Here is a 122841-nt window from a genome sequence, read left to right as displayed (position 1 = left end):
TATATCGTAAAATGTTAAATTACAAAATGGTAAATAAAATCTATTTTAAAGATCACCTCTTGTCAAGTCTTTTTGTGGATGTTGATTGTCTAGGAGGAAGAGGGGGAGGAGGTGGAGTAGGGTTTGGGTGTTAAGTAAGTTACTTATAAGTCACATCAATTATGCTGTAGGAAGGGCAGAATTCTGAGAAACAGATCAGAACTTTTCATCGCATTTTATCAGAGAATCCTTTTTATTTTTTTATTTTGACAGTTGAATTTGACAAATGAAGCTCTAAGCGCAAGTTCAATCAGGAAGACTCTGCTCTTCATCATCGTCATTCACCAATCATCTCTCTTTCCGCCTCCCTGATCTCTCCCTCTTCACCCTTCTCTCTCTCTTTCTCTCTCACTCCCTCGCTCTCCCTCTCTTTAACCTCCCACTCTGGCCAGGTGACTTATAGAGAGCTCCTCCCTCGCCAATCAGCTGTCGGTCCGTCCCTCACCTACCCAATCACCACTTAGCAGAAAATTTAAAAGTCTTTCATCTCTCCTCTAGCGGCCCTTGAGATCGAGACTCTGGCAACCCTCCTCCTCCCTAGGGACCCCCAGATTAACACCAGTTCAAGGTCTCCTCTCTCCAGCCTTCTCAGTTTAGTCCCAGTATTCTGAGAAAAATAGTCAAGATCAATCTGCATTAGTTTAGGCTAATACTGGCTCAACCAGCACATGTATGTTCAAAATAAAACATGACCACAAACACATACTTTATACTTCTAGTTAAAATGATCTTCATCTTTTTCAGATTAAGATTAAGAATTACTTTATTCATTCCTGTGGGGAGTTGTGGTGTAGGATTTATAGAGGAGGGTTTTACAGTAAGAGATAACAAGTTTATCTAAATTTTGGAATTATGTTTGATTGTGTGCAGTAAAGTCAAAGGTATTTTAAAAACAAAACACAAGACTGTGGCTTAGGTGATAGGTCGGTGGTTCAATCCCCTGCCCTGGCTGCAGGACAATGTGTCCTTGGGCAAGACACTTAACCCTAACTTCAGTGTGTGTGGGTGGCAAATGTGAACTGGTGTGAAGCGCTTTGAGTACCTGAGTATAGAAAAGTGCTATATATGTAGAAGACCATTTACAATTTACCATCTCTGAAAAGTGGCTTTGACTGCACAGTACTACATGGAGTCAGAAGAGGGCAGCATGGCTGTAAGTATGAAACCTCCTCTTAAATAAGCTGTATGAAGACTGTTCCAAGCCTCTGACATGGTTGCAAGCAAGCAGCCAAATGCTGTGTCACAATTATGTCTCTTTGTTTGGTTTTCAATGGATTATTACATTACAACTATTACATTACAATTATCTAGCTGTAATTACATTACAATTATCTAGCTGTCTGTAGAGTTACTGAAAAATACAAAGAACAAGACTAAGCCAGTGCAGTGTTGAACCCTATGATACAAAAGTTTTTTTTCTTTAAAACTTAAGCTTGGGTGATGTTTTTCCCCCAACTATCCAATTATCCAGTTATAAATATGCATATTCAAATGTCTGGAAACAACAGTCTCAGAATTACATCCATTACATCACATTAAGTCATTATTGTGGATGACTTTAACATTGATATGGACGTCAACTCTGACTGCCTTTAATTCACTCTTAGATTCAATAGGTTGCATACAGATAGTAAATAAGCCCACACACTGCCACAGTCACACCCTCCATATGGTTCCCACCTATGGCCTGATTCACACCTAGACACCTGCTAGTGTGGTCTCGAAATCCTGTCCCTTCAGACCACTCATTAATAACTTTTGATTTCACTCTTCTAGATCTACCAGCATCTGAGGAACAGGTCTATTACAGCAGAAGTCTGAACATGCCATGTCACAGTTTAGTACAGCAATCCCACCACTACTCCATACAGTCCCATGTATAAGTTTTAAAGGGGGGTACCAACTTAAATTGACTGTTTTGTCAACAACACTGCAGACACATTACACTCAGTTTTAGACAGGTTAGAACTGTCAGTTCTAACAGAACTGATGCAGACACCTTGCTTCAATTGTCTCAACTCTCGGTAGTGAAGACTTCATGAGTTTCTTCACTGATAAAATCACTAATATTTGAGAAGAAATCAATCATGATCCGCCAAGTATACACTGCCACTCCTAGAAACAGATCCTAATCTAACTCACACTGCTTCATGCCCATAGACCACCCCGAGCTAAAGTCTGTTACACAAGACTGCATAATATTCACAGTCTTACATGCAAAGATATTGATAAGACAATGTTAGTAATCCAAAGTAGGCTATTTAAATATTTGTGTGTAATTGATTGTGACCGTTCCCCTCAAAATGAATAAGCAGCATGACTGTTGCTCTAAGGACCAGCAGAGGGTCACAGATATCACACTGGTACCATTTAATCATTGACCTGTAACATCCATCATAGGTGCCACCAGGCAGGTTACAGCAGTCTGCTTTCTGTTTATCAGATCTCATCTCTAATTCTGTCAGACGGGAAACAACATGACGCATAAAATGGCCTCAGAACAGATTAGCAGCTGAATAATAAGAACTGCTTCAGGCAGTAACAGGTGCGAAGGTGAAACTGTAAACTCACCACTTTGTCCTCAGAACAAGTGTAGTACAATGCTACACAGTGTGAGCTGAAGGACATTTCACTTTTTTTCCTTTTGAACAGAAAGTAATTTTCCTGCTTGCGGTATTATTGTTACATTGCATTTTAGGGAAGAATCCAGTTCTAGGAACCCAACCGTTCTCCTGAAAAACAGCTAGTACTCCGGGTCATAGCGAGCAAGCTGTGAGACCTCTGCTTTTCTGGACTACAGCCATGACACCTTTACTGTAAGGCTGAAGTGAAAGTAGCCGTTACTCAAGTGTTAACCTGTCATTTTAAACACAACACAACCATGTTTGTTGAGACTTGGCTAATTTAAACATGATGAAGACATTCAACAAATAGACTTCAAGTCAAGATATAAATCAGGTTCCACCCTGATTGATTGATTGTACACACAGAGAAGATTAAAGCAAGGCATCTGGACTTGTAGAGTTTTCTTGAAGAAGCCCAGACGCCTTGCTTCAATCTTCTCTACGTATTATGACCTGGATAACTGAGAATCATCAACAGATTGTACACACATTTTTCCACACAAGAACAGCACATAACTATAAACACCTGTCCAATAAAATGATAAAATAGATCACAGTCAGCAGGCCTGTGTGTGTATATAATATGCAGAAATGTCACAGTATATTATCAGAAATAATATTATAGATTTTAATATAATATTAATTTCCCCACGGGGGTCAAGATTAATCTTAAATATCATATTAAAATTATCAATAATATTGTCAGGGTTCATCAGGAGGAGGACACAAATGCAGAGGCACACAGTGGTTAAAGTTAACAAAAGCTCCTTTATTCAAAGCCAGGAGAGCAAAACAATACAAAAACCAAAAATCTCACTCAGCATGGTCAAAAGTAAAAGTACAAAATAACGAACTAAAAATCACACTTTGTGTGGCAAAACTAGATTAAGGAAAACAGGCACATGCCGTAAAAAGGCAGGAACAAAAAACATAGCATGAACAAGGCTACTACCTGGAGCACCCTGAGGTCAGGCAGAAGTAGATGGCATGGTAGGCGAGGAACAAGGCATGGCATGGACAAGACATAGACAGAAACAAACCCTGCATCAGACGAGACGAACTAGCAATGACAGAGGGGAAGACACAGACTATATACAAAGGGACCAGGGAAGACAGCGAGACACAGGTGGCACACATTAGGGCAGGGCAGGTGATCACACAAGGAGGGAAAACACAGGAAGTAAAACACAAGACAATGCACAAGGAGGACAAGGCTATCAAAATAAAACAGGAAGCACAAGACAACATCACAAAAACAGAAACCCAGGGGACAGAACAACAACCTAACAAAGATAACAGGACACAGGATAAACAGAAAACCCAAAACAAGGAAACAAAACCAGAACTAAACACCAGGTCATGACAAATATAATATTGTTAAGCTACTGTAACATATACTTTGTAATTTTAAAAGAAACATTTTACTTAGGTTTTGGTATGTGAGATTTTGTGTGATTAAGATTTAGAAAGTTTATACCACTACACATACATTTAAATCAAATGTAATAAGTTAACACCTCAGGCCACATTAGTTTTGTTGACATTGTTAAGTCCCGATTGCAAATCGATTGACCTGAAATTGATTTGAAAGTTCAACCATTACACTTCACTTAACAAATCTATATGGATCAAAATAAAAGGAAAGGTTTACACAACTGCCAATTTAAATTAGGTTGAAATAGGTTGAAATACTCATGAGTTATATCACATTTGAATCACAGTCCCCGCCTACATAGTTTGCGTTCACAAAGGACCTCAACAAAACAAAGGAGAATTTAAACGTGTCATGGTTAAAGGTAGCAACAGCACTACATCCCAGGTTCAAGGACCTAAGGTGGGTGTCCTGAGCAAAAGGGGGGAGAGGTGTGACACAGGCTGCATGAGGACAGAGAACCTGTTCCTCAGACAGAGCCACTAAAGAAAAAGAAAAAGATGTCTCTCTCGCTTACTGGTGGGATCAGAGTCAGAGTCTAATGATGACGAATTGTCCACAGCTAGAGCCACAAAATAGACAGGTAAGAGGCAGAGCCCTGGGTCAGCATAGACACATGTACACTACCATTGTGGTTGACACACTCATAGTGCACAGTAGGCTGAGCCATATTGCAAAAAGGTACTTGGCCACATCAGCCACAACAGTCCCCTGTGACAGACTGTTTTCTTTAGCAGGCCACATTGTGCAGAAAAACAGGTCAGCTCTGTCTTCTGAAAATGTCAACAAGCTAGTCTGCCTCCGCAACTGGTTAGAAGAGTAGGCTGATAATTACACCTTTTGAAGCAATCATTAAAGTATGGATACAGCCTGTTCACTCTGTCTACTGAAAGATTCACTTCCTATAACAGCCCTGTTATACATCTGAATCACTGGTATTGTTCAAACAATTTACAAAGAAACCTCCAGCATTTGTGACTTTGAGGCAGGTGTTACATTATTGTTGCTAATTCTGTCTGTACCTCATATGTTCATCAAATTTTGGGCAATTCTAGATGTTCCCTCTGAGACTTTTGTTCTCTGAATTTAACAGAACAACGTAGTCTGTTTCATCTAACCATGCAGTCATGCATTTCTTTATTCTAACACTTCACCCATGTAATTTGTGATTAAAAAAGAGGCCTACTTGATTACATTGTTTAATCTATTGACAGCACTAATTATATTATTTGTCTAACATATAACTGAAGGTGAATTTAAAAAAAGACATAAGGGCATTTTTAAGGTGTTTCTGAATCCGTGGCTACACTATTTAAATACATTACATTATTTTACAGTGCATATTTCTGCAGTAGCACAGAACGCTCAAAATTCAACTAAACAACTTCATTTGCCAGGCTCATGATTTTAAAATGAGTCTCAAATTACCTCTGAGACATGATAGATAAAAATTCATTACTTGTTCCAGGACTGAGAATGACGGTCCTGGACTGATCTGACTGCTGAGGTAAAGGACAGAATGCATTAGGCAGGAGACATCCACATGGCCACAGGTTATCCAGGCTTCTGCGGTCACTCACTCTCCCTCACCTGGGTGTCATGCTGTCATGGCCAACCTGACTGACTCAGATCAGTGGTTCCTGAGAATTTGTCTTGACTGCAGAGGGTTGGGGAAACGGACCGTTCATCACCTTAATGGAAGAGTATTGATTGTGGTGCAGGAGCACGATACCCGTCTGCAATAGCAATCGACTTCCTGAAATCACAGATGAAAAGGCATCAGGGTACATCCGGCATGAAGGCAGACACTGCTCCTCTGATTATTAGCACCTTGTTATCCATTTGGAGATGTGCGTGCCAGGGAGCACCTTCTTATCAACCTGAGTCCAGACAGATAAACCTGTTGAAGGATAAGGTCACCATTCACCTCTGAGATTTAATACTAATATAATGGAAGAGGAATGTTATTATCATATAGGCGATATAGGCTAACAAGTAACAATTAATTACCCATTTATACATCCCAAAGAACAACATTCACAATTATGTCCAACTGTCCCCCTTTAAAACAATTTGTTAGGTAATTGTATTATTTACATCTGGTGATTACTCACAGAGCACAGTGTAACACAGGTGTCATTTTTCACGTGTGGAAGATTGACTGGGACTGGGTAGAAGATAGGGAATGTAGCAAGGTCGAGTTTCATATAGACTGCCCCTGACCATGACCTGTCCTGTCCTTAACCATGATTTATATGCTATATCCACAAGCATGTGGCTAAATATCTATAAACTGGTGTAAGTGATCCTGAACAATGACCCAGGACAGAATAATGTGGACAGCGTTTGGTTCCTGGTCACTGTTATGTTTCAGTTGCCATTTAATTAGGTTTTAGGGTCAGGGTTGCCATGGTGATGTGGACTTTACATTGGCATTGGCTTGTTCACATGAACACAAAAGGTCATAATCTGGATTGATACTGTTTATTGCTCGTCAGAACAGATGATAACAATCTTTCTGGTCTACTAGTAGATAGCCATAGCTATAGCACTGATAACAACTCATATAATGATCACCTCTTTGTTTAACCTTCAATGCAATGTATTGGTTTTGAAAATTAAACATACTCTTTCGGCATAAAACTTGTTTCTCCTGCCCTCAGGTGGCCAAAAAATACATAATCTAGTCATAATCAGTTGCCAAAGATAGATATTGTAGAACACAGGATTTTATAAATACTGATGGGAAATATATGGTTTTTTTTTGTAATTTAAATAAAGCCTAAACCTTTAATCTGCAAGCTTGTACAGCTCCCTGTTGTTTACACCCTCTAAAATATCTCGGGGGAAACCATGCCTTTTCTCTACAGATCAGTGTAATCCCTTTTATTGTGTGATCTCACAATTCAAAATCACTGACAGCTGTCAAGGTGTAAGGGCCAAGAAAAAGGGATGATGGACACCATATTCATCCACCAGTGTGTGTGTGTTTGCCTATAGTGGAGTCACAGCAGGGCATAATAACATAAGACTCTCTTAGCCCCCATTCGGCCGTATCTGACAATCCCCTCAGTGATTAGTGAAACAAATGTCTGCCTGTCGCATTACAGCTGTTGTTTTGCCGGCCATTTGTAAGGCTTTCATGTCCTGCACGCTTTTCATTGGGAGATCATCTCATTACACGGTGTGTGTGTGTGTGTGTGTGTGCATGTTGGTCTTAAACTGTTGTTATCTCCCCTGCATCTGTCTGTGCATGTTATTGATTCTAACCCATGTAGACCATCACAAACACAAAAAAAGGCAATTTCCTCACCTGGATATTTTTTTTTCCTGCATTTATATGGAAATTGTGCTCATTTATATTGCTCCGTAAAAATATGTAAATGTGAATTATACTGCCCTGTTGGTAGTTTGGTTTTTCTCTGCATCACTCCGTCTCCATCTGTCTGTCTGACAGTGAATCAAGCTGTCAAAGTTTATCTCTGCCTGCCATTTTAAAAATTGCTCAAACCTGTCAGTGTTAGTGACAAAGAGATGAATGATTCAGTCCCAATTATATTCCTCACAATGACAAAGAGATTGTGTCTACTTCTGTGTCAGTTTGTGTCTCTTCATTTAAGCTTCTTTCACATGCTGTGATTCAAGAAAAAAAAATCATTTTCTCTTGCTTGTACTTGAAGTTTCTGCACTATGAGAAAACCAAACAACAACAAAGACGTGTCATTTCGAGATCAGAGGTGGGAAGGCCTCTGTAGCAGGGGGCTGGGTCCAATGTGCTCTCTCTTTGATATAGAGGTGTTTTCATTTACACGGCAAGTTGAGAAAGAGAACATTTCTAATTACAGCCAATCCCTACGGGAGTGTAGCTGCAAAGGGATGAAGGGTTTTTATTCTAACACACACACACCTGGAAAAAACCCAGAGAACCTCCGTTTGCTAAGGTTGGCCTCAGAGCAGCACTAATGGAACAGTGACTTGTTCAAGAGCACTCAGACACTCGGGCAGTGTAGTGAGTGGGTGCTGAAGAGTGATTTCTAAGCAAATTTGGAGAATCAAACTGGCAACTATGACATTAGCCAAACAGTGTAACTTTAAGGCTGTTTAATAAGGTGCTTTTGTTTTTTTTATAGCTGCAAAACACAACTTGTTAGCAAAGTTTATGGACCAATTTATGTGCAAATAAAATGTGGATAAGGAATCTGCATGCATACAAATAGCCCATGCATTGTAATTTAACATTTGTTGCTTTGCGGTGTGTCAAAACAGAGCAGCAGTATATGAGGAAAGATGCTGAAAGGAGAGCCCTGTGCTCTTACACAAATTTGAGTGTGATGTTAATTATTCTGATGTGGGTCGAAATAGGCTCGTGTTGGGCCCAGAGGGGGTAGGAGGAGATCATTAAAATCTGAGCTCAAATACACACACTGCGGCTTGCTTTGAATCACACTGACACACAGTCACAGACACACTATACAACACGAGTGTACCTGTTCAGGGATGGCAACCCTGTTCACATGTAGCTACACACCCGGGCACATTTACACGCATTGGTGTAGATGCTCAAGCACACATACATGCGTGCACATTGCATAATCAAGCGAAGCTAAATGTGGGTCAGCGTGGTTTTAACTACTGTGGTGTGCGATTAGTGTGTGATCAAATCATCAAAGGGAGCATGCACGCACTCATGCACATGATTCTGTGAAACCAGGTTCATACAGGTGGTCTAAAGTAGTAATGAGTAGGCCAGAGGGATAAAGTTGCTGGTAGTTATTTGGATAAGTTTGACTAAAAGAATCCCCAAACTCTAATGTCTGAATGCCAGGTCTGTGTGTCAAAAGAGGGCTTAGCCAAAAAGGTAACCATTTTTATTACCACTCTCTCTTAAAGAGTTTTGTCAAGCTACATGTATCTAAGTTACATTTGCATGACCTGCATAGACTTGCTGTATTTTCTTTTGCTAACAGTCTATTTACACAGTGTTTATTAGCTTGATCAAGATTTCCTAAATCTTCAGTTGCCACATATTGAAAGAGTGCTACTAATGCCATGTTCGAGGCAACTCGTCATCAAAATTCTCCAACCTTAGAAAAGTGCTGCGAAGCATCACTCAAAGTCAGGGCCGCTACTTGTCCATAACTGTGTCCCAATTAAGAGGCTGTATCCTTCAAAAGACGTGGTCTACCATGGCAAAGACGTGACACCACAAAGGGTCTAGACCGTCACATTTAACAACCATTATTTGTAGGTGGAAGCCTTTTATAACACACTGCCCCTGATGCCTAAAATCCTGCAGTTGTTATTACTGTAGCTCACTTAACAGTCTACAAGGTATATAGAACTGGACCAGTACCTAGATTCCTCAGGATGTAGAGATATAGAAGTAAATTTGACATGGATGATGTGTTAACTTAAAACACTGTGTATTAAAATCATCTAAACAAAAGAAGTTTTGTCTTTTAACAGAAGAATAATGCAGCACATTTCCACACTGAAACGGTAGAATGTCTCTGAAAGTCCTTCAGTGTCTTTATGTCTCCTACATAGTCAGTGTAAAACTGTCAAGTCAGCAAGTCATCAAAGGTGTTGCTCTCGCAGTCCTACCACACTTGTACACTGAGGTGATGGGCTGTAGGAAATGGGAAGCAGGGTGTCTTGTCCTCAGCAACGGATAATATTAGGCTGGCCCCTTACAATAAAGAGATAATGGACTTCAGTGGCAGCTCGCCATCTTGCTCCTGAGGGATATTTCCAAATCCAAAATCAAAAGATATCCAAGGAATGTTACGAAACCTAGCCTGTACAACAAAAAAGAGCTATCATGAGATTGCCTTTTCGTGTTAGTGTCAGGTTTTATTTTGTAAAGTGGACTCATACAATGCAGGACAAGGATTAGTAGAGAAAAACAAAGGTTCTTTTAAAGGTAGGGTAGGAGATTTCATTCTGATGCACTTTTTGTTAAATTAGTGTAACTTCTCTTTTCTCTTTAGGCAGTATTAATTTAGCCCATGTTCTTTCAATGTGTACTCCCCATCAGTCTGTGCTACCTTACAGTACTGCACTTGCACACACTAGGGTAGGAGATTTTGAAAACTCAGTGAGAGTCAGCCAGATTTCGAAAGTAAACACATGCCCCTTTCTCTCGGAGCTCACCCCGAAGCCACGCCTCCAATCACATGGACGTGCATTACCTGAAGACGAGCTGCGGTCTGTGACTTCGGCCATCATGCACTTACCTCTCTGGTGTGCGCAGAGCAGGAAGAGAGTGGCAGAATTGCACTGCAATACATGGTTAAATGAAAAAGTGTATGTGTATCTTATGTTAATTCTGTTATACGACAACATTAAGCAATCATTTAGCATTATATATTTATATATTTGCAAAAATCCAATATTGTGCATCCCTGTTTGTGGAGATAAAGAACTAAACAGGCCAATGGATATGGTTAAAAACTTAATTTGGAACAGTGTGTTGTGTGATATGGGTCTTTTATGTGCATCTAGCCAGACTGCTGTGCCACATAGGATCTCCCCACAGGAAATCGACCCGCTGCTCAAACCAACAGAGCAATTCGATGTTACAAAATCACAACAATCAACAACCAGGAGGGCGGGGGGCAAAAAAAGGGCCAGAAAATAGAATGTAACCTCTGCTCAAATTCATCCTCTCTCCCACCAGCAGTAATGAACTGTGGCCACCCGCTATGACTGAGCAGCAATGTGTTTCTGCAGGATATTGAAAGGCCGTTCAGCTTGAATTCACTCGCCCTTGGCCTGACAAAAGTGGGACTTTTTTCCCCCAACTTCCACGGTGTTCCATTCTTATTCCTGTCGTCTATACAGCCGGAAAAAACCTATAAGAGTCCCTCTTTCAGCTGCACAGCATGGAGGATCAAATCGTACACGGTCGTAACCTTTCATAATAAAAGACAAGGCCGCTGTCCGTGGTGCTGAAATCACTCTGCTTCACTATTTCACAGGGAAGTGTCGCTGCTCAGCGTCCTGCCTTCAGACCACCAAATGACTCAAAGTTAACTGTAAGAGACCACACAGTTAATGTTCTGAAAGTAAATAAATGGGAATAAAGACCACCCACCCCCTTCTCTCTCTCACTTATCCACATAGAGAGAGAGAGAGAGAGAGAGAGAGAGAGAGAGAGAGAGAGAGAGAGGGAGAGAGAGAGAGGGAGAGAAAGGGGGAGGGAGTCCATTCAAGCATGGGTAATTAGAGGAGTGGGTCACTATTGGAAGACAGCATCCGACGAAGAAGGGAAAACGAATCAAAGCGGCATAACAATTTCAGAGGAGGAAGACAAGAGTCTAAACTGGCCATCATCATCATCATCATCATCCGCGCTGACGTCCAGCCCTGGCAAATACGAGCGGTTTCCTCCGACTCTCAGCGTCCAATTACAATGGACGAGCTCAGCCTGTGTGGACTGTAAAGCGCTGCCCAGTCAGAGAGAGGAGGAGAGAGAGAGAGGGCAGGGGGAGGGAAGCAATGTTCCGGCGCATCTCCCTGCAGTGATTTGAAGAGGGATTCATCTTTTATTTTTTTTATCATCACAGTTTGTTTTTTTTTTGTGAGGAGTGAGGACACTGCTGCTGCCGAGATCAAGCCACGCCAGGGAAACGGGTAGGTCGCTGTTTTGTTTGTTTGTGCGTGCGTGCGTGTGTATGTGTGTTCGGGAAAGGGGGACAGCGTGCGCCTTGGATAGTGACAGCGAAGGGTCCTCAAATGGTGTTTTTTTTTTTTTTTTGTGAGCGACCCCGTTTGGCTCTTAATCTCCCGAAACAAATAGTTGTGTTGTGCTGGTGTCTGTGAAGTAGTGTGAAACTGCCTGCAGTGTAGCCCACTTTAGGAGATAGAGACAGTGTGGGAGACAAAACAAAAGAGGTGAATTTTGTTTTTGTAAGTGGAACAAATGAAGTGGATAAGAAATAATGTACCTTTGGTGTTATAATTTAACTTTAATTTGAATGTTTTTTAATGTGTAATCTAAGCTCACTGTGACTAAATTGGGTTGAAACACCTTTCAATGTGATATAATAGAATTTAACACCACAAAACACAGTTAGATTACACAATATTGACAATTTGCAGATAGTAAATTGAGATTGACAGTGTGTCATTGTTACATGTTTAGTTACATGTGTGTGTGTGTATATATATAAGTCAGTTCTCTGTGCGATTTGTCTGTATATTTGTGTTAATATAATTGCTTACTTCCTAATATTATGTCCAACTTTCTGTGACAGTGTCAAATTTAGCACAAAAACTTCCAAAGTCCAGCAGCACCTTCAGTACTTAACCTTGTATTTCCATTTCCATTGCAGCTGCTGAAGCTGTTTTGTTTGTCGAACTGTATGAAACCGTGCAGGTGTGCCTAATAAATGGGGCTAGCGAATGCTTTTTAAATAAATAAATAATGAGCCATACAGCTCAACCACCAACCATCAGAAAAACAACCGCCTCCACCAAGCTGAATCAACACCTGTGCATTAAGCGGCTTTGTTTGATCCACTGTTCTGTATCAGACCGCAGAGAGTTTTTCTGGCAAAGTTTACCGTATGAAGAGTGGTGACATGCTGTCAAATGTTCTTCCTGTTTTCTCTTATTAGCGCATATTAATTAGTCAAGAAAGAAAAAAAGTCACAGCTGTGATTCTGTTTGCTGTCACCTGGCAGTGGAACTGCTAAACTGATCTTAGAATGCACTTAAAGAGGCACAATCTCACAGCAGAACCTCCTGTGTGTACAAACCACATGGGACTATTAAAGTGATACTGTTGGTGATGGAAGAAATGAAGCGCAATAAGACCACTGCTGAGCACAGCACGCGCCCCATATAGCTATCTGACAGAAGTATTACAGTGAAACTATAGGTGCAGCCCAGAGCAATATGCTCTGTTATACTTTAAAATCATTATTAAATGCATGCACAGGAAGAACAAATGTGCTTTTTAATTCTGAGTTTTCACTCTTTTTTTTCCACCCCTTGAGTTGTAATGCATGTCCATCTGGTTAATTGCTATTCCACACATGAATCCGTGCAGAGCCAAACAGCGGGCCCCCAGATAGGACCTCGTTTGTTTAACTCCAAGGGTGGGGAATCTGTCTTGTGTGGATGGATCAGTGCGGATGAGTTGACTTCTTACGCCTGCAGAGATCTTTAATTTTTCATTGGCTACTGTCTGCCAGACAATGATGACTGAAATCTTTTTTGGCTGTAATTGTATAGCACCCTCAATTCTGGCCTGGACATGAGAAAAGATACAGGCAGATGGTAAACGATCGGCTGAAATAAGAAATGACAAGGAAGGGGGGAAAAAAGTAAGTTTCCTTATTTCACAGCTGTACAGATAACCACTGTGTAGGCTACATCCTAGAATGTAATTTGACATACGTATGACATCCATCACTTGGAGTCAGCAGATGGTGTCACCTCCATGGCAACAAAGAAACATAATTTATGAGGATTCAGTGACTGCAGACATCACTGCACACTCAATATTACAGGAATGCAATATAGTGGGATGATAAGCAATCATTATCGAAGCATCGTTTTCATTTCAGTTTTGGACACACACACACACACACACACACACACACACACACACACACACACACTTTCCCATGCACTTATTGCTGCTTGAGTAATACCTGCGCTTTCAATTGAACTGCCATAAAAAGGAAAGATATTTACAATTCAGATTCATCCATCTGGAACGTCAAGGGGGAAAACACAGTAATGCAACAGTTTAAAAGAAAACAGGATCAAATAAGAATCCATCCATGTGCACACTTCTATCAAATATTGGGTAGAAACATTAAAATGGAAGGCATTGTTCTGCTTCTCAAAAGAAGAGGATGTGACTCCCCTTCATCCATCTTCCAACCCGTCTGATCTCATCCGTCCCTTCCAATGTGAAACAAACCTTTACTGAGCGACTGTCAAAAGGGATTGGTGTGTATGTGTGTGTGTGTGTGTCTGCAAAGAAAAAGAGTTCCGTGGAAACTAGAGAAGAAAAGAAATATAAAAAAAAAAAATCAAACAGCTCATTCAGGCCCAGTATAATGCACAGCCCGATGAATTCTACAGCCCGTCAGGTGGGGTTACTGTGAATGAAATTGCTCTGATCGATTGCATCAACCAACCTGGAATATTAGAACGGACAGGGTGGTTATGGGGTTAGAGCAAACTGGCACCTGAAAAGTGTAGAGGAGACACAGCAGACAGTGTCAGACAGATGCTTAGAAATAATGTTGAAATAATGACATACGTCAAGATGTACATTAAAAAAAAATTGGAGTTCTTCGAACTTCTGAGAAGATTGACAGCATTCCTGTGCTATTAATGCAAAGCGAGAGCGATAGTAATGTTAGCTTAGCATGTGCTGCAGCTAATCTATTTTCCATCACCCAAAGTTCATTCCACTAAAAATAATCATTTGACAGTTGATGACAATTTCAGATTCAACAGACATTGATAAACAGCCAAGGAAGCAGCTTCCTGTTTCATTTACATATGCTGAGCTTGATGCTAACTGGTATCAGTCTTATCTAATGCTCAAGAAAATGAAAGTATTTATCAAAATTTGAAAATTTTTCTTCAAAGTACTTAGGTGATTACAGTACATGCAGTATTATTAACAGCGTAGGGAAGTTAGCCTGAGCACAATGGTCTAATAAAAAACAAAAACAAACAGTTTAACCAATAACCAAGTGCTTAGAAATCCATTCATCAAAAAGTGATGGGTTGCCAGGATGTGAAAATATTCATCTGAACTGACTTCTTCGTTATTTATTTATTTATTTATTTTACAGTAGATGACAACCAGTGTAAAGGTGCAATTGCACCCCCCACTGTGTTAGAGATACACTGGTGTTACATTATTAATTATGTTTTTCAGTCTGCAGCTTTTCTTGTGAATAACAGGTATAATAGTGCTAAATTGAACTGAGACAACCAGGGTTGTTGGCAGCTTTGTGTCTTTCTGTAGTTCTGTGCATATAAAAAGACCTTTTTTGGGATGCCAAGAAAAAATAGTGGAGAAGCTTGTTGCAATTGGTTTGTCAATTTGAATCCAAAGCACTTTGTTTTGCCTGAACCTAACCGAACCGAACCTCAAGAGAAAATGAAAGTAAACAAACTCTAACTCAGTGGATTTGCACCAGTCTCCTAGACTATGTCAGTCCTTACCTAACCCCAACCCCATCATGTGTTTCTCTTCTCAAACAATGAGAATCTCAGACTTATTAGTTAGAATTATTACAGAACTGAAAAAGATGAACATGTCTTAAATAGTGTATTTTTGCTACTTTGCTATTCATTATATTCAGTAAGATGGTCGGCAATAGTTTCATAAACTGTGATCTTTTATTAAAGGTGCCTTGTTAGAAAAAAAAGAGTCTCCTTTATACTTAAATTCATCTGGATAAACACTTTCAACCCCCGAAAGCAATATAATTTTCATACATAGTGCTTTAGTTGATGTGAAGTCATACATTTTTTACACGCTTTCTGTTTGATCATGCAGATAAAGACCTGGATTTAGCAGCAAGGAAAACACAGAGTACCGGGAAAAAAGTCACAGGGCTAAAAGAGGTTTAAAATCTCCTTCTAAGCTCTGAGCAATCATAATATGATGTTTCAATCACCCTTCCTGAACAGCATGGGGCATAAAAGTAAATGCTGTGTGTGGAAAGCGGATATTGATTATGCGGCCATACAGTTGCTATTGTGTTGCTATAGTTTTCAATTATAAATCAAATCAGTGACATACCAGAATTCTAACACAAAACCTGGAGGCAGATGATGTATGTTGTTATGTTTTTGTGAATCATTTCACTTGTGGATGGAGCAGCAGCTGCTATAGCACACCTACAGCCTGAAAAAGCCCCAAACCAAATCAGAGTTTCTGGGCTTATTTGAGCCTTCCTGCAGTTCATACCAATACCTTCAGAGCTTTTCTGCTGGCCAGCTTACATTAACATGAGTAGTGTCTACATCTCACACAGACATGTCACAGCAGTCCTAAAAAGAGAAAAGAAATATATTTCAACTTTGTCTAAATACAGGGAGACAGAGTGAGGGTTTTAAACTAAATGCTCCGCTGGGAGCACTGACAGAGTGCTGCTGTTGCTGCTGCTGCTGCTGTGGCTCAGAGGGTGATTCTGCTTGAGGCATCCTGACAGTGAGCTAAACACACACGTGTAAGTGTGCCAGCAATAAGCAACGTGCACTCATTTACTCTGTTCCTCCTCAACACAGACATTCAGAAATGCCAGCCACCACTCCCTTCTGCTTTCACGGTGAAAAAAATCAATGTCTGCAGAGCCCAACCGGACTGAGTAGTGGTGGAAAAATAAAGAAATCAATGCAGACTTATTAACTGAGCAGAGCTTCCTTTACTGCTGACACAAAAATATGTGTGAGCGTTTGTATCTCTGTTTGGGAATGATGATGGCTTCTGCTGGTTGTAGGATGGATGTACAAGTGCATATAAGCATCTGTGCGTGTTCCTGTGTGTGTGTCCCTGAATGTTGGTGGCTGCTGCTTGTGTACAAGTGCTACATCGTAGGCGTGCTCCGCATGTTTATGAGTGCCTATATGTGTTAGTTTTTTAGTTTTTTTATTTTGTGTACACACGGGAGACTATCTCTCAAAGTCGTTGTGTTACTGTTGGTTTCGTGCCACAGTGCCTTGGCCTCAGTCTATTTGTGGACAAAGGGATGCTTTGAGGCAAATGATTTAGCACCTGTCAGTCAGAGCAGAAGGACAAGAGATGAGAGAAGAGGGAGGTCAGAGACTTGGAAAGGGAAAATGATGGAAGCCTTTAGAGGAACTGAGATGGAAGCAGGGGAAGTAAAAGAAGAGAATGAGAGCAAAAAAAGTTGAAGCTGGAGAAAGGGGAGGAAAGAGTTGGCCTAAAAGAGAATTTACGATGTAGCTCTGGGTCATCACATAGCTCAAGTGCCTGTGAGCAATTTTCCACAGGAAATGACAGCTTCTATTTCTGCAGAGTTGTTTGCCTAACACCAGCTCGCAGGAACTGTGGCTGGCCTTCGCAGCCCCACGAAGCAGACCTTCCTACTATCACAAGAGTTACCATAACAACGGAGGAGGCCGACCTGCACCAGTGGCAGCGCAGGGATGTGAACTTTGCTGCTGCCTCCAGCACTCTGGGCTGTCTGCTGTACCTCTGACACGTCAACTCCAACCCTCCTTGGGTAAAAAATAAGAGAAAAATGATATCAGTGCCATGCGGCACGTTGTCTGTTGCTGTGAATATTTAGCCTGTCAAACTGTGATTGTTCAGCAGAGGATGATTTGTTTGTCTGGGTGCTGAATCAAAGCCCAATGTCAAGAATGAAAGAGACAATAGTAATTTCACAGACGCCCAAATAAACAAAGCTATTCTGGAATCCAGTACAAAGTAATGTTTGCAGAGACGTGTGTATGCAGTAGGTGGATGCTGATAGTGAATGCTGAACAGGCTTTTTTTTATGCGACGCTGGGCTTCATTAGATTTCCTCTGCCATTTGTTGACTGACATCTGCCCTGGCCAGCCTTTGAAGTCGCTCGCCTTTGACACTCTGATTTATGTACACGATATTAAGGTCTAATCGTCCTATTTACTCTTATTCTCAGTCAATAAAGATATATTGCTGACCTTGTTTTTTCAATGCCAAAAATAAAAATGAAAATGTCGATGAGAGTGTTGAGAGTGGTTTAGCTAACAAGCATCTGATTGTGCAGATTATGCATGTTCCGCAGAGGATTACTGAGACTCAAAATGAACAAATTGACCTCTTACCACTGAAATCCCACACCAGCATGACAAAAGATGGGAGCTGAATGTGAAACAGCAGAGAGCTATACTGTAAAATGGAACGGAAGTGCCAGGAGCACTATTTAAAGAATATTCTTTGCCTGTTGTTTTTTATATTTCTGGAACCGTCTCCTTTCAGTTTGCAAATATAGTATCTAAAAAAAAAAAACACCGATAACTCCAGAGGTTATCTTCGTCATGCTGTCCTTACTCACTAACAAAAAAATAAATAATAAATACAGTGAGCAAGCAAAGGAATGCATAAGCTATTTTCTCTACGAGGCAGGGTGTCATTTGCATTGATGTTGGGCTCACATTCAAACAACAAATATCAGTGTGCATCCTGCTTTCTGTGTGTGTGTGTGTGTGTGTGTGTGTATTCTTAGCCGAGGGCAGGCGACTGACTTCCTCTCTGGATCTCTTCTGACACTTTTCAAGCTATTTAGGAGTCATCACACTGTGAGAAGTAACAAAAGCTCAATGACAGACCAAGGCCTTGTTCAAAATTCAATTTCTGCGCTCTCTCTCTCTCCAACAATAGAAACACATCATTTCTTTCCATGCTTGTTTAGAGAGCTCTAGAGAGGAAATGGCATGCTTTTGTTAATAAGTGTCTCTCTGTTTCTTTTTTCTTTTTTTATGGGGGGTAGAAGATGATTGAACAGCTTATGTAGGTCACATTGTATTAATCTAGCTGCCTATCCTTGTAAATGTGCTCTAAATCAAACATTCAATATTAAAACCCAGCTCGTTACTCATTTGCTTAATAATGCAGTGTGGCTGAGAATTACTTCTCAGCCACTGAAGTCTAATGCATTAACACGTTACGCGTTAATTTACGACACAAGATTATGGCTGGAAAAGCTTGATACGAGCAAGCTAAATATTTATCTGTCGTAGTTTACGTCAGGCAATGAACCTTTCCATCATTTAATTACAGCTGTGTGTGTTCTAATAATTAAAAAATAAAACTAGATGATCTTCACGTCATTTATTATCTGCAGTGTTAAGCAAACTGGAAGTCAGACAAGCTTAATGGCACAGGCAGAGACAAGCACATGAATGTTTTATAACAATGGGAGACTTTAGATTGGATCAATGAGACGTCTGCTTCTCTACTGGAAGGAGCTGCACCAGGACAGAGACAGGCGGCACGCTAAATCCACCTGCTGTCAGACTGACAGGCTCAGTGTGACATTTCAGCATGCATTATATCTCCAAGTCTGCACTATCTTCATGTGATCTGCTGCAGATGAACTTATTGCGAACGCTGGCGGGCTACATGGTGGTGGACGGCTGTAGTCTGAGGCCTATTTGATTTGAACTGTCAAGCGGAACAATAATTTCATGTAGGGCTGTATAGAAATACAAAAAAAAAAAGTGCACGGATGAGCTGCTCAGGCATGAGTTCATATCAAAGGAAGATATTGCTGTAAGGTACAGAAAGCAGCCAGCGCTGATGGTCTTGATCTGATGATGATTAGAGTCGGTTACCACTCGTGATTTTCTCTGAGGAGGTAAAAAATGTGGTTTCTGAGATTACAGAGTTCAAAACAGGCTCTGCTTCTTTGTTGCAAATTTGTACGTGTATGTGTGCGTGTGTGTGTGTGTCTGTGTTTTCATAAGACAAAGAGAGAGACAGAAGTAGAGAGAGAGAGAGAGAGACAGAGAGAGAGAGTGTGAATGTGTTTGCGCATGCATTAAACAGACAAGAGAGAGGTCCTTGCGGCAACCTGCACATCTTTTATCACATCTTTAATTAATTGAAGCCCATAATAGAAGCTGCTGCAATTCCACTCAATAGACAGAGCTGGATGGAAAACAGCTGAGGGTAAAGAGATACGCTCATGTTCCCATGCTTTTCTGTCAATCCTCCCAATGCCATTTTACAGCCATCCATTTATACAACATATCTCCATACTCTCAGCCTCTGCCTTTGAGAATTACCGTGAAGAAAACAGAGGTTTTTGTTGGTAATTGAGGTGCTTACTTTCCTCTCTACTCAGGTTTTTTATCTCTGAGGACTAGCTGTGAAACCATCATGGGACTCCTCTGGTTCTCCGGGCTCACGCTGATCATCCTAACCCTCATCCCTCAACCGTGCCTGGGTTGTCCCTCTGGTTGTCGCTGCTACAGCCTCACAGTGGAATGCGGGTCCCTCGGGATCAAAGAAATCCCACAGGGCGTCCCTCCTGTCACTGAGGTCAGTTGTCCAATTGACAATAAGTTAGGACACTAACTGCCCGTGCATTGCAGCTGACCCCGAAGCATCAGTGCTTTCAGTTGACTTCCTCTCTGATCCATTCTTATTACCCTGAAATGATTGTGGTTAATCAATTCTCCGTGACCCTCTTTGATGTAAGCCTAAGGGAGGGGCCGTGCTGTTGGCTGTGTAATTATTCATTCTTGCTCTGAAAGTGACTCTCGCACACCCTCTGATCATCTGTTGAGAAGATGTTTAACATTACACCGTCTTTTCCTCTTAGGTTCAGGCCCCCCAACATTACTGCAGCTCATGAATATTAATGAAAAGCATGTCCCGCATAAATTGTTCCATTAACCTCAATCAGCAGGTCTATCTCGTCGATCATACTCTACCTCTTGGCCCTGTGTTTTCCTCTCTGGAAACATCTAAGATGAATGCACATTTCCAATCTAGCAGACAGCCATGCATTGTGGATCAAACGTAGAAAGCACTTCTCATATAGCTTCAATCAATCAAACACATTGTGTACGGACAAGGTCTGTGATTTCTGCAGAGTTTGGCAGAAACAGGGAAACAGTAAAACTGCAGCACATTGTCTTATTATCATGATCCAGAGCTCGCTCATTCCCCATTGTTTGTTTTGCCTTTACATTTACATACTTCCGAAGCTCTGCACAGCCCAGTGAGAAAGCTTTCGAGGTGGCCCTGTTGCTAATTTAATCTCTCCTTATGGTTAATACATTTCAAGCTCACAGCACAGCTCTCTCTCACTTTCCTCTATGAAACAAATGCCAACTCTAACATCACATCCCATCTTCTGTTTCCCTAATTCATTTACCTTGTTTTCTGTTAGACCATCTTCCTCCAGGACAATGCCATTGTCCAGATCCGCCTCCAAGACTTGACTCGTCTGGGCAGCCTCCATTACCTGTACCTTCAGAACAACAGCATCTCGGCCCTGGAGCCCGGGGCCTTCCTCAGCCAGGGGCAGCTGTTGGAGCTTGCGCTCAACGGTAACCTCATCCACCTGGTCACCCCAGACATGTTCCGGGGCCTGGAGCACCTCCGGATCCTCTACCTCGCCAGCAACCAGATCACTCGGGTACAGGACCACACCTTCAGGGGACTGCAGGTACAGTATTTGGAATAGAAATGGTTAATGAGAAGCAGAATTTTAATGGATTATAAAACCAATTCCCCATACTAATCTCTAAAATAAAGTAATACAGTGACAGATCCTGCTGCAACTGAGTCATCTTTATATGACATTTCCATCCCTCCTGTAACTTGCACTTTTCACACTCATCTCCCTCTGCTTTATGCTGTCTGCAGCGTCTGCAGGAACTCCACCTGCAGGAAAACAGCATAGAGCTGCTGGCAGAGCAGGCTCTGTCTGGTTTGTCATCTCTTGCCCTGCTGGACCTGAGCCGGAATCACCTCCGCACCCTGGGCGCCTCGTCGCTCAAACCGCTTGTCAGCCTGCAGGTGCTCCGTGTCACGGGTAGGCAGAATTACTTTACTACCTTTTATGTGTAACTGCTATAGGATAAAAAATCCTCCAGAATTCTATTAAGAAAAGTTAAGTGCCTAGAAACAAGTTTTGCATATCAAAGATTTCCCCCCAACCAAACCCAACCTTTAATAAGAACAAAAAAGACACAATTTTAAATGCTGTATTGAAGGAACAGCCAATTAAAGAGACCTCATGCAGAGGACAATTAGGAAGCCAGTGTTCCAATCAGAATTGGCACATAGACACCGAACTTTCTTCACCATCATTAACAGTTTTCTCTCTGCATGGAGGTGTCATAGAAGCTTAAAAGTTGAGTAAAAAGTACAGCATTTGCTTTATCTCACGTTTCTTGGTCTGCTTCCTCCAGAGAACCCATGGCGCTGTGATTGTGCTCTTGGCTGGCTGAGAACTTGGATCAGCAAAGATGGACAGCGGCTGTTGAGTTCTGCAGAGCAGCGTCGGCTGATGTGCTCAGAGCCCCCCCGCCTTTCCCACCTCAGCCTGGTGGAGGTGGCCCCAAACAGCCTGGTGTGCATCCCGCCTGTGGTGCAGCTCGAGCCAAGCCACCTGACTGTGCGACTAGGAGAGAGCCTCCGTGTCTCCTGCCAGGCATCAGGATACCCTCAGCCTCAGGTGACATGGAAGAAAGCCTCCCATGGTAAGGCCCAGTTATCACCTCGAGGCCTGGTTCAAGAGCTAGGGCCCAATGGGGAGTTGTTCAGGCCTGGGGCCGGAGGAGTGGTGACAGCCCTGCCAAGTGGTGGAGGGATCAAAGTTGGAAGTGTTCATGGACTTGTGCGCGGGACTGAGGAGGGTGGAGAGAGGGACAGCTTTGACCCTGACATGGGCAGTGGCATGCTGTTCCTCAGCAACGTCACTGTAGCACATGCTGGCCGATACGAGTGTGAGGCCTGGAACCCTGGCGGTGTGGCGAGGGTTACTTTTCACCTGGCTGTCAACATGTCCTCGTCCTCATATGCGACCCAGTTCTGGCCTCGTTTGAACACACACTCCTATGTCTCCTCTTCATCCAACTCCCTCTACCAGCCAGAAGTTCTGGATGTTAGCCAGGAGCCACTGTATGAGCAGGACAGCATGGACTTTAACGCCCTGGGCCCTGCAACACAGACTGCTATCGCTGTTGGTATCTCCTTGTTGGCACTCACTGCTGTTCTCCTTTTGATTATGATCTACACCCGTCACCAACAGTACCAGAAAGAGGACAGCGGCTCCTACTGCACCAGCAAAGAAGAGAGCATCCTCTACGTAAATGACTACTCTGATGGACCCACTACTTTTGCACAGCTGGAGGAATACCGTGATGACCACGGTCATGAGATGTACGTGCTCAACCGAGCCAAGCCCGTCATGGGATCCGCTTCATCCAGGTGTCCCATGATGAGTGGGTTCGTTCAAACGAAGGGTATGAAGGAGGCTCTCCTGGAACATGAAATGGTGCAGACACTGACAAGATCGGGGGGAATGGGGCTTCGCAGGAACCCAGCAGACGGAGGGGAGGGACCCCTAACGACAGACCCGGAGGAGCTCATCCTCAGTCAGAGTCTCCTCTTTGGAACACAGGTTGCCTATGAGATCCACTGCTAAGGAGTCGTTGTTGTGCTCTGACATGAAATGAAGCGTTGATGGACTTAATTACAGACAGAAAGTGAGCATCAGATTATTATTTGTGAATGTCACTTGGTGGTTGCTGGGATAAACCTGGATCCCAGATCCTTCTCTGATTGATTGTTCTACATTAAAAGGGGCCGAGGGGATGAACTATGATAATTAAAAAAGAAAATAACAAATGAAGCATACCTTCCTGTCTCCACATCAACCCTTTAAAGATCAGACGTGACTAACCTCGTCAGAAATGGTTAGCCCGACGGTAAATCCAAAAGAGGCTAAAGCTGTGCGGCACATAGTGGCTCGTTGTGATTCACACTTTGTACAGATTTCCTTTCTGAGGTTTCATTTTTTTCTGTGTTTTGTCTGTATTTTGTGTAAATATAATGATGCTGATTTTCACTGTGAAGTATGGATATTGTGTGAACCCTGTTGCGGATTCCATTAGAATTAGACCAAAAGAAATCCATTTTACTGGAACTGCATTATCATTACCCATATGTGTAGGTGGGTGGATTGTTTTTAAAAACGGTTCGCTCTGAATGCATCATCAGTCTTTTCACTCACTTTTTTTTTTTAATTTTTATTATTTGTACTGAACCGCAACATTGTGTTCCTTGATGTTAACATGTTTCTACCTGTGCAAGGTATTAACATTCAACTCATCACATTACCGTCAGTCTGTAGCGACCTTTATGATGTGAAACTTTGGTTTCTACATAATAAAATGTATTTTAAAAGAGATGGTGCGGTGTGTGTTTTATTTTTTAAAGGTCATACAGTCCCTTTAGCACGCCTCATATTGAAGTATCTATAGTACCGCTTTATAGTAAAAGGTTCTAGTTTTTCTCTTTTGTCTTTAAGATGGAGCAGATGAGTGTGTTTTTTAGAGAGACCGCGGCTTTCAGTCACCACACAGAGGTCTGCCTGGGAGATTTCCATGGTTTATAAACGTTTTATTTTTCTTTCTTTGCTGTCATATAAGCTTTCAGGGCTACTGGTGGACTAACACAGAGGACTGCAGTCATAAAAACCAAAAACCAAATAATGTCTGCTTTATATCAAGACTGAGGGCTGAATGGATTTACGTCAATATTCTTTTAAAGTAGCTCCTTTTTTCAGTATTTTAAATCAGTTTTTGTAACCTCCATATTAAATAACATTATTATTATAGAAAAGAGCTGAAGGGCATTTTACTTGTAAAATACAAGCTGCCATAAACCATCAGCAGGGCTTACATATGCGAGATCATAACCGGTGGATTCATCAACATAAAATTGACATTTTTTAGTCGATTTTAATGTATTTGTAAAACACCTAATGTCTTAAAACTGAAGAAATTTTGGACAAGGTCACAGAAAAATAACCTTTGTGCCACTTATATCTGCAGGCCAGATTTTAAAGAGGAACAAAATGTTTGCACCACATCCAAAAAAAAGCCAATGTTTGTTCTGTACAAAACACAGGAGACTATATAGTTTCATTACTCATCCGTTAATATCCGTGAGTATTGAGTCCTTTGACACTGACAACAAAGACAAAACTCGTCTTTTTTGTTTATAGCTTTGCTCGAGGGGCGGATGACAGAAGTGACTAAGACATTGTATGTACAGATGGACTAACAGCAGCCTAACCACAGGCAGCAGAGCTTATACATGCAGCAAAAGCACAACCCTTCCCAAACACTGACAAAGAAAGACATGACTGTCTGACCGGAGCCCATCACAACACCTCCTTATCGCAGATGAAGATGCATTATGCAGCTCATCTCACACAATGAAATGTGAAATATTCTTATTCCAGTTGTCCCATGAAGCAAATGGATTTTCTTTGTGCCTACTGTAATACAATTCTCAGGCTGTGTCATTACGTGTCCAACAAAAAACCCTGCTCACAATGGTTGTCATGGACACAATGGATTTACTACATATAAGTAAGCAGACTAATGTTTCTGTCACCAGCTGAGTCTTGCTGTCTCTGTCTGGCTCTGTCCAAAGAAAAAAGAAGAAGCAGCAAGCAGGCAGAACAATAATCCCACGGTGAGAATACAAATGTGACAATGGTTGCTTGTCACTTTTGGAAGTGTGTCTGTTTGTATTTCCTAAGATTCACAGAACACACGTTGGAAACATTGCAAACTATTGTTTAATTTATTTATTTTTATTTTTTATATAACATAAATGTATTTTCTATTCACACTAAATGATGTTCAAAGACCCCCACTAGTGTACCTGCAGGCATGTGCTGTTGATTAGAGAGCTCCATAATTGATTTAACAGCCAGAAAATTATGCAAATATAATACTAATGATAGCAAAAATATGGAAATCCATGTTTTAATATACTGCCTCTATTAAGAGCAACCAATAAGTAGCATAGTGCATTTTTTGTTCTTTTTAAATAGGGGTGTTTTGAATAAAATATTGCATGCAAGATATGTGTGGGTGGATTAATTAGCACGTTTTAAATCATGGTGAGTAAATTCCTTCAAATGGCTACATTTTTGGTAAGAAAAGTTGTGTATATTTTTCATGTATTGTAAATCAGGTTAAAAAAGTCATTAATTTATCATCACACTATAGTAACACCCTAGTGATACACACTATTTTTGTTGGATATTCTTTAAAACACATACATTAACTATTAGATGTATTTACTCTTTTTTTGGCCTATGTATGTATTTACTGATTTTTCATTTATTTGCCACATCTAGCCAGCATTCATGATGTATATATAGAAAAACACTGAAATATGGGTGTTAATGGGCTGATATACACAAGTCTTGGGGAAAATAAGGCAAAAAAGTAAATACACATAAGATTAGGATTAAGATTAAGATTATTTATTCTTTAGAGAGCATATAGAGACTGCACTGCACAATTGAGCACATGTATAAGTGTGCTTAATTTTAAAAGTAGAGTCTGTCTGTCATCTTTTTAAAATTACATTATTTTTAGCCTTAATCAGGCATAATGTAGTGTTTGGGTTTAACAGCTAGTTGAACTCTAGCTCTAATGCACTGTGATCTAAACAGATAAATATCATAGCATCAGCAATAAGCAGCCATGAACACAGAACCTGTTGGGACTCCAAACAGTCAGAGGTTGCTGCACCACTGTGATTTCTTAAGGATTTCATTGCATTAATAGCCATTTTTTTCCACATACGTCCAAACAAGTTTCTTCCACTGTGACCAATTACTGTGATGTTTGTGTACTCAGGTCCATTAGTTGAGAAGACACACATTTGCTTTCCACATGGCTTTGCTGGCCCTGGAGGCTTTATGTGGGGAAAGAAAAAAAGAGAAAGGTGTTTCATAGATTTTTACATCTGTGCTCTGCATGACATACCAAGTGTTGCTTTAAAGAAAAACATGTTTTGATATGAATTGATTTTTCAGCTTTCGGTCATTTCATTCTGGGTAAAATATCACAGGCAGTTCCTTCATGGCCATGCATAAAATTCTACATTCAAGCAAAACTGCACTTTGTACTGCAAATTGTAATCAAACAAACTCATTATTATTGCAGGACTAGAATCAACACACGGGGGGTTGATTGTCTTTTCTACTCTTTCCCTGCAGGTGAATACAGAGCCTGCTTGAATATACTTTGCAATAATAATACAGTTAAATATGAATAGAGCACACTGACCTCGCAGTGCCACACATGATTTAAACATCATTCAACACTGCATCAAAATGGTATTAATCCAAAACAAAGATGCAGAGAGAATATCTGCACAAAGTTAGTGACACTGAATGATACAAAGAACTTTGTAAAAACTCTCCTTCTGGGAAAAAAAAAACATTGTAGAAGCTGGGCAGGAATGCATCAATAATTCAGTCCCAGATATCTCATATTTGACCTCATACAAAAACTCATTCCCTTGTGGTGAACCAAGTTTGAAGAGAGATGAGAACGGATACTTGAAAGAAGGTGGGAAAGAAAAAGGCATCAGTATGGAAACCGTGAGTTCTCGCTCTGCTCTGCTGTATCCTCACTACACGATTTGATTGATGGGATCACTGCCAACCTTTGACATAAAAAGGGAAACTCAAATCTAACTGGTCGAACATTCCCACTACAAATACTTAGATCTGCAGTCTATATTATGATGCCAGAGCTCGGTTTGTACTAGATCTCCTTCTTGCTTTTTTAATAATACTACACTACATACAATGCTGGTTGTTCTTTTATAAAATATAATTATTTACACTCCACCAGTGCAGTAACTAAGTGGTTGTGTCATGAGGTTTTGTTTTCCTGGTTATTTTAGTATATTATTCTTATTTTTCCTGGTTTATTTTGCCCTGTTTGGTTGTTTCCTGTTTGAAAGTCTGGTTTCCTTGTGTACCTGTGGGTGTTTTTACCTCCTCTTGTGTTTCCCGCCTTCTGGATTGCCTGCCTAGCCGTCATTGTTCTCACCTGTGTCTTGTTATCCTTTGTGTTTAAGTCTTGCGCTCCCCTTTGTGTTTGCCAGTTCTTACTGTGTGTGTTACTGTGTCCTGTGTGCCACCTGTTGTCTCCAGTGTTTTTTCCCAGGTCTTCATTTTTGTTTTTTTGTTTTTTCAGTCAAGTTTTGGATCTACTGTTTGAACTTAGTTTCAGTGCTTGTTTTTGGATTTTTGTAAAGGGTTTTTCTGCTGGCTATATTTATTAAAGTTCCCGATTCGTTGGATATTTTGACTTTTTGTTGGTCTGCATTTGGGTCCTTCCTGAACTGTATTCATAACACATTGTGAGTTGATGTAAACACAGCTGCTAACCACAGCAAACTTTATTGCACACAGCTGTATTGCTGCCATGGCACACAAACACACTGCTTAAGCTGTGGACTGATTGGCTCTGGTTGATTTGGCTGAGCATTATAGCCTATAGCCTCAGGCACCATGGAAGAATGAAAGTCTGCTCACATACAGGTTGGTTGTTGGATGATTTCTAGAGAAAAACACTAGCAAATCTTGTACTACTTCCTCCTCCCTGGCTCTTCTAGTTTGGCATATAGTTTGTTTTGTTAAGTTTCCTTTTAGTGACAACAAAGCAAGTTTTTTTTTATTCAGTTTTAGCAACTAGGATAATCAGTAACTAGGAGTTTATGCGTAATATGACACAGTCAACAATGAAGAAGTTACCTGCAGGGACACAAAACCGCTCTTCAGAAACATACAGGTGACGTGACATATGCCTCCATCTAGGTTGTAGCATGATTTAAACACTCTGCTGCTTTAAACAGCTGCCGAAACTTTGAGTTTGTTGTACATGCTGAAGCAGTCAGGCATACCAGAGTTATGAGGGCTTATAGAACAGCGCAGCATAACCCGAGTATCTCCTAAAAAAAATCTGATAATGTAAATGTAACATAAACACTCCAGATAATGCAGAAAGTTATGAATAAAAGTTGAAATAGTTCAAAATAAGGGGAAGTAAATAAATGGTTAAAATGGTTACTAAATTAGAGAATAAGCAATCAGTCAGCATGTCGTTAGCAAAAACAGATAAACAGCAGATGTTAAATGGTTTAAATAGTTAGATAATAACTATAATAAACATTTAGCCAAGAATAACACTGTGAAACTTTGATAAAATCAAACTCAACCTGTGGTTGTCATAGTGACAGTAAAGTAGATGATACTCAAGCACCAGAGTGTGTCCTTCATCCCTTGTTGCCACGGTGGCTGCTCACTTCCCATCATGCATGGCAGTTGAATGTCATGTAGTGAAGGTTGTAAACCTCAGCAGCACTTCTGACAGCTGCGACACATGAAGCCGCCAAATACTGAGCATCCCCTCTGCCATTCAGTATTGCTAACACAAATGGGCCATAGTCAAGAACATGCCCCCGATGTTTAGTGAGGTTAACAAGAAAGTCAATTGCTTTTATCGCTGGAAGCTTGGTGCACTTATACATGTAAGCATGCTGCTATTGTTAGAGAGACAGTTTTTAATAGATGATCCTATTGCAGGTTATTTGATGAACCATTCATTTAGATTGAAATGATCTCATTGTTATTGTAATTCATTTGTAAAGGTGCCATTCCACAAAGAGCAGAATATTATCATATTGCAGAAGAATATGTTAGCCTTCTAGCAGCATTAGCATTAAAATAGCTACTTGGGAGCTGTCAGAGTAAATGTTTGTTATTATCAGCATCATTGAATTGAACTACCAACTCAGTCTTGGTGAATAGGGTTGGACTGGTCAATATAGCAGGGTCCAGATTACCCTAAGTGTTGGTGGAGATTAGCCATTACAATGTCTCCTTGGGTGCCATGTTTAGCCAATAGGTGCCAATACCATGTACGAGAGAGTCAGGGTAGATGCTGATTGTTGTGAGTCTTTTCCACTTAGTGTGAAAGAAAGTTCTAAATCAATTTTCACATGCAATGCTAGAGTTTTAAAAAAAATCCCAAATCATCCATAGGAGAGCATTGATAGGAGCCCACAACCTGTAATCTGCTCCTGATTGCTGGTGAACGAAGACTTCAAAACCAGCCACGCTAAAACACCACCTGACAAAGTACCACAAAGCACACATGATTGAAGATATATATAAAGACCTTTTTCTGAGGACACAGAAAGCACACGGTTAACATTGCAACAGTTTCTTCCGAACAAGCCCAGAAGTCTAGGTCTGTCAAAGTGAAGCAAGGGTACAGAACGTGCTCCGTCCCAGAAAACCTCAGACCCCCCCGCTGAGCCCGAGCTGCACTGAAAATCACTCTGACTGTAAGGTAAAACCCACGGGCCTCATCGTCCCCTAAATGACCAAAGTTACCTTAAATCCCCCCTTTGGACTCCGAGCTGGTCAAAATGGAGCTGTTGCACTAATAAATTGTACTGTGCCAATGGTACTATGGAAGCATGAAATAGATATTGATCCCTGTGTGGGCTTCTGATTTTTCTTTCTTCTATATCATCTCTCTAGCAGGGGAAGATAATTATCCCACAAGACTGCATTGATAATTAGTTTCACTTTATGACAACGGCTTATAGGAAAAAGTAAACTTTAAATTTAATTAAAGAAATACTATAAAAAGCTAAAGACTGCACTGCAGTAAAGCTCACAGAGATGTTTACTATATGACCAAATTCACATAATATTTCATAGAACACTGAAATTATAAAATATACTGTCAATTGTGAATGTTCCGTTTCATTTTCTTGCTTCTTCTGAAAAGTAGAGATAATCAGTGTCATATGCACTGCGGGCTTCTTCCTACCCTCTGTGTCCATTGTTATCACTGTGCATTTTCCGCCAGATGATGAGAACACAATGCTTCTTGACCCAGTTGGACCACATAGCGGGGATGCGGCTCCATGCTGGCAGTGACATTTAAAATCACAATCCTCATTGTTAAAGGAGCTGAACCCTGACATTATGTATAGCCCCATCACTAAATGGGCAAAACAGTCTCTGCGTCTTCTGGCATTTTCCATGTCTGTTTCAGAAGCTATTAAAAGAGCTCGGAAAGAAAAAATTAAATAAATGTTGCAATGGGCTCATAAAAACCACTAAAAAGTTTGCAACATCCCCATAAGAGTGGACGTAAAGGCATCCATCAGCAAGGATATGTAATTAATTGTGCAGTTTTACTGTGTTGGTGTAAGCTGGACATGACCTCAGATAACTCTACATAGAGTAGATACATAAAGAATCTCCTGTGGTACACATTGTCATGGTTACAAAATGTCTAATGTCACAGTTAATTGGAATACTCGCTAGTGTTGTTTTTCGTTAGACCCTTAGACATAATGTAATACAAACATTTGGAAAACAAAAATTCAACAGTAAAGTAAAAAAAATACAACTAATAAATTCAATGTAACTCCAAGTCAGTCACACTTCTGTGAAATCAGCCTGTCCAGTTAGGATCAACACTGATTGTGAATCAGTTTCAGCTACTGTTGTGCAAATGGAACAGACAACAGGTGGAAATGAGGCAGTTATCAAGACAGCCCTATAAAGGAGAGGTTCTGCAGGTGCTGACCACAGACCATTTCTCTGCTCTCATCCTTTCTGCCTGATGTTTGATCACTTTTGCATTTTGTCAGTGCTCTCACCCCTAGAGGTAGCATGAGGCGGTGTCTACAACCCACACAAGCTGCTCAGGTAGTGCAGCTCATCCAGGATGGATCAATGAGAGCTGTGGCAAGACCACTAATATGCATGTTTCTGCTCAGACTGTCAGAAACAGACTCCATGAGAGTGGTATGAGGGCCCGACGTCCACAGGTGGAGCTTGTGCTTACAGCCCAACACCGTGCAGGGTGATTGGCATTTGCCAGAGAACACCAAGACTGGCAGATTCACCATTGGCGCCCTGCTCTTCACAGACAGAGGAGGAGAGCAGTTTTTGATAGGCTAAACCCTCTAGAAAACATTAAAAAAGTATAATGAAAGTGTAATCATTTTTTCCTGAATGTCTTGTTAAGACAGTCCATTATGGTAAAGCATCAAGGTGTTCCTCAAGGGTCAATTGAAGTTCCTCTTTATGATATATTTGTTATTATCTGCTATTATTAGTCTGCAGAGGTAAACAATAGTTTTGTCATTCTTGGTCATGCCGTCCTTTATAATGCAGCTCATGCCTGTCTCCTGGTGCCTCTTTTTACAGCCCCGGATAATACACTATATTGAGCTTCTAGACAAAACCAAAGGCACATTGTACATTGGGACCTTGAAGCAAAAACAAATTAATAATAATAAATATAACTAGAATACATGTCTTCCACAAATCGACGTTCTCGTAAACAATCAGTTGAAATGCTGATGGCCTCTCTAACAGAGATGCACTCAGGGGGATTCATATCTGCAGCACCAGAGCAGGACCCAGCGTGCGCCCTTCATTTCCAGCCTCTCAGTGAACGAGAGGCACTCTGTGCTAAGTCACAGAAGATCTCATGGCTGAAGAGGATCCGATAACTAGGTACCATGTTTTATTCTATTGATTTACCATTACTATAGAAAAACTACATTTTTTGTACAATGTACTGAAAATATACAAACAGCAGTGAGGGCTTTAATCAGTTTTTGAGCAGCAGAATACCTCAAGCTTTCATGTGTCTTATAATCATTAAGTTATTTTTATCCTCATTAAGAAGCATCCTAATCCTCCTGTTCATTTGGGCCTGCATGAAAAGGAGCAGTGCAGCACTTAATGGGGACCCCACGATGCCTGGCCTTCATACCAATTGTCACAGAGCATTGAAGAGTCTTATCTTCCAGCCTGGCCCTCCATGAATGCTTCCTGCTGATGCCTTATTATATCTGCAGCAGCTGCGCACAAGGTGAGCACAAACGTATTGATCGTGGATTCACCTCAAATGTTAAGGCTCTATCTCTAATTTCTGATGCACGTAGGCATCAATAAGAATGTTTTCATTTTGAAAGATACACGCATACAAATGACATTTTATGTTAAAATGTTGAAAGCCCGGATTTTTATTTTCTATAGAGCTGAGTATAGAGACTAGCAGCAGCCTTGTGCTTTTCTTCTCTGTGTGTGGTGTTTGGTCAGGAAAACAAAGGGGCAGTTCTTTTTGTTTTGTGCTTCAACAGTCTCACACACACACACACACACACACACACATATACCAGCAATACATAATGGAAAGAACATATTTCATACAGGGTTGACCTCCATCTAGTGGCAGAACTGATTCTGCTTGAAACGCATTAAGATTAATGACGGAGTCTCTGTAATGTAGAGAAGACAAGTCGGTGGAGAAACTCGACTGAGAAGAGAGTAAATTACAATAGCGTAATGGAATTCAATACTTTCAACCATGAAATAGAACATATACAATACTCTGATAAACAGTGGGTACATTTGAAAGCTTTGTGATCAAATGTATACATACATCAAAAACTCCCAAACAATTATTAAAACTAAAGAAGTATGGGAGAATATTCCCATCTATAACTGAAATAGTGCTTTCTTTTTTATCCACTTGCTCCTATATTAACTTCATTTCACGGTTATTTAATGAGGTTGAAAACCTAAGCAGATCTGGCAAATAATGCACAAGGCTAAAGTAAGCTAAGGGCAGAGAGAAAAGCAAAGGAGTCTTTATATCTGAATTATACGTGACACACATTGATAAACAGCATGTGTTAGGATCTGAGAAATCTGTATCTAACAATACATAAGAAAAGAGACTGGCTGCCACAAAACACAGCTCCCTCTCATGTGATTCAGTCACCTTTCCACTAGTGCTTTCTGTCAGTATAAACAGCACCATTGGCCGTATGTGACCTTTGCACCTTTCGCCACTGATTACAAAGTCTGCATCTCTAACATTGCTTTGTTGTTGTTGTTGTTGTTGTTGTTGGCCCTGTCATCATAGCCTCTGTGCAAATATTGACCTGCTAACCTGAGGCTTTCACTGAAATACTAAGCATGACTATTATTACCAGTAATAAATCACAAACACAATTTACAACCAAAAGAAAAAGTATTACAGCAACCTGAGACACACAGGTGGGCGAAGGACCAGGAGTACATGACACCACGAAGGAACATGGTCAAGTTGAATTTTGATTTTTCTTTTTGCCACAGATGAGAGTGAACAAAACATTAATATTAACATTTTCTACTTGACTCTTGGCTCTGCAGCTGTTTTGGCTGTCTCATTAGCCCGTTCAATTTACAATTCTAACATGTCGTCCTCTGTTCGGAGTGAGAACAGAGTCTTCAAGCATGAAATGTAGAGCGGTTTCCTTCAGAGTTCATTTGTGAACTTCCTCTAATGTATTCTGTCTTAATTTGTTTCTTAAAATAAAAACGCTTCATAGCCGCGTTCACATTATCTGCATTTTATTCCAACACGTTTTCTGTAGTCATGTGTAAATGTGATTATCCGTAATTTAATTATGACTCTGCACTGTAGCTTTACTTATAATTAAGCTCAAAACATTCTCCACCAAGATAGTCCCATAGGTTTCACATACGGACATTTTAGTCTGGACATAAAGCAGCATGAAGCAGACCATTATATGTCTATATAGGCTCAATGTTATCCACAAGTATCACACCAACAACAGTCATCAGGATATTTTACTTGTTGTGTTAGTAAATAACTTTTTTTTTTGGATTGCCAGTCTTTCATTCCACTAGATGCAGAGAACATGAAGCATTTCCTGTAGTGAAATTACCATATTAAATTAGAATGCAGCATGGCGCTGCACAGCTGTCAATACAAATAACAATTCTTCATAAAAAAATCTCCACATTGCAGACATGGCTGTCCCGGTGTTTAACAACATAATCAGGTCATTTTTTTTAGGGATGCGCTGAGGACACAGTGGTAATTAGTCAGTGTCAACTACTGCCAATAACTCTGCCTCATTGGCTGTTGCCAGTATTTCATTTTAAGGCTGATAACTGCAGAGTGAATTCCTCTGTGAAAACAACAAACGCTAATGGATGTATTAAAAGACAACTGGCATCAAACATGGCACCTGATGACTGAAAATTGGTAGCTTTGTGTATGAGCCAAAAAAAATACACCTCCATAGATTGAAAATACTATGTAATAACAAGAGTAGCTGTATAGTTGAAGGTGTCCAGTATAAAGTTGTGACATATTTCTTACATTTTTGTTGCTATATTGAGTGACGGTGCAGTGGGAAACATTTGCAGCATGGCTGAGTGGCAGCTAATGACCCACCCAGATCTGTTAGCACATGCATGATTTCACAATATTCTCAGGTCCAAAGAGACAGCAAAACAAACATAAAAACACAAAGCTCCAAATTCCAACTTCCAATGGAAGAAGAAGTCTTACTTCAACTAAGTCATATGCAAACATATGCATGGTCACTGTCACATAGGAAAACAAAGGAAGGACAGCAAGAACAGATGGAATATTAAGATCAAGATTAAGATTAAGATTAAGAAAACCTTCATTTGTCCCACAATGAGTACATTGCATTTTTGCAACAGCACAATCTTAATCTTTCTTAATCTTATATCTTTTAGATATTTTTTTCAACAAAATATCAATGGGAACTATCAGTATCAATTGTTTTGTTATATCACTTATCCATATTGAATAAAAGTGAACTGATGTCCCAAAATCCTCCTGTTGTGAGATGTGCAAACTAATACTAGTTACATATAGAAAGCAGCAAGCCAAATTCATTAAGATACAAACATAAGTGAGCGATGTGCAGTCACACAAAAGTTACATTCAGTCACACAGAGCAGCAATAAATGCTGCACAGACTCAGTAAATATGTGCGTCCTGTGACTCCTTGTTAAGGAAAACAACTGTGGCATTTTGAAGGTCACATGGATCCCCTGAATACTCCTGCGGAAAGCAGAAAGAACAGTGAGCACGATGATCACTAAAGCATATCCAAGATAATGGTGTTTTTAACAGAGTCTGATGGGAAAATGACAGATGTTGTAATAGGGGGGTGCTTACATTAAACCTTACATTCATCTCTTTAGCTTGTCTTAGCAATGGATCCCGTTCTAGAAACAGAGAGTGAGGAAATGTAGTCATACAATGATGGAAAAAAATAGAGAGAGGTAATGTTTGAAATCTGAATGGAAGACAAAAACAAGCCGCCTTACTTTGCATTTTCCATAGCTTTCTTGCCAATAAAGCCAAGGCCACAAGGAGAAAGAGAGACAAGCACACCACCATAGACTCCAACATGTGACTGAAACATACACAGCGCAGCCTGAGCAGGCAGTACACCTCCATTTAATCTGAAATCATAAAGAAGCTCTTCATTCTTATTCTTACTTGTGGCTGTTCCCGGACTCCTTAGTGATGGGTTTGGGTGGAGGGAGGTGTGCAACAGATGGGCTCGGTGTAGATGACGACGTTATAGACACTGCTGCTGAGGATAAAGGTGTAATAAAGTGATATACTCTGATAAGCTAGAGTGTAGCACTGCACGCAGGGTTTGATATTCTTGTGAGGTGACTTGTAATAATCGATACGTTGTGCAGCTGGAGACCTGAGAGCCCATGCCATCTGTCACAAACACATATTGATCTATAAATCTGCTTCCTCTCAACCCCAGCAGCTGCAAAGCCACACAGTCACACAGAATCTAGACTTATTTTTACAGTTCACATAGATGTCTGTGACATCTATTAACCAAGTTAATTAATCAAAGTTAATTTGTTGTTTAATAGTAGTGATGAGGTCATATTTTCACATCACATCAGTTCAGAGGTTTTTAGCACCTTCCAGCCCGTTGTTTTGGTTTGATGGGACTTGATTTGTCCAGGACTTTATAAGTAACAAACATTAACATAGGATGAATGATTAAAGAGAGAAAGACTCGACCTACTAGTAGTGGGCCGTGGAGTGACCAGCACGTGCACGGACATCTTCTGCTGCCCTGCAGAACACCAGTACCAGCCAGTGTCCCTCATCTCCAGATTCTTTAGGGTTACAGTGAAAGCCCCAGTTCTGTCATCACTGATGGCAACTGAAGCGTCTTCGTATCTCTCTCCAGAAGCTGTCAGCAGACAAGTTCTCCAGTCTCCACTGCGACACCACTTCTTCTCACTTTCTCTGTTGGCAGACAGTCACAGGGGAGTGAGTAAGTGCTGCCAGCTGAATCGTGTTTTTAAGATTTACTGGTGTGGGATTATTGCTGTTTATATGATACAAAAATATTCATATTGTCTTAATGGTAACAAAATGGAACAATAATATAATCAAACACCTGTATCTCTCACTGTAGAGGCATTCAACTGTGACAGTGCCTCCCTCCTCACTGCTCACTCTGCTGTTCACGACGGACATGCCTGCAGAATTCATAATAATACTGCATTTTAATTGCTTTTATAAGAGGATTATCAGTTCAAAATCCCCCTGCATTACTCACCATGGACGACCCTGATGTTAGTAAAAGCGGCATCATCTGCGTTCCACACACCACCTATTTCTACTCCACACATGTACCAGCCCGAGTCCCCCTCCTTCAGGTCATTCATGGTCACCGTGAACACCTGCTGAACAGGGTCGTCAAAAATGCTCACCTTGTCCTCATCCGGGTTGATCAAACGGGGATCATCAGTTCTAGCCAAGCTGGTGCAGAACTCCCTGGTCCTCCCCTGACACCAGTATTTTACATAGCTGGAATACTGAGGCTCGTAATGACACGGGACTGTGACCGATCGACCCTCCAGGAGTGTAAACTCTTCTAAAGTAGTTACTCTACAGAGGAAGGCTGATAGAAAGTGGACATGATTGAACATTAAACATAAGATTGAATTTATGCTTTTAACACTTTCTCACAGTGGACAATTCTTATCTTTGTCAGAGGAACAGGGTAGTGGCCTTGAGCGGTACTTGTACCACATTCATGATTTAAGTTTCTGTTATCATGAAAAGAAACTTTTCCTGTTTTAACTTCCCTCGCCATACTTCTTATTCCAAATTTGGAATATCCTTCTATAATACACAGACTTTTGAAGGCTTGAGAAAATAAACATCAAACATACTGTTGCCAAAGGGCAAACAGAAGGGAAGCTTAGAAGATTTATGTAAACACAAAAGGCCTCTCTGGCTCCCGCAGAAGAAGGCAGTATTAACAACCATTCAAGTCTGCCTTTAACTAATGATTAATACTGAAAAAAATAAAATGGTCAAAAGAAAGGAAGCACAAAGAGCATGTTAAATTATAGCTGCAATAGTTGTCAGAAGCGTGAAGGGGAGGCGTCAAAGGCATACATTGTTTTTTCATGCATTATCTGCAGAGAAAAGTGTTTCCCAACGGCTTTTTGTACAATTTGTGTAATCGGCTGACCTCGGTAGTTAGAGTTATTACCTGGGATCCATGGCAACAGGCTGAGGGTGAGTAGGAAGAGATACGGCATGTTTTTGGGTTTGAGGTTTAGCGAGTGAGTACTTCGTCCTCCACATTCACAGAGGCCAGATTCCGGAATGTCAAATTCCCCCGGTCATGTGACTACAAGTTGGATCCAGATGTTCCAGATGTTAACCATGTAGTTGCCAAATAGATTTTAAGGGTGCATCAACAAACTGAATTTAACAGCACCTGCTGTCCATGACTTTCTGTAAAAGAATTAGAGTTCTTCAGCAGAGTATTTCAGAGGAATTGTTCAAGAAATCAGAACATTAAAAGAGTTTGACGTGCATAAAATTAAAATGAATGTATGAGTATAATGAATGATTTGTGCAAAGATTAAGTAGTGCACTGCACTACCGTCGCTTGAAGCGAGGCATCTGGACTTGAAGGTTTCTTGAAGATGTTTCGCTGCTTCAGTTCAGTTCTTTCAAGTCTTCAAGAAACCTGTACAAGTCCAGATGCTTCGCTTCAAGCTTCTGAATGAGAATGACCTGGATGACCGAGAACCTTCATCGACATCATACTTAGCCTTAACCACGTTTTTAATAGCATATTCTACCAAGTCCTTTCATGGCTGCAGAAAGCTCAGTTGGCAGGGAACAGTCAAGTTATTTGATTTTGATGCCTGTAAACTTTGGATTGAGTCCAGTCATCATTTGTCGGATTAAGCTTCTACACACAACCCCCTCAGCTACTGAATTAACAAACAATTACTGCAGTCCTCTAAATTTGCTCTGTGGAGGATGCCTCTGAAGTTCATAGCTTTTTTTTGTTGTTGTTGTTGTTGCTACAAAGACTTTCATGGTCCTCCATCTCTTGGGAAGTAGTTTAGGCAGAAGAATCATATCTTTTTTTCTTTGAAAGTTGGAACAAATTGGAGAACTGAAACTAAAGCCCATCTGGTCGAATTCCTCCATATATATATTGATATTCTTAGACTCCTTTCACAAAAGTGTGAAAAAGTGGATTCTACATCTGTCTTTGTTCCAAGAAATTTGGAACTTTTTATTTTAACTTCCCTGTTTTAACAAAACGATAGGTGTTTCTATGTAACCACCTGAAAACTCTGACTCTGAATATCTGTTAATAATCAGCACTGCTCCCACCTAATGCTAGGTGATATATTTAGCAAGACTATTTAATATTTAGTAGTAGTGAATAGTATGAGTAACAGTTAAATTTAATTCTTTGGAATAGCCCTGTGCCTCCTATTTACCAGTACAGAAGATATTATGTTATATTTCAACACATGAAATAACAAACTTCAGTTCAGCTTATTTTCATGTAGGCATCCACAGTAGATTCACTTTCCGTTCATACAGGCCTGCCCAATCTCACCCCAGCTAAAGTGTAGCCTCCGGTCATCCCATCCAGTGACGAGAGTATTGGCTCAGTGCTGTTTAAAGCGATTTTAAAGGGAACAGTGTTTGGCTCTGTCACTTCTTCCACAACAAGTAATAGAAGCAAACTCTCTCTTTGCTCCTGGGACATCATGATCTTGCTTTGCCCTCTCTTAGCTGCTGTTGGCAGGAGGGAAACACAAGTTCAAGTTGTAGATTGGAACTTGGAAAAAAAAACGTATGGACAGTGGACGGAAATATATTGTTTATACGTCAAAACATTGCAATGACGTAGATATAGACAGGCAGCAAAAAGTGGAATTGTGGAACTAATTTAAATACTTTATGTGCTATATAATGTTAATATCCAAAACAACCTGAGCTGCTTGATAAATATAGAAAAGTAAATCATAATGTGGAATAAAATGGTAAAATATACTTATGCTATTTTCAGGCTCAGTGCTTCAGCACATTTAACCTGAAATAAAGGAGCCAAGTCTCAGTTTTAATTTCAGTAGTCTTACATCATTTCTGAAAAAACTGTGTGGGTAATAGAACTCTTTTAATATGTAGTTTTCAAATTGTGAGACTTCAGGTCTCTGCTGATAAGATTAAAGTCAGACAGATCAACAAGTCAGAGCTGAAGATTCTGCGGTGAAGGTGTGAGGAGCTTCTGCAGTCACTATATATATATATATATATATATATATATATACACTTACTTGGCACTTCAATGCAATATTCATTTAGAATGAAATATAGGCATAGGAATCTTCATAAGCCTAAAGGGGTTTAATACGCTATGACTGGATTTCTTCACCTCATCCTTCTTATTGCACCGTTATATACGAATGAATAAGTCAATAATTTCACTCCAAAAGATTGATTTAAAAAAAAGAAATGTACCAAAACTACATGCATTCCTCCTCAGTGACCTCATGCAGTCTGTTACACAGAGCAACAGCTGTTCTTCCAAAATAACTAAACAGACTCAAATATTCAACACAGCTATGTATATTAAAACAGATTGAAGAGCAAAAAATACCCTCGGCTGGTAGATTTTAAAAATGCAGAGAATTGTACAGCACTTTATATAAAGCAATAAAAAGATTTTTTTTTGCCCACATCGTTTGCATCTAATGTGCAGACACAACTGGACACAAAATGTTTAGGCCACCCTATGAACATGTCTTATACTTCAAATAATACCCATGTTCTGTTAAATAAAGCAAAGTTTAGCCATAGTACAATCACAGTTATGCAATGATGTCTATACTTTACTATATATATACTATACTTTAGTAACCCTGTAAGCATTTGAGTTGCACTTAAAAATGAGGATTGGCATTTTACAGAATACAGACCGTATAACCAGAAATGTTTTGCTGAGGACAACTTTATCAAAGCACTTAGACCAGTTTCAGAAATTGGTGTAAGAGGTTTTATCAGGAAGAGAGTCAAAGTGCAGAACAAGACGGGCAGAGGTAGGAAGCCAAAATGTTTGGAAAGCTCTGGAAAGAAACCTAGTGAGAGATATGTCTAAAGAGTCTCCGAAGACACTAGTGAAGGATATATCCAAGTCTGGATCTGAAGTGTCAAAGACAGTCACTAGAGTCCTACAAAGGAATGGACTGCCAGGTTACAGACCAAGAAAAACTTCTCAAAAGACACCTCTAAGTCAGTGTTTATGAAACTAGGAATCTTGTCAGGGTGAAAGGAATCATAAAAAAGAAGACTTAATCTCAATGTCTTGAAAGAAATCCTAAAGCAGATGGCAGCAAAACTGTCTTTGCCGTCATTTACTATGACAAGTGACTCCCTTGGGCTAATCATTTTATTTTTAACCATTTATGCAACCATCAAGTCATTTTTGGTATTGATAATTATGGACCAAGTAATATCAGGAAGGCAAAAGACTGCATCAGTATTCACAAGGCCGCTGTTACAGCTGTTTTTATTAACGTGTCAGTGCAAAAATGGAATGCTTTACAAATTTCAGCATAAAAATAAAAAACAAGATTTTATCAGAAAGAAAATTTATACTGCATCGTATGTTTTATAGGATGCATAACTGTTGGAGACAGGGTGGGACTTTTCGAATCAGCATCATGTCTTTTCGGGGAGTTTTGATAACATCTCTTGTCGTGATCTGTGGAAGATACAACAACGGTTTGTTTAGTGACACTGAGGTTATGGAAAAAACAAGAGAGAAACAACACAATGCAGTGTGTCCTTTCCAGCCCCTGGCAATGTCCACAAATTCAATATTTTCTAGCAAGGCAAAAGCAATATGTGGCATCATACTGACCTCCCCAGAGAAGCAGCTTATCTCATGTATTATCTGAGGCTGTTCCACAGAGAATGAAGTGATGAACTGGAAACTGTTGTTAATGTGACTGAGAGGACCCGAAGGACAAGAGAGCATTTCCTATATATCTGTTTAGTCTTCACTTTATATCCACAGAAACATATTGAATATATGTGATAGATATCTCTACAGTTTCTCTTTTTTTAAAGACAGCTAATGCACTTAAAGGATTCCACTGACTGGTGTTCATACTCATCACTTCAGTCTGGTGTATAAACATTTCAAGTGATCTTTTATATAGAAACCTGTGCATCAAATCACATGAGATCCATGTATTATTAGGTGTGTGATCACTGACTAATAACTGGTCGTCTACGATTGCAAGCTTCTGCTTCAGAAAGAATTGATGGTGGAGATAGAAAAAAATGGCACAAGTGAAAGATGCACTGAAAAACGGCCAAATACTGTGTTCCCACCCAGGTGGCATGTTGATGTGTTACTGCCAGTCAGAGCTGGAGCCAAAAACTACCTGTGACAGCTGCAGGGTCGACACGGAAATGTTTATTGGCTCTTTTTTCCACCTTCTTTCTTTGTGAATAGGGCATGTACCAGACACCCATGAGACCATATGAGGTGTGAAGCACATATCTGAAATAGAAACTAACTACAGAAGATAATAATACTAACGAGAACTGGAAAGTTCTCAGAAAGTACTCAAAATGTGATTTATGCACTGATCTACACTGCTGCTATTGCAGATGAACCAAAGTGACAACAATCCCTCTCAGTCTGCGAAAAGCATGTGTAAAGCGTTTCACCTTCTGAGACTGGGCGGCGATGTGTGTTTGATGAACATCTGCTTCAGCCAATGAAATTCATCACAACAAGATGGAGGACAGTGTGAGCAAACAGGAAGTCAGCAAAGGCTCTCTCTGGGGAGATGGACAGGAAGTCTCCTTTGTTCTGTGGGTTGATCTGGATACGAAGACACACTGAAAAAGGAAACAAGGGTTTTAGTTTTAGTTGTTTTTAGTTACATAATATTACTACTGGTACACATGATGTTTAATAACATCATCATTTCAATAGTTGACAACATTTATTAGTGTTACTTAAGCACTTAACATTAGCATTATGGACTTATCTACATTAGCACATATGCAGGCAAAGTTGGTTTTTGAAACTAAATCACTACTGCCGTTAAAGAGTATGTTTAGTCTGCATGTTTAAAAGACAGATGTAAGTGTACACTGCACAAATCACGATGGCTGCGTCCAATGTCCATATTACTACTTTTAATATGTACTAAGAGAGTCTTGGCATACAAAATAGGCCATTATGGATATTTAAACAGCCAAAGAGAGTCTAAGCTGACCCACTTCTATACGTGGGCCTGAAGTAGATGCAGGGCTTTTGCAGCGCTACATAACATAAGAAAATAAGACATATAAGCATTATCTTTGCAGTGCAAACACAGCTTTGCACTGACTAGTTTCTTCCAATGTGAGCTTTGTGGTCTATTTGTGATTTAAACCTAAAAAAATTGGGGAACAACACTTGTGGTGGCACTTAATTCATTCTCTCAGGGCTAGGTTGTACCTCAACAATACGTTACTGTGACTGTCTACCCACACAATTAGAACATTTTAAAGTACATGGCTTGAATATTAATTAATCTGACACTCAAGTGCTGCACGGGTACGATGATTTGTCAGTGAGGGACTAATTGAAATCGAACTACCAGCATTGTCTAAAGACATTCTGGAACTGGACATTCTGTTACGGTTCAGTTTAATAAATAACATAATGAATTTCATCCAAATTACAATGCATATCCCACACACCTTAAACAAACATTCATTTTGATATGGCTGTGTATATGAAGCTGTAGTTTGTGACTGTAGGTGTCCCTTAATCGCCTGAATAAAAAAAGTAAAAGTACTTTAAAAAAAAAAAACACACACATTTATTGTAACTAGTGTGCGTTAGATTGTGAGTGTAACTGTAATTTAGTTAGTGAATGGGTGAGCACACAAGATATCTTTTATTTTTACTTTGCTTTAGCATGGTTAGCTTACCTGCAGACCTATTTACACAAGGTTCACACAACTGACCGAACAACTTACAACTGACGCATTGAAAAATTCACATTCACAACACTTAACATATTTAACTGAACAAATATTTACCTGCGAGGATGAAAGAGCCCACACATGAGATAAAGCCAGACAGAAAACTATTGAATGGGAAGGTGCCGACGAGGAGACAGTAGAGGAACTGCAGCGCTCCTGTCAACAAGATGTAGAGCAAATATGCGTCCACGACTTTCAGCTTGTTGGGCGTCGTGGTGGTGTACTCCTCCAGAAACCGAGAAATGACCGATATGACTGAGTTCGACATGATTTTTGCCGTTTATTGGACACAAAGCAGATCCAAAGCGCGAGTTTTGCACGGGTCCTTTTCAGCCGAATGAGTGACGTGTCCTGACAAACCGGAAGCTGCCGCGGTGTTGCAAAGAATGTGGTCCGAGTATACCCGGAATGAGTAGCAAACAGCCCGTTGTTGCACAAAGATGCACAACAAACACAGATGATTCACTCTGTCAACATTTGTAGATTTAAATTTGTTAATTGGCCGATATTTTTCCTGTTTACGTTTTAGACACATATATAATAATTACACGGTTTATTTCTTTCCTCCATGCACGAATTTCAGACAAATAAAGAAACACACAAAGACGAAGTGTGTAGGCTAAATCAGCTAAAACGATCGATTTACTCGAATATACAGTGACGCTGTTGCCATAACCCAAATAAAAAAATTAACTCTAAACAACGTAATCGTCTTGAGATACCTTTTGAGTTTTAAAGTCCTCAATTTGTATCGTTTTTGTTTGACGAGTGACACTTTTTATTGTGTACAGTTGATCCTTTTAAGAGACGATCTTTGTATTCGGTCAGCTGACGCAGGAATGAGCGAGTTACAAAACATTACAACTAGCATACTGGCAAGAGTTGAATTTCGAGACAGGCACAGAAAGACGTGTTACTAACAATTATTTAACTGAATGTAATAACCGGATTATGTCAACCAATGGATCCTGCTACAACCGCAGCACCTTTGACGAACGACTGTGATACAGAGTAAGTCATTTAAATACAGGTGAATAGCCGAGTTTCCACAACACACTGCTGCTGGTCCTTTTAAACAGTAGCCTAACATTGTAATATAAAATTAAGCTAGTGCTATGACGTTGTTACCAAAGCAGTTTAACGTAAAAGGCTGTCTTCATACAATGTTGTCTGTATTATTGTGGAAATAATATTACAATGGGAGACCTTGTTATTTAGTATTTGTGGTAGGCACCTAATTTTATGACTGGTTGAGTTGGTATTTTTTTAAATAACTTAGACAAGGGAGTCACTGAGAGTGACTTGATTCGGACAGACGGATCATTTTAATATCAATGACTGAGGACAAGAGGGCCAGGGACACTTGTGACTCAGCAAATCTCCTGCCATGTTGAACAGGTGAAAGGTCTAGCAGTACACCTGGTGTGTTGAAGCAGTCAAGCAGGAAGTGTGTGTGAGCCCCCCTCCAGCTCACTGTACCTGCTCTTTCTCTTTCAGGGTAAAAACTAATAAAACTGGGTAAGATGATTGTCATATTGTTGTGTAATGATTATTGATAGTACTACTCAGCAGTGCTGTGGGTCTCAGCCCTAATTGTTACTGACAGTGTGATGGTTATGAAATGTGACTCCTGGCTGTGTTGCCCTCCATGCAAATAATGATAACACTGAATGCGCTGGCTTTCACCTTGGATTTGTTTGTTGTTGTGTTTGTTGTATAGTGCATTAGAATATATTCCCTTTACTATCTCTTCCTTCTTTAAGTGTCTTTCTTTCTGTTTTTTTTTAGGCCACGTTCATTCTGGAGTTGGTGGCCTTCCTGGCGTCCAACCTCCATGTCCCTTTTGAAGACTACAGAATCCAGGATTCTTGCTTGTAAGAATGTGTTGATTCATGCTATCCAATAGCATAACAATCAGGAAGCAATATAAAGATGGCCTTATTGTTACTTTTCTTTTTCTTCTTCTTCTTTGGTTACACCAGGTATTCAGAATGACCTGTGGGCCAGATTTGTGACCCTACAAAACCACAACAGAATATGGACTCTGACCGTCACCAACAAAGGGGTTCGCAAACCTGATGAACAAGGTACTTGGTCTCTACCACCTGCTTCCCAGTCTTCCTTTGTTTAAAGGGCGGGTGCAGAAATGTATGCATTACTATACAGTTGCCTGTGCCTGTGCTTTTCTTCCAGCACATAAGACTCCTCTGGTGATGGTCCACGGCTTTGGAGGAGGGGTAGGACTTTGGATCAGGAACCTGGATGCGCTTAGCCATTCACGTCCTGTCTATGCCTTCGATCTCCTTGGATTTGGCCGGAGCTCCAGGCCACCCTTCCCCTCAGATGCTGCCAAAGCAGAGGAGCAGTTTGTCAACTCCATTGAACAGTGGAGGCAGTCTGTAGGCCTGGAGAACATGATACTGCTGGGACACAGCCTGGGGGGTTACCTGGCTACCTCCTACGCCATCCAGTACCCTTCAAGGTATATATACATTGATATATTTTGTTGATGTGTTTACAGATTGTTCGTTGAATAAGCACAGAAAAAATAAGTGCTTTAAATGACTTTAAGTTGTACTAATATTTTTAGATGTTAGAGGTAAGCAGGATACAGGTATAGCATTGTCTTCCGTGTTTTACAGAGTGTCACACCTCATTCTGGTAGACCCCTGGGGTTTCCCGGAGCGACCGAAGCCCCAGATCCAGGAGGGTCAGAGGTCAGAGGTGGTAAAGAGGCCATCCCCGCCCCGCTGGGTGAAAGCTATCGCAGCAATTGTTTCCCTCTTCAACCCACTGGCTGTCATCAGAGCAGCAGGCCCATGGGGTAAGATATCAGTCTATTGTCACAGAGTAGCTCATGTAGTGCTGGTCCTTCATCTCACAGCGGATTATTGATACAGGGCCGGGCTTGGTGAACAGATTCCGTCCCGATTTCAAAAGGAAATTTGAAGACCTGTTCGATGACAACACTATGACACAGTACATCTACCACTGTAACGCACAAACGCCAAGGTACGTCCACAGAATCATATGTGTAACTAGAATGTGTAAATTCCAGAAGAAATTGCAGTGTGATTGCTGAAAGTTGCTGCTGCTGCTCACACAGATTTTGAAGATGCCTTGGAGTGAGTCACTAACCTCAGGCTTTTAAAACATTTGCTCTACCAACTGAGCCACAGCAGGTCAACATTGTTATCATATGTTAATATACTCTCCCTCTCCCAGTGGTGAGGTGGGTTTCCGGGCCATGTCGGAATCCCTGGGTTGGGCGAAGAGGCCTATGCTGCAGCGGGTTCACCTGCTGCCCCCATCCATGCCCCTCACCATGCTGTACGGAGAACAGTCCTGGGTGGACAGCTCGTCTGGAGACAAAGTGGTCCAGATTAGGAGCCCAGCACACACCAGAGTGCTGGTGAGTGAAAATACAGACATTTAAGTATAATCCAAGTAGGAGTCTAACGTGAGTCATTTTAGTAATATTTCACTTACTGATGACTTAATTTCCTTTTCTGTTCCAGCTGATAAATGCAGCCTCTCATCACGTGTATGCTGATCAACCAGGAGAGTTCAACAAAGTAGTAGAAAACATTTGTAAATCTGTGAAGTGACCACCTGTGTGTCAGTGTGTTTGTGTGCGTCGGCCTGGCTGTATAAGGACTGAGTGTATTTGACATTGTGGTGGTTTTAGCACTGCGACACTTGTGCATGTGAAGCTCTTATGGTTTTGCTTTGGGACAAATCTCGAACCTAATGTTATTTTACTACATATTTGTTATACATTCTTTTGCTGATATTTGTTACCCATACATTTAGTATTATTGCTGCATTTATTTATAACATATTGGTTAAACCAGTGCTCCGTTGTATCATTCATAATCATATGTTTTTTAACACTAAGCGAAAAGACGCACACTTGCATTGACATTATTTATTACTGAGCATTAGCCACATGGCTACTCAATCATAAACATGTGCCTCACATTATTTTATTTTTTTGATTTCTTATGTCTTAACACTGTTTCAAACAGCTGTCTGTATTTTATACCTTGAGAACAATAAAAAGCCTATTTGATGCTATCCATGCTAACATTATCACAGAGATAAAAGCAGTCCTCTCCGACATGAAGAGGGAATACTTCGAAACCATTGGAGTACTGAAGAAGGAGCTAACGGATTTTAGAGAGGATATCAACCGGAAACTAAGTGCTATCGGCAAAGACCTGCAAGAAATAACAGAAAGAGTTGGAGAGATGGAACAACGAGTGGCAGATATGGAAGAACAAAGTGTTGACATTAGCGAGCTGCTAATTTTCTCACACCCTGGAAGTCCAGCAAAGCATTCAAACCCAGGTTAAGGACCTTGAAGCTCGATCCCGGAGGAACAACATACATATTCATGGGATTCCTGAGGGGTCTGAATGTGAGAATATACAGGACGTTGTTCATTAACTTGAAGTTGGCTCTGCCCGGGATACAGCGCTGTCACCGATCCCTTGGACCGTGGCTACCACAGGGGTCCAGCCAAGGTCTGTGATAATCTACTTTCAGGAATATAAAATGAAAGAAATGGTTCTCCGATCTGCCTGGAAGAAGAGGGAGTTACGTTTTGAGGGGAAAAGAGTATTGTTTGAACAAGACTATCCAACCGAGATATTAAAAAAGAGGAGAGCCTATGCCGACATCAGAAAGGTAAAAAGCACGTGGAAGACCGCGCCACGACCGCCAGAGACAAATCCAAGAGAAGTTAAAAACGTTTCAGCGGGACATGAATGCTACAGGGCTGTCAGGTAGTAAATAGGGGAACTATGTTACCTGCAAGAGATTGGTAAGAGAAACATTTTAATAACATCGTGGGCTGAAAGGCGCCAAAAAGCAGAACATGGACATTCAGAGACAAAGCGATTTATCCTATCATAATCTTGAAACATCTCAACTGGCCGCGGAGTGGGGGAACTATGTGTAACTGCTCTGAAATTAGACAACACTATTCAGAGATATCAGCATGCACAGGATGTGGCCCCTTCATTGTTAAGGGTTTCCCCACCAAATCTTGAAGTTGACTTCATACTTCATAAATGGAAGTCAATTGAGTGTAAAATGTGTAGTTACATGTTCAGTTTTGTCTTGGTTCATAAGACAGAAGTTGGTTTGTTCAGGTCATCTTGTCAGGTTGAATACTCAGGTGAATATATGTTTTCTCCCTTTGTTAGTTGAAATGAGTTATCAAGCCTACAAAGTTATCACTTTGAATGTAAATGGGTTACACAACCCTATAAAGAGAAGTTAAACGATTGCTAAAATGAAAAAAGAGAAACAGGATATAATTTTCGAACACATCTCTCAAAAACCGAACATGATAAGTTGAGGAAAATAGGTTTTAAAAACACATATTATTCATCATTTGAAAGAGGGAATAAAAGAGGAGTTGCAATTTTCATTGCAAACAGAATACATTTGATGTTTTCTCTCTAAATTAATGATAAGGAGGGACGTTATGTACTAGTTAAGGGTTTTATTGACCATAAAGAAGTCACCCTACTAAATGTTTATAGGCCACCGGGAACTAATAAACAGTTGATTGAGAAGGTCTTTAATTTAATATGGGCAGAAACCTCGGGGGTGTTAATATGTGGAGGAGATTTGAATATTCATCTGTGCCCAACCATGGATTCTTCAAATAAGATAAAACAGATGAGATCTGAGGCAATATATGTTAAAAGACTGCTTAAAGAATTTGGCATGATCGACATATGGAGAGATCTACACCCTCATGAGTATTTTACTTTCTTTTCTCATCCCCATTCAGTGTACTCAAGAATTGATTATTTTTTATGTTCTTGGATAGACACAGAATAATAAACTGTTATATAGGAACGAGGGACATTTCTGATCACGCAGGGGTTTACTTGGTATTACACTTAGACAACAAACCTAAAGAAACTTTGTGGAGACTTAATACAAATCTTTTGAATGACCCTCATTGTCAGAAATATATAGAGAAAGAAATAAAACATTATATTACTTTATACAATAATGGAGCTGTATCTCCAAGTACACTTTGGGATGCTGCTAAAGCAGTTCTTAGAGGTAAACTTATAGGATGGTCTGCTCAGAAGAAAAAGGAAAACGATAAACAAATTAAAGAACTGGCTGAAAAGTTAAAATCCTTAGAGAGTAAACATATGGAAAGCAATGACTGCGGTCCTACAACAGATTCTACATACAAAACAAGCACTAAATAATATTTATGAAAGTCAGATAGCAGGAAGGGCTAAGTTAATTAAACAGAATTTCTATGAGAATGGTCCCAAATCTAAAAGACTTCTAGCATGGAGGATACGTAAACAACAGGCAGAGAGATTTATACACAAAGTGAAAGATCCCCTGACTAATGAAACGTTCTAAATTAGAGGATGTACAAAAATCATTTGAGACATATTATGCAATTTATATGCACAGCCAGAAGCAGCTGGCATAAGAGATGTGTCCGAATTCCTGACTAGCTTTGACCTACCATCTATAGTAATGGAACAGAACAAAATAATAACTCGAGAGATAACAGACGAAGAAATAAATAAAGCTAAATCAAGACTGAAATCAAATAAAATGCCAGGTGCTGATGGCTACCCATCTGAATGGTATAAAAAGTTTAGGGAAATAATAATACCGATGCTAAAAGGAAGTTTCAATTATGTACTAAAGGGGGGAGTTCCCCCTATGTCATGGAGACAAGCGGTAATTTCAATAATCCCCAAGCAGGGTAGAGACAAGACAAACTGTAGTTCCTATAGACCTATATCTGTTTTAAATATTGATTATAGATTATTTGCATCAATATTAGCTAAACGATTGGAAGATATAATCCCAGACCTCATAGACACAGACCAAACCGGCTTTGTTAAACACAGGCAGATCCAGGACAATGTGAAACGGGCTCTCTACCTAGTTGATCATATAAAAAGTAACAATATTGAATCTGTGATTATCAGCCTTGATGCTGAAAAAGCTTTTGACTCAGTCCGATGGGACTATCTGTACTTGACCCTTAAACGTTTTGGTTTTAATGACCAAGTAATTGGTTGTATAAGGTCTCTCTACTGCTCCCCCTCAAGTAGAATCAAAATAAATGGAAACCTGTCTCAGCCAGTTTTCCTTGAGAGGGGATGCAGACAGGGGCGTCCCTTAGCCCCACACATTTCGCTTTGTTTATTGAGCCATTGGCTCAGGCAATCAGGGGAATCAATGAGATAACTGGTGTACAGATTGGAGATGTGCAGCATAAGATTTGTTTATATGCGGATGATATCCTGTTGACTCTTACTGAACCAAATATAAGCCCAAATTAATATCCCTTCTCCAAGATTTTGGATCATACTCTGGATATAAGTTGAATTTAAATAAAACCCAGACACTTGCCTTAAATATAAACCACAGGGTTAACATTACTGGGATATGTAATTTTAAATGGAACGGTAAGGCAATCAAATACTTAGGGGTCCCAAAGATCTTTCAACCATTTACAATATTAATTACAATCCTATAACCAGCAATATCAAAATGGACTTAAATCGTTGGTCATTATTACCTGTGAGCATGTGCAATCGAATAGAGAATAGAGTGAAAATGAACATATTATCAAAGCTGCTTTTCCTCTTTCAATCACTCCCAGTTGAAATACCCCCTAAACAATTCAATAATTGGAATAAAATGATATCCACCTTTGTTTGGGGAAAGCAAAAACCCAGGATTAGATTCCAGACATTACAGCTTCCTAAAGATAAAGGGGGGGGGGGGCTTTACCCTGCCTGGTAGACTATTACAGGGCAGCACAATTACGCTCATTGGTGTATTGGTGTGACCCAACATATGAAGCTAAATGGAAGGACCTAGAACAGAATCAGATTACGATACCTCTCCAAGCTTTCTTGGAAGATAGTAAGCTACAGAGAAAACAATTGGAAAAGTTTAATACATGGATCAATGTTCCATTAAACATCTGGTATAAACAATTTAAAAATGAGAACTTTGAAAGAAATGTACGAATATTACGGTGGATTGCTTATGATACAGAATTTACCTCAGCAAATTTGGACAACAGGTTTAAACATTGGATTACTAAGGGTATCACCTCCTACTGTACTATCTCATCTAAAAAATGCCTAGACTGTTTTCAACGGTTTCAAGATATCTTTCATTTGGAGAAACAGGATTTTTTTTAGATATCTTCAACTGAGGAATAATTTCAACAAGAATATTAAAGCCTCTGGAGAGGTGGGCATGACTCTGATAAAGATATTTGTTGATGCATATAAGGGTAATAATAATAAGAAAATAATTTCCAGGATTTACTCATCACTGCAACTGGAGAGAGGTCTCTCCACAACCTACCCTTAAATCTAGATGGGAAAGGGAAGCTAATATAACACTTACCGAGGAGGACTGGTTAAATATTTGTAAAACACAATCTATAACTACTATCGTTGGAGAGAGTTTGCCTGGAAAAATACTGTAAGGTTTTTTTATAACACCCAAATTGAAAGGACAAAGAACCAAATGCCCTGAACATGGTGAATGTTAGAGAAAATGTGGTTATATGTCAGGTGGTCATTTTCACATTTTTTGGGAGTGCCCTGCTATAGCCTTGTTCTAGACAGAGGTGATGACAGAAATTAGATCAATAATTGGACTAACGCTCACTTTCAATTTTAGCACCATCTACCTAGGTAATCTGCCAACAGGACTTACAAAACGGGATACATATTTATTGCGGATATTACTAGTGAGCGGTAAAAAAATCTATAACCAGGAGATGGTTGAGCGAGGAACCTCCAACGGTGGTGGAATGGAGGGAGGTAGTGCAGGAAATGTATATTATGGAAAGGATGACCCTTTCCCCGAGGGGTGCTGCCGAAAGATGTGAAAAATACTGGAGGAAATGCACACAATATTTAAAGATGTAATCATTTATATTCTGTTTGTACTGTACTCCTTATTCTTTTAATACTTATGTAAATTATTGGCCTAAAATAAAATTAAAATAAAATTACAAAAAAAAGCCTATTTGAGGATCTACCCTCATGTGATGCACTTAAAAGCCCAACCAGTAGAGGTCAGCAAAAAGTATAACTTCTATTAGGTTCTGCCTGTAGGGGTAACAGATGTGAAACTCATGTAAACACATACTGCATTATTTACATTTTCTCTTTCAACATCTGTATATCTATATATACTTGTGTGTGTATACACAGCTTATAACTGCCAATTAGTATTTTTAATATTAAAAGTAACTGTAGCACTGTAATGCAACATTGTCATAGAAATATCTGAATTATTGCACTAGCACTCAATAGTTCCAAAGTTTGAACAGGCTGATTGCAGCTTCCAGTAAAATGCTTTTTAGATTAACCTGTGTCAAAAACATTCACTGGCCTTGTAGTAAGCAATTTCTGTTACAATTCAGTGGGAAAATAGTTCCTACATGAAACTGCTCACAACAGGATCTGTTGATTTTTTAAAGGTTACATTTTTTACACAAGACAATGTCACCAAGCTTCTATTTTGGGCACTTTGGCCACCACAAGTTCATGGTCATTAAATAAAACTCAAATAATCTTGATGGATAAAACGCACACTGAGACACAAGAGAAAATGATAATTTTAGAGTGCATAATCTCATCTTCACTCACCTCTTGCCAGTAAAGCCTTGAATAATGCTGTTGGCACTGGAGCCAGTCTGTTGATTCAGTGTGAGCTTTATTATACACACAAGACAAATAATACAAAAAAAACACTTCCAGGTAGATAAATAGTAGGACGATATTAAACATAGTTACTTTCACATTGTACTTCGAGTGCTGAAATTGAAGAGACTACAGTTAGGTAACACTGAGGTGATTTAAGGTCACTGTGCTCCCTGTTTGGACCTGCATAAAAGCTGTAAAGTGCATGACACACCCACAGTTAATACAGAGCAGTGTGAGGGGAGTGTATATAAAATTTAACTAAAAATGTTTTTTGGTTGGATTTTTTTGAAATTGTAACCTAAAATGTTCCTAAAATGTCCCTTTCCAAACATTTCACAGCAGCCCCCGTTCATTTAAAGCCATGTGAGGTTCATTTTGTCTGACAACACTTTTCACATTATAATAAAAAGCTATATGAACAATGCGCTTATGGTATTTACACGACTTTCTGCACCTTCACATGCTTTGTTCAGTGTCTTGAAATGCACTAGTCTTAGGAAAGATCTAGAACTTCACTATATAAAGGTCTTCATTTGCTTTGCGTTTAAATCATGCTGCATATTTCACCACAGCAAGACACAGGTGTGACCTTACATTGTTCAAAGTAAAAAAAATAATACTGATAATGCTACAGTTGTTAATAGTTATATTTAAAAAATTCTAATTTTAAAGGTACAGGAAATGTGCACGCTAATAAAGTTAGAGGCTCTGGGTTTACATGTTGTAAGGAAAAGTTGTGAATAAGGCTCTCACTGTTCAAGAACAACAATGTCAGCCACTCCGTGTACTTGTGAAAGCTGTTTACAGTCAAGGGATGCCACCAACTTCCTGGGTCCAGGCTGGGTGGGGATGAAGTGCTCTGTCAGTGTCACTGTGGAGTGAGCGCCGACATCCCTGAGAAGGACAAGGAGGAGTGGAACGTTAGTCTAGAGTGGAAAATGTGAGAGGAATAGACTCAAAGGTGTCTTCTTACCCTACAACCACTTCATGGCCCTTCTGAAGGCCCAGACCCTCCACTCTGAACACCACGCTCTTTAGTGTGCGTGGCAAGGGGTTGGTGAAGGTAATCTTGGCCGCCATCTCCTTACCAACCACAGCTTCACCCACAGGCTGGAAGACAAAAATCGTACTACTCAACATTTACGTATAATATTAAATAATCACTGAATGCTAAATAGAAAAGCTACCGTGATGTTGAGGTCAGGAGTACGGAGCCTGAAGGTGGTCTGGTTGGCCAACACTTGCTGAGTTTCACTGACTCTTCCAGAGAGGGTCAGCATCAGGGCTGCCTGGTCCACCAGCTGGTTCTGGTAATGTTGATAGGGCAGCAGCCACTCAATGGTCTTCTCTATATGGACAGGTAGAGTTGAGCTTAGTGTTGACATACTGTTGTAGGTGAATGAGGTTTCTTATTTATACAGCATTGCATAAAATATATCTTCCTCGTCGTGGTTCTGTTTTTACCAGCTTTATGCTAACCTTGTCTGCTGTCTAGTGCTTAGCATAAAATATCTCATGAGAAATGATAATCAACTTATGGGAAATCCAACCTTCATTAGGCAAAAGCTCAACAGGCATCTGGTCCTTCTTGATGGTGCCCTTCAGCACGCCAGTGTAGTACATGACGGCGACCTGGCTGTTCAGCGTTGTCTGACGAGGCTGCGAGCTCAGGTTCTTCACCACGATGGTCAACCGAGCGTCAGTGCCCATCCTGGGCCCCTCGCCCTCCATCTTCACCTCCACGCACACATCCTCTGCCATGGGTGCGGAGTACACATCGGGCTTGGTGCCATAGCGACTAGCAGTCTCCACAGCGATACGCTCCTCATCTGAACCTGGTGGAGAAGAGGGGAGGACAAGGTGAGTGCACCTCATTCTGTCTGAGGTTAGAGGATTTATTAAAAGATACAAGAGATATGGCACACAGGCCTTCCAAAGCAAACAGGTGAGGAGTCAGCTGAGGAGGAATCTATGTGCTGCAAAATGATGTATGCAGAATGAGGCGATTAAATCATCACTTCTCAAGATAATTTCTAGTAGTGCAGAAAGGATTATGTCTGGTTCTGGGACATCAATCTAAGGTAGACCTGTGATTATTAAAAAAAATAAGCTTGCCAGTACCTTCTTGATATTTGTAGAGGTGTGTGATGTCTGCCCGCTCGTCAGAGCCCACCGCTTTGGTGCTGATGCAGTGACCGACAGCTTTCTTCTCACTGTGGATCTGGCTGAATGTACCGTTCAGATTCTTCTGCCAGTAGATCTTATCACTGTTGACCTGATGGTAACATACCAACAAATACAATCAGCTTAAACATGAGCATTCATGGGAAGTTCCTGAGCAACTGGAAAAATATATTTTCCCCTCACAAATAACTTGAATCTTAGACCCACAAAAAGCAATGCTAGTAGGAAAAATGTCTTCTGAGAAGTGTTGTACCTATTACACTTTAGTCACTAAAGTTCATCTAAGTACATGTGACACTTGATCCACGGAGTGCTTTAAAATGCACCTGGCATAGATAAAATATCTCATCTGTAGCACTCACCTCAGCAAAGACAAAAGGCGTGTCGTGTTTGAGGTAGACTTGGCCAGAGCGGATTGCGTTGACAGAGGCAGGGCCACAGCGGAAGGTTCCTTGGCTGGTCTCCTGAGGTGTGGAGTCAACAGCCTGCCAGCCTCCATAACCAGGGGGCAGGTCTGGTCTAGCCATCCAGCAGTCGTTCCACACGTGGAAATTCCTATACAGCAGATAGGGTTTTTTTAGAGTAGGAGTTAGCTGATGCCACACTTATATCTGTCTAAATCTGAAATAAAGGGCAACAGCTAATAGCTTAGCTTAACATTAAGGCCTGGAAATCTCACTGGTTTCAAGTTGGAGAGGGATGCTTTGCAAGCAGATCTAAATATATGATACATTCCTATGGTATGGATTTAGCAGCAGTCGATTCTTATAGCATGGTGCCCCTGCCTTGTAAAGCTTCAAATCTTACCAGACAGAGTCACTGTTGAGGTAGTCAATGGGTTCCATATTTTCATCAAAATACACATCTGTAGTGAGGGACACATCTGTATCGTGAGCAGACTGGAAGTTGGTCACGCTGCGGGCTGGTATGCCGAGACACCGCAGCACTGAAAACAAAGACAGGTTTAAAATAATTAAAAGTTTTACAAGGCCAGTCAAGTCAGATATTTCTGCTAGGATGATATTGGAATGGAACGTTATTATTCTGGCTGAATGAAGGCAACACATGTGGCTCTATCTGTGACAAAAGTAGGAGGTATGACAGGAATGCCAATGTGAGGTATTTAGGGTTCATGTATGAGCTATGGCTTGCTATCAGGGGCAGCGCTATGTGCTAAGGTCAGCTATCATGTGAGGTCCCCTGCATGAACGCACGATGATCAAAGTGTTCTGTTACAGAGATACAGTTGGAGCTAATTAAAAGGGCCTGATGGACAGATCCCCATAATTTGTGGATTGTTAATTGAATGAACATGAGGTACAACACTCGTAGCTTTTTTCACATGCCTGCTTTCCACCACCCACTAAGGTCCATAAACACACCCTTTTCTTTTCACTCACACCATTAAATCCTGCTTTATTTTTTCCCCATAGTCACCTGTTGTCGTGACCCCAGAGAAGACCCAGCACTGTCCGTATGACACAGGCGTTCCATTGGAGGCATGGTATTTCCTCAGGATCTCCACGCTGCTGCTCCATGCTGCAGGAGAGACTCCGTTGGAGTAATTCCCCGACCAGTTCCCAACTAGAACGCCAAAGTCATCCTGAGCATTTATCTGAAAATGTCATGTTGACATAATGATTTCTTTGCTTTTCAGTCAAATCAGATACATTAAAGAAGACATTAGAGAGACTTTTTCTAACTCATATTAATGTCACTGTATTCTAAATGATGCATTTTTCATTAACAATATGCCAGAATTAGTATTTTAGCTCACCATAGCAGATATGACTCGGACCACATTGACGGGATCCCCTCGCCCAGACGGCGGTATCTCACTCTTCTCCAGGATGAACAGACAGGCTTCCAGGATTCCCTCATGAAACTATGAAGAAAGGAGTGTTTGTTATATAACAAAAGCCTAATAAACTTTGATATAAGATGATGATATATATATATATATACTTCTTTAGTGCATTGGATGTTATCCTCACTGCCTATAGCAACAGTCTGTTATACATAGCAACAATTGATTGGAGTGTCCATTACAACAGTATGACTAAAAGTAGTAAAATGGAATTTCAGTCATCAGTGTATAAACATATCATTCATTTTCAGCAACATGCATCTTATTTTCCTGTTCAAAAATCAATAACTTGATCAAGTGACAAGGATTGCCTCTGTAGCTAAAGACTGACATATTTTGTTCCTTGTGCCATACAGCAGATCTCCTTTGTTTTCCCCCCAGAAGCAAGTAAAAACCCATAAAGTGGAACCTGCAGTTTATGTACTGTCACACCCCCACACACCATACTCTCACTGAAGTACTCAATAGCACACAAATATGTATCAATCTCTGGCTGAAAAAGGCTAAGTGCTAAAATTATATGATGCTGTGCAGATCATTCGCAATCTCATAAACACATGTCTTGTCTTCGTTGTCTGTACCTGCCCGAAGTTCCATGTGCGGGCGCCGATCTGCTTCTCTGTGCCATAGTAAAGTCTCCCAGTGTCATTCAGTACATACTCCTTCCTCTCCGCCTCATCATCCAGGAACACTGTGTCCTCTGGAAACACATGAAACACATCATATCTATATGATGACATTTTTTTGCATTATGCTATTAATAATATAGTTTTTAACATACAGGATTAAACATGCTTCCTTTTCATTTTTTTAAATAACTCTGATGTTTAACCCAGTTCAATTAGCATTGACAGTGAACATAATAAAGCCTTTGTTCTGTGGGATGACATTGTGAAGTGAAGGGTGAAGACTGTGACTTCCTCCCTGCTTGTGAGAATGACCCTGAATCTTTGCTTTTTTTCAACCATTCAGTGACTAAACTACTTAAAAATGTGATTTCTTTTCACATATTACGTGAGTGCCTCCCCAAGGCCAGGAAATGGTTAGAAACACATGGACCTTGCAGTGGGGCCCACACCACACTCATTTATGGGAAGCAGTCTGTTTTGAGTGACATCACTGAGCACTGCAGACTTGGGCGTGCACCCCCAAGACATGAGCTTTGCAAATCTCTGTGTATCTTTTTTTTCCAGCCCTCTGTTCCTGTCGACTCTCTGGTGTAAAAAAATAAATAAATAAATGCGATAAAAAGAAAGAAAGCAGTAAAAGTGTTCAAGATGTGCATGAGGAAAAGCAAGTGGAAGGAAGAGATTTAATGAAGTCATGTGGGGGCAGGGGGTTGACTGAGAGAAAGAGGGGAAGTTATACTTTGGAGGGGAAGGAGAGTGAAGCATAACAACATAGTGTCCTGAGACTTTCTAGAGGGAGATGAAGCTGACAGTATCTGGCAGCTGTGATAATTGTGGTTTTTCACATTTTACTGAAAAACTCCTGGAATGTTGAAAGAAACAGACACACACAAAGGGAGGAGGACAGAAAGCAGAGCGATGGGGCGAGGGAGTGAGGGTCAGGTCAGCAGATAGCAAAAAAAAAAAAGGAGCTGGGTGGAAGAGGCATAAAACAGCAGGAAATACACACAGAGGCAGTAAAAGCCAGGGAGCGGGACAGGTTGTCACCAGCTGCAAGGATTACTCTCAAGTTGCCCCAAGGCATTAAATACAGTAATTGTGGGATTCTGACTTTTATGAGCGTGAGGGAGAGATTGGACTCGTGGAAAAAAAAGGATTGAAAAAGGGAAGAGGAGATTGGGCATGAGGCCAAAAGCAGCAAACCCATAATGAAAGACAGGCGGTCTGTTTTATTTTTTATCAGATCCAGGTTCACTGTTTTTATTTTGCAGTGTTGCAAACACACGTCATTCTGTCAAATATCCTGTGTGGATCATTTGCAAAAGACTGGCAACTAAACAATGGAAGTAATTTCCTAATGTTTTTGTAACTGAATATAAATAAGCACAAGTTATTAAAACTCAGAAAGATCTCAGGTTTTTTTTTTAATATTAGCACTTAAACCTGTGGTTGACTCCTATCCCGATGTCAGTAAACATGCTTAGCTCCCTTGGTTTTTGCTGTTGTTGTTTTTCTTGCAGTGCACTGATGAAGGTTTTGTGATAAAATTAATATTTTCTATACTCTGCTACCCCTCTAACCTTTTGAAAAAACTTTTCGTGCTGTGGTTTAGCTCAGAGCCTTCCACCATTAGAGCATGATGATCGTCTTTTTGACATGATAAGCATTTTAAGACCAAACCTAGCACCACATTTAGCATTTTTCAAATAAAAACGTCATTCTGTTCTTATGCTATATACTGCTAAATGCTAAAGGGCTATATACTGCAGACTCTGTGCATATTTGTTAAGTTGTGTCTGTGACATGTCGCCTCATTGATGTTAATGTTGCTCTGTGGTGTCTGTAATTAGGGTTTGTTAACACATTAGCCATAATAGTGTGAGGGACATCATTATGACGAAGTAGCCTGGTCTAAATAGTTGCAGGCAACAAGAAAAGTATGGTTATTTACATGGCTTTTTGTCTGCTTATGTATTTTTTAAAGTGCATTTAGCTCCCGGGTCAAGAGTTAAAATTGTCTGCAGGGCAATAGTTCATAAATGTGGCAGCTAAAGCTCTGTTTCCTCATATCCACACACTGGTTTGTTCTCAAATGTAGCTGAAAGGAGTGCTTAAGTAGTCCGACCAAGTGTGCCAGAAGTCTTGAATTAAAGCCACTAAAGTTATATAACATAGTCACACACGGTCATGCTGTAGCTATTTGACGGACAGCAGCACACTCATGGATGGAGTTGGCCTTTCTCACCCATGTGTAACATTATATCATGACTCATCTCAGAGATTAAATGGCTAAATAGACATCTGTTTTGTCCAAGTATTTATGATTAGACTGGTAGAATGACGTCAGAAGCGACTTCTCTAGTAACTGAGGTGTTGCAGTGATTTTTTTTTTCTTTTAGAAACAACACAGATGTTTTTCAGCTCTTCTGCTTCAAACCTAATAATAACAGAGATGGTATGTTATTCATTCCAAACGTGTTATGCAACATCACCTCTTATCACCTTTAACTCGTCTTCTTTCCTTCCTCTCTTTCACATTCCTCTATCCATGTGAACCCTCTGCCCTCTCCACACCCGATGCCAGCTTACCTTCACACCAAGGGTTGAAGAGCAAGACGATGTTCTTGCTGGAGTTGTGACAGTTCATGGGCTCGCCCTTCAGGGAGCAGGTTGTCACCGTGAGCCCATACAGGCCGGTCACAGCGTTGGCTGGAGAGTTGACAGACAGCTTGATCTTGTTGCCACTCTGCTCGGTGATCTTGGCCTCCCAGCGTTCATCTTCCAGATGATCCACCAGCGGAATGATGACATGGGTGCCTTTGGACACCAAGGGCAGGGGACCTAAACCAAACAGAACATTGTTGTATAAGAAATATTGGAAATATGTAAACATACGTCAAATGCATAATGTTGTCAGTACTGGTCTGTGGATTTGTACACATAATTTTGTGCCTATAAGGAGATTTTATTACAAAATGTAGATGGAAACAAAGTAAACTGTCTGTGAGGTTCAGTTTATGACAGCTATGCTAAAATGTAAACCACATACTGTATGCATCACAGTCTTTCGCCCATCTGTGCATGGTTACTCTGAGTAAACAATTCTGGGGCTGGAAATCCTCCAGCACACAGAGGCACACACAGGCACACACACACATAAATATCCCTGCAGCATGGTTTATCTTGGGACAATTAGCTTAAATGTTCCTGTTTTTACGAGATCTGATATTTTGCTATGGGCTTGCAGATACTTTCCCTTGCAGAATGCTTCTTTCTTTATTTAAGTCCACTGACTAGAATATCGGGTTATTGGGTGTTTTCCTTTTAGCAGTTTGCTCTGTGGCACCCTATAGAGCTGCCATTTACTGAAGCAAGTATGGAATTTATCAAGAAACCATTGTTCTTGGCCGGACTGCATTCAGGACTCCACACCCATCCTCTCTCGCCTCTTGAGTACTTATTTAAAAGGAAATCAATGAAAAAATGTCTCTTCCGACATTAGAACAACTCTGAACCTTCAATCAGCCTTCTGGGTGAACAAAATCACAGCTTAGAAGGCTTCAATAATACAAATCTCTGTTTTTAGAGCAACACTTAGAACCTTCCCTTGCAAATGTGCCTGTGAAATTGATGTTAGCCAGAGTCTGTTTAATGTGGATAACTCGGACACATGCATCAATTTTTTTCTGTGTAACTATCTCAGTAGCAGGTGACAGCAAATCACTTCTCCGTGGTGATGTAATGGCCATTTATTCCCAAGTGTGTAGTGTGAAGCCTGCAAATACCAGAGGGAGGTGTCCGGTGTCCTGAGGTCTGGAAACTGTTAACACTGTGGGCTGCTGGGTGGAATCCAAAACTCTGAGCTATGGTTGAAATGCTGCTCAATTTAAACATACTACAGCAATGTGCAGTATTTTGGCCATGACCATGCAGACAGAGGTTTGCTCCTCATGTTGCTTACAGGTGTACTTCACAGACTTTTTGCATGAAAATCTTGGATATTTGTAATTGCTTGCTTGTGTGACTTTAGAGCAGTGCTTCCCAGCAATATAGGGACTAAATCTTGTGATTTTTGCATGCCTACATAATGGTTTCTGCCGTGGTTGATGTGGCAGACTGGCCTGTTTCTTTCTTTTACTGCATTGAATAGAACTCATCTAGCTATGATATATATATAAATATATAAAAATTTTTTTTCTCTTGTTTCATACCTGTTTTTAGCTCCAGGTGCAGCTTGTCAGTGTCAGTACTGAAGGGTCTATTGAGCTCCAGCTCCATCTGGAAGGTCTGTCCTCTGCGGATGATCAGCTCATCCCCATAATACAGGTCAGTGTGATGCTCCATCCTATTCTGATCCGTCTTGGAACTCAGAAGGTTGACTGAGCACACTGACAGTTTAATTTCTAAAAAAAAAAAAAAAAAAAAAAAAAAAAAAAAAGAAGGTTCGATATTAGAATTAAAGATATAGGGGATGCCGTTAATGATGTAATATATCATGATATGTTACCTTCCATTTCCTTTGCTTCTCCATTCTCAGGCTTTGGCTTTGTGAGGTCTAGGGCTGGAGGAGGGGTTGGGGTTTTAGACACTTCCACTCTATCTGTAACATCATAGGAGGCACTGTTCTGGCGTTTACAGCAGCAGGGACACATCTTCCTGAACCAGCGACGACAGGCTCCCTCTTCCTGCTTCCTCTCTCCCTCTTCGTGAATGGTCAGCTCCGCCCTTGTAGGTGGGGCGGCTCCGGGGAAACGCCCAATCTCCGATGCCCCCCTTACCGTCAAGCGCTCACCTGGCATTCTGTAAAATATACAATAAGAATTAAAGACTTAGACTGAGTGTCCAGGATGAGAGGTTAAGCAAAAGTAGACAGGAGGTCATTATAGAGGCTCTACGCTTCATGTGATAAACAAAACATCTCTCCCAAACACTCAATCTATCCATCATGAAACAGCTATTACACTTTTCTTTGACTTTTCCCACAATTACTGCATTCCTGACTTGAACTGAAGTCAGCTGTTCGACTTTCCCAAAGCATTCTGGGACATTCAGCCATCTGACTTTGTTGGGTAAACTGCCTGTGTGAGATCTAACAAAACTCCTACGAGCAGCTGGATTCCATCTGCTGAACAACAACCCCATGAAAGTAATGTAGCCTGTGTGTACATACACTGTAGGTGTACAGTACTGTACACAAGAACATTTATCATGATGTCACATCCCCACCCTCATACACAGCGTTAATAATCACAGATGAATTAGATCATTTGTCACACTGAAGATAAGCCTGTCCTTCCTGCCTGGATTCACATTATAAACAAAGGGTTAAATGGCAAAGACTTGGTGAAGTGAAAACAGTTACTGGAATAAAAAGCTCAAAGAGTCTTTCCTCTTTTTTTTTTCTTATCATTGCATCTTCTCTAATCAAAACGTAAAAGCCACACAAGACTGAGGCGCTGTTTTCAAAATAAATCTTAAGACACCGAAGATGTTTTGCTAGCTCTTATAAAACACCTGTGAACTGTAATGAGCTGCAATAATGTACACAGTCGGGAAAAATGCAGCGTTGTTAAGTAAACATGTATACGAGATGCTCGGTTTATAGTGCAATTACTTTCATTTTACAATCTCTGCTCAACAACCCCGTCTGCCCATTAGCGCCGTTGTCAAACTTTCCATTTTAAAATCCTAACTATGGAGTAATACAATGTTAAAAATAAGGAGTCTGCAATTTCATACAGCAGAAAAACACACAAACAACAAACACTCTTGAATGGTCAGCCAATGTAATTATTCGCAGCAACCTAGCAAATGTAAACAATGTTTTTTTCCTTTATAAAGCAATGTGTCCCTCCACACTTCCTGTCTCCTGTGTGGGAGGGGGCATGAATATATAGCTGCTGCCTAATGTTTTTGGTAAACTCCAGTAAATGCCTGAACATATACAGAATCTATGGGACACAGACTTGAGGAATCAGTTCACCATCTTGTTTCTAATCTGCTGGAAGCTGCAAGAAGCGTATTTACTTCTTGAGTTTCAGCCGGTGTAGCACTGTGTCTTCTACCTAATGTTTTACCCAGTGTGTAAAATATAAACCCTAAATGGTTAAAGATGTTCTCCTTACCATCAGATTTAGTTGTGACACATTTCTTATGAAATGGGGGAAATGAAGACACCCCCTCTGTAATTATGGTGACCAATAATTGTTTGGGTGTGGATAATCTATCTGCGCATCTTTATAACAGATTTTTCATCACTTTCTGTTTTACACTGAGTCAAGCATTAGGTGAGGTTAAGGCCGTCTGAAGAAAGTTACTGCTACTGTAGCTTTTTCTTCATTTTATCTACAACAGAACTATTATGTTATAATTTGTTTATTATAATGTCTATCTTTTTGTGTATGGGACTTAACTGATAAAAAAATAGCAGTGAAATTATTATATGTTTTTTGCTCTTCTTTTTGTGGCTTTTAACCTGTTGTTGTACCATAAACAAGTAAATGTGAGCTGGCATGGCAATAAAAGTTCCTTGAATCCTTAAAAAGTCTTTCATATGCCTGTATTGATTTTCACAGTTAAATATTTACTTTGAGGAGGCATATCAAACAGCAGAGCCAACCGATTGGAGGTAGTGATAGTGAAGTTATGCAGAAGAGTTCAAAGGGTGAGGGGAAGAGGTGTTAGGGAGGGACGCCTCACAGTACCATACCCTCACAGTTCAAGTGTAAGAAGAGTGCATGTGTGTGTGTGTGTGTGCAGCGTGAGCGTGTGCTCATGTGTTTCCAAATCCTCCCAATTTTTGGCAGAAACAGTCATGATGATTGTGACCGACACAATGGACTGCTGAACCTGCTGTATATTTTTGCAACACCATCTCCACCCAAGTGACACGCTCCCTGACCCTCTAATTTTAGTAAAACAGGAACTCACAAGGAGATGGAAATGAAGTTCAACACATGACAGGGTATTCCTCTTTCTGACTTCATTACGTCAAATCAAACTTGCATGCATTGGATGACTACGAGAGGCATAATTTGCCAAACATTATTGCAGAAATATGGAGTCTTTCCAAATATAACGGCTTAACAAATAACTTTCAGGCAGTTTTGTTAGCAATTTGTGTCTCGACAGGCTTTAAAACAGCAGTGTTATCGCACTTCTGCACCTATGGTGGCCTTAAATTGGCCAATTAGAGTCATCCCCTCAACCCCCCTAAACCCATGAAAAGCCATTCCACATGCCTAATGTTTTTAGCAGCCTTGTTCCTTCCACACACTTTAATGCACAAACTCAAATGGACCTAATACAGGCATCAGCCAAGCTTGAAATGAAGTGTTCTTCATCTTTTTCTCCCTCTGCCTTTCACTTCTCCTTGTATCACTCCCACCCTGTTGTGCTGTGCCTTTCTTTCCCACTCTGCAGCCTTTGCACTGCTCTTTTCTCAGTTTGTGTTGGCATGCTGGTGCAGCTGGTACGCCTGCTGGCACCAAGATAAGAACTACAACACCTCCCAAACAACTACACTGTCTGTATAAAAAAAAATATTTGCCTGGTGATGTGGATTCTATTTAATGTTAATGGGTTAATAAAATAGTTTTTAAATCCATGACATTCCATCATCATCCTGCATCGAGAAGACAATGGATTAACATCAAAATACAATACAAAACATGAAAGATGCTTTAAGCTTGAGACAGATGAAGAGTCTCTCTTTCCTTAGAGCTGCTGGACACAGGTCAGGTGAGGAGACTAATTTGATGTTTGCTGCATATGATAAAAAGTCAAGACATAAATATAATGGCGTAAATAACACCGTGTGTCTCACACTGGGATGTGAGCTCTCTATCTTAGAACTATCCTTTTAGACTTTAATAGAGACTAGAAGAAGAAAGTTTACACCACGCTTCACATCTCAGTAATGTGGAGAATAAAGGGGAGAAAGTAGCGACTCTTACTTTCTCTGTGTGGATTCTTCTCTGGATCAGCGCTGAAACCTCTGCTTCGTCCTCAGTAATTATCTCTCAGACTATAAAAACTTTTGGAAACTCGCTCCGTTCTTGGACCGGGACACTTATAAGCGTGTCCTGGAATGTTCCGCGCGGTACTTTAAGCTGATACACACCCCTCTTGCCCCAGCTCTGCCCACCCTGCCCCACCCTGTACGGGGGCTGAAGTTTCCCACTCCCACCAGGAGGTCCAGTTTTTTGATAAGCGCGCTGCGTCAAACGGTGCACGTAGTCCCGGTCCGTGATGAGTGTACGTACGCAGAGAAAGTCTGTTACGCAATCCTCAGCACTACTCATGCAGTCTAGAGCTTTACTTCTCCCATGCAGGAAGGGAGTGGAACCAGACAAATAGACATACAGGGGCAACGAGGTTATACTTATACTACATTTAAAAAGTGCATTTAAAACATTAGCGATCTGAGACCATTCCTGCAGGTGTCTCCAATCATATTGCTGTGACATCTGCAGATAATGTTAAATTGAGTAACCACTAAAGTGACACCAAATTAACCCCAAACCAGCCACACCCACAGCTCAAAATGCATGATTCAGTCTTGAACCCTCCTAAAATGGAATTACAGAAAGTTTCACTTCCCTCTTTCACTTCTCAGTCTTGATTAGGACAAACTCCCTCTGACCCCCTCAACATTAAACCACCACATTACAAGACCACTGTGGTTAAATATACTCTTACATTGCCAAAACAGACACACGGGATGATGGAATATTTACCACAGGTGATTTGTCTCACAGATTCTGGGCTGCTGCCAGTAATGACAACAGAAAACATGACTGAATGGAAACAGGCTAGTTCTGATATGTTACCATCACCACTGATCACATGTGACCTCATGTCGGTCTCCTGCCAAACCACAAAGTTACCATGTCTGAAAAGGAAAAGTTACCTGCATTGTGGCACAGTGATTACGAATCCATCCTCATTAGACATTACAGGTTACCACATGTTGTTTCAATGAACCCACGAGGGATTAGTGAATGTCGAAATCCAAGCTAACAATGTGAACATGTCATCCTTTTATAAGTGTGATTAAGTGTGCAAAATGATCATATGACCTCATTAAATTATTTCTAATGACGCTTGAGTTTAAACCCCTATAGCTTATTCATACAGCTACAACGACAAGAGCTGACTGAGCGTATACAGTGTGTGTTGGGGTGTTTGGACAGAAATATAACAAGCCGCCTGTTCACCTGAGAGAACTGATTGGTGAAAACGGCGTTCCACACAACAGGAAACAAAAGTCATTTGGACAGGATTAGCAGGCTGGCAAAGGGCAACAAAAAACACTATTAAAAGTGTCACATAGGTGCCTAGAATTTTCTATAATAATAAAGTTCACTTTAATATGACTAAAAGTCACAGCAAAGGGTTTAAATAAGACTCCAGTGGCGTAGAGTGGAACAGAGCCATTAGTTACACCTTTGCTTTCTCTGCTACTACAGGTCAAAATGACCTTCCTGGATACAAATTAATGGTGCAAACTTGAGGGAATGATTCTATAATATCATTTGTAAAAAGTTTTTTATATATATAAGAATTACTGCTTCCAGCCATACATTAGATTTTTGTCATGACTATTTGTATTTTGAAAAATGCAGACCATTTACCAGTTTTATTGTCCATGCTGCCGCCCGCTGCCAGTATGATAAATGGCGCAGACAACGTTTGAGGCCTCTGCAGAGCGGTGGGCGTGAGAGGAAACATAAAGGTGACTTGGGTTCACTGAGTATAACAGATGGGACCCGGTCCTGGCTCTTGCAATCTGTGTGGGAAACCAAACAGGCAGTGATAGGCCAAGGGAAACTTCCTGACTGTAAAAAAACCGTGACCTCTGTGGTACAAACGATTTTTACTTAGAACAAGCTAAAGACCAAGTAATTTAATAAATAAATAAATGGCTGCTCATTGTATGTGGAAATAACAAGGGCAGTGAATTTTCTATGTGAACATCATAGGTCATCACAGTACAATAAGACCGTGTCAAGGAGTGTCAGTGAGAATATTTTTGGTATGTGCTGTATTGACCTGTCTCTGTTAAATAATAACCAAGTTCCTACCGTTTCTGTAGGACAACACAAAAGTAGGGCTACAACTGTACTCATCTATATTATAAAAAATATATTTTTAAACCAGCTAGCAGTAGGTGTGCACCTACCAGCCTTTGTTTAGGTGACTCATTTCTGGCCATGGGTTTATACATTACAGGCAGATCGATTATAGCCAGACTTGTAATGAAAATATCATTGTTCAAAGCTTTAATCATCACCCTGTTTCAGAAACACAAGTTATCATTTGGAATGTGTCGAAAAGTCACAATTTTTCTGAGTATTTGTAAAAGAATGTTTACTGCTATGAGTAGTGGGAGTTTAGCACTCAGTTGTTTGCTGCTTAGATTTATACGACTCATAACAACGTTAGGCCTGTGACATCATAAGTTGTGTGTGTGTGTGTAAAGCGGTGTGATTAAATTTGTCTGCGTATATCTGTGGTGACTCCTCAAGATTTATCAATCACAGCATTCATTCACAGATATTGTGAGGGCTGATTCATGTGCTGGTGCAGTTGCCCTGGAGATGAATACAAACATACAAAGCTCGGCTGCTGAACAAATGATTTAGATCAGGGGTGAGCAATTAGTGTTTTACAAGGGCCACATAGACTTCCATTAAAAAGAAAGAAAAAGGAAAAAAGGAAAAGATAATATTTAAATAAATAATAAAAATTATAAAGGCTCTACCTTATAAACATAATCTTGTACTTTTTATCACTGTAACAGTCATTTGCTGTTATTCAGCCGACTGCTTACTCTGAAACTCTGTTTTCTTCTCTCCCTATCCTGTTTGTGTCCATATTTGCTTTGAGTGTGTGTTAGAGGCATGTTAAAGCGTGCTTTACAGGAGCTAACGACAGCGAAATATGTCAGCTGCAGCACTGCAGTCACACCTGTATGCGCTGTGGAGTTTCCGCACGCTTCTCTGTACATTTCAGCATAGTCGCACAGTGCAGCAGGAAAGAGCGGGCACCATTGGTAATGCTGTGTTTAACAGTCTTTTTTTTATTAATTAAGGGTGGACATTTGTGGCTGGACCGGTTTGACCCGATCTGATTTAGATGCTGCTTTGCCTTTCTGTTCTTGCTGTTTACAACAAAAGAAAAAAAACAATCTCAGCCATGTAAGATTTTCCACTGTGTATTAAAGCCAGAGCCATCTGCTTTTTCTTCTGAGACTGAGCTCAAACCTCCCTTTCACCAATCCACTCTGTATCTGTAACTAGAACAGCAAAGTCGGTAAGCCTGTTCCATCTATAAAAAAAAAATCAGAGTAGTAAAAAAGGCTGAGGTTGTTTCTTGAAGATAAATGTTGATGTCAGCAAAGTACCAAGTACAGACTGATGGTAGGTGGGCATACCACGTACACCATCTATAGACAATTATATGAAAATGTGAAGCTGATACTAAAGATCATTTATATGAGGGGTGGGCCACCATTTGCATGGTAGGGAAAATATGTCAACTTAAATGCTAAGATATTGCATTTTAAACCATAAATACAATGTCATAGTCTTAAGGATCTATTGTGCCCTGTGTACAGACAATGAGATTCAGCAACTTGCCTCACTTCTCGTTCATTTGATGACACTCCCCAAACATGTCACTGTTTAGTGGAGACACACTGATGTCATTATCACAGTGGGGAAGCAGGTCACATAGCATTTCAAATAAAAAATATTCCAATACAGAACTTTACATTTTGAGAAGCATGGACAGCCTTGTGGTATGATGTATAGGCTATGTTACAATTTAAGTGACTTCAGTAATAAAACCATGATAATATAATAATGAATAAAGTGTGAAAACACTGCACTTAAAATACAAGATGCAACTATGAAAGGATTAATCTGTTGAATTTGGTGTTTAAACCCCTTACTGTACTTCCCTGTGTGGGAATAAGATAATTAAGCTACAAATCAGCCATTTTAATACAGAAAGAGTCCAGGTTTTTATCTGGTGATACTAGGCCATCTTTGACACAAAACGTCTTCATGAACTTTAAGATCACTGCTGGGTGCAGATTAGATCACACGCCTTAAGTTGGCTCATGTCCCCACCTCTGATGCCTCTCACCGAGTTTGTGGTCGTTCATGAATCATTCAAACCTGATAATAACCATGCTGCCCTCTGCTGGCCTCAACTGAGAAAACATTGTGAAAATATATACCGCCATCTTTTGTGTAGTCTTTACAAATCTATCCAAGAACAACTTTAACAATGATGTGATTTTTTATACATTTATTTAATATATAAAAGGGTAGCAACACATGGTTTGAGAGAGAAAAAAGCATGCACCGTATATGCTGATGGAGATTCTCGTTCATACACCGTATGGATGGAGGGGAAAAACAGGAAACGCACCCAGGTAAACGTCATCACTGTGCGTCAACACTGCGCCGCCAGGTTTACTATCTCACACGTGAGTTTAAGATTTTGTTTTCTATAAACTTAATATTTATCCATCTTTTCTACAGAATAATCTAGGGGTATCTCTCTGTTTTAGCAAATATTTAACAATTTACCAAACAGTGCCATTTTATCTCGGCACATATCGAGGTAACGACTTTAATCTTTTAGCCAAACTTCGTCTATGGAATAAGACAATTTAACTTGTCACAGCTGAACGGGACAATATGAACCACATAAAATATCACTTGTGACATTGTATGAGTAATTTGCAATCAGGGGTAAATTCGGCTTGCATGGATTTCAGCTAAATATCCTTTGTTTATAGAGTGGACGAGCAGATCTATGTAAACTACTAAAACATTCTGTGAACAAAGTACGTTTACCTTTTCTGTTATTTGGTAAATCGACTCAAATAATTAAAAAAATCTGTTTTGTTCTGGTTGTCTTTGTTTTCTGACTCATCAGGATAACCTGCAGGTTTTAAGGGTCAAAACATGCTGGAGAAAACAGAGGAAAGAAAGTCCCAGAAAGGTGGAGGAAAGAAGAGGAGGCACCCTGGTGAAGATGGAGGGGGAGAGAAGAAGAAAAAGGCAGGAGATCAAGGGGAAGAAGGAGAAAAAGGTCAGAGAGATGCTGGCAGGAAGCGCCTGGATGCAATGAGTGTGGGCTATTTTCGGCGAGTCGGAGAAAGACTGGGCGAAGGCTTTGAAGATAATGAGGAGAGAGGTGATTATTTTTCAAAAGTTTAAAAAAATATGTATTTGGAGCAGAAATAAATTAAACTAAACTAACTAAATAAATGCTATTCTTCTGCATGGAATGGGGAAAAGTACACTTTCTCACTTGTTAACATATAATAAATATTAACTCCTGAATTTTAAATGATCATTTGGTGAGGTTAAAGCTGATCAGAAACCCCCCCTAAAGTTTTACATTTTTAATGCACAAATTTCACCGATACACTGACCTAGAGATATTCATGTCAGTTTGTATTGCAGGCTTGTGGCACAATTCTACCTGAAATGTACTGAGCAAGCTTTTCTGCCTCCAACTGTCCAATTCCATCCTAGTTCTATTTATAACTCCAACCACTGTTGATGCTCTTTTCTATAGAAATGTTTGTGGAGAATGTCCTCACAGAAGTAAAAGGCAAAGCAAACCTGGTGGCGATGGACCGCACGGGAAGCATCACTCTGCAGCGGCTGCTCCCACTCTCCAGCCTTGAGCAAGTGGGAGAGGTGCTGGCTGAACTAGGCGGAGAATCAGGCTCAGAGTTTAAGGCTGTTTGCTGCGACCGATGTGGGGGCCATGTCGTAGAGAGCGCGGTCAGACAAATGTCCAGGTGGGAGTCATCACAGAAGGATGCGTCTCCCACCACAGAAGAAGAAGAAGAAGAGGAAGAAGAGAGCTGTGGTGTGCTGGAGGCCCAGGTGTTGTCTTTAAGTCAGGTGGTGAGAAACAACAGCGCTGAGTTCATCAGGCATGTTCACGGCTCACATGTGGTCCGGACACTCTTGCATGTGCTGGGAGGCTGCATCGGACCGCCACGCACTGAGGCCCGCCCAGGTATGCATGTATGGTAAAGTAGCAGTGGAGAAGGGTGACGTTTATAACCGTGTGAGAAGTGACAGTAGAGCAGGATACCACAAACACCCATGAAGTAGTATGTTTTATGATTTGGCTGCGATTAGAGACACTGTAGTTGCAAAGTTTTAGCTCTTTCTCTTGCATACAGTTTTCCAAGTGAGCACCATTTAAACTGTGCACATATAACCACTAGTAGCACTTCATTATAAGATACCCACACATGCACAAACTACTGTCAATGGAATACTTTGATGCTAAAATAAACTTAAAAACATAATAATTAATAATTTTTAATATTTTAAAATTTTTTAATTAATAATAATTAATAAATAATAAAACTATTTCTGTGCAGATTCCTCTGCATTTTTGGATAAATTGCAGCGATAATCATATCCCTGGGAACTAGAATTCTCACTGAATGTAAAAATATGTGTACAGTCAGTTAAAAGTTGCCTGACTCAGAGACGTTTGACATAAATTGCAGCAATTGGCTGCTGAGGGTTTTAAAGCACCTTAATTGCACCCATGAGCAACACTGGCTCAGGCTGACACCAGACAGATAGAAAGCTGTCTGAGGGGCTGCTCACCCCTGATAATAAGTGATTTCACCTGTTCAGTGTGATTTTTCACTTTAGTGTCTTTATCGGGAAGTAATACAGGAAAAAAAAATAAAGCCTTTGATCTGCTGGCTTTGTCAGTGCTCATACTTGAGGCAGTGTCAGAACCTCTGTACCCAGAGGCATGTTCTTTTTAAGCTTGCATTCGTGTCATATTTTCTCCTTTTGATATTCATGTTATTAACCAGGTGCCAAAGAACGCAATGTTGCCCCTCAGCTGACAGACTTTGAGATTCCAACCTCGTTTTGGTATGAGCTGAAAAACCTCACAGAGACCTTGATGGAAAACGTTAACTGTGAGTCACCTTTCATCACACCCGAACAGTTACCTGAATGTAGATCAGCTTTTTCATGGTCATATTTGTTGATGAATGTTGATTGAAACTGTGTTTTTTGTGTTTGCTTTTTGTCTCACATTGATTGTTTTGAAAACTTTGCATTTAAATAGTGTGACAGGAAATGAAAGATGGCTTCCGAAGGTTGCTAAAATCTGAGCGTTCTTGTCATATTGCATTTACTGCAATTGTTGAAAAAGCTTTTATACTTATTTATTTAGAGTCCAAATCTACCCAGATGTCCGCTGTGCTGCCTCCATCTTGTAGTATCCTGACACTTCTGACATTTTTCTAGCAATCTGAACACCATTATGCCCGTTTTATTGCAAGTGATGACTCACAGCAGACTGAAAGTGCCTAAGGGCAGCCTTTGAACAACGCACCGTCTAGATTGTGTTTAGAATTTATAATGATAAGCCAACTTCGCAGCTATAATATCAAAACAAAATAAATGGGAAGTAAATACCGTAGCCTCGGCAAATGTACATTCTGTAAAAACAATATTGTAATATTTCAGGTAAAACTGCAAACATGAGGGTAGGGGCTACAGTTCACCTGGTAATTATTAGAAAAAGACTTAAAGTTTTTTGCACTTTCCTTAAAGGTCTAATCTACATACGCATTAATCATGCAGGTAGTATTTTAGCTTGAAGTGTGTATGTTTGTGCAGAATATGCTACGCCTCGCTGCAGCAAAATTCAGCTTGTTCAGAGAGGCCTTCAATTTAACAAACATGGATGTTAGAATCAACAAATCTCTAGCTTTTGATGATAACCTTGAATAAACAATCTTCTTAGTCTGCCACAGGGCACCTTTAAATTGCCAGGAGGACTGAGAAGTGTCTCTGTTCTTTCTAGTAAGTGTGACAGACGCTGTTGCCAGTGCAGTGTTCCAGACTATGCTGACTGTGTGTCACAGAAAACGGCCCAAGCTCTGTAAACAGCTTCTCAAACGCATCATGGAGTATCTGATGAGTCGCAGTTCTGCTCCTGGAGTTAGGTTGGAGTCCCAACTTCTACTTTGCTTTTATCCAGAAGTGGTTCAAGAACCTGTTTAACATGTTTTTCTCTCTTTTTGCCCCCCTGCAGTCCACTTCTAGTTTTTCTTAAAGACCAGGCCTCCAGTCACCTCTTAGAGACAATCGTACAACTTTCACACAAGTCACTTCTTCGAGACCTCTACAAGAACCATCTCAAGGGTCAGCTGGTTGACCTTGCCCTCCATCCCATCGCCAACTTCCCCATACAGAGACTAACTGCAGCCTTGGCCAAACACAAGCTGGTAGGTCCTACCTTATCATTGAGCAGATAGCAGTACTGCATGGTTTCCTCCTTCCTGTGTCTTTCTCCACAGTTCCCGAGGCTGTTCGACGAGCTTGTCCAAGGTGTGGAAGCCATCTTGGCTGCAGGTCACATGGGTGTGATTGTCCAGCTGGCAGAAAGCTGTGCAGAGAGCGGAGAAAAACAGGATGAGATGATGCAGTGCCTCCTCCATGTAAGCTTTGTGTGTAATTGAAGATCTCCACATGGGTCTATGACTCGTGGATACCCACAGTGATGCTGCATAACTAACCATTTGATTTGTTGATAACCTGCTGCTTCACAGGCTTTCCACTGTGCTGAGCCTGGATCTCGACACGTCAGCTGCCTCCCTCTCTTCATGTCGCTGCTCACGTATGAGATTTATTACCACTCTGACACCGCAGAAGGCAACATACAGACAGAGGTAAACAACCAAAGAAGTCTAATCAAAACTGTTGCAGCTGGATTTTAATTTTAATTACATTCTTGACATTTCATATATATATATATATATATATATGTCATATTGAATACCAATGATGTGATGTCAGTACTTTATGGGTGTGTTTATAGGTTCCACTTACCTCTATCTGTTACCATGGCTCCCGGCTGGTCCAAGCACTGGCTAAGTTTAAGGAACGCTCACTCCTTCTCAGCAGCCTGCGTACTCTGAGCCCTGCTGACCTCCTCTCTATGGCTTCTGACCCAGCAGGCAGTCATGTCCTCCAGGCTCTCATCACCACAGCCAGTGACAAGGGCAGAGGGAAGATCCTTAAGAGGCTGGAGGTACATCTGCACAGACATGCACATGATAAGCCCAATTTCATGTTTTCTTTAAATGTTTACAATATTTGTCCATCCAGGGTCAGTACGTCCAGATGGCCTGCTCTAGGTTGGGCAGTCGAGTACTTGAAGCTGTGTGGACCAGTGCTTCTGTCAGTCACAGGCAAAGCATTGCACAGGAATTAGGTAATAGTGACAGGAGTTTCCTCTAGCTTCTACACATTTGTTTTATCAATATTCATGACTCACACCCCTGCTTCTCCCCCTCTTCCAGTTCCAAGTGAGAACCAGCTGAGGTCAGACCAGTTTGCTCGGCACGTTTGGGCCAAATTTGCCCTCTCCCACTTTGTACACAGAAGAGCCCACTGGCAGGAAATACAGACTGGCGAGTCAAAAAAGCGGAAGCTTTTTAGTGACATTCTTGAATGAAAAGAACATGCTTGACTGACTTGTGTAATCTTTGAGTGTCTATTTGTCACAGTGTAACTGAATACATAATGTCGGAAATTACTTCCTAATCTTGTGGTGATTCTAGTTTAGGTGGTTCTTTGTACTGTAATGTAAGCTGCAGTATGGCCTGTAGGGGACACTGCAGGAACATTTATTCTCATTTTCCCCATGGTCCATGTCCTTACCTTAACAGAACACTCACATAAATGTGAGAATGTAAAAGTCACTGAAACACTGCTAAAGACACTCTGATGCTACACCAGGTTTTTAAATCATATTTTATTGTGCTTGCCTTGCTAACACTGTAAAACACTGCAGGGACAATTTATGGCATTTGGTGAAAGGAACATCTATCAGAAGACTTCCTCCTGGTGGGTCTGAAAATGATTCGAACATCTTTCAAGCTATAATTGATTCTTCAGTTCATCTGAATGTCAGGCTTCCTCATAATTCCTTAAAGGAAACAAACAAATTCCGGCTGTTTGAAAATCATTGAGCGCCGCAGCAGTGAGCAGCTTTTGTCGCAGGCTTGTTGGAGACATTTATTGATTATAAATTGATCTGAAGAAGGAAGGCCTTTATTTGGCAGGTGGTATGGGACTGAAGCAGGAGTAAGAGGATCAGCAATGCTACACAGTACATGGAATAACAACAAAGAACACCATACCCAATGGAAATAACGACTGAGTAGTTGTGCAATTTTCAACTCCCAAAATACAAACATTAAACCCAAATGTGCCAAATAATAGTTGCTGTGTTAAAATAAGGGAGTACATTTTGTATTGCTTTTTTCTCTCAGCAATGTAAGCCACTATCACCAGAGCATGATTAAATTTGCACCTTTCTATGGTATTCAACGAAGATAGAGATAGGATGCGTTATGTTTTGGTGCTTAAGTATTTGCTAATCTATTAGATATGATCATCTATGTCAGCTGTTTCTCAACCCTTTTATTTGCAGTCGCTGCTGGGTAAAGCTTAGAAAAAGCTAAAGCTTAGAAAAGAAATGATGGCTTGGGTTTTAAAAAAAACACATTTCACAACTTTAAATAAACATTACACAGTAAACACTTCTCATATGCCACAAGCCTCTATACATTTTGTCTACACCCTAACTGAAAAAGAAAAAATGTCACTCCAAGTATTTATTAGTTCCACAAACATTGTAAATATGACATAAACTGTCTTGTGCGAGGGTTACTAGCTTCTTCCTCCATAATGTCTGGGCAAACTCTCCGCCAGTAAGAGGATTTACTACCACAACGACTGTCATGGAACTATCAAACGTAGTAGTACACAATACAGCCAGCTTATCAACAACATACAGCGAATACTCTTAGCTAATGCAGTGTTTCTGCAGTTGTCATTACAAAAGCGTGATTGCTAAGTACATTAGCGGTTAGCGCTAGCTTAAGTTTTCTTTTCTTTTGTCACACACATGAGAAACAAACATAAAACATGGCAAAACATATGGAAAACATTTTAAAGAATAATATGTGGCACTTGTATACTTCTCTCACCTCTAAATGCATCAGAACACGATCTGTTGTGAATGTTCGTGAATGTTTCTTCCATCCAAGCTGGGCTAACTTCCGGATGTCGTAAAGCGCCATTCTGCCGTAAATTCAGCACCACAGGCAACACTGCCATCTACTGGTGAAAATGGAAATCGCCCTACAATAAAAGTAAACAAAATAGGATTTCTCTGTGTGAAGGTGGGTGTTCAAGGTATTTGAGTGATAATAACCAGAAAAATAATCACGGTGGGGCCAAGTTAATACTACAAACTTATACACAGCAACTGTGCTGCTTATTTTAGTCCACAATATGTCTAAGTATATAGAATTGTCCACACTGAGCAAATATTACACTGAAGATCTGAGACTTTACAGCACAATTTATAATCACTAATAAGCAACAAAATCTAAGAATCCTTGTTGAAAAAAAGGGCTGTTATATTTTATTTATTTTTTGCTCCACTTCTGTTTCTTAGTGCACAGAACTTTATTATCACATTTTGAATTGCTATTAATCCACATTACTGCAAATGTGGGACACACTGTGTGGGGAATTCAGCCCGTGATGAGGTTTGAGATTTGTCCCTTTTTCAACCTGTTATTACAATCACCTTGCCTAATGATTCACTTGTCTTCTTTGCTTTGATCACACCAGTTTTAATTACATGTGCTTCACTCTCAGCGTGATATTCAGGCTATGGTCTGGCCCATTCTCACTCCCTTTTTGTTGTTGTTTGGTTATTATAGCTTTGTGCCTGTATAATCGTCCCTGTGCACTCATGAGACAGAAGCAGAAGAACAATGACATTTGGGTTACAATGAGCCATTGCTCCTTGAAAACAAATCACATGAATTCCCCCTGGGATTCAGCGTCGCTTCTTTCCAATGCCACTCCACATCTGGCCACACTATAGTCTGCAGCCTCCACCTTGCCCATGGTCTTTTCCCCCCCTGGTACCAATATTGCCTCTTTGCTTATGTGCCTATACACCCACACCTCAGGAAAATATGCATCTCATTAGTTATGCACAGTGCTCACTGAAAATAGTCTGTCTTTGGTGCAAAGTGAGGAGTAAGTTCGACAAGCTTTCACTGGCACACAGTAGGTGGTAATTCCTCTTTTGAGCTCTCTCTCCGTCTTCCCTGCTTTTCCACTTATTCTTTTGCCCGAAAAAAATCACAGTAAATGCCCACAGAATGAGTCAGCGACAGAGAGACAGAGAGAGAGGGAGGATATCTGTCACGATTTGAGAGACTGATAGAGTGTCACAGAAACAAATCTATTATTTTGTTCTTAGTTCCCTCTTCTTTTTTTCCCTGTGTAGCTGCCAAACATATGTTATTATCTGACAGTTATCTGACCTGTTTAAGTGTGATTAAAATCCTTTATGTGCCTTTTTTACTTCTCTTGAACATGCTGTATAAATTCCAGTTTGAAAGTCTTCTCCGGTGCTTTACTACTACTGCAAGGAAAAAGTAAAATCAAACAAAAATCCTCCTCCTTTCTCAAAATCAACATAAATATAGGACATTTGAGATGCCAAAGGACTCTAGGACTCATCGTCTCCTTGACAACGGTCTCTAAGCAACCATTACTCCTCAAAGCATTTCTCCAACCCCGTCTCTCCCTCTGATTCTCTCCCTCTCTCTTCAACCCCTCTGTCTCTTTGCCAGTTTGCCTTGCTCTCAAGAGTCCTCCCATGTATCCACTCCACATAGTTACTGTACAAGCCTCAGAACCTGAAAGCCGCAGCTATCTGATGTGATCTCATGTGATGGTGGTCGTAGGGTGAAGCCTGAGGTGCTTCTTTACACCTGCTAAAAGTAGGGTGGAGCAGAAACAGATCCAGCCTGGCAGATGTTTTCATGGTTATTTATAGCACTTTAAAATCTAAACAGTTAACTAAAAGGCTGTTGTTTCGATCAGCAAGTTTTGGAGACCTGCCACACACATGGCAACAAATGTACAGACATGCTTAAAGGTCAATTTCTTAAGACTGAAGAACTAAAAAAGACCTACGATTATCAACAGGAAAAGAAGAAATAACAGATATGACTCCATGCTGAATATATGTTCAATATGGTGCGTACTTGATTCTTATCAGTCAATTGGGCATATTGCTGCCATCGAGCATTTCTAAAGAGGACATCAGGCTAAGCTGACCATGGCTATAGACGTCCGATTTCTGCTCCCACGTGTATTTTATACAGGTAACGAGCCCTCTCAGCTCGTTACCTGTATAAAAGACACCTGTCCACAGAAGTGATCACTGAAGTTAGCTTGCTAACCAGCTAGTGATGTATACTTCCCAAAGGGATTAATAAAGTATATTCTATTCTATAGGCTGGAGTCCTACTGGGTGCGACTGCACCCTGTTCCAGCTGAGCTGGTTCTTGGTTGCTATTCAGAGGTGGATCAATTCCCATGGCTGATCATGTAGACTTCGTGCAAAAACACTTTTTGTGCTGAATTCAAGTTTGAAATGTGCTAACAAGAAAACCTGCTGGAGGCAAGTGAGGAAGAGGAAGATTGCTCTGCCACACTTTTACATTGCTTACCTTCTCTCCCCAATAAATATACAGGAAATTCTTTTGCCCAAGGTTACAGGTTACACATTCAAATACAAGCGTATGAATACAAGTGCAAAAAAAATCTAAATCAGTGAAGAGTAAGACCATTACCTGTTCTTCCAGCTCTTCCCCCTTCAGAAACAGGAGGAGTTCTACAGTCTGAAGGCCACTGGCAGGAAGGACCTCCTGTGGCGTTCTGTGCTGCTCTTCAGTAGTCTCAGTTTACTGCTGAATGTGCTCCTGTAGGACAGCAGTGTGTCACACAGGAGGGGGTCAGACATGTTGTTAAGGATGGACTTCATGTTACCTGGTAGTTTCCATCAACTAGGCAGCATGATTAATAATGCTGTGTGGTTGGAACCAAGTCTGACAACACAGTCAATGACTGTGACCGAATTTGGCTTTAAATGTATTTCTCCTGAGCTGGAGTCCAGCTGTTGTATTAATCCATGTGATTCTCTCTGCTGTTCTGGTGCCTGACTCCACATCCTTACAAACTGTTTAAAAATTGCTCCTTCAGTGTTGTCTTGTGGACTGTGGAGCCATAAATAAGACATGTAGCTGACTTATATCTTACTCTGACTACTTCAGCTAAGCAGAAACTACACATTTATTTTTAGCGGTTTATTTCTTTGGAGGGCGATACCCCAAAGATCACCACAGTGTTTTTGTTTTTAGACCAGACTGCAGGTATGAGGTAACCGTTTCCTTAAACTCTTTCTGTCGTGCCTCCTTATAGAAGCCCTCAGACAGATAATAAAACACTGTAAGTGTGTTTTGCTGCTCCTTCACTGTTCTTCAAAATCCATCTTACCACTGTATGAGCTACATTTCTTTCTAAAGTAAACCTCAGCAGCCCTTATGGTAAAAAAAAAATACTGAAGATGTCAGAGTTCCAGAACGTATTGTGATTCAATACAAAACACCTTTTAATAACAATTTTGGTTCCACCTGTGTGTAAAAGTGTTTCAATTTATGGCCAGTTTCCAAGAGTAACATACTGTCTGAATGTAATACGGTTTTGTACTGTAGTTTGCAATGCATTATGGGATGTTCCAACGTGAAGCTACAGCACACAGCTAACAACATGCTAATGCAAACTACAGTATTAAAAAAAATGCACAAGGGAAAATTTAGTCCTCAAACTCCAAATCACAAGATGGTTTGGACACATTTGTTATGTTTTAAAGGACCCAAATGCAGACATGAGAACAGGCCGAGGTTAGAGTAAAAATGAGCTTTTAATAATGAAAAGCCAAAATCCAGAACTCAAATCCAAATCCACAAGACAAAGGGAAAAGAAGCAAAAACCAACCAAACTCGAACAAGGAGAGCCAAAGGGAGGACAGGAGGACGGGAACACACTGGAGGACTCAGACACTAGGAAGAACATGCAGGAGACGACACATGGGTGGACAAACGATCCGACCAGAACAAAGAGGAGCACAGGACTTAAGTAGACACACACAAGACACAGGTGAACACAATCAGGACGGAGCAGGAAACATGGGGGAAGTAAAACACTAAGGAATACACAAAGAGACCAGATTTTCAAAGTAAAACAGGAAGACAACAAAACCAGAAACACATCATGAAAAACCCCAAAACCCAGAAAACACAGGATTCATTCAAAGACAAAAACATTCATTCAAAGAAACAACAACAAAGAACTCAGGATCATGACAACATTGGAGCTTAGATGGTTCAATGTGTGCAGCAAGATGATGGCAACCTTCTACCAGTCTGTTGTAGGAGGAGCCATCTTTGCTGCACTGACAAGATGAACGAAGTCATCTATGAGGTCAGCAGCGTCACTGGACAGAACCCGGGGTTGTTTGAGTGAGTGAGAGACAGTAAGTCACTAAACAGTGGCTCTCTGCTGTGGACAATCCATCCCACCCACTCCACACCTCACTGCGGAGACAGAGGAGCTCATGCTCACATAGACTCATTCAGCTCTGCTGTCATAAAGAAGAGTTTAGGAAAATCATTCCTACTGTGTAGGCGCGCCTTGTGGATAATGGCAGCTGCAGATTTTGTCTACAAGAACACGGTAATTAAAAACTTAATCTTTTATGTTTTTGCTACTAAAACGATATTTGAAATCAAACTGTTGCTCAGTAAGTTTTCTAGCTAGTGAGATTGTCATTTTCAGGCATGCACAACCAGACGAGGTCAGCAAGGCAGAATTATGGGATTATTTTGAGCAAACTACAGCTGGTGGTTGATGGGACAGAGATGGTTGGGTCTCTGCTTCCCTGCTTCCAGCACTTTACCATAATTTTACAGGAATATTCTTTACAGTGTAGAATATCCTATGCAAGCTTATACTATAAACAAATGAGTTCACAGGCAGATAATCATTGACAGTTTTCTACCTCAGTGCTCTGCAGTAACACCACCGTATAGACTGAGCTGCTCTATAATGAATACTTTGAAGCTCATCAGTATTTCCTAGTCTATCCCACATGCTTCATGCAACACCTATATGTTATGTAATCTTGTGTGTATCAAAATGTTGCCTGCCTCATGCTGTATGGACATTGCTGCTGATTGAGTAATGTTCTCCCTGCACTGTCGCCTTAGAGCTTGTTTTGAGGGTTGATGCTTTCCAAGCATTAAAGACCACTGTGAGAATATCTAGCTAAAACAGTTAAATGATTATAAGTGAAATTATTAACCCAAACTATATGTTGACACCTATAAATGGCTAAAAATATAGGCAGTAGACACTAGAATTTCATAGCACAGCCTGATCTCATTGAAAATGCTAAGTTTATGCATCAGTGCTTAAGTAGTGGCACGGCTAAAAACAAAGTGAATATTAACTGTGAAATAAAGTGCATATCAGAATTCACAATGCAGTTTAGAGCAACACATTTCACTTTTATAGCACCACAAGGTGATGAAGATGTAGTGAGGGCTGCCACAGAAGACAAAAAAAACAAAGAATCTGCTTCCAGCCTCCTAAAATAAAGGTACCATGTCTACTTCCTGTAGTCAGGACAGCTTCTGTGGCTTTGTCTTGGTTCATGTTTTCCCCTGATACAACTATATAAAACCTGGGATTTTGTTACAGCCTCAGAGTGTTGACGCTGCATCTTTCTTTTCTTTTTTTTGTGTGTGCTGCTTAGTCCTAAGTAGGACAAGTGTCCTGAGAGGCTGTCCTCTCACAGCCCGGCCGGAGGACCTGCAGGTCATTATCAGCCACGCCATCCTTCAACCTAGTTAATGCTTGTAACAAAGGCAGTCATCATCAACGCTGTCAAAACAAACTGACAAAAACACTCATGAGGGATGTCAAACAAAAACCTATTTTATTCTCATTGGTAAAGACAAGAGTGTTCAGTAGACGGTGACAAACCAGTGAGGATGGTGTGGAGTGATGCTGCCACGGTCCATGAGAAAACGTTTCCAGAACGTTCTCCTTTTTTTTTTTTTTGGGATCACCTGTGTGGCCAGCCCCCACAGAATTCAGTCCAAACACACACACATAATAATGCCAGTGTGTAACAAGAAAAAAGAAAAGAAAACATCAAACAGCCACAGGTAGATTAGGTTTTCTCTTATTGTCCTCATGCGCTTCAGTGGCATCCCAATGTTCCGTGACTCAGCTTCAACGGGAGAAGAGTTCAGTCTGGTCACCCTCGCTAATGTCTTAGTGCAGCCAGTCAGGACATTTCATCCATTGCTTCTCATCCTTACGGTAAAGGGTTCTTCGTGCTGATTGCTTGTGGTGCATTCAGCTAAAAAAATATGGCTTGGGTGCTGATGTTTAGTATAAAAGTCACAAATGAACATTATGTCCATGGTGGATTTTTAAAACACTTGTTTTTTTTAAACGGTGGATGCAGTGTGTGGCCAAAGATGGGCAGAGAAGGGAGCATCTTAACAGATAAATAGTCTTGCCTTCGGAGACGGCATTACCAGAGACACTAGCTAGATTGTGCATTAGCTATTGGCCACCGAGGTACAGTAAATCCAGGATCATGTGACTGTAAAACCTACAGGGTCATGTCTTAGATCGTCTACTCTGCATGCTATAAAACAGGATCTATAACAGGTATACAATAGATTGCTATCAGTCTCTACGTTATCAGTGTGTGCTACTTCGAGTGTGTGTTTATTTGTGCCCCACCTCCTTCTCATTCAGCTACAATAATCAAGCCAGCATCTTGCTGTGCCTCCCTCTCCTTCTAATTTCCTATCTTCCTGCTCTCATCAGGTAATGAGCGGTCGCTGATTCACCCAGGGTGGAGCGGCAAATCAAGCTTACCTCCTTATCTCTTTCTCTCACTAAAATGGCTTCACTCATACATTCGGCACTGCGATCCAGGCAAGATGTCAGCTCTCTCTGTTCATCTTTTTCTTCTCCTCCCCTTGACCTTTATCTTTCCATAAATTTCTCTATTTCTCACACTCTACACCCTTTATTATTTCATCTCCATCCGAATAATCCACCCCCTCCCCTTTCTTTCTCCACCTTTCACACATCCCCATTCATGACGTCTTTCAATTTGGTGTGTGTTTGTGTACATGTGGAGTGTGTTTCTTTGCCTGCATGTGTGTGTGTCACAGTGCACTGAGGTCATGACAGGAGCGGGACTTCTGGCGGAGGATCTTGCTGCCCCGGTGGCGGCTCATCTCCCTGTAGCGGCCCCGATCCCGCTCTCGGTCTCTGCCGTAGGAGCGCGGTACAAGCCCGGCCAAGAAGCGCTTGGCCCGGCTGGTCAGGCTCTCCCTACGGCCCGCCCCCGGGTCGCCGTCTGTCCATCCGGGGCCAACGAAGTCCCCCCTGGCAGTCCTCACCGCCGCCTCCAGTAGCTCGTTAGTGCCGTGGTCTAAGGAGGCTGACAGCTCCAAGTACACGCAGTCGAACATCATGGCGCTGGACTGGGCCTCTGGTGAGAGAGAGGAAGATTTTTTTTTATATATTCATTTTAAATAAGTGAGGCTTCAAACAATAGCAGCTGCAGGCAGCAATTAAAGGGCAGCAGTTGGAAATTGACGGACATCAGATCATGAAAGCAGCATGCTAACAACCCAGCTGCTGTGCGATGTGTATCAGCACAAGATAATACCTTTACAAGAGCTCACTGACTGCTGCTTACTGGACTCTATTAGCTTGTTAAGTGTTTGTCACTCCTGTCACACTAAATTGTGACAAATCGAGTCAGCCCAAAGCATCTCACCAGGCAGACACGGGACTCTCATCTCTGTTTACTGTGACTCTGAAACCTTGCCTGAGATTGTTGGCAGTGGAAGACAAATAAAAGGGAGAGAGAGTTTTCAGGAATAAAGGTATACTGGTACAACTTAATGTTTTTAAACAATTTACTATTTGGGATGTCCCGATCAGGTTTTTTTTGCCCTCGAGTCCTGATCCGATACTTTCACGATTCTCAAGTCACTCGTGTGTGTGTGTGTATCCAGAGCGCCACGCTAAGTGATTTCAGATGCGCAGCAGCTCATCGAGACTTCGAACCCAGGACCTCTCACACCAAAACCAACTGTCATACCCATACACTACAGGACACAGAGCCACCTTGCACAGAAGGCGTTAACTTTGAGAGCCCTAATAAATATATATCCGAGTCCTGATCGGGAGGTAACATCCGATTCTGATCGAGTCTGAAATCACGTAATCGGGCCCGAGTTCCGATCACGTGATCGGATCGGGACATCCCTATTTACTATAGTTAGTATTATTGTGGATGAAAGGACTAAAAGAACACATTCTACAATACAACACATGACATTTCATTCAGTGGAGAAGATTGTTAGATGTTACATGAAGAATGTGGAAAAGACAAAGCATAATCTTTCAGCTTGGCGACTATAAAACCACAGGTAGGAGTCCCACTCACACTCAACACACACTCACATAGATGTGCATAGATGCGTAACAACAGAAACCATTTTGATCATGTGTGCAGTTGTAGTAATTGAACTCATGGGAAACAAGGGTGGGGCAGCCAATCAGAATGGAGGTAAAAACAGGACGTAAACACAGTAAAGGAAGTATCCTTACAAAATAAAACAGGAAGTACAAACCATGAAAAACAACCAAACCCAGCAGCATCTTTTCTTTCCTTTTTTTTTTGGTTGCATCCTACAACTGATACATTGGCAGGATGGGGTTGATGTGGTTGATGGTGCTGTGTGGCGTTGCATTAAGCTCAGATCTCCTAGCTACAGCTCAAATGGGGAAACGGTTTCTATCCCAACGGGACTCTCCCGGATAAGGACAGGTGACTGCATGATGTTGACAAGGCTCTGTATCTCAGCTCAAAGCGCCTGCCTGTCCCTGGTCAAACACAGCATTATGATAAGGAAAGCTGATAGATACCAATCATTCAGCTGCAAATGGCCTTCATTGTCAAGCTTGAAGACTTTTTTTCCAACTGCAGCTTTTACTTTGTCCCTGCTCTACACACAGAACTGATATCTGAGGGCTCACAGCCGCTGTGCTAAAAGGGTTTTTACAGCTTATTATTGGTATTCATAATAACGGTATGAAAATGCACTGCATGAACTTAAAACGACGGTAAATTGATGGCAGCAGGCAGAGGTCACAGCCGAGGATGAATAATGTGTGTTTCATAAAGACATTTCTTTTATATGTGTGTATAGTGTTAGGGTAGAATAATGACTTTCAAGTGTCAAGTAATACCCTGGCATTCACAAAGGGACAAAAACACTGCACAAAAGTAAAAGGGAATTAAAGAAGACGCACACTTAAAAGCTTTACTAATGAAAAATATGAGAAAAAAGATGTGGCTGAAATATTTAAATATATTGAATGTACCAGACCTACAGAGGATCCTGTGTTTCTGTATCACTCTTTATTATTTATCGTATTATATATTATATATATAAACAAGATAATTGGGTTATTAAGCTGCAATGCTGAAATTAATAGTGATATAATTTTATCTTAAAAAAAAATGACGCCAGAAAAGAACGGAATTTAACTCTTCCTGCACCCAATGAGAATCAGTTTTTTCAAATTATTGGCGGGGACGCGTCACCTCTGCCCATCCTAAAACTACGCCCTTGGCTAGTAAAATAATTTGCTAACTAGCTTTTTGCTTGGATGAATAACAAATTATGTTTAGCTCTTTTAAGGTTTATAATTTCTCCTTGTTAACTCAGAAGCTAATAGTAGAGATGTTAACTTGTCTGATCCACACCAGAGGCAGTTTCATCTGTTACGTCTTATATGCATAGGCCACAAGTTGGTCACACTTTAGAAATAGTAATAAATAGATGAATGTATATTTCTTAATCTTCATTCTTAATTAAACCTTTTAAGTTACTGACTTTTGGGGCAATCTGGTTGTGTTGATAAAGGAAGGAGAAAAAAAAAAGAGCTCGTAACAAATGATCATATGAAGAGCAGGAGTTATGGTTGAGTGCTTTTGAAAAGGTGAGTATATATGTATATAAAAAGCCCGGGTACCAGGTATGACTATCTCAAGCTTCACTTCAGCTTCACACTGTGCTCACATGATAAATGATCTGCAGCTGATGCAGTTATTCACGCAGTATTTATTCAATAAGATTGTTCATATTCTGAGTTATGGTTACGCCCATGCAACCTGTGTGAATTCAAACCATATGAACACAGAGACATTGCAAAAAAAAACAAACAAATTTGATCTGGGTGTAATAATCCAAACCACACAACAGCTGTCGACCCACTGCAGTGAACGTAAGAGTGGTGAGGGAGGAGTGGGAGGAAACAAGGCAAATCCCAAACCAGATCAACAGGACTTATACTAATACCTATGACAGCAGATTGAATAAAAAAGGAGTGTTTTGGGAAATTAAATCGAAGAAACGAGGGAGAAAGAGAGAGTGTGAGAAAAAAAGGGGAAATTTAAAAAGAGGGGAGAAGACGAGGGTGGTGAGGCGAGGAGACTGGGAAATAGTGGAGAGAAGAACAAATGAGCAGAAAATCCTGACAGATAAGGAGAAAAGGAGACAGAGGACGAGAAAAGTGACAGACAGCGAGTGAAAAGAGAAGGACGACAAGACGAATACGGAGAAACGTGCGTCACGTGCAATGAAGGAGACGCTCAGAAGAGATGACAGACAAGATGGTAGATAAAGTGAACATGCAAGGGTGAAGGGGGGGGTGTACGGACAGAGGGGGGAGACAGAAACAAGAATTGTTGACTAAGCAAACGGAGCCAGAGTGCATATTAATCAAAGCCCACAGGAGCAGGGGGCACACCAGCACCATATTGAGCGAATGATAAATATGTTCCCAGTGTGTGTGTGTGTGTGTGTGTGTATCACTGTGTGGGGAGAGGATGGAGAGAGGTGTAGCAAGAGGGGGAAGGTGAGAGATAACAGAATAAAAGTGTCACTGTACATGCCATAAATAGACTTTTATGACTTCAGCACTCTCAGCCAGGCCCCCCCCTCTTCCCCTGGTTCTTTAAGGAGGATGTTAGCGAGCCGGGCAGGCCAGTCAGCTTCCTCTGTCAGGCTCACATATCAGAAAGAATACATGCAGTCTGTCCTCAGAGAACATAAGCACATTCTTGTCAGGCGCCCTGGGAACAGCGATGGAGCATTTCCATATCGCTGACCGTACTCATGCTTCTGGCTTTTTTTTTTTTTTTCATGAAGACTAGAATATGCTGAGTATAGGCATCTCCTGGTTCCTAGCTTCCTTCTCCTCATCCAACCCATACAGTCTGAGTCCACAAGTACACATGCTGCCTCTGTTTTAATTATGCACAAGGCAGCACACCCAAACCTGTGGTGACTATATTCTTTCTCTCAAAGCAAGGCCTTAATCTTATTAGAACTGTAATCCTAATCCTAAATCCTAACCTGACTGAAGTGGGATTTGAGCAAGACCAAGACATATAGCTCTTCAGACTGTACTTTAACATTAAGCCAACTGGTTAAACCACACATTATCATCTCAAACTAACACCAATGGTTCATAGTCACTTACTGGCCACATCAAGCCAGAGATTAGCCATTCAAAACCAGGGTTATGTTTACATATGGAGCGTGATTTGGGTTAATTTGTCACATTGTTGGTTTAACATGATTTTCAGACAGAACTACACACTATGTAGTGAACTATATAGGGAGCAGGGGCTGATTTAAGACACAGCATGTGTCTGTCTACAGTCAGAAAAACCAGAGGAGAGAGAGAGAGAGAGGAAAGTGAAAGCACAGCGGAGCTGCAGGGAGCGCTGGTCCTCAGCGTGTCTGACGTGACAAGCAATACTTTTACATTACAGAGAGTTCCTTGACAAGTGACATCAAAAATGCTTTAACACTAAAAGCCGGATCAAGTGAAGGCTAAGAGTAACACTGCTGTCTGGGCAGGTTCAGCGTCACAGTTCAAACTTCAATTGGGCCTGATAGTTATGTTGTCCTCAGGTGATTGACATTTTCAAAGGAAACCATTGAACTCTCTCAGTGGTTTCAAAAGAATTTGCCACAAAAGTGCGTGGCTGTGAACATCTGTCAAACATCCACCACACTCCAGAAAGAAAGCAGTACATGGATTTAATACGAGCTACACAACCCCCCCTCTGCTAAAACACCCACAGTACACCCAGCCCGTAGTGCACATATGGCCAGTACAAACATATATATAGACATATACATAGCAGGATCAAGGCTGTCCTGTAAGAAGGAGATCTGCACACAGATGCATCTCTAATGCCACTGCACAGATGGCTGTGTGGAGTTTTACATTTCATGTATAAGAAATTACAAATTCCAATCAAGGTCATCCTGTCCCTCCATTCAACAACCATCACTCAGTTTCTATTTAAAAAGATTAATGAAATTCAGATAATGGGGCTATAGCCTGGCAGTACTCCATAAAAATTCACTCGCTCGTACAGTCTGGCTAAATTATAACCTGCCTGTGGACTGATCTGTGTTTAGAGGATTTTTTCAAGCATCACTAAATGGATTCGGTTCAAGAACTGTGTGTTTCTTCTTCACTGAATTGCTTCACCAGGCTTTGCTTCACAAATGAAAGAAAAATGTGTAAGGCTTGCTGCCCAGCACTGTTATTTACCACAGTAAGTGAAGTCTCTAAAACATGGGATTTTTTAGTTGTTGAGTCAAAGTTGCCTAGCAGGTGCCTACAAAAAACATTCTGTTGATCTTATATGATAATCCCAGGGATTATAAATAGAATTTAATTTGATACATAACAATTAATAATGTGCTTATTTACCAGATGGAAGGTGATTAACCCACAAAGCACCTGAATTCTGCTAATAGATGCCAATTGGTCGGTTAAGATTACAACCTGCTGCAACCCTGTTCAGACTTGCATGTGTAATCGATCAACAGAGCAGGATACGGCTCGAATCCCCAGATTGATTTGTTTTCTCAATCAGAACAGCTCAAATCCGGTTAAAGCCAGATTGATTTCAATCCAGCTAGATCCCCCTCCTAGAGGTGGTGGTACAGTATAAAACATGTGAAATGCTGGTGCAAACTGACTCATACTGCCTCACTGTATTTCTGTTGTTTATATTGACACAAAGTGGAAAACTGGCAAAATCATTGCTTTTCTCACAACCATTGCCACAGCAGGATCGTAAAAACACTGACATCCAAAAAGTGACACTTAACATGCAAAAAAGTTGAATTCTCCTTTTACCCTCAGGCGTCATTATGGACTTTTTTGTCCATTTGGGTAATTTTTGCCTCTTTACCTGGCCACCACACAACTGGCACTTAAAGGGTGAAATTCCTCAAAATGATTTGGTAATTTGGAAGCTTTGAGCAGCGCTGAAGATGTTTAACATATGTATGCAGAAAAAAGCAGAAAAAATATATGTTTTTGTCCTTAATGACACAAATAGGTAGTAAATTTACACAAAAAAAAAATAAAGCACCTATCTCAATATTTTGGCTAATCTCTGACATATCCATGACAGATATAAAAATAATGTCTCAGCCACCTAACTTTTGTTTTATGGAAAATAACTCATTTTTTTGTGTTTTCTTCATAAAAACTGCAACATCAAGTAATCAAACTGGCATTTAAAGAGTTAAATTCCTCAAAATCATTTCATGTTTGGTAAGTTTTGAGCAGGGCTGAAGTTGTTTAACATTTTTATGCAGAAAAAAGCAGAAAAAAATATTAATCTGTTAAGTTTTTTTTTAGTAGTTTTTTTGGAATTGGCCATTTTTTGTCCTTAATGACACAAAAGGGTAGTAATTTAAAGTGATGCCTGAGGGTTAATTTCCTCCAAGATATAGAACATTAGGAACACTTTCAGTTCAATAATACATCATTGCCATCGTCATAACACTTAAATATTATGTAATGAATAGTATCATTGTAGTATGTATGTAAAGCGTTCTCTCCTAAAGCTCCTCTCTGGTATAACAGAGGCTGATGGGAGAGTCCCAAATACTCTTATGATTGCGTGTACAAAAAAAATAGCCATTTCATCAACAAGTGAACGACAGATGTTACCCTGCAGACCAACAACAAGAGATTCCATGAACTACACATAGAGGATAGTCCCACAGTAAAGGAGCGGTCAGTTTTAATACTGATCCCCAAAGTCATCAGAATTCACTTAGTGGGAAACCAAAAGGGACACATTCATCTCTGTGAGCCATTAATGTCTGCAGACAGAGCTGTTACAGCGGAACAATTGGACAATTTGTTTTCTTTAACAATACTCAGTCTTTTATATTCATCACTGTCAAAAGGCCTAATTACACCCACTGTGATTCCATGTGATAACAAATAAACATAAAAAGCCACAGGGGTAAATAGCTTTTACAGACATATTTCCACTGCATTTGTAACAAAAACAGATAACAGATTTTTTCTTCCCATAAGGAGTTTACCGTAGAGCATTTATCCCTGGATATTGTAAACATTGAAGAAATTGATTTTGCTGATCAAAGATAGATCCCCCAAGAGACCCTCTAATGGAGATGATGTCGGCCTTGAGAAAGATTCATGGTAAAATAGCGCAGCGGAAAGAGAAGACAGATGAGCCAGAAAAAAGAGGGTAAACAGAAGGGATAGACGAGTAATTGTACAAAGCACACAACCATTGTTCTCTCAGGGAAATGTCCCTACTAACTATACATTAGGATTATGTACATTTAAGCGCTCTTATCCATTATATCCAGCAGAATAAAAAAAAAGCATCAGTATCGACAGTAATTATTTTCTATTTAAGATTTTCCATTTGTAAAGCTGCTTAAAAGGCTTTAAGAAGAATGTGTGAGTGAGTCTGTGTGTGCTCTTTCATCATTCACTCAGAAATATGATGTCCTTATTGTGTTTGGGCAGATGCAATAACTACTTACTATGTCCCGTCCTCCTTAGCAACTGTTGCTATGCCTGTCAAGCTTGCTGTTCTTGGCCATCTCTGTAATGATAATAGCTTTAACACTAAATTCTTATTCATTTACAAACAATGGGCCATTGTTTACAGGCCGGGGGAAAAGTCTGTAATTTTGTCAGATTTAGGTTTTGTTATAAAGAATATCATGATTTCCCACTGGTATATATGTATGCTAACACGTAAACAACAGAAATGGATGATTGCTAATGCTTCCCAAAACTACAACAACCTAAGCAAATAGGGAACAGCCTTCTATTTGATTGCTGCAGCAATTAATATGTTAAAAGCTTCTCTGTGGTGTGGAAAAGAAAGTGTGTTTTTGTCCCACACTAAGAAAGACTAACAATAAAATATTTCTTTTTACATGTCAGCAGTTATTATTATTATTAGTCACTGATTTCAACAGCTTAGTTGAGAAGCTGAAAATGTGACGGAGTAAATGCAGTACGCTACCAAGCTGTGAGCCGTACAATCTATAGGCAGGCCAATCACCACGGTCAAAATCACAGTGCTATGTCGTTACTGCACAGAAGCACGGATCAGGCATTGAGCATCACAGCTCCATGAGTAAAGTAAGCTGTTGCAGATAGATAGCTCAGACGTGTGTGTAATAACAGCAGGTTAAAGGGGAGCACGAGCAGGGATTACATCTAAAACACTGGGAAGAAAATGAATAGAAAATGTTACAAAGGTTAAAAAAAAAAGCTACTGTGCAGAGATAAAGATGCAGAAAAAGCAGTCTGGAAACATACGGGCATGAAGATCAGCACAGGAAACAGACGAAATGACAAAGAAACCAGAGAAGCATGTATGGACTAAATCCACCAATCACAGAGGAGGTAAGGAAGTAAAACACAATGAAACACACAAAGTGGGAAATCAAAACCCAGTGTGATGGGAGTGATGTATCCAGGGCCACGTACTTTACTACTAACATTTTTACATACACATACAGTAAATCATAATACTATATCATTCATGCACAGCTTTAGCATGAGGGGACTCTCAGTGCTTGACAGACACGCTGTGCCTGCCTTGTTACAGTTGCAAAGCTATTATCAGAAAATCGCCGTTGAGAGGAGGGGTTTGGCAAACAAACCACATGCCTCCATAACAGATTACATTACAGACCAGTGTCCCACCTCCCACTGCACCTACCCTCTGAGCTGATTTCACGTGAACGAACAAGGTCACTCTTGTTTCCCACCAGGATGATTGGTGTTTGAGGCTGGGACTCCCTGAGAAGGAGGCGGAGCTGGGCGGTGCGGTGGAAACTTCGCCTGTCCGTCACTGAGAAGACCAGGATACACACATCACACTGAAGAGTGGACAGGTCCTGGGGAATACACACACACACATGTATTATAGAAAGAACACCTTAGTGAAGGAGATCCAGTAACAGACGAGTAGGATTGTAATGTCAGGTAGCTACAACACAACTCAACAAATTGGCGGTTTGTCCTTGAACAGCATTTTTAAACTCCCTTTTGAAGTCACTGTCTGTGTTGTAAGGACATCAAGCGCTAATGCCAAGCAGGCGGCACTCAAATTTTTATCACTGTCCCACGAGAGGACGCAGAGAGAGGGGGCTGCGCTCAACTCGACTGCGTGCACGTCACGCTTCACTTTGAATCTCCTGACCCTCTTAACAGTGACCACCAACACATCCCGTCGGGGCTTCAACTGTCACACAGGCTCAATTAGCCCGAGTGGCTCCAACACAAGCAGCTTCGGACTCCCTGGGACCATCTTTGTCCTCTCTCACTTTCCCTCTCTGATTCAGTCAGCTGCAGTTACACACTGCACTGTAGGTGGTGTACAGCTACAAAATGGGTCATGGGAATGCTGCTCTGCTCATTGTAATGATGAGATGAGATCAAACCTAAAACCTAACTGGGAGAGATCATATTCAAGGAACTGTAATGAGCAAATCCCTCCTAGCTGATCACTTGTTGACCCAATTATTTATCAAAGTCTTAATCACTTCAAAGAGTCAAAGGTCTGCTATGTGCTGAGTGATATTAGGAAGAAAACTGTGAAGACAAATGGCAAATGAGGACTTCAATAGATATATAATATGTGAAATGACTAAGGGGAACATACTCCCTTACAGGCATGCAGCTGTGGACACATGAACTGTATGACGTGACGTGAGCATGTGGACACAGATCGGCAAGATAAGACACCACAAACCATCTCTGGGAAAACTTGTGCTTGCAGTTTAGTTACATCTGTGTCCCATCCACTAACATGGAGGGGGCAGGGTTTATGACTTATACTGCAGCCAGCCAGCAACAGGCGGAAATCCATCACATCTTTATATACAGTCTATGTGTGGACTCCAGTGACGTGTAGGTGTTCTAAATCTTCATGTTCCGCACATGTGCATCCACAACATGTCTTCACTGACACACTTTACTTATCTTCACATCAATTAAAAAGCAAAACCAGACTCCACACAGCATCTCCTCAGAAGCAGCTGTTATTATGGTTTTCTGGTGCATGCCTAATGAACATAACAAATGAGTTTATGTGGATGTGAGTTCACCCGTTGATGATAAAATTTTCACTTAGTGGACAGGAAACTGCATAATGTGCTTTGCATGATTAGCAACAAGCTGGAAAACATACTGTAAAATAAGCTGTTTGCATTGTGATGCTTGAGTAAATTACCAAATTTCATTAACAGGGGTTAGATCTTTATAGGGCTGCAACGATTACTTGAGTAATATTCAAGGGCAAAATTCATCGACTACTAACTAATTTAGTACTCGATGACTCTATTAGTGACATCATTGGGATGATTCTCTTGTGGTGTAGTGGGCTGATCAGCGTTTTTGGACACAGGTGAGCCGTACACACACACACACACAGCCGTAGCTATGGAAAAACTATGACATTTACGCGTGATCCGAGTACTCGAGTAATCGCAGAAATAATCAGCGAGTATCAAAAATACTTGTTTGTTGCTGCCCTAGATCTTTATCTAAGGAAAAAAGGTGCAGAAATTATTCAAATTCTAAACAAATTCTATTTGTTTAGATATATGGATTACAGTTAGACAGTTAGATAACTTTCAGGAACCAACTCCAAAAGTTAGCAACTAGCTGGTGAAGCTAGTGAAGCATTTAGCTGAGCAAAGATTGATGGTGGAGACCAAAACTCAGTGGCTCTCATCACACATCATTGTGTGATGTTAGATTTGTCACTGTATGTGGTGATGAAAAGGTTACAACAAAAAGAAAGTTCTATCTAAAGGTGGATAAGCAATCGATACAAACTATTTTTCTCCCAATGTCGGAAACCTGAGAGCAGACTCCACACTAATGCCAGTCAAAGTCTCATCAGGGCACATAATCAGATTAAAAAGGACATACAGGAAGTACTGTTTTATATTAAAGTAGTTTTTTTTTCAGCTTTAAATGCAATTCAGAGTATTTATGTCCTGTTCTGTTTATGGTGCAACATATAAATATAACATTTATATAACGGTCTTCAGCTTGGAGCTGTTTTTCTTAACATTAGTGTAAACTGAGGGAATTCCATTTGAGGGCTGGATTAAGCTTAAATCTATAACCTCCTATATAAATGTGACAAAATCTAACCCTGCAGTGCTGCAAACTAAATCATCTTGTGCTTTGAGTGGAAATAGCCACAAACACAAGTGACTGAATCAATACAAAAAAAACAAACAGATAACTCAATCTGCCTGCTAGCTCTGGACTGCACATTGTCTGCGCCCTTGTCCTACATCCACAGCCTTGGAGGTAAATTCCTGCCCTCCAGAGAGTTTCAGATGCCTGAAAAATTCACACTGCCTCATGCAGCCAATAGCCGTCGGATCAGACCCCGGAGCAGGAAATTTCACAGGGAGCGCCTTGGCACAGTGACTGTGTGACTGAGCACAGGAAAAAGACAAGGAGTGGGGGAGGAGAAGAGGGAAGGGAGCCACCGGCCACCTGTCACTGTCTGATTGTGAGAGTGGGGGAAGAGGATGGAGAGAGGAGTGGAAACAACAAGATGAAGAGAGAAAGAAACGAAGAGTGGGAGACACTAATCTTCGTAAGCAAAGGAGTACAAACCCGTAGTGGACATCGATTAGGTGTGTGATTGAGCACTCCGTGAGGAAAACTGTGACCAAGTAAATACGCCTCTCTATCAACTGGAGGCTGAGCCACTCAGGACAGTGCCAACTCTGCGCGCTCTCCTTTTTCTCTAGATTAAGCAGCGCCACTCTGTTCACGGAGAGCGGGCCATCTGTCAATACCTACTCCTCCCATACACACAAAACACAAAACGCTGGGCCCACATATTCAAATCATCCGCAAATACACACACTGAGCAAAGAAATATTAATGAAAGCATCCTAATAACAAAGTCTCATCTGCTTGATTAAGCCATTTTTCTCATCACCAAAAACATGTGGACACATACAAGCTGTCATTCATCCGTTTGCCTCTCAACCACTGACAGCTGGGACAGGTTCCAGGGCCCCGCCTCTGACCCTGTATAGACAGATGATTACATATCCATAAAAAGTGCTGAAACTAGATTTGCATTCAAATCCACACATGCCTCTATATTAAAATTATAAATAAATAATGGCCTTATTTTTGCTGGGCTTTGGGCTATATCCACAAATGACTCCTCCATATGCCACATGTCACCGCCCGTCACTTTTATGACATCGTATTAGCATTTATCTTACTAAAAACTTTGAATACTGAGACAACAAACATGGATTTTTAGCAAAATGGAGAAATCTTTAAAGTCTTTATAAAAACTGCAACATCCACAGCAGAATTATACAGGTCTATATGTTATAAATAATTTAAAAAAGGCCTTTCTAGGCCCTCATTTCTTCTCATTTCCTGTTTCTGGTAGTTTCAGATGTAGATAAGAAAAACACATCTAATAAAATCTGACAGAAAGCAGCTCTGTTTTTATCTGGGCAGACTAATTTTTTATTTTTTTTTATTTTTCATAGCTTGTAACAACGCCCAAGGAGAGGCTGCAACTAAGCTTCTCAGAAAAAATCAGCAGAGTTGTGGCAGAAAACCTACATATATACTATTCAGGGGTGCCCAATACGTCGGAAAGGGGTTGCGGGTTGATCATGTGCCACTCAGAAAATGTGACGCAGATGCCGCACTTTCTCCTGGTCGCTTGCATCATTGCATGTTTGTAGCGTGACTGATCGAAGAAATGAGAACTCTTACCGTTATTACAAGATTTTTACAAGTTTTTGGGCCGTGACAACAAACCAGACAGACAGCTGAATGCTGCGGGCCAACAGAGAGGACTATACTGCCGGACTGATGAGAGTTCAGACTCTGCATGTGGATGAAGAGTGAAGGTGTTTGTCCCTCAATCATGATGCTGGTGCACTGGCTTGTTAGTAATTAGTAAGCTACAGCTAAGTCCATCTATTCGTGACGGGCTGATTAACATGAAACTAAAGTAGGAAAACTGTCAGCTAGTTAAAATACACAGTAAAAATGGGGAATGCTTAATTCTTTATTGCCTTTAATTATCATCATTTACCAGCCTCTCTCTTCACTTAATACCCACAGCCTGCCCCATGACACAGAAATGACTAATCAATCAGTCAATCAACCAATCAATATATAGGTAGACTGATAATTTTGATTAGTCTAGATAGATCAAAAAAAGAGCCAAAAAAGCGTGTGCACACCTGTACTGTATATAAGACCTATGTTGGTATATTGGATAATGTGCAAAACTGGCTAATACCATGCAAAAACACCAAAAACACCACTAATGTGGTCGACAGACTTTCAGGCAAAGATCATCAATCAGCGGCTTCAAAAGAAAACTGATCATGCTGAGGAGGAATGTCTTAGTCACAGATCTGATCACAGTAAGGGGAGGCGATACTCCAAAGGTAAATTGCAATTTTTTTTTTGTTCTCAGAACAATATCACATATATATAGATTTTTCTGTTTCCTCGCTGTTATAAAAGCCAATCGTCCCTCTGATTCTGTTTGAGATCGTCTCTAGGCACAGAGAAGATCAAATGTGTGCAATGTGCTTTATTTTTTGCCACTATCATTGGCATCAACTGGACAGGATTTGAATTTGAACTTATTTTATCAGCTATTTATTAATGTTAATACATGTTGAACACGAATGTGCACACATGGCACATTAGCATGCACTCTAAAACATAAAAATATAAAAATAAACACACACACACTCACTTGAGCCTCACAACACATCAGCAACCATTAACAGTGAGGACAATGAATCACTTATCAGACATTATTTGCATAACATGTTGTGGCTCTGTGAGCACTCAAACTATAATTCCTACTAGGAAAAAAAAGAAACAGCATAAAACACAGCACTTGGTCCTTTTTTTTGACAGAATGCATAAGCGTGTATGGTTGTGCATATTCATGATACAACGCCCTCTACAATGGACCCGAAGCGAATGCAATCTATTGGCTCACAGAACAACAGAACATGAGCTAAGCACCCCAGAGCCTTTACATAGAGACAAAAGGTCAAAAGCAGACCTCACCTGCATGCACAGAGTGCACTCAGACATGCAGAAAAAATACATAGACGCTGCTATATGGCTTTATCAAAAGCAAACACGTGTGCTTTGCACGCACCTGCCTGGATGATTTGTCTGACTGGCTGTCAAAGAGCGGGCTGATCAATAAAGAGGCAGGGGTGATGAATGAAGGAAACAGACAGGAAAGAAGAGAGAGGAGCAAAGGAGACAGAAGCGAACCTTGTACTGAGGCTAAGTCAAAATCTGATAATAGGATGATGAAGCTTAGAGAACATGCAATGCTGAGTATGGGGGTTTGTTTTTTTTCCTCCTACTAACTTTCTGCTGCACAGAGACAATGCTCCCCTAAAGTAATACTTATATTACTGAGGCCATCTGGCCTGCACTAAATAGACCAAACACACATCTGCTCACACACATGTGGCACTGCGAGCGCTAATGACCACAAATGCCCACAACGTTGCTGAATACAGCTGACATCACAGCACAGACTATTGCACACCATGTCTACCAAGCACTTCACACACACACACTCTGTGGTGTATCCCCGTATGACCCAGATTGAAGTTTTAATATGCTGGCATGTGGAACCTCTACCCAGCTGAACTGTCCATTAGCAAATCCCCGGATCCCAACCCCTTTTTTCAGGAAGGCTGTTCTGGGGTTAACCTCTGACCTCCATGCAGGAGGAGGAGGAGGATAAAGGAGGATTTCACTCCAGGATACAATAAAGAGTTATTGTTAAAAACATTCTGTAATTTTAGATAACAAGATTCTATCACTGCATCATCATTTGCACTTTTGCAAATGCAAGCAAATGTGCAGGTAAAACATGATAGGTTTTCTGTATGAATAAAACATTTTATGTGAAATCTATACCTTCATCAGTTATTGATGGGGAAACAATAACAAACCTAGGCTATGCTTACCTCACACGCCTATTTAAAATTGACTTAGAGTTAGCGTTTGAGACATACTGGATCAGATTTTTCTTCATCTTTTTGTGTCCTTATGGTAGCTTCTCCAGGTGAGACAGTATCAGGTGCTAAATATGAGGATGAAAACATTACTGTCAACCAATCAGAGACAGACAAAGGCGGGTCAAGCCTTCCTCATCCTACAAAGAAAACCACTGTGTTTTACTTCAAACAACAACTCTTATCTTTGGAATATTTCATGAAGTAGTAGAGTAAAGATAAAGTAAAAATCAGCAGTGTTGTTATAACAATTGTTTTATAATGGTGGCCTTGCACTTGCCAGGCAATATCCAACCCAGTGTTATCTGCAGCTAATGTTTAATAATGATCCCTGAAGTCGAGCTGCAGAAGTGAACTGACAAATGTTCAAATACTACTGACCCATTTTCAGCTGTAGTATACGCACTTCTGCAGGCAGCACTAGATCACTGGCAGACTGACTGTGAGCATGACTCAATACTGGAGCAGACTTTAACTTGTCCGGTTGATTTCAACAAAATAAAACTTAAGTGGTAGTTTACATGTGTGAGACCTCTAATGCTTTACTTAACTGTAAAGGGGATTTACAATTTGTAATGTTATACAATTCAGAAGTGTTCTTGATTTTGGTTCACACAGAGTTTCATGCGCAAATAAATTGAGTAGTAAGTCCCAGCGGAGTCAAAAATAAACAAAACTGCTTAGGTATAATAGCTTATGTGGATTACGCCAAGGAATGAGGAACTGTAAATAGTGCGGAACGACTCTCATAAGACCGCAGAACGGCAAAACAGGAAAGAGGAAAACTGTCCAGGGAGTTCCACCACCAACGTCAAAAAAACAAGTTTCTTCCAAGAAGTGGCCAGTTGAATGTTTTTCTTTCCTCCTAATCGAGCGATAGAACTGTGGTCAAGCAGCAATTATCTTCCTCCAAATTACATCCTGCGCATTTTCTCTGACCTGCTTTAACATAATAAAGACATCATTCCTCAGGGGCAGCTGGACAAAACAAAATCCCTTCACTACATGCTGATAAACACACACACAGTGTATCACTGCCCTACATTTTCCAAGCCTGAGGCTGCACCTTTCGGTTGTTCTATTATAAATATTTTAATTTTGAGCTATCAATTAATAATGGAAATTCCAAGACTGGCTTGAGCTTGAAGTAAAGCCAGACACTGAGATGGATGCACCCGTCACAAGGGCGAGGCCCCAGCTCCTCCCCTGTTACTGAACATAAAGGCTGTTTAAGACGTACATCAGCAACAGCTAATGTCACTGTAAAGGCAGAGGACAGCATGGGCCAGTGAGGTCAAGGCCAACTGTGCTACAGTTTCTATTTTAGGCACATGGATGACTTATTTAAACCATCCTACCCCCATGACGTCAACCACAATCACAACATCCTATCCTATCTGAGCAGACCCGCAGCCTTCTGTGTATGTGTGTGTGTGTGTTACACACTTGACTGTGTCGATACAGCATATATATATATACACACACACACACAGTCTATACAGTGTGCTCCACCTGTGTTTTCACTGCAGTCGTGTCACTCACAGCTCCAGCTAAACCTTCATGTGTCAATCAGCTATGAGTCAAACCAAGTAGCACTTATGGAACCAAGCGCTGCGTGTAAATGTAGCAGTTTTCATCTTCTTTGGCAGTTTGTATTGCAGGAGGATGATGAGGCGCTGACCGCAGAGCGGATGAAGCCCCACAGCCAACATTGTACGATGCTGAACTGTTCTAGCATGATCTTATGCGTGAGCGAGTGATTAATTCAGGCCTGTATGTGCTAATGTGTGTGTCTCTGTGTGTGTGTGCGTGCATGTGTCTGGGCATGTTGCTATGGTAACTTGGGTGTAGGTTGGGTTGCCCCATGGAGAACGCTCGCAGCTAGCTACAAGGCCAGAAGCCCTGCCTCTTGGGACAGAAAGCGCTGGCGGTTAATGCCAGTTCAAAGCCAGGACACATGTTATAGACAGCCGGATGACATCTGTCTCTGCACCTGTCTATGTTCTTTTTTATCTACGGGCATTATCACAAAGAAAGGAAAAAAAACAAACATTAGCATGAATTGCCAATCGGGATGCTGACCAGTCCTCTCTGCCCTCCCCCCACCACCAACACTAACACCACCACTGCTGCTGATGGCCCTGGAGTCATTCCAAGGTTCCCACTGGCCTGCGTCTGTTGCTTTAGCCTTAATAGCCCTGCCTTGTATTAACACACACAGAATAACAAATGTAATTAACTCTCGGTGAGATTTAACCAGCGGAATGAGGCGAGCATGCAAAAAGCAAAACAAAACAAAGTGAATGGGCATTTGAAGGTGATGATAGCTGAGGGAAAAGTCTTGGGGTGGGGTGGGTGGTGGGGGGTGTTAGAAGGGGAGGCTTACAGAAACAGTAAAAAGATGGACAAATGAGCAGGTTTTCCTACATGTAGTTACATGTGAATAATTTAACCTCGAGGGGGAGGAGCCCTGGAGGGGACATCTGGAATAGCAACCTTCCACACTAATTAGAGCGCACTACTGTTCCATCATATTATTAATAACCATTGATGCTTTTTCATTTTGCATAATGTCTTCAGTGTCACATGGAGCTTTTTTGCAAAGGCGTTACTACTCTCTGTCACCGCCTGCTGCAGCTCAAGTTGCTCCTGCTGCAATAAAATCACCACCGCAGAGTCGCATTAAACTCCCTCGCTCTGCTCAGCTCGAAAGACTGATGACGCCCAGCGGCAGGCAATTTTAGCCGTGCCGTACCTTTCTTGTTCTCTGCGGATTTGGATTGAAACAAAATAGGTTAACAAGGGAGTGATTTCCAGTTTTTTTTTTTTTTTTACGAATGAGAGGACTTTAAAGAGCTCAAGTACAAGTGAGCGCAGCTGGCCCTGCAGGATTCCCTGCACCGTGTGGCACGCACACATGCACGCGCACAGAACGTACAACGTATGAAGTCTTTACACTTGAATACACACGAATAATTTGCCCATCACAGAAATTGAACAAATGGTCGTTTCTATTCTCTAAGAATAGGCAAGAAAAGTCCACACGAGAATACTTTACCCAAGAGAGAGAGAGAGAAAGAGAGAGAGAGGGGTCACCAGAGAGGTGAAAGCTGACATATAAGCTGTGTTAAACAAACAAGATGGAAGCTGTCAGTCACTCACCTGCTTCCAGTTGTCAAAAACGATGACTTTGCTGTCCTCGTCATCCACTGTCACTGTGCACTCGTAGCCCTCACCTGCAAGAACAAATATTCTCCATCAGATCATTTCATGCATCAGTTGCTGCTTCACAGTTTTAGCAAGTTCATTTAAAGACCGTCCTTGACCCACTCTAGAAATAGGTTGCAACCGACAAGGCTAACTGACAGGTCAATGGGGACGTTCTTTCTTTTTTTATGGACAAAGTGGATCAAAACAAATGGATCTTAAATATTTGAATGACAGGATGGCATCGCAACATGTTTTCATTTTAAATATGTTGTCAACATATTACAGGTCGTGTAAGTCTAAGTACGTGAATAACACCAGGGATGCCATAGTCATTAATAAAGGGTCTATTTTAGGCACGCTACATCTCCAGGTGTTAATCGATGCCTTCTTTTTTAATAATAATTACTTATTATTACCCGTGCATTGTTGTGCAAGGTGTTATTCCACTCACAGCTGATGCAGTGCTGCAGCATCTGTTCCAACTATCAAATAAGTGTTAATTTAATAGGTGTTGAATGGTGTTTTTTTTTACACTTCAAGATGTGTAGCTCAGAGTAATTTGGCACGCAACATAAATTTACATGCAGAATCGGAGCAACACGATGAAAACATGTACAAGCTCGGTGGATGAAAGTGCTTTTTCTGTCCATTTATGATGCATGAATCCCAGAGAACCGACACGGACAGTAATGAATAGTGTATGGTGTGAGTTGGGGCCATGTCAGATTGATGCATGAGGGAGAGCAGACGCCCCTTAGTGACACTGACTTATTGATTGGCTGGTTGAAAGGTTGAGAACCAGAGCTGATTATCTCTGGTGTAGACAGACAGACAGACAGACAGACAGACAGACCTACCGACTGTGGCCATGAGGGATGAGGAAAGGAAATCAAGACTGTTTTTAGCAGCTTTAATGTGAGATTTACCCAAAGGGGAGATATAGCCAATGGCACGAAAGCCAATGACTGAAATATACCCTTTGGGAGATTCTGAGTAGTTTCTGGTAAACATGAAGCTACAGTCTAGCAGCTGGTTGTCTTAGAATTAGAGCTGAAAACAGTGGGAACGTGTGTGTGGGAATGGGTTCACAGTGGCATAAAAACAACTCCAGACTTTCAAGGGGACTTTTTTTTCCACTTAATTTTCATTTTAAGACGCCGTTTGGTCATCAAAACAGTTCTTTCTCAGAATAACTTGGTTACCATGGCAACCACTGCTGCCTAGACTAGAAAATTTTACGTGCTATTACCTCACTCGACCACAGGGTGGCACGTAAATTATTACCCTAATCGATCAACTAATAAAAATCTTAGCATAGCATAGCAACAAGATAGAAAAGAGGCGGGTTGAGGGTGTAGGGTTAAAGGGAAAACATGAGAGATTCCATATGACACATCTGATTGGACAGCAGCGTGTTCTATGGAAGCACTCACCAATCTCTGTTTTTGTGAAATTTAAAAACTAAAATTATTTTTGCTCTTTTCTTGAGCAGTATAAGTGACACAGATGTACACAAAAACACTCTCCACCAATCCCCTTAGCAGGCCATTACCACATGCTTGCGTCTCAGAGTCTATAGAGAGGGATCTGTCCGACTGCCCGGCCAGAGATAAGGCCAGTGACGACTTGCCCACGCCATTCTGTCCCAGTAGCACTATCCTCAGTGCCCCGCCGTGGCTGTGGTACGTTGACTGAGCAGCAGCCGACTGGCTGAAGGACTCATCCCGAGGCACCGCTGTGTCACTGATAGGCAACGTGGTAGGCTCCTCCAGACCTGGGATCCAATCGCAGTCGTCGGATACAGCCTCTTCCCTCCGTAACTGGTGTTTGACTGGCAGGGGTGTGCTCCCTCTCCGGAGGGGCGGCGCCGTGGTGAGAAACATACTATACTAGAATGGTATGGAGACAAAAATAACAGTTATTGTTTACTGGCCGTGACAAGGTATAGTGTTGCTAGTTGTGAAACATTCTTTGCTTTAAATTGCCTATCAGTGGAAGGGAGGGGGGGATGGGAGGTTTCAGTGTGTCTGTCTATGTGTGTAAAGAAAGGGGAGGTGATAATAATGGAGGTGAGACAGATAGGTGGCAGTGTGAGAGAAAGATGCTGATGAAGGTGCACAACGTGTCAAAGGGAAAACTAAGAGAGGAGGAGGGAGCAGGAGAGGTGAGCTGTGGTGGGGGTATAGTGAGATGAGGAAGACACGGGGCGGGGTGGTGGGGTGAGCTGCTGAAAGAATGACACGGGGATAAAAAGGATGCTAAAAGACAGCAGGTTGATAAGGGCACAGAGGTGGAGCTCAGAGAGAGAGAGAGGTATGCATGGGAGAAAAAAACCCTAAGGAAGGGATGGAGGAAAAGAGGTTGTAGCTGGGTGTGATAAGAGCATAAGAGTGTTCAGGTGGTTCTATACCATGCAGTGTGTACAATGCAGCATGAATTCACATGAAAATAGGTCAAAACATAAAATCCGTGTCTCTTTCCAAAGTCATTTAAAAAGGGAAATCTGTAGTGGGGGCTGCCAGACGCCAGAATAATAGTTTGGCTGAGAAAGCTGTGAGTGTGGGTAGGTGTGTGTGTGTGTGTGTGTTTGCAGCCGCAGCAGGTCAACCATAGACCACCTTCATCAATATTAATAAAGCAATTAATCTAGGCCCACCGCTGGGCATCTGTGGCTCAGTGTCTGCCTGTGGCAAAGCTAAGTACACTATTGGCACTTAATTAAAGGGGACAATATCTGAAACACACTAGAAAATAATGTGTAATCCAGTTTAGAACCATCAAAGAGGACTGTCTGACACATTACACTGACCTGATTCAGATGATGATACACTGTCAACAATCACTAGAGATAGTAAACTGGAGGTACAATTTGTTTTATTAGCATATTATAAAATATTGCAGCATAGCATAATGTAAAATATAGGCAGTAAAATAATAGTATAATTTGAAGGGTATCCAAACTATAATATAGAGCACTATGTACTGTAGTATAGTGATGTAATAAGGTACTGTGCAAGGTAGAATAGTGATGTGTAGCCATATAGCCATACTGCTAAATTATGGGATGTGCTTTAAAATAGTAGAATATTGTCTCATATATATATATATATATATATATATATATATATATATATATATATATATATATATATATATATATATATATATATATATGATTTCATAATGTAAAGGCATCTAATAGTAAAAAGTACACAGTGATTCATATTATGTATTAATGTTAAGACAGCATAGTGCAATACATTGGTAGCATTTGACTGTAATATGATGTACTCCATTCTGGGAGAGTGTGGTGTTGTGTGTAGGATAGTATATAGCAGTGCACTGCACACTGTAGAATAGTTTTATAGTATAGTATAGTTCAGTTGGTTCATATATAACAGTGTAGTGTTCAGTAGTGTACTGTTGTAGGCTCCATAGTTGCTTAGTATTGTTCATAATGTTGTATTGGGTAGTGTACTTTTGTATAGAAAAGTATAGCATTATTTAGTATAATATATTACTGTATCATGCATAGTAATGCAGTGTATTGTAATATGATAATGTAGTATTGTATAAACAACTGTAGTGTTCTGAGTAGTCTGAGCCTTGTAACATGCACGTACAAGGTGGCTATAGTAGTACTACGATTAGTATAGTATAGTATAGTATAGTATAGTATAGTGTTTTGTAGAAGGTAGTATAGGTGTGGCCCTACTGGTGACACACTCAGACACACACACATCACTCACGCCGGATCACCTATGGTAGCTCAATTAGGTTAATTGAATGAGCTAATCAATTAAGCATGCCTTTATTGTCTGCCGGGCTCAGGGGAGCTGTACACGCACAGACAGCAGTGACCGGCGCGCTGAGCCAGTGTGTCAGGGGTTAATCTTTCTTTCTCGCCAGGCAGTCGCGAAACTGGGCCAAACAACAGTGCACAATGCAAAATTAATACTACAGGCAATGTTTTTATTCTTTCATCTCCACAGCCCAATTAAACTGACAGGGCTGCTACTCTACGCTGCAGCCAGGCGACGTCTGCATGCCTACTGTACTTTTTAACTATTCAAAAAACGTCTGCACTGTACACTGCCTCATAAACACCCATTCCGTTGGGACTATATACACTGATCAACCTGGGGTTAAATTTAATTATAAGACAGGTGGGCTGCTAGTCATAGATAAAAGTGTGTGAGACTCTCTTAAAGTCCATGTGATAATTAAATAATTAATAATATCGCGACAGGAGTAAGGCATGCTCCACATTTTAAACTGGATTCTAAGTGTGCTGCAGAAAAACAATGATCATATGGTATGTCTCTCTGTGTGTGTGTTTGTATGCCCAGGTATAGTGTGTGTATTTACGGTTATTGTGCAGAGCGCACGAGGTTTACGTGGGCAATAAGAAGGAGGTATGAAAACACGCATCGTCTTACCTGATCAGCCATAGTTTATCAATAAGTCTTCTCTTTGTGGAACAAGTGCTGCGTGTGGTTCAAGTCATCTGTGCAGTCTGCGGACCCGGCGTCACATTCACAACGGCGGCAGCATACAGGGAGGCGCGCCGCGATTCATTTACCATGTTATTTCTCTCCCACGCCGGCGCGTAAAAATCCCCTTCTGCTGGCTGACTTGGAGGGAGCTCTCTGTGGCGCGTGGGAAAACAGGGCTAGGTGGTAGTAATCAGCTGGATGCGGTCAGAGAGAGAGAGAGAGAGAGGGGCTACACCTGCGTCTCTGTTTGGAGTAGAAGGCGGTTTACTACAGGAGGAACAATGAAAGCCATCAGCAACGCAACGCATTCCCTCCAGTCCTTTCGGCGTCCCAGCGGCCAGCAGTTACTGCGCTTTCCTCCCAACCTTCAGTTAATACCTGCATCTCTCTCTCTCTCTCTCTCTCTCTCTCTCTCTCTCTCTGCAAAGTGTGTGTTGGGGGCGCGTCCTTGAATGAGTAGTGATCTATCTACGGGTTGGGTTGGAGGTGGAGGTAAAGATGGAGGGATGGTGAAGGGGTGAGAGAGTGCCGTTCACTTCCTTCCTCCAGTGGAAATAGCAGCCCAAGATGCACACCTTCAAATAGGAGTCTTTGTCAAACAGCACCGTTGAGCCTCTCCCGTTGGATTTCATTCAGCTCTGTCGATAGACAGGCAGCGTCTGTTTGTTGTGAGGGGTAGCGGCCGGCAGAGGGAGCCAGAGAGACGTATTTCTGGTTTGTACAGAGGAATGAGGTTTTCCTGTGCTGGCACTTCCTCAGATGTAAATGAAATAATAATGATTTTCTTATTATTATTACACATAAAACATCGCAACTTACGCAATTCTAAAAATAAATCTGTAAGGTAGATGCCATTAAACTTTTGAATCTTTCAACTTAAAGAGAAGATTCCCCATTTTTTATGGCTGTCCAGTCAGGTTCCTTGCCGTTCACTATGCCTACTGTTGGAAAATTACTAGCTCAGCAACCCAGTATATAGATGGAAGTTGGGGGTTTTCAGGTGCTGCATGATATCACTGCGCTTCATCAGAATATAGTCCCAAATTATATCACTACTAAATTGCCTTGTGTTAATCTGCATTGCCATTTGTACTCTTTGTAAATATGCAGGTCACACACACACACACACACAGGAAGTAATTGCACACTCATGACATGCTTGTTGGATACTCTGGATTCCATGGATTATGCTAAACTAAGCTAGCGGTGGTGCTGGCAGACCAACACAATGCATGCACTGGAACAAAAAATGGTGGAGCTGGTGAATAACCCAATTTCATAAAATGGTGCTGTGTACCTTTAACGTTAATGCCAGGTGTAAATAGAGTAATTGGGTCATTTCGGAATGTACACTGACTCAGAGCAGTCCTCTCTCTCACACACACACACTCCTGTTCCCTCCATGCCCGTCTATCCTTGACATTTTTCCAAAATCCCTTTCTCTCCTCAAACAGTGATGGGTTTAGCAGTAAAGGGGTCCAAAGATGGTCCAACAAAAAACACTGACTTCAGCAGACTAACTAACAGCAACAGAAAATGTTACTATAGCATATAAATATACTCACATAGTACCAAACAAATATGGAATAAGCCAACTTTGATATTTTGTACACCTCACATATCAAGGCCATCGCCAACACAGAATCCTCCACTGTGACTGTGTGCTTTAGCTGGAGTGGAGCTAAGTGGACCAGAAGTCACCGGAAAATTCAACAGTTATGATGTGGGACTGACAACATCTCAGTCCCCGATCCTATCTGTCAAACAGGCTGTGTGAGAAATAAAATTACTTTCCCATAACACATCACGTCTGCCTGGCACATTCTGCCCCTCAGACACTGTGTTGTGGTCACATTTCACTCAAGTTTGTACTTGCAGTGACTGGAGTGAGCTGTACTCAGACTTTTGCAGCCAGAGGTCATATAGGGTCATGGTGCTATGTTTTATAATGTTGTCAGGCTCTACCTGCAGAACTATTTAACACCATATGCCTTTTAGGTTATATTCCTATCCTCAGACAACAGTACCACACACACAAATGGACTTTGAAATGATTTATTACAGAGAAATCTCACAGATGTCACCTCTTCTGATGCATGCTCAGTTGGTGCCCTTGTAGTGAGTTTCCTCGCAGACAAGTACAGACACAGACTGTTGCCACCTTCTTCTTTCTTTTGTCCAGATTGCCTGGATTACTGCCGCCTTCATGGTGGATGTTGCTCAGCTATATGCGCTGGGTCCCCCCTGTCGTCTCGATTTGACTCCGCCTCCTTTGGCTCAGATAATTTCTTCTTGAGGAGCTCCGCAAAGGGGCAGCCATCTCCTTGTCTTTTTGGGGTTGTGTTGCAGGATAGAAAGGCAGCCTTTTCTTGATTTAGTGCAAATATCTGTTCCACCTCATCACACAGCTGGGGTACACAACCTGTTTGGTCTGATCAATGTCACACAGCAATTTCTTCTGTTTCTTCTGTTGTGAAGCTGTGGGGCTCTGAAGGCTGCAGAGTGATCATCGTTAGGCACCCATAGCCCTGTGGAAGGATGCAGTGTATTATCAGTTCCTCAAAAGGATTTATTTAGTGAATTTCTGCACTAACATATACTAAACAATCCCACTATGAGTGTCAGTACTGCTGTGTGAATGCTCTGGTCTGACTTAAAGGCATATTTGTGAATGTCTGGCCCTTACAGCTGTAAGTATTGTATTAGCCACATCCTCCCTGTGGAATTTAAATGGTGCCTAATGACAGTGAATGACCTGACATCCTTTAAAGGCTATGGTTGTAAAGTGTTAAGAGTGCGGTCGTGCTGTCACACACAGGATCAATACCTCTGGTAATGCCCATCTAGACAATGAGAAGTCCCGTCTGCTATAATAACTACGTCCTGACTCCCTTTGGATATTAATCCTCTCTCAGCTTTACTCCCCACCATCAGTACAGCAGGCCTCTGAGTGCATCAGGGCTTCAGTAAACACACTGAATGGAAATAGGAAGAATACTCTCAATGGGCCTGCTGTGCATGACTTATATTTTAAGCTTTCACTAATCTGCAGACTTAATTAAGTCTCATCAGGACATCAGAGCCCGCCAGTGTCTTGCCCTGCGTGAGAGGATCACCGCGCAGACAGATGACAGAGATAAGTGCTCTCATTAGCCACCAAGACGGTATCGACGAAAAACCGCCTGCACCCCGCTAATGGAACCGCTCGGCTCTGTCATTCGACTTTGCAGCTGTGTGGACTGGGAGATGTAAGAAGGTCAGAAGGTAACTGAGGCAGGAGTTATGGCTGCCTATATGATGACAGCCACAAGGTCAGAGATTAAAATTTGTATTTGTCATCGTCACATGCCTGCCATCAAGCTCATGGGACAGCACATTTACAGCGCCAACAACATGAAACGATGTATTACGTAAGCAGGTGGTTAATAATTATACTCATGTATAGTTGGGCTAATAATAATAATAATAATAATGTTGTATTGCATTTGTAAATGTGACTATGTGAAAGTGAGGAAGAATAAATGGATGATGTGAACAAATAGTTGTGGTTTAGTCTTTAGTCTTGCGTCTAATGAGGTGTCATGCTACGAGCGGGCTAAGAAAATTAGCAGCTAGTGAACGTTAACATATGTACCATAGTTTTTGGACTATAAGTTGTACTTTTTTTCATCCTTTGGCTGGGTATGCGACTTATACTCAGGTGCGACTTATATATGAAAAAATAAATAATTTCACATTTGTTATTTTTCACAGCCGCTAGAGGGCACTCTAGGCTTGTCTACCTCCAGAGTTGGCAGAGTTGTTCAGAATGACACCAAGGAAGAAGAATTCAATGGATTTAGTGGAGTGAGATGGAGAGTTTAATAAACGTGTCTCGTCATGTTCTTTATGCCTTAGTTATCCGAATAACTGCTTCATATAGCTGAATAGCATTCATATTATGAATAGCATCATAATAATCAGCTATTAGCATACCGTACACCTTATGTGCGACTACTAGTAATAATACATTGTCACATTTACAATTTCCCAGCTTGGGATAAATACAGTATTTCTATTCTATTCTATCCTATTTAGCTGTGTTTAATGTACTAATGCCCTCTCACTACATAGATGTTTTTATTATCATGCCATTGCTGTTGCATGATTTAAATGTGCCACATCACTAGTGGCTAAACAAATATTGACTGCAATACCTGACAGTATGCTAATGTAGAGGCCACTGGTTGAAACTTGTGGGTGTGTCACCACTGCCGTTCAAAAGTTTGGGGTCACATGGAAATGTCTTTTTTTTAATGTTTTTTTTTTCAATGAAGATAACATTAAAGTAATCAGACATACAGTCTAGACTTAATGTGCTAAATGACTATTCTAGTTAGAAAAGGGTGATTTTAATGGAATATATACAAAGGTATACAGAGGCCCTTTTCCAGCAACCATCACTTCTATGTTCTAATGATACACTGTGTTAGCTAATCGTGTTAAAAAGGCTCAATGATGATTAGAAAACTCCTGTGAAATGATGTTAGCACAGCCGAACTGTTATGCTTTTGAACGGTAGTGTGTGTATATTTGATAGTACGTATAGCTAATACAGGGACATTTGCTTGCACACTGCTTTTCATGATGCATTGTGGGATACATTGACAGAGACTTGTTATTGGCTTCCTCATCTGCGAGAAAAGCAAACCACCGCCTACTTTACATATCTCAAAAGAAACAGCCTGACAATAACAAAAGTAAATAAATATATATATATATATTTTTTAAATTACTTGCCCTTGGCCAATTTATCAAACACAGCCCCTGAGCGCTGCAGGCATGAGATGCCCTTTACATTGTGATATGAAACCACTCCGGGCTCCACTTGTTAAGAAGCAATTTTCCCATGCATGTCTTTTTTTTCCTGATGTGATCCTTTGTGTAAAATCTCTATTTAATAAGCACTTCTCTGCATTGAAGTTCAGAACAAAACAAGCCAGCTTGCTTCTCATAAGTCGGCGAGACCTCTTTTCATAAGGTTATTGAGATGACATTGAATTTAGACAATTCTGCCACCGATCCTTATACACAGAGCTTATCCAGGGAGGCAGTGATGGAGCAGCGTGTCCCCTGTGTGTTCATTTTGTCAGCTTATAATGGGGTTACGAGGTTGTACTGCTTGTTCTAATCTACTAGATGCAATGTAATGTCACCCAATAGAGGCCTCTGGAAACATAGCAAAGCTTTTTTGTCCTACTGTGCCTATGCTATATATATATATATATATATATATATATATATATATATATATATATATATATATATATATATATATATATATATCATACTTATCCATTTGAAGATGCTTGTTTAAAAGCTCCGCAGGGAGCTGGGTTTGTATTAGTTTGGATGTCAGTCAGTGTCGGGGCTCTGCAAATGTCCTTCAGCCCTTGAAAAAGACTTCAGGTCCCATGTGGGAGCTCTAAAAACATCTCTTTAAAGTCTAGGTTCAGTGACCTGGATTTGTAAAATGATGATGTGAGCTTTGATAGGTTTGCCTCTGATCCTTTAAATTATTTCAGATCCTGATCTCCAGGCTGTCTATGTACAGGATGTGAGTTCCTTGGTGAGTCTGGCATGTTGATGTGTTTTTTTATGGCACGTAATGCATTCTGTTTATGATACTATGTGACTTGTCTGAGAGCATTTTCGTATGTTACACAAGATAGTAGATCGTGACTATGACTACATGAGCATCTAAACAAACAACGGTACACTTTACAAAGTGCGTTGTGAATTGTGTGTTTAGATTAACAGGGGAATGTGAGTGAGCACAGCTGTGTAAACTTCACTGAGTCAGTGTGTGTGTCAGAGTTTGGTGAGTAAGAGCAGCAGGCTGATGGGTTGGTAGGCGTGGAGGAGGAGCCGGTGCGATACACCAGCACTGTGCAGGTTTTTTTTTTTACCCCCAACTGCTCTTAAAAGAAAGAAAGAAGGAGGGAAAGCTCGGAGCTGACGCCGAACAGCCGTGATAACAGGAAGTATACAGCGGCGGGTTCCAGCAAGGTGCCAGGCATATCGACAAGATGGCCGTCAGGGATGCCACCTCCCAAAGCAGAGGCACCATTGTCATTTCAATAATGAGCCAAGACGAGGAGGCTGAATACAATGGAAGTAAAGATGAAGATAGATCATAACTGAGTCCACTAATGGGATATGCTGCTGAGCTAACAAAAAGGGACATGACGCTGACAAGTAAGACCAACGTGGAACCAATGAGCAGGGCGGTGGCTTTTTGTTTGTGCCTGCCAGCAGGCAGTGTGCTCCTGCAGCTGTGCAGGCGAGAGATGATGTGGCTGCAGTTATAGGTGAGGCGCCACATAATAAACCAGGAAGACGGGAACCAAGAAGACCAGCGGCTAGTCTCGGTAGACTGACCACGCGTAGCTGCCATCAAAGTTGATGTAGGTTGCCTTGGGTAAGGCCAAGGTTATGGAGAGTGGGACAAGGATACGAAGGAAAAGGTTTGTTTGTTGTGTACTTGGATCAGCTAATGGAACAGTGTCAGTGTTGACACTTGCACTTGTATCAAATCAATCACTGGCTGGCATGGTCCTGGGAAATGTAGTAGGAGACAGGTGAAGGTATGGAGCATGGGAAAACAGAGAGGATGAGGAGGGAAGCAGAGGAAGAATGGAATGAAATGAGACAGAAACAGGACAGGGATGATGAAAACGTGGAGTAACCGAGAACACTGTAAGTACAAAGTAGACAAAAGTCAAGAATCTAGAAAGACACAAAGAGCCATTTTGTAAACTCATTTTAATAATCACTTTCTGCTCATGTATTATTCATGTTTTTAATAGTTGTCTCCTGAATCACTTGCAATCGGGAGCTCACCAGGTCGTTTTTTTTTTTTCTGTGACTGACAAGCTTGATGATGATTCAGATGACTGCCTCTCAGGAGACTTAAGCAACAAACACTCAGGGTGACATCAGCGAGTCGACTGCATCACGACACAAACAAGATAACTCACCTCGGCGGGCGCAGGCAGGCGCATCACACAGACAGAGGCTTGTTTGTTCCCAGGGGGAAAAACAACACACACATAAACTAACTGCGCAAAAGAACCTGCAGTCTTTGGTAAAGTTGACCATGAGGGCCTGCAAGTAAACACAACACTTATCCTCACCAGTAAACAAAGCCATTAACTTGTTGTTAAAGACATGGCTGCTCATGCTGGCATTTGTGGAGGTTTTCTGAGTAATTGATTTTATATGAGTGTTTGTGCTGAAAGTTTTGGTCTCGATCCAGCTCTCCCCTACAAAGCAGAGGGACGCCGCACTTTGAAGACAGATTAAACTATTGTGGACACCACTAAAACAACCATCGCCTAATTACTTTGACACATTTTGTTAAATTCGATACATTACAACACAGTCTCATCCCTTTAATGTATTATTTCATCCTGTTTCAGGGCTATTTTCCATTGTTCACATACATGAATCAGCCATTATATATATTAATAGTAGTTATAAAATAGTATATAATTCATTATATATTTGTTCCTATGATGGGGATGAGGGTAAGATTAAATGAAGTTGTCCGAGTTCAGATGCAGCAATACAGGCCCAAATCCTGTTACCACCACCACCGTGTTCACCATAAAAAGCTGCCAAACTATTCCTTTAATTTTTTAAATATATTTTTTGAATAGCATAACTTTTCAAACCCTTTTGTCTTTGGCTTGTCACTGACACCAGAAAGAAGTTTTAATTGAATATAGATGTTGTGTTTCGTTAAGGGTGGATCCAAGAGCAGGCCACAGGCAGAGTTGTTGGTGATAGGCACAGAGGGAAAACAATACACTGAAGTTGGCTGGTGGTAGCGTGGCGGGTGATGTGGCTGGCAGAAACTGGCTGGAGAAGGAACCGCACACAAAGAGAGGTTTCTAGAAACACGAAGTTACAATGCTAGAAAAAGTCAAAATTGTTATGCAACACAACTTTTACAGTGGCGAGTGAGTTACCCAACACGGTAGACAATCCAGAGTCTGAAGCTTCACACAGGCATATAAAGACAGCCGATAGGAGATTAGACCTATAGGTGCACCAATCCCCAGTCACATCCTGCAACACTGGAGGGAGAGGGCCTCCCACCTAAGGCGGAATCAGAAAACACCAGCATACAAACAAACACAGTAGAATATTTCCCCCAAAAACCTAAACCCATAACAATAACTCATTGCATTATGGTTTTTATGTACATTTTATACCAGTTTTTGTTCAATTAAAATTAATTAAAAAATCTTAAGTAACATAATTGGTGTCCACTTTAAGGGTCAGGACTAGAATCAGTGTAGAAACATAATAATAAACAGTATTGAAAATATCTTAATATTTATTTAATATTACTGTGTAACAGTAATTTTGATGTAAACTGTTAAATTGAGTTAGATGGTCTGCAACTATTAGTTATTATCAATGTAATCTGAAAATGGCAGAATGTGGTGGTGGGATGCATCATTACTCCCACTTTTGTGAGAAACTGATTAACTGTGTCCACGATATTGTGTGTGTGTGTGTGTGGACAGATGGACCAACAAATGAACAAACGTTTGTTCATTCCTTCATCCATCTGTCCCTTTTCATTACAGTGTCCAAACTCCACGTTTGGGGGTGTGCGATAATTAGAGCTTTACACACAAAGCATAAAAGGTCAGAGAGGTTTAGGTCACTCGCCTGTAACTCTTTATGCTGACGGATTAAAGGAAATCACAGATTAGCAGGCAGCTTGCAGCCTTACTAAATTTTACTTAACACATTACATGTCATTATTTATATTTTTCTTGCCCCCCTTTGTTAGCTTGTGAGCCACTGAACGAGGAACGAAAAGCGGAAAGAGTAAGAAAAAAAGGGCTGAAAAGGAAAGATGTAACATGACGGATGAGGAGAGACAGCCGGGAACACAGAAGTGATGGGAAGTATGGAGACATGAAATGTGCAACACAAGGCTAAACGAATTGTGTTTAATTTTAGACACATTGACCTCAAACTGAACTGATTTGGAAGTTGTGATCGGCTCCAGGCTATTTTCAGTGCAAGCACTGAAGTCACCCTGCCACCGTCACGCCATACATTTACATATATCTGTAGCATGAAACTCAAATAATCCAGGCTGTGGGTTTCAGGGGAAATATGAATGTAGAGCATACCCTTAAACTGTCTGGACACTGCTCCAATGAACTACAGCCTTTCAGCCACTGGGGTCTACAGTGCTCCTTATAAGAAACTTTGATTGTGAGCTAGCAGCAGTTAGGCAGACATCACAGCTGTGCAATAAGGCTGTCTCTCCATGATATATAAAAGACCCAAATACTTAAAAAGTAAAGCAAAAAAATCAAAAGTCAAACCTAAAGTGAGTTAAAATAGAAGTCAAGAATTTAACAAAGCATCCATCTGACCCAGGTGTGTAGGACTGAATGGAAAACGCTGAGGGTTGAAATGTGGGGCAGAGCCGAAGGGAGATATAAAGAGGATGTTAAATGTATTCGCCTCACTTACTGTGAACAGTGACCTGCTCCTGGGAAAAAGACCTCCACTCGCCATCAGATGATGTGCTGTATAAAGAGGAGAAAGAGAGGGCACACACACACACACACACACACACACACCTGTATCCACTCCTCCTCTGGACTTCTCATGCTGTCCTGTGGCTATGCACACACACACACACACACACACACACACACACACACACACACACACACACACACACTATGTCAGAATAAGGAGTGAATGTACCAGCCATGAGAGCCTCTGTGTAATATATGAAACCTCGTACTTTCCTGTTCTTTTGCTCTGGAGGTTCTTCAGCTTCACTTCCATTAAACAACACTAACAACCCAGTGGACAGTCCAAGAATTTAAATCGAGGCAACTGGACTCAAGGAGTTATATTTTTAAAGACGGTTTCTCCACTTCCCCGAGTCCTTCTTCAGTTCTGCTGAAGTTCTTATGATCTACAGTTCTGTGCACCTACACCCCAGTGTAGGTAGGTGCACAGAACTGTAGAAGCCATTCGGGGGGAATTGGCATCAGATTTACATTTAACATATTTAATCAATTTGATTGCAAGCCATACAGAAGTATCATAAATCAACTTAACATCATGACTGGTCTGCTGTCGACACTCTGCATTTCTGTGTTGGAGGAAAAAAAGCTTGCTGCAGTGTTAGCTACCTACAGCTATATAGCGCAGCAGCAGGGATTTTTCTTTGGATTACTGCAGAGAATAAGCTCAGTGGTAAACAGAAATATAAGCTACTTTGGTTCACTTGGTTCAATGAACAGAAATTTTGAGAAATTTTGAAGACTAAATATGAGTAAAGGGCTACTTATGTTATGCTATAATTACTAAACTGTTCAGCTTTTTTAGGACTTTGGAATGGGGGGGCCCAGAAGGTCCAAAGTGCTGATGCATTTTTAGGGCTTTAGGACACCCTATGTAGCAAACCCTGTCAGAGCAGATAAAACCATTTCATTCATCCAAAATCCCAGGAGAGGTCTTGCTGGTAAAATGACCAGTTTGCCCTTTGCATAGGCTGTCCCACTACTCTGTGCCAAGGAACAGTGAGATTAAAATGCAAATCAAAAGTCTGAGGGTGTGGATTCTAGATGTCAATGATGTTCAATTCAAATGTACTGTCGAAACAAAGCATCAGTATATTAAAATCCTAAAACACATGTACATAAATGTGACTGTGAGACCACTGCCTGTCATAATCCAGACTCATGCAGGCATTATATAGCCTAGAAATGTATACCTTCATTATTCAACTTTGGTGCTTATAGTCTGTGGCTCAGCTGGCCTCCCACCCTCGAGCTATTTGTTGTCTACAAAATCTCCATTACTTTGTAATACTGCCTCTTCTCCTCCAGCGCTGACCTCACCAGCACTTTCTTTTGCTCCCTCGCTCACACACACCTCAACAGAAACACATTGAAACACCCACACAAGTGTGAGCACACCTACACACACACACGCCTTTAATCTGCACTAATTGCAGGCAGTGGGTATTATCAGACTCTGTTGTTTTCAAGGAAAACAAACAGGTCTGGAGGAGTGCAAGAAGGAGGAGGAGGAGGAGGAGGAACAAGGTGAGAGAGCAGATGCAGACATTTGAGGAGGTGGGGAAGGATGAATGACTGCTTCCACACAGGGCTGCACAAGAAAGTGTCGAACACACCTCTTAAGATCGTAAAGATGGAGGCGACCTGAATAGAAGCTTTTTATGAGGAAAAACACAGCGACAGCTGCGTCGGTGGGAGATGTCTGAGTCGTGCAGAGTTCAGGATGGAGCCAGAGGAATCCGTCAAGTGTGTGGCACTCGGTTGCGTCATGTTCATTCTATTTTTTTTTTTTTTTTTTTTAAGAGGAGGTGTTAAGCTGAGATATGGCAGGGAAGCAGAAGCAGTACAGTTTATGGGCTCACCGGTCCACTTAGCCTCTGAGCTGATTTACAGAACAGCAGGGCACAAAGCACCTCAGCCGCATCTGTCTGTGTTAACACAACTGTTTGTCACAGTGGAGCTAGTTACATGTGGCTTTTATACAGTGTACTTCATATCAAAATCTATAGTTTGAATGGACACATTTACTCTACATACTCATTCTTAACTAGAGTCAGACAACATGCATACTCAACACAAGGAATGATGTAAAAAAAAAATACTCCCACAATGCCATGCACTTAAAAATCCTTGCAGAAAATCTGAAACCTGCCTGCGAAGTTGAGCTGTCTGCACCTCTGATATCACAAGTGTATAATACCCTGTTATCATCAAGTGCTGAGTGTGATGTTATTTTTGTATTCTAACTGTGAGATGAGCTCAAATGAAGAAAGGCCATCTTCTTTTTCTGTATGCTGTTTGCATTCTCAGTGCTCATTCTCATTATCATTCAGTAAAAATGAGCCGTGGCTGTCTAAATGAAACGCTTGATGAGCTGACTGAAGTGTCTGAAATCTATTTTTGATAATTGATTCATCAAACTAACATGCAAATGTGTAATGGTTCCAGCCATGAAAGCAGAGTTTTATATCACTACAAGCTAAAGTTTGATCCAGGCAGATATTACACATATTACTCTACTACACTTATTAAGATTCGATGATAAAAAATTTTACGGCACTAGCGATGTGGTTCACCACTGATCATCAAACTGAAGCAATAGATTTCTTTGTGTCTGCAGAGAAAGAGTGTTTTCATGCTCACCCCTTTGTGCACCAGGATCGCTGTAAAACACAAAAGAAGCACGGCGAAGGTCAAAGGTCAGGTTATAAATCTCAGGCCTGTCCTCAGAGTAACTGTGGGAAGTTATACAACAAAGTTACTGTTAACACAGAACACAGGAAACACTATGAAACAACAGTGACATAAATAGAACAAGAGATGGGGGTGAAAAGTGAGAAATCAATCAACAAGGAGGTGCAGACTCTGTTCGCTTATAACACCATCGATTAAGTCCAGAGGGATTCGCCAGGAGCACAGTGGGGTAAAAATAAATAAATAAATAAATAATGATGTCACTGAGTCCCAGAAGAACAACAGATTTCTGATGCTGAGCACTAGAGACATGGCGAACATTTAAAAAAAATGGCTCTGAAAGGTGATCCTTCATGTATCATTTGTAATCATCTACATAAGTGCAACTTGACCAACAACAGCAACAACAAAGCTTTGTTTACACTAGTTCTGACAATAGAAATAAACTTAACCAAGGAGGTGTGCCTTTCTTGTACTGTAAAAGATTTTAAAACATTTATTGTATGTAAAGACAGAGCCAGAGTGAGATATCTCCTGCTGTTTCCAAAGCCGAGATCTATGTGTTCAGCATCAAACACCTGTTTTGCTGCTGTTGTTGTTGTTATAATAATTTTTGGATAATTGTAGGTGTCACTTGCTGTCTGCCTGCTGGACCAGCCTGCACGTGACAAACGCACTAAAAATATCTCCTTTATGAGTCACTCTTTCCCAGCTCTCACTCAAGCTGTAGATTAGTGTCAGATTTGAGGCCTGCTGAAAATGGTAGTTTTCATAAAGTCACATGATGTGACATGCTACCAGTACTGTAATAACAGTCTCTTGGTTGTAAATGTGAGCCAGTGTTTGTACTGGCTCACAGTACAATTTGCATATGGGATAAACAACAACAGAGAGAACATATTGTTGACATTTTTTGGTCACCTTCATAAACTACAGTATATTATGACAATAATCCGACACCACAGACTCAGACACCACGCTGAAACCTGTCTTAACGACATACTGTTGTCAGGCTGTGTTACCTGTTTTTTGTGAGGCCCAGCAGGTGCACACAAGCACACAGGCTCATATAAACTCATTACCAGCCTTCCACTGTTGACGCAGCGAGTCAAATGGCTTTTGCTCCTGGCCCATCTGCTGGTGGAGAACACATGCAACACACGCTCCTCTGTAAACACTGCAGACACAGATGAACGGACAAGGTTACAAACATGCAGACAAGTGAGGGCAGACCTCACACCATCTGATACGCATCAAGATGAACCAGGATGAATACCCTCAGATAATAACACACACACACACACAGTTTAGTTGTGTTTCTGTAGGTTTACATACTGTGATAAAACATTCAGCTGAACATATGGTGTGTGGAATTTTGGTGCGGACGTTAAAACGGAGGGAGAATTAGGCGAGCTTAAGCCGATGACCCTGTGAATGTGAATGCAGCACCCATGGCTGTGTGTGATCTGTCCTGGCAGCGAGGGAGATCAGGTGACCACACGGTGGGAATTAAAAGCTTCTCAGTGTCATGAGACAAACAGGCTCATCATTGTCTGGGGGGGGGGGGGGTAGATGGATGAGCCAGAGCTCACCTGTGCATCTGACTGAGAGAGAGAGAGAGAGAGAGAGAGAGCACAGCAGCTAGGCCTAATCCACGATTTAGGCGCCAGAGACAGGGCTATATTTAATAAGCAGCATGTTTAGACCGTCAATTAATGGCTGATCCAGTTCACCGGAAGGTCTCCTCTGGACCTTCAAATGATCTCATCAGCAGAAATCAAACACGTAACAACTGTATATGATCATGCATATTCTGCCTTCATTACTGTGACTACTGCCTGGATCCATGATTATGGAAATGACAGTACATCATGACTTGGCAGCAACATGTCACTGAACTGTGAGCCAGGCCAATTTCACAGAGAGACGGAGGAGCACTCAGTCTCTGCTGCCACCTGCTGCTAAAGAGCAGCTATCGACAGCAAGAAATAATACACAAGCTTTTTTTTCTTTTTTTAGAGACGCAAGGTGACAGTTTGTATCATTTTCCCTTTTTAAAATGTTTTTAATTCCAGATAAAGGAATATTGTTGCTTAAAGTGCCATTTAAAATGTTATGACAATTAGTTGTGAGATCCTCACAGGTGAAATATTTGAACATAAATCAATGTCAAAGTCACTTCAGCCCATCATTTAAAAAAATGACATTTCCCATAATGTATCCGCCTCCCTTAAAGTTAAAATTGTAAAATACAATCCTACGCTTATGACCGCACCTTAGCAGAAATATCATAAACAGGAGTCACCCCTAATGTGGCTAGAATAATTGCTCAACAAAACAATCAAAGAAAATCATCTGATGTTTAAGTAAAATTAAACAAACACAAGGTGTTTGGGGAACTTTAAAAGCATAAAAGTGGATTTTTGGTATGTTTAGATAGAGCCAAATGTGTCACAAGCTAACATGTATAACAGTTTTTTGATGCATGTATAATTCCATCATATAAAAGTAAGATAATACCATTTTTATTTTCCGCATATTGACATGTCTTTTAAAAGCAAGCTAGTTAGCATGTCATAAATGTCATGAGATTTGACCATGACCATGAGTTGACCACTAAAGCAACTAGCAAGAATGAAATAAATGAGAGCTCTGGTAAAAAAATAAAATTATATTAAAATGTGCTTTTTTCTTTTTTTAAATGGATGCGATGTCACTGACAGTGTAACAGGTAAAATGTTTCATAAACTCCTTCAGCAAATATTTGTTCTGTAAAGTCAATTTTTTATTTATTCTGATTCATAGAAGCATTTTTAGAAAATATACTCATTTTCAGGCCGGAAAAAAATCTGATTAAAACGTTCCACTGTCTGATTTTAAATAGCGTTGAAGAGATGGGAGTGCTAAGTGCTCGCTAACACGTTTCTCAGTCATCAACATCAGCATACACCAAAAGCATACTTAC

The 122841-nt window shown here is 40.8% G+C and overlaps 7 protein-coding genes across 12 annotated transcripts; 3 read left to right on the top strand and 4 right to left on the bottom strand.

Moving 5' to 3' along the window:
* Nucleotides 1–19970: 19970 nt before the first annotated feature.
* lrrc24 (leucine rich repeat containing 24) lies at nucleotides 19971–23253 on the top strand. Its single transcript, XM_028428025.1, has 4 exons — nucleotides 19971–20132; nucleotides 20989–21267; nucleotides 21468–21636; nucleotides 22016–23253. The coding sequence occupies exons 1-4, from the start codon at nucleotides 19971–19973 to the stop codon at nucleotides 23251–23253; spliced, it is 1848 nt and encodes a 615-aa protein (XP_028283826.1).
* Nucleotides 23254–32686: 9433 nt separating this feature from the next.
* pigr (polymeric immunoglobulin receptor) lies at nucleotides 32687–38207 on the bottom strand. Of its 3 annotated transcripts, none has more exons than XM_028428189.1 (8): nucleotides 38076–38207; nucleotides 37131–37475; nucleotides 36969–37050; nucleotides 36588–36814; nucleotides 36032–36128; nucleotides 35857–35945; nucleotides 35705–35754; nucleotides 32687–35587 (listed from the first exon to the last, which is right to left on the bottom strand). In XM_028428189.1, the coding sequence occupies exons 1-8, from the start codon at nucleotides 38122–38124 to the stop codon at nucleotides 35504–35506; spliced, it is 1023 nt and encodes a 340-aa protein (XP_028283990.1). In that variant the 5' UTR covers nucleotides 38125–38207; the 3' UTR covers nucleotides 32687–35503. The 3 variants fall into 3 exon arrangements, with proteins under 3 accessions (XP_028283990.1, XP_028283992.1, XP_028283991.1); XM_028428191.1 differs by having other exon boundaries at nucleotides 35717–35754; XM_028428190.1 differs by having other exon boundaries at nucleotides 36032–36125.
* A 3171-nt stretch (nucleotides 38208–41378) lies between these two features.
* dad1 (defender against cell death 1) lies at nucleotides 41379–44281 on the bottom strand. The gene is made up of 3 exons (XM_028427573.1): nucleotides 43955–44281; nucleotides 42584–42757; nucleotides 41379–41606 (listed from the first exon to the last, which is right to left on the bottom strand). The coding sequence occupies exons 1-2, from the start codon at nucleotides 44163–44165 to the stop codon at nucleotides 42627–42629; spliced, it is 342 nt and encodes a 113-aa protein (XP_028283374.1). The 5' UTR covers nucleotides 44166–44281; the 3' UTR covers nucleotides 41379–41606; nucleotides 42584–42626.
* Nucleotides 44282–44725: 444 nt separating this feature from the next.
* Nucleotides 44726–47974, top strand: abhd4 (abhydrolase domain containing 4, N-acyl phospholipase B). Of its 3 annotated transcripts, none has more exons than XM_028427470.1 (9): nucleotides 44726–44908; nucleotides 45395–45415; nucleotides 45686–45771; nucleotides 45880–45984; nucleotides 46091–46379; nucleotides 46540–46721; nucleotides 46798–46909; nucleotides 47123–47309; nucleotides 47416–47974. In XM_028427470.1, the coding sequence occupies exons 1-9, from the start codon at nucleotides 44859–44861 to the stop codon at nucleotides 47503–47505; spliced, it is 1122 nt and encodes a 373-aa protein (XP_028283271.1). In that variant the 5' UTR covers nucleotides 44726–44858; the 3' UTR covers nucleotides 47506–47974. The 3 variants fall into 3 exon arrangements, with proteins under 3 accessions (XP_028283271.1, XP_028283272.1, XP_028283273.1); XM_028427472.1 differs by having other exon boundaries at nucleotides 44772–44908; nucleotides 45296–45415; XM_028427471.1 differs by lacking the exon at nucleotides 45395–45415.
* A 5657-nt stretch (nucleotides 47975–53631) lies between these two features.
* tgm1l1 (transglutaminase 1 like 1) lies at nucleotides 53632–66451 on the bottom strand. Its single transcript, XM_028428382.1, has 14 exons — nucleotides 66276–66451; nucleotides 62828–63120; nucleotides 62532–62723; nucleotides 60910–61161; nucleotides 58273–58391; nucleotides 57602–57709; nucleotides 57262–57439; nucleotides 56632–56770; nucleotides 56187–56379; nucleotides 55762–55915; nucleotides 55191–55475; nucleotides 54828–54988; nucleotides 54614–54750; nucleotides 53632–54534 (listed from the first exon to the last, which is right to left on the bottom strand). Exons 2-14 carry the CDS (start codon nucleotides 63117–63119, stop codon nucleotides 54390–54392), a joined length of 2355 nt encoding a protein of 784 aa, XP_028284183.1. The 5' UTR covers nucleotide 63120; nucleotides 66276–66451; the 3' UTR covers nucleotides 53632–54389.
* Nucleotides 66452–70741: 4290 nt separating this feature from the next.
* On the top strand, nucleotides 70742–75942 carry nop9 (NOP9 nucleolar protein). 2 transcript variants are annotated; one of them, XM_028427556.1, is made up of 11 exons: nucleotides 70742–70819; nucleotides 71275–71535; nucleotides 71923–72375; nucleotides 73202–73309; nucleotides 74206–74347; nucleotides 74437–74629; nucleotides 74702–74842; nucleotides 74954–75073; nucleotides 75223–75435; nucleotides 75513–75618; nucleotides 75707–75942. In XM_028427556.1, exons 2-11 carry the CDS (start codon nucleotides 71304–71306, stop codon nucleotides 75859–75861), a joined length of 1863 nt encoding a protein of 620 aa, XP_028283357.1. In that variant the 5' UTR covers nucleotides 70742–70819; nucleotides 71275–71303; the 3' UTR covers nucleotides 75862–75942. The 2 variants fall into 2 exon arrangements, with proteins under 2 accessions (XP_028283357.1, XP_028283358.1); XM_028427557.1 differs by lacking the exon at nucleotides 70742–70819 and having other exon boundaries at nucleotides 71264–71535.
* A 7332-nt stretch (nucleotides 75943–83274) lies between these two features.
* Nucleotides 83275–107970, bottom strand: rem2 (RAS (RAD and GEM)-like GTP binding 2). The gene is made up of 5 exons (XM_028427711.1): nucleotides 107512–107970; nucleotides 104625–104961; nucleotides 103025–103098; nucleotides 93502–93679; nucleotides 83275–84870 (listed from the first exon to the last, which is right to left on the bottom strand). The coding sequence occupies exons 1-5, from the start codon at nucleotides 107521–107523 to the stop codon at nucleotides 84542–84544; spliced, it is 930 nt and encodes a 309-aa protein (XP_028283512.1). The 5' UTR covers nucleotides 107524–107970; the 3' UTR covers nucleotides 83275–84541.
* Nucleotides 107971–122841: the final 14871 nt, after the last annotated feature.

This window comes from Parambassis ranga, chromosome 17, assembly GCF_900634625.1.
Source record: "Parambassis ranga chromosome 17, fParRan2.1, whole genome shotgun sequence".
NCBI lineage: Eukaryota > Metazoa > Chordata > Actinopteri > Ambassidae > Parambassis > Parambassis ranga.
The sequence above is the reverse complement of the archived record's forward strand: the minus strand, read 5'-3'. Positions and strand labels throughout refer to the sequence as shown.

Bases quoted from the DNA above. Each gene is read 5' to 3' on its own strand.
- lrrc24 (XM_028428025.1), top strand. From the start codon at position 19,971: ATGGGACTCCTCTGGTTCTCCGGGCTCACGCTGATCATCCTAACCCTC. The intron at 21,268-21,467 runs GTACAGTATTTG...TGCTGTCTGCAG, and splicing joins ACACCTTCAGGGGACTGCAG to CGTCTGCAGGAACTCCACCT. The intron at 21,637-22,015 runs GTAGGCAGAATT...TGCTTCCTCCAG, and splicing joins GCAGGTGCTCCGTGTCACGG to AGAACCCATGGCGCTGTGAT.
- pigr (XM_028428189.1), bottom strand. From the start codon at position 38,124: ATGCCGTATCTCTTCCTACTCACCCTCAGCCTGTTGCCATGGATCCCA. The intron at 37,051-37,130 runs GTGAGTAATGCA...TGAATTCTGCAG, and splicing joins TAACATCAGGGTCGTCCATG to GCATGTCCGTCGTGAACAGC. The intron at 36,129-36,587 runs GTAGGTCGAGTC...CTTTATCCTCAG, and splicing joins CACTCCACGGCCCACTACTA to CAGCAGTGTCTATAACGTCG.
- dad1 (XM_028427573.1), bottom strand. From the start codon at position 44,165: ATGTCGAACTCAGTCATATCGGTCATTTCTCGGTTTCTGGAGGAGTAC. The intron at 42,758-43,954 runs GTAAATATTTGT...TTCCTTTTTCAG, and splicing joins GGGCTCTTTCATCCTCGCAG to TGTGTCTTCGTATCCAGATC.
- abhd4 (XM_028427470.1), top strand. From the start codon at position 44,859: ATGGATCCTGCTACAACCGCAGCACCTTTGACGAACGACTGTGATACA. The intron at 45,772-45,879 runs GTAAGAATGTGT...TGGTTACACCAG, and splicing joins AGAATCCAGGATTCTTGCTT to GTATTCAGAATGACCTGTGG. The intron at 46,722-46,797 runs GTAAGATATCAG...TTATTGATACAG, and splicing joins CAGAGCAGCAGGCCCATGGG to GGCCGGGCTTGGTGAACAGA.
- tgm1l1 (XM_028428382.1), bottom strand. From the start codon at position 63,119: ATGCCAGGTGAGCGCTTGACGGTAAGGGGGGCATCGGAGATTGGGCGT. The intron at 56,771-57,261 runs GTGACTATGGGG...CTTTGTTTTCAG, and splicing joins CTCTGGGGTCACGACAACAG to TGCTGCGGTGTCTCGGCATA. The intron at 54,989-55,190 runs GTTGGATTTCCC...CTGTCCATATAG, and splicing joins TGAGCTTTTGCCTAATGAAG to AGAAGACCATTGAGTGGCTG.
- nop9 (XM_028427556.1), top strand. From the start codon at position 71,304: ATGCTGGAGAAAACAGAGGAAAGAAAGTCCCAGAAAGGTGGAGGAAAG. The intron at 74,348-74,436 runs GTTGGAGTCCCA...GCCCCCCTGCAG, and splicing joins AGTTCTGCTCCTGGAGTTAG to TCCACTTCTAGTTTTTCTTA. The intron at 75,436-75,512 runs GTACATCTGCAC...TTGTCCATCCAG, and splicing joins AGATCCTTAAGAGGCTGGAG to GGTCAGTACGTCCAGATGGC.
- rem2 (XM_028427711.1), bottom strand. The intron at 103,099-104,624 runs GTAATGGCCTGC...TTGTTCTTGCAG, and splicing joins CTCTGAGACGCAAGCATGTG to GTGAGGGCTACGAGTGCACA. The intron at 93,680-103,024 runs GTGAGTGACTGA...TGTATTCCCCAG, and splicing joins TTTTTGACAACTGGAAGCAG to GACCTGTCCACTCTTCAGTG.